This window comes from Acomys minous (genome assembly GCF_964271855.1).
Source record: "Acomys minous genome assembly, chromosome: 7".
NCBI classification, from domain to species: domain Eukaryota; kingdom Metazoa; phylum Chordata; class Mammalia; order Rodentia; family Muridae; genus Acomys; species Acomys minous.
Window position 1 is genome coordinate 5,576,367 of NC_140488.1, and position 135,805 is coordinate 5,712,171.

At 45.4% G+C, this 135,805-nt stretch overlaps 2 protein-coding genes, 3 long non-coding RNA genes and 1 pseudogene across 6 annotated transcripts in view; 2 read left to right on the plus strand and 4 right to left on the minus strand.

The window, feature by feature from the left end:
* Positions 1-8,519, minus strand: part of LOC311601933 (melanoma-associated antigen 10-like) — a gene marked incomplete at both ends in the record, with an annotated part of 21,214 nt that extends 12,695 nt beyond the window's left edge. The window contains one exon of the mRNA XM_084789693.1: positions 8,457-8,519. Within this exon, the coding sequence (XP_084645819.1) occupies positions 8,457-8,519 (63 nt within the window). The remainder of the gene's footprint in view (positions 1-8,456) is intronic.
* Positions 8,520-37,613: 29,094 nt separating this feature from the next.
* On the minus strand, positions 37,614-101,312 carry LOC311602068 (actin, cytoplasmic 2-like; annotated as a pseudogene). The gene is made up of 4 exons (XR_014783644.1): positions 101,304-101,312; positions 99,417-100,371; positions 40,614-40,618; positions 37,614-37,705 (listed from the first exon to the last, which is right to left on the minus strand). The product of XR_014783644.1 is annotated as an actin, cytoplasmic 2-like (transcript).
* Positions 41,453-45,316, minus strand: LOC311601934 (melanoma-associated antigen 11-like; the record flags this gene model as incomplete). Its single annotated transcript, XM_084789694.1, has 2 exons — positions 41,453-42,613; positions 45,216-45,316. 2 exons carry the CDS (start codon positions 45,314-45,316, stop codon positions 41,632-41,634), a joined length of 1,083 nt encoding a protein of 360 aa, XP_084645820.1. The 3' UTR covers positions 41,453-41,631.
* Positions 60,974-63,225, minus strand: LOC311601342. The gene is made up of 2 exons (XR_014780534.1): positions 63,168-63,225; positions 60,974-61,917 (listed from the first exon to the last, which is right to left on the minus strand). It is a non-coding gene; the product is annotated as an uncharacterized lncRNA (long non-coding RNA).
* LOC311601353 lies at positions 71,890-72,937 on the plus strand. The gene is made up of 2 exons (XR_014780544.1): positions 71,890-72,031; positions 72,717-72,937. It is a non-coding gene; the product is annotated as an uncharacterized lncRNA (long non-coding RNA).
* Positions 101,313-114,392: 13,080 nt separating the features above from the next.
* LOC311601339 lies at positions 114,393-117,617 on the plus strand. The gene is made up of 4 exons (XR_014780531.1): positions 114,393-114,440; positions 114,535-114,623; positions 115,069-115,237; positions 116,987-117,617. It is a non-coding gene; the product is annotated as an uncharacterized lncRNA (long non-coding RNA).
* The last annotated feature ends 18,188 nt before the right edge of the window (positions 117,618-135,805 follow it).

Consider the following 135,805-nt stretch of genomic DNA (forward strand, 5'->3'; position numbering starts at 1 on the left):
TTGCTCCCCACAGTATTCCCCAGGAGCTCTGGCTTGTCCCTCTGGAAGTTGAAGTAGCCATAGATGTAAAACAAAATGGATTAGGTTAGCCAATTTGAAACACAGCTGTACTGACCACATGACATCCTACTGGTCTTTTTTGTGATTTAGAGAATGACAGAAGTGGCAGGCAAAAGGTGTGCTGTGCTGTGGCAGGACCCCAGTAAAGAGAAATGACTCATGTGTAAGTTGGTGATACTGTTGGACACTAGAGTCCACTCGGGCAGTAGGGGGTCGTCGTGAGAGACCACTTGAGGACCACAGTGTTGATGCAAAAGCACAAGGTTTATTGCCGATGCTGGTCAGGGGGCCTAAGCACTCACTCGGGAGGGAGGGAGGCACACCCCGAGTCACTGTTACAGACTTTTTAAAGGCTAAAACCGCAAAGGTTAGGAGGGGCTGCATGCCCTATGTTAGGATTGACTCTGGCTAGGGGTGCTTGTCTAAATATTATTGGCTACTGCAGGGGTCTTTGGCCTCGGGAGCTGTTCTTGGCAAAGAGGGGTGATGGGGAGATTTCAGAGAATTTCCTTAGTTGAAAGTGTTTATCTTGGTTGGCCACCTTGATCTCAGAAACTGAAGCTGAGCTGGCCTTCAATTCTTTTGGGGTCATTTTCCCAAGCTTGTCTGGGTCACGTTCCCAGGCTGGCTGATAGAGGGGCCTTACAATACATGTATGTGACATAAACTGGCTTCTCCTCTGCCTCCCTGACTGCCTGTCTTCAGACATCTAAAGGGACAAACTGGAGTGCATTGTCAAAGTCTTTTACCATTTAGTAAACAACACTGTCTGCTGAATGAGGAGCTTGAAGCACATTGTTAATGGGGTGTGTAGATAGGAAGAGGTTCTCTTCACAAAAAGTGGGAAACAAGGAAAAGCTTTGTAAGTTACCATGATTTTCCAGTCTTCTCCAGAGCAGAGCTGGCAAAGAAAGGTCTTCCAGCTTTCCTTCTCAAAACTCTTCCGGGGGCTCCTTCTCCAGCTGCTGCTGCTGCTAGGAAGGGATATCTCAACCCTGAGGACCTGAGGAGCCCTGGATCCTGAGCCTTGCTCATATCTCTTCTTCTTCTTCTTCTTCTTCTTCTTCTTCTTCTTCTTCTTCTTCTTCTTCTTCTTCTTCTTCTTCCTCCTCCTCCTCCTCCTCCTCCTCCTCCTCTTCATCCTCATTCTCCTTCATCTTCTTCTTAATATTATTTTGTTTAGTCGCTTGGTTTTTCAAGACAGGATTTCTCTGTATGGCCTTGGCTGTCCTGGACTCCCTCAAATTCACAGAGATCTGCTTGTCTCTGCCTCCCCCAAGTGCTGGGATTACAGGCCTGCACCACAGCACCTCGCTTCCAAAATCTACTTATCACCTCTTTTCTCATGACCATGTGTCAAAGCAGCAGCAGGGCAAAGAGCCAGGCCTGCTCTCTTGAGGCTCTGGCCTTTTTATCCCCTCTCTAGAGTCCCCAGAATTAAACTATCTCCAGTTGGCAGAACTGCAGCCCTGTCAACCACACAGGAGGCAAATAGTCTGCTGCTGTGGACAATCTGAAGCAGCCACATAGCCCAGGCCTGGGATTAAAACCAAAAGATATTTACATACCATAACTGGGTTTTTTAAGACACCAAAAATCTTGCTACATCTTTGTCTTAGGCCAAGCAGGTTTATAAGAAGTACTACATCTTATACACCAATTCCAGTGGAGAGATGGGACAAAGTCAGCAGATGTTATCATACAGTGGGACACAGTCAGCAGGAAGCTATTCAAAGTTACACAGGGGAATCACAGGGGAAACACAGGGCACCTCCAGAGCATTATAGACTGAGCACATAGTGGCCTTGGTTCTGGTAATCACAGCTCTATGTGATGGAAGACTTGAGGTTGCAGGATCTGAAGATAGCTCCTCCAAGACTGGGTCCCCGGTCCATTACCAGCTCTAGTATGCATAATTCTGGTTTCAGAGAATGAGCCTCATTCCTTCCTTTCTCATACATCATTGCTTCTGGGGGGCATCAGGCTCCTGAGGACTGGACCCAGACTATTATAAGCTCTGCCAAACACAATGCTAATTTAGAGAAGAAGGATATATTGCATTGTCCATTGGTCAGGGCCTCAGGGAAAGCCTTGGATGATCAGTCCAGGCCTCAGATGTTCCCTCCTTTTTAATTATTATTTATTTTTAAAGGCCAGAAGAGTTTACCAGTGTCTGAATCTCCAAGAGACTCTTACGTTCTCTGAACAACTAATACCTTCTAGCATTGTGAAAGGAATTATCAATACACGCATTCTAATCATAATATTGAATGGAGGTAGAAGGTTGTAAAGCAGATTAAATCCTGTAACTACTACAATGTATCTTTGGCTAGTTTGGATGGGAAATCTATAAAATTAGAGAGAAACAGCTGATACAAATAATCTGGAAACAATCCCTACTTTTTGGAGCAGAGGTACTTTCTGAGTAAACAATATATGTGGAGGGCTAACATAAGCACTGATTCCAAACACGTTACAGTTGTTTTTCCTCTCTAAAAGTCCCATAGATGATCAGGAGGTCCAGAGCTGTGGCTAACAGCCAAAAGTCTAGTTGAGTCTTTTATTATTTTTTTCCTTTTTGTAGACATTAAAACAGGATGGGGTTCAATGAGGGGATCTCAGGATATCAACCCTGAGCAGGTGGACCCTGCCCAGGACAATTGAACCAGCCCCTCCTGTTGTCCATCCAGAGGCACAGAGTCCTTTAGAAACAGGGACCATGTTAGAGCCATGGAACACAGTACCCAAAGGGGGATTGTGCTTTGAGAGCAGAGCATTGGCTCTTTATTTCAACCTGGGGACTATCTATCTGCTTGGGCAACTTGTGGGTTTTTAGAAACAGGAAAATTCAATTAATGAATCAAGTAGTATTTTAAGCACTGTATATCAGTCTCCATGGACCCCAAAGCCTTAAGCCTTATAGGTCAGAAAGATGGAAGGGACACATAGGAACCTCCCAGTGACAAACATATAGGGATAGTTGATGATATCCCAGAATCATTCAACAGAGCAGTGCAAGGCAGCACATGAAAATCACCCAGAAGATCCGTTACATCAGTCTGATACTTTCAGTTATTATGTAATGAGAGTCAGATATTTTAAAAACTTAATCTGATATACTTTACAGCCTGTTTTTAATTGCTAAACATGGACCTTATAAACTTCAACAGCATAATATGGCCTTTAATTTTTGTTCTTCATATACCTTATATAGCTTATGCATCCTCTGTGTACTTTAAATAACTTACTTGGGATTTTATAGGTAATGAGGAAACCTCTTTGACTTTTTTTTTTGCAAATATATATCTATCTCAATCTTTATATACAAACCCTTATTTATAAAGATATTTTTATTTTAGCCACATCAGATTTTTATTTATTAATTCCATAAGATTTAGTAGTACTATAGGAGTAAGCCCCATCCCACTTTCATAAAAAATTTCCTGAGAAGGCCTGCTTGGAACAACTAAGTACTCCTCAGGGAATTGAGACCCAACAGAGGCTACCTACCTTTAGCAGCTCTTTACCCCTAGCAACGTTATTTTGTTGTAGTTGATGTTGTTGAAATTTGTCAGCCATAAACTGTTAGTTTTTGGAAGTACTATGTTACTGTTATGTATCCTGTCAAATTGTATCAAAATTAAACTAAAGAAAACATCAAAATCATAACATAAACATCTCTTTGTTTCCGGGAAGTTGATCTCATAAGTAGTTGATAGGGTGGGTGGAGAAGAGAGGAAGGATACATTGTAACTCTCTTCAAGGACATGTTACCAGCTCAGTTTTAGCCTTGACTTTTTGTATTTCTCTCTTAGGCTGCTCTGTTCTCCTTGTCCCTGTCACAGAGCCAGTAGGCTATTCTGAAGGACTGACCCAGGAGACGGGGTTAAAGGACATATGGAGAAAGAAAAAATACCTATGAACCAGAAATGGGAGGGTCAAATCCCACATTCTAGAGTCAGCCCTTAGGCTTAAATGCCACAGGTCATTTTGAGAGCAGTAGGTGCTCTGCTTGGATTGATGGGAGCTCATTAGACCTCCTTGCATCCACGAGAGTGTTTCCAAATGGAGGTTTGAGGTGGTAAAACCTGATGTGCAGAAATTAATCAGAGCAGAGGAGAAAATAGAAAAAGGACTTGGAGGTCAGAAATATTTTAGCATTGTCACTATGAAGCTGTGAGTGTCAACGCCTGCCTGTGGCCTCTCAGGCACATTTGTCCTGCCTGATCTGTGCCACATGCCAGGCCATGGCTTTGGCTCTTGTGCACTAGCAAGTGGCTCTCCTGAGAGGCTTGGGGTGGAGGAGGGTCTGGGGCCTAAGGCCAGGCTGCCAGGCTGCCAGTCACCCCACCCTCTGTGCCCCCAGCCACCAGCATCTAGGCCACCTTTAAAACACACTTGATGTGCTGAGGTGAGTTGATAGGTGGGGGCTCTCATTTTCTGAGAAGGGGAGGGGGCTGAGAGAAAAAAGAGGGTAGGAGGGTGGGACCCAGAGGAGAGGAGGGAGTGGGCTGCTGTAGGGATGTAAAGCAAATGAGTGAGTGAGTGAGTGAGTGAGTGAGTGAATAACTAAACAACAGCCCCCACACAGGCAAGCTTCCTCCCCTGCTGTAGGTTCTGTCACCTCCTGGAGCTAGTGCAGGGGCCTCCAGAGCCACCCAGCAGCTGCAGCTGATCTTCCTAATTTTCTTAATGTTTTCATGTGTCTTTTCTTGTCTTTGGCCCATTGGTCTGTAAAACCCCTGCTGTGGTAGGAGCACTGGCTCAGAGGAACCAGTAGGAGCCATTTTTGGAGATTTTATAACTATTTTCATCAAAAACAAAACCAAAAACATAACACCAACACACACAAAAAAATCCATTTTCCTTGTTCCTTCTGGCATCATGAAGTAACTTAAGCACTGATGTCACTTTTTGTTCCTAAACCTTTTTAAAGTTTTTAAAAAATGTTTTCTCCTCCAGTCTGCTTTGGACTATGGAGTAACCAGAAATTTGAGGTGTGGTATTACAGTTAAATTAACTTCATCCTGTGGATCTAAGCAATTTTAAAGCAAATTTCCTAGCTCAAATTATCCCTCCATTGCTTCCTCCTCCATTGCAATAGGCTCCGCCCCTGCTGGGGGTAGGTGGTGTAGAAGCTTAGTTGGCCCTAATAGGTAGTGTTCTGTCTTTGAGTTTTACCTGCATGTTCTCATGCCTTTAAATTCACAGAAACTTTGTCAGGGAAGCAAGGGCAGGCTTTTAGAACGAAAATAAAGAAGCTTTTGAAGTGCTTTAATAATTCATTATAAGAACTAGAGTGCACAAGCAAAGTGTCTAAATTGACAAACATCATCCTCAGAATTTGGCTGTCCCACATTTACTGCTGATTCCTCTCTGCTGGGCGCGACTTCTCATGTATATATACGTAATCAGTATACAGATATGGACAGAGGTATCACAGGAATGCCTAGTCTCTCTCCTGTACTCAGGTACACCCCTTCAGGTGGCCATATGCCTGAACCTGCTGGTCACTCTTCAGTAACAAAATCCTGAGAGGGAGGTGCCAGGAGACAAGAAAGATAGAAAAACTGGAAATAGGGAAGATAAACCTGTGGGCAGGAGGTCTTGTAAAAGCAATCTCTTATGCCAAACAAGCTTCTTAACAAGCACAGCATCACTGGACATGGCGGTGCACACTTTTAATCCCAATGTTTCTAGGCAGAGGCAGGTGGATCTCTGAGATCAAGGCCAGCCTGTTCTATAGAGCAAGTTTCAGCACATCCTGGGCTACAAAGTGAAACCAGGTCTTGAAGAAAGAAAAAGAAAGGTACAGCATCTCATAGATTATTTACAGGGGTAAAATGGGATAAAATCAGCAAGAAGCTAATCAAGCAATGCCACACAAGGACAGGTCATCTCAAGAGCAAGACACAGCCAAGCACACAGCAGTGGCCTTGTGTCTAATAACCATAGCCCCAAATGTTGGGAAAAGTGGGGTTCTCAGAATATGTAGCCAGGCTTGCCCCAGGCCGGTAGCAGCTCTGCCAAGTATATTCATGGTTACATTGGGGCCTCAGGGAAAAGTCCTCAAGGCCCTGGCTCCAAACCATTCCTGGCTCCTCCAAGCATATTCTTGGTTTAAAGAAGGAGCTAAGCCTCTTCTCCACATATATTAGGGCCTCAGGGAAGCCACAGATGCACAACCCAGCCCTCCACAGGAGAGAGCAAGTCGCACAAGTTGTTCACTGAGTTTTTTCATATGGACCCTGCCTGACAGCAAACCACCCACACCCAAACAGGGAGGGAGGGAGGGAAGGAGGGAGGAAGGGAGGGAGGGACAGGGGGGAGAGGGAGAGAGAGAGAGAGAGAGAGAGAGAGAGAGAGAGAGAGAGAGAGAGAGAGAGAGAACGAGGAGGAGGAGGAGGAGGAGAAGGAGGAGGAAAAATAAAATAAAATAGTTTTAGTTAATTCCTAAGGAGAATTTTTACATGTTTAGCTAGACATGACTGAAGTCATCCAAACCTAATAGGTATAAGTAAGAGCACAGTTAACTAGCCTGCTCCATCAGCAGAAAGGCTTGTTGGAGATTAAGCTGCAAAGGCCCTCCCTCCTTCTCTCTCTCTCTCTGTCTCCTCTCTCTGTCTCTCTGTCTCTCTGTCTGTCTGTCTCTCTCTCTCTCTCTCTCTGTCTCTGTCTCTGTCTCTCTCTCTCTCTCTCTCTCTCTCTCTCTCTGTCTCTCTCTGTCTCTCTCTGTCTCTGTCTCTCTCTCTCTCTCTGTCTCTCTCTCTCTTGGGTAGAAGAGAGCAGAACCAAAATGGTAGGTAAGGAAGCACATTTATATTTACGACGATCCGTAGGGTGGGTTCTTTGAACTGGTACAGGACATTTGGATTGACACTGAACTACTGGCCTTGCCCAAGAATTTTGTCCTTTGGAGCAGGTTAACGGAGGTTACTATTACTTTAAGGGAGGCTGCCCCTAAGCAGAAAACAGCATTTTGGCCTCCCTTTACCCAATAAAAATACTTGTGTTCTCCCAGCCAAAGTCCTCCTGCTTAGAGCTTTGCACCATCACTGACATGTTGGGTGCTACTTTGAACATAGTAATAGGCTCCACTGCGCATGTGTTTATTGACTGAGTCTAGGTGTGGAAGGTGCGGTGGAAGGAAGCCACGCTCCATCTCAGTGAGGGACAGCAGAGGCTGTGGTGTGTTCATTTGCCTCCAGCACCAGTCTGCAGAGGGAGATACAGATTTACAGTGGGAAACCACAACCAGATAGAACAGGAGTGGTGCCCTGCCTCCCAGTATGTAGCCCAGTCTGACCTCTCTGAAGACCAGCACCCTGTTTCAAAGTGGTAGTGCAGAGAGGACGAAGCCTCCCATGCTTAGTGGAAGAGGACTTGAATAAGATTCTGTCCAGGCGGCTCACCAGTTTTACTCATATCCCATACCTGGGTGCACGCTTCCTCCATTATCCTCAGGCTTTTTACATGATTTCTCTGCCCTCCTCTGTCCTGTCCAGCAGGACCAGTAATTACGGGGTCACGAGGGGAGCCATACCTGAAAAGATGGGATGAGAAAGAAGGAGGTGAGACCAAGTAGAACTCCTATCAAGGTCTGTTTATTGAATCAAAAGCAAAAGCTTATATGGGGTGGAGACAGGGGCTAAGCAGCAGGGGCGGGGGCCCAAGAATGCCTCCAGATGATGCTATCAGGGGAACATCCTGTGGTTTATCTCGGAACACTATCTCTCTATCTCTCAGAAAGTCCCTAGCTATCCTGCTGAACAACATCTGCAGGGGGTGAAAGGAGGAAGTTATACAAGGCTGAAAGGAAGAAGTTAGCTTTGGAATAGGCCATGAGTATTTTTCCATAGCCAGTAGATTCTTTTACCCTTGAGTGACCTTGGGTTGGCTCCGGACACTCCTCTGTGTTGCTGGGCTTCATCAGTAAGCTCCTGCATGTAAATAAATAGGGTGTAGGGCTTTGGATGCCTCTGAATTGTAGGGTTTTTCAGTTCAGCAGTTTGTGTCCTTCCCACGTAGAGAAACTTCACATTTCTTACACATGTCCTTAAGACCAAGGCTGGCACTTTCTTGTTTACAAGCTGCCTTAGCCAGCTTCATATTACCACAGTGAAACACCTGGGGCAGTTTGCAAGGACAGTAATCTCAGTTTCTTCCCATGCCTTTTTCTGTTCAGGAGACAATAACACATCCTGGCAGGCGAGTGTGACAGGACCAAGTGCTTAAAGCACAGAACAGGGGAGAGAAGAGGGAGACATATTGCCCTTAGCGACCACAGTCTGTCAGAGGCATGCCTTAATAATGCAAACCCCTGCCACAATGGACCACTGGAGGATACTCAACGTCCACACTATGGCAGGAGCCTATTAACTCTGGTGACCACTCACGTACAGGGACAGAGTCCTTGAGTGGGAAGGGACTGGTGTGGAAGAGATTGTGAAAGTCGCCATTTTTGAAGTGCCTTTATTCATTTGTGTTGATGTAGCCACTGTAGCTGCTATAGAATCTGTCCCATTTTAAGGAGTGTCTGAGCTGCTGGTGATGTCACATGCCATTAATCCCAGAGCTCAGGCAGCAGAGGCAAACAGATCTATGTGGCTTTTAGGCCAGCCTGGTTTACAGATTGAGTTCTAGGACAGGCAAAGCTACACAGAGAAATCTTGTCCAAAAAAAAAAAAAAAAAAAAAGAATGTCTCTGAATAGACAAAGGGATTGGGTGTGTAAACCCTGAGCGGAACTTAGAGCTGACTTCAGTCTACTCCAGAAGGGTCACCATGGGAAGCTAGCCTCCCTCAGCCTGCTGGGGTTGTTTGCCCAAGGTTGGACATGATGTTTAACTAGTACATCCTTAAGCACCTGTATAAGTCCTTGAGGAGATTGGGCCTACTAAGGTTTCCTCAAAGGGAAAAAGGGGAGCTTTGAGGCCTCAAAGAACCCATGGACTTGGCAGGTGTCATGGGATCCTCAAGGGGCCCTTGGTCGATAAACTACTACTCTTTTCACCTAATGAAACACTTCCAAAGGGTAAGAATCTTTGGAAGAGCATATGTGCCTGTATATAGCCCGAAGGAAGCCCTCAGTGGTACATATTTGTGACCGTGTTCCCTGCTTTGGGTGACTCTCTGTGTTATAATGTCTTATGAAGCTGAGTGGAATGCTTCCATAGTGTGCCTGCTTATAAGTTGAGCACAGAATCCCCCAAAGGAATCGCTGCTTTGGAGTTATCCACAGTCCTGTGGTGACCTCACTAAACTCCTTGGTTCGACAAGCCAAACTAAATGGAATTCTTCTTTGTTATGTGTCTTCTATGTTTGGGGTGGACAATCCCTTCTGCCTATCTCCTCGGTGAGAGTCACCTGGCACATGAGACCTAAAAGAAACTGACAGAGTAAAAGAGATGGGTTGCAGTGCAGTATCTACCAGGGGAATCTAGGCACGAGCATCTTCCTCTGTGAGGCCTCCAATGGTGCATCCCCTAGCTATGATGATAGTTTTATGGCCATTGCTACAGCTAATAAAGCCTGCACGTTCGGCTCAGCAGTTGGCTCATAGGAATCTTGCCTGACTAAGGATGAATTGCAATGGGAAGTGGACATGCAGAAGGTGTCCACCTAAGACACCACAGTAAATGTAAATAGAGGGAAGCTGGTCCCGAAGTTCTGTATGGGGTCCTGTGAAAGGCTCTTTTTTTTTTGCCTGTTTCAGCTGTTGTCTCAAAGGACTAGTGCCTCTGTCTGCTAGCCTAGGCCTGGTCCTGGAAGCTCCTTACCTCTGTACACTCTAACCCAGGCCTAGGATGTTCTCAGCCTCTGAGACTGACTGCTAAATAAACTCACCCCTCCTTGTTCTTACTGAGCTCCAACTCCAAGAATGAGCCCAGATTTGAATCCATTAGTTCATGCTCCTGTGTCTAAGGCCCCCGATCTCTTGATTGGATGAGTCTGAACATGTGCCTACCTGAAAGCTGTCTTATGATTCGTTTGTGTGTATCTCTCCCTATATGTGTCTGTCTCTTCTGTGTTACAGAGAGTGCCTGCTGTCTGGTGTGTGTGTGTGTGTGTGTGTGTTCGTGTGTGTGTGTGTGTGAAAACTCCTCTATAGTTCAGCTTGTGCTGTCACCTTGCCTCTGAGAGTCTGCCTTGCCCTCCAGGAAATTCTTTTGCATGGGAAATGGCAGAGAAGGAGATCTTCCCTGTCAGCTGGCCCTCAGGCAACCTCTAAGCAGCAGAAACCTAAACACACAGCTCTCACACTCTCAAGTCCTAAGACACAGACATGGAAGGCAGAGCAGGGAAAATAACCTCAAGTGAGACTAGGCTGGTTTCTGAGAGCCTCAAAAGAAAACAATGTAGCTTCAATTTCCCTGTCTACCTATCTGTCTGGGCTCTGGCTTGGAGCCCTGCCTGCTTCTCAAACCCAAAACTGGCCCCATGCCTGAGAACCAGGTGAGAGTATGGAGTGAACCTTGTCTCCCTAGTCCAGAGGTTCCTGCGAGGTGGAGTGCGTCTTTGCTGTCCTCTTGGGTCTCACACACAATGACCACTAAGACACTGTAGGGAGTAACTCCACCTCCAAAAGTCAGCCCTTTAGCATGTGTCCACAGGGAGTGGCTGGGTTAAAGGCTGATTCTGGCTAATGGGACTCTGTTTGTTGCAGTGATCACACAGGGGAAGAGCTGAAACATTGTGGGCCCCTCTCTCTGGTGCTTGGCCTCCTTGCCTCCTACCCCCACTCCCATGCTGCTTTTGGGACCTCTGAGATTGGCCCCAGGCAAGGCTTTCATGCCAACTATCATGAGGCCTTTGGAGACACACTAACTAGTGTCAACACTGCTTTATCTTAAAATGTCTCTATCCTGAAAAGGGCCTTTCAAGGCTATAAACTGCCCACTGTGACTCAGGAAGGGCAGCAACATAGTAGGGCATGGCACAAAAAGGCTCCTCTTTCAAGTCCCTGGATGCTGGAAATCTTGCATTACAAAAGTGTTCTGAGACCTTACCCCAAGTCCCTGGATGCCAAAAAAACCCACCTGCCTATTTCCCTCACCCTCTCTCTGTTGGGCATGGCACTAAAAGGCTGTTACTTCAAATCCCCAGGTGCTGTAATACTTGTGTCACAAAATGGCTCTGAGCCCATCCCAAGTCCCAGGAAGGCTGCATAAACCACCAGGCTCCTTCCCTTCAGGAATCTCGTAAAATGGCTCCTGATGCCCCAGGTCCTGGTTTCAGATGTCCCCATGGATGTAGATGAGGATGCAGATGTTTGAGGGGGCTTATGACCACGAAAGACCCCCACCCCAGGTGAGGGGGTGCTCAGCACCACAGAGTACTATTGGTCAGGCCTGAGCCAATTACTCCTGTAAAACTGTTGAGGGAAGTTTACAAACATCCACTCAGCTGCCTTTGCCCAGCCCCTGACACATGCTTTCTTTTCTTTTTCTTTTTCTTTCATTCTTTTCCTTGTTTCTTTCCTTTTTTTCCGAGACAGGGTTTCTCTGTGTAGCCTTGGCTGTCCTGGACTTGCTTTGTAGACCAGGCTGCCATGGAACTCACAGTTCTCAGCCTGCCTCTGCCTCCCAAGTGGTGAGATTAAAGGCTTGGTCTTCTGCAAACAGGCAGTTTGTGAGATCAGCACAGCAGGCTGCACTAACCATTAGGGACACCATTGGATCAGGCTCATTCTGAGGACCTCTAAAGAGGACAAGGGTAAGGGTCCATAACAGCTGGCCCAGAAAGAAGTCAAAAAGGTGTGTCAGGGGATGGGCCAGGGCTGAATGGAGAAGGATTCTTGAGAAAACTTGGAAGTAAGGATGGGGTACCCTGCAGCAGGAGGACAGGTGCTGGTCTTGTGGGTGGGGCTGTGACTGCTGAGGTCAATAGTGGTGGGCAGGGCTTGTATGCTAGAGTAGAAGGCTGGGTGGATCTGGACCTAGTAAGAGCTAGAGAAGGACACTTTGTGCACTGTGGAATCCCTTGGGAACAGGTGCTGGAAGGGGAGGGGGATGGGCGGTGTTCTGGAGTGCTTAGACCTGAGCCAGAAAGGTAGACATACTGAGGCAGAGGTGTTAGGGCCAACCTGGATGTGCTGGGCCCACTAAATTACTAGGGAGGCAGGAAGTGGTGAGGTATTGGGGGCGTGGCTATGGATCCTGCTGTGTGGAGGTAAGGGACTGTCAGGGTGGGAGGCTAGGTGATCTCTTACAAAATTGGGCTGGGCTCTGAATGTTGACCAGAGAGGGGGCAGGGTCACCCTAAGAGCAGGATGGGGCTATGTAGGTGTATACTAGTGTGAGGTTGTGAGAGCTGACTGAAGAGTGGTGGGCTGAGCTCTCTTGCTGATGCAGGGCTTGATTGATGAAGTCTGGCCTTTAGCTCAGTGCTGGATTGTGTCAGTATAACTTTTGATACCTACTGAATGTTGGTGGGACCCGCCGAAGGAGAAGAGTGTCCAAGGGCTGTTTCTGCTGTGGCAGTTGTTGTGGGCTGGCCTGTGTGAGTGGTGAGATAAGTGAGCAGGGAATGCAGAGCACCAGGCCAAGGCTATGATGTGAGTGGTCACTTTCTGAGGAGGGTTCAGAAGGCTGAATCCTCACTTGACCTTCATTTGGCAAAGAACACCTGTAGCAGTGGGGCACTGTGACCTGCTCAGATAGAGTAGTGGGTGGGGGCTGTGGTTGCATAGGTCAGGGAAGGGCAGCGGGTTTCAACCTTCCTATTGCTGTGACTACTTAACACAGCCCCTCATGTGTTTTGTTGCTATTTCAATACTGGAATTTTGCCACTGTTACAAATGGAACCTCAACATACATAGCTGTTGTGGAGGTCGCGACCCATGGGATGAGAACCCTGTCTGTAGGGGGGGTGAAGCGTTGTACATTCTCAGGAGAAGCTATAAGTGCTGCGTTAAAGAGCTGTAGATGTGTGTGGGAGAACAGAAGCTGCCTCTGCTGAGGTAGCTTGTGCTGGAGGTGTTGTGAGTAGGGCTGTGATGACTTAGGTAGTAGTGGAAGGTGTGGCTTGAAGCTCAGGTGCAGCTGAGGCTGATGATGTAGGCATAGTGGGCAGAGTTTGCAAGCCAAGGTAGGAGACTTGAGCAGTGACAGGTCTGCCTCCTATCTGGCCAGTTGATGGACACATTGAGGGCTGAGTGAAGTGTAAAGTGTTGGCAAAACTACTGAATGCGGTGGAGAAGAGGGAGCCTGTTTGTGTGTGCTGCAGCAACTCTTGTGGGTGGGGCTGTGAGTGCTTTCCTAGGAGGCTGCATTTGGACTGGACATTCCCAGGAGGTCCAATCATCTTACCTATCTCCTTTTTGGAAAGAATATTATGTGTTCACCAGTCCTGCTCTGGATTTTCTTTAGTAGGCATATTTAGAGTTATTAACAATGTTATGTCCAAATTTTGAGAGACTCTCTGAACAGACCACCCAAGAGCCGAATCCAAATGCAGTGGCAAGGATCTCTTTATATTGCAGGGTCAAACCCAGGACACACCTCCAATGCGCTGACACAGAGGGTGCAGGGAAGTGGCCTGCAGTCTCAGTTAAGAGGGTATTAAAAAAATAGGTTTTAGACAAATGGCTTCTACAGTATATGATTGGATGATATCTGGGCAGAAAAGATGCAAGCAGAGAGTTACAAGACTTAGAGTTTCATGGTTGGGTAATAGGTGTAGGGGCCAATTGGCCTATAGAAAAGATTGGCTGAAGCAGTCATGGGGGCATTAGGAACTTTGGCCTGGCGTCTCCTAATTGGTTGTTGCTATGTGCCAGACCCCCTGCTGCTCAGCTTGACCAGCAGAGGGTGTATTTGGACTTTCCCAAGGTGAGTTGATTGTGTTGCCATGGAATATTTTTTCTGTTCAGGCAAGTTTGCGCTTAGTCTGTAATCTGGGTTCAGCCCTTCGCTAGGTTGAACACAAAATGGAGTTTCCTTTGCAAAATGGAGTTTCTTTTTACAAAGGGAGTTTGTTTGGTCCTTACAAACAAGATCGTGTAGACTGACCGTTTTATTTTACATTTTAACATGTTTGTGTATGTCTGCAGATGTAGGCAGATACTCTGAAAAGCATATTCACTATTTGTCATGGAAGCCTTTCAATTGTAGAATAATATAATTACCTAAATCCTAGATGGCATTAAACAGAAAAGTATAAAAACCCAACATCTACAGGAACTCATAAAATGCCAACACCAGGTTGTTTCAGTTTTCTTTAGGTATTTTTAATGATATTCAATAATACTACACGTGGTTCACAACCACCTATAGTGAGATCTGCTGCCCTCTTCTGGCTTGCAGGCACACATGCTGTGTAAATAATAAATACATCTTTAAATAGAATTTTTTTCTTTAAGATCGTAAGGTACAACTTATATTTTAGTCCTTTGAATTCACATAGTGTCTTTTCTTGGGCCAATTAGCTTTTTTTTCTATCTTTGTCCTAGTGTCAGATGGTGTCCTGACCCAGGACAGGTATGTTGGAGGACATTTTAAAACAAGTATGCTTGGGTTGGGAGATGGAGCGTCTAATCCAACTCCAGAGTCAGCTCTTTAATAGACTAGTATAGCATGAAGCAATAGAATTTTAACTAATATTAGTGAAAAGAGATGGGGAAGAATATGCCATCCTCACCAACGGAAAAACATACCAAGAGGGCCATCCAATTCAGAACATCTTTGACCAATATACAAGGACAATTAGATTTATTAAAAGAAAAAAACCAAAAATGAAACGAAAAAACAAAAACAAAACCAGAACACTGTGGTTATTAAAGATAAAAGCACAGAACGTGCTTACACCTCAATTGTGGGAGCATTCAGTGCCCCACTCTAACCAATGGACAGATCACTGAGGCAGAAACAAAATAGAGAAATAATGAAACCAACAGATGGAATGAATCCAATGGAACCAATGGTTATCTACAGAACTTTTCACCCAAACACGAAAAAATATTCTCTCTTCTTAGTCCCTCATGGAACCTTCTCGAAAATTGGCAGTATATACTCGGTCACAAAGCAAACTGTAACTTATACAAAAAAATGAAATTACCTATTGTGCTTTTTCAGATCGCCATGGATTAAGATGGATCTCAACAACAGAAATAACAAAAACCCTACACAATCATGGAAAATGACCAACTCCCTATTCAGTAAAAACTGAGCCAGGGAAGAAATGAAAAATAAATTAAAGACTTTCTAAAATCAATGAAAAGGAAGGCACAATATACCCAAGCTTATGGGATACAATGAAGGCAGTACTACGAGGAAAGTTTGTAGCACTAAGTGCCTTCATACAGAAATTGGGGAGATTCCATACTAGCCACTTAACAGCTCCTCTGGAAGCTTCCACAACAAAAGAGGCTGACACACCCAAGAGGAATAGATGGCTGCAAATAATCCAACTCAAGCTGAAGTCAACAAACTAGAAACAGAGGACAAGACAAAGAATGAACTGAGGCAAGAAGCAGTTCTTTAAGAAAGTCAACAAGATAGACAAAAGACACATACTTAGCCAAACTAACTAAAAGGAGGAGAGAAAATATCCGAATCAACAAAATCAGAACGGTAAACCAGAACATAACAACACACATTGGGGGAAAACACCAAAGAAACATTAGGTCTTACTTCAAAAAACCACAGTCTACAAAATTGGAAAATCTAAATGAAATGGACAATTTCTGTGGTTGATTCCATTTACCAAATCTAAATCAAGATCAGGAAAACAAGTTAAATATCTCCATAACCCCTAAGGAAAAGAAGCAGTCATTGAATGTCTCCCAAACAGGGGTGAGGGGAAAGCCTCAGGACCAGATGATTTTAGCTCAGAATACTACCAGACTATCAAAGAAGAGCTAATACCAATACTCTTCAAACTTTTGCACAAAATATAAACAGAAGGAACATTGCTTTTGGTAAGTGCCCCATTACCTAGCCTTTGACTAGCTTTTCAGCCTTTCTAGGCCCCAATAACAGCGCCCCTAGTGTCACCAGGAAAAAAAGTTACAGAGGAGAATGACTTTGCCCATTGTCTCACTTTATTGGCTGAAATGCTAAGTCAAGGGCAACTCTAAGGCAGGAGGGACAAATAGCCACAAGGAAAAAAAGCTCTTATTCTGTTTAACCCAGTCGCGCTTTGTGCCCACCTCATATCAAGCAAAAAGTGGGTGCCATCCGGATAATGGTCATGAAAGCACAGTACCTGGCCCTACAACAGGCCGATTGAGCTACCTATTGGACAGGTATAGGAGCCTCAGAGTGTAGTCTGTCTGTCAGGTCCCGGTGCTCAATGAGAAGTATCCAGGTTTCCTGTCAACCTGGTGACAGTCCTGACCATGGATCCCAGCAGGGGAATCCCAGTGGCCCTGTTCTCACACAAGCAGCGGGCTTGGTGTAAGGCATGGATGGAATGAAATACAAACCTTTGTGGGTCTCTGTCGTAGGGTCTGCAGCTTGTCATCATCAGGCAGAGTTTGCTGTGCCCAGAACTCTCAGCAGCCTATGAGGTCATGTGGAGCTGGAAGCTCACTTGGTACTCACCAGGCTGCAGCTGAGGCACCAGAACCAAGTTTCAGACCCCAAAGCCCATGCTAGAAGCCCATACCTAGGAGAGAGGAGGAGGATATATTCCAAAATGGACTTCTCCTCACTTGGAGAGGATGGTGTGACCACTGTGGGCTCAGAGGAGCCGGGGTGCAATGATGCTGAGAAGGCAGCTAAGTAAAGGCCCTGTCAGCTCACTCTCACAGTGCAGACTCTAAAAGCAAGGCAACACTTAACCACCATTGGCTTGCAGAAATGGCCCACTCCATGCTGTTCCCAGACCCATCCAGACTGCTATGCCCTCATATAGGGGATGGCAAAAAGGACCTCCCTCGTGCTGTGCCCCCCTGACCTTGCTGACATGGCCCCAAACACCTTGGTGTTTAGAAAAAGGGAGAACTGCAAGGAAATGCCCTCTGTGCTAAGGATCTCCTGCTGCACTGTGGATTGCACAGATAAACAGCACTTAGTGTCTGTGCCCTCCCTCCCCCGCATCATATGTGCTTCCTCATGTCGTTTTTTCAGCCCAGACCCATGTAGTGTATGAACAGCATCCAGGAGGCCAGGTGCCATGTCTAGGGCCCAGCACTGAGTTGACACCGATGCCCTGGCAAATGTGTGATGAACAGGGAATGCCCCTGGTCCTTCTGCAGTGCAAGAGCTCTGTGGAGAGGTTTCCCCAGCAAGGAAGGCTGGCTCCCACCCAGCTACTTTTTTCTTTCCTTCTTTCTTTCTTTCTTTCTTTCTTTCTTTCTTTCTTTCTTTCTTTTTTGTTTTTTATTTGATAAAACCTCAAGAAGTCATATAGTTTCAATAACCTAAAATTATAAAAAACCTATAAATATACACAGTACATGTTGAGGGATGGAGGAAAGAGGAGGAGGGATGGGGCATTTGGGTTGACAATGAAAAATTATGCCATTCAGGTTGACAGTGCTTCCCACAAGAGCCATATATAGCTGATTCCTTGGGGTTGATGAACAAGTATTAGGTGGCCAGGTGAGGTGGCACATGGCTGCAAGCCCAGCACCTGGGAGACAAAGGCAGGCAGATCTTTGTGAGTTCCAGGCCAGCCTGGTATACAAAGGGAGTTCCAAGTCAGCCAAGGTTACACAGAGAAATCCCATCTCAAAGAGCCTAAAAAAAAAATTAAGTGGAGGACATTTTGTAACAAGCGTTTGCAGGTTCCTTTACAAAGTTTCTCGTGTCTGGCTTCCTCATGTGTCAGGCAATTTCCTACCCCAAGGCGCTGAGATGAAAGGCCTGCATCTCCCAGGCCAGGGTACAGCAGTGTCCATCTCTTAGCAGACAGGCAGTAGTGTGAGGTGTGCTTATTCAGGGCTAAGGGATGCTTGGCTGTGACCCTCCCTGGGCTGCTGCTCAGAAACTTCCTAGCAACATCTGCACAGGGCAGGGACCCAGGAGAATGGAATCTGCTGGGGAGGAGACACCACCAGGTCAGTGCTATAGCCTTCTGCAGCAAGATTGCTGAGGGCACAAAACTGCTGCTGCTGTCCATGGAAGGGCAAGGCTGACCCAGGGGTGTGGAAGCCTGGGCCTCTGGAATAGAGCCAAGGGTTAGATAGCATAGCATGCAGACTCTAGGCTCAACTTTCAGATGTATATTCAGCACCACGAGATTTGTTGTAATGTAGTAAGAACTGGAACTGGCCCAACTTCAGAGGAGGCTACACTGAACCACTGTGCCTTTGCTTCAGACTGCGGATTGAGAAGGAGGAGGCAGATTTCCCCTGGGGATAAGGCCTCAGGTTGACACAAGTAAGAAGCAGGGGCAGCAAGGAGGCAGAATGGGACCTCTGACAGAAGACATGCAATGGCTGCCCTGTGGCAACACAGATTCTAGGACTGGACTCACTATAGACCACAGATGCCACCTCTGATTTGTGCTTGAGGAGCTAATGTAGGGCTCAGAGGTGGCTTGAAACCTGCAACCTGGAGCTGAGAGTCCTGAAGGGCTTTGTGGGATAGGAAAGGGAGGAAAGACTTCAGAGTCTGCAGGACAATGCAGGGGCATGGCCTTTTGGCTCTCCAGTCGGCCTTGCCAGGCATTTCCAGAGCTGATTCATCTTGACTTCTGTCTCCTCTTTCAGGAAGATGTGCCTTTGGAGCATGGGGTACCACTTGAGGCAAAAGGGAGCCAGGGGTGTATGACAGAGGAGGTAGGTATTGGCAACCAGGTAAGCTATCGTGGTCATTAATGAATATGTGAGAAGGCCCCATCCCCCAGAGAGAGGACTGCATAAAGCATGCATGGCTCTGTGCTGACCCTAGGGAACCCTGAGTGGGAGCTGCCACTCCTGCCGAGGAAAACTGGGTTTCCAGGAAGAGAAGCTAAGAGGCACTTCGGGTGGACTTCGGAAACTCATAAGAGAGTAGATAGCAGGCCAGGACAGGTGGCCATCACTGAAGATTCCACCACAGGGCATGATGGTCCTTGCCCCAGACTCCGCAAGAGCTTAGGGTGCACTGAAAGTGCCTCTCTCAGGATAGGTGGGCCACAAGTAGTGCTACTTCATTGAGAGGTTAGCAGGCCAGCCAGGAGGGCTGTGCCCAGGGGCTCCTCCTTGGGGATTTAGCACAGGAGCCTCAGAGCAGACTGTGATGGCTCTGGTGCAGATACAAGCACTTCAGATCATCTGGGTCACATGGTCTGGTTTCCCTGAAAGCGGATCCCGTCATCCCCAGGGTGAGAGTCAGACCTGAGAGTGGATGGCAGAAGGCACAGTGCAGAGAGAGGGCCCCACAGCTGTCCCCTTGTGGTGAGGGAACACTGTGCCAAACAAGTTCCCAGTTGCTGGAGTCAGCCCTTTGCCCAGTAGGGCACTGTAGACAAACACACAGGAGCTATTTTTAGAGGTCCAGTTATTCCTGACAGTGGCTTAGCATTAGGCATGTATGTAGGACCTGAGAGAGGTCTGCAGAAGCCCCACCCCATCTAGAAGGCACCCAAATGGTATTTCCACCTATGTGTACTTGGAAGAACAGGCCAACCCCACTCCCTCTCCAGGCATTCAGTGCATGATGCCATTTGGGGACCCCAGAAAGAGGAGGGGACCAAGTGTCTGTCAGTCATGTTGTGAGCTCTGAGTGCTTCGCTGAAACTGTAGCACTGACAGACAGGCATTGCAGGCAGACAGGCAGACAGGCAGACATGCAGATAGGTAGACAGACTGGGATAATCAAGCTACTGTGTATAGGTTTAACAGTGGTGAAGGAAACTAAGGCTGACTTGTATGAGTGATCCCCTCACCAAGCTTCCCCATCTGTAGTCTGGGACCTCAGGGTGAGGGCAGGCGGGGAGGGTTATAGGTGATGTTCTGTGGTTCTGAGTCCGTAGAAGATGCCTCAGTACTGATGTACAGGGATGAGATCCTCGTCTACTGATCTGTCAAGCAAAAGACTATATCCCACAGGCCTTCTGTCCTGGATCTCGCAAGCAGCAGACAGGGGGTTAGAGCCAGAAGCTGCAGGGAAATCCCATGGTCCTTCCCAAGATGGCAGCTAATGTGGGCTGTCCCTAGGATTTGTTTTTCCTTTGGGTTAACTGGGTGGCCAGGGGTTGGACACACCAGTGCCCCACACAACGTGGATCCCTCTCACCTGGGAATTGGCAGCACTTGTCTTTTGTAGCTGTCAGTTTGGCCTTTAGGTTGCCCTGCAGTCCTGGTTTTCCTGCTAATCAGAGGCAGTGTGCAAAACAGGCCGCTGCCATCTTGGAATCCTATGTTCAGGATTTTAGACACACCAAGATAGAAAAGATGTTTTCTTCAAGGCTGCCAAATACAAATAGCCAAAACACTAAGAATGTAGCATTTATATAATTCCTGGTTGTGTCATGGTTCTTCTTGCTTCAGGTAGTTTCTTGCATATACATATACATTTGTATTATTACATATATATGCACAAAAATTAATTATAACAACAAAAACAAACAAAAAATGTCCCACGTTTAGAGGCATAAGCCAGCAGTCAAAGCAGTAACACTTCAAATCAATCAGTATACAAAGCTTTTTGACGTGGGAGGCATATAGTTTGTAGGTTTGTATCCCTGTTCAACCTTGGGCCCTTATGAAGACCAACAGCAACAATAGATCTGAGGTCAAACTGCCCTTTGCTATCATGTCTCTTGTGGAAGCCTCACTTTTAAGGAAACTGGATGGTAATTTTAGAGCAGTGTGACATTATTTTTCTTCACATCAACCTCAATTGATGCATATCTAAATTTAGATCAGTAAGGAAATGTAATCTATTTTTATGAAAAAAGGAGATTACATAGTAATTTTAAGGAGATATTTGTCATCTTGTGTCTTAGACTGTCTTTGTAAGTAGCTTATTTTATCATCAGGGGGGTCACACTCTGACTGACTATGTATACCAGGCTGGCCAAAACTCGTAGAGATCTTTCTGTTTGTGTCTCTGTTGTGCTGGGATTATGGGCTTCTGTCACCACCTCGCTGCTCCAATATTTGATCTCAATTGCACTCAAAATCTTTAAAAATCTTAAGCAAAAATCATTCAAGGAAGCAAGAAAATTCTAAGTCTTGGGTCAGTTGTGTCAATTTAGGCTTTAGTAAGCAAAGCCTTGTCCATCTTTTTTTTTTCAATTTAGTTATTGTCATATTGCATAGGAGGACCCTTTTTAGAAAGAGCTGACTCACTAGTAAGGAGTTTTAAATTTCAGTTGCAATCAACTCTATGGAGAAGAGTTTTTTTGTTTGTTTTGTTTGTTTTTTTAATAGTCGCTAACTGAGCCTCACATCTCTCAGATATTTTACTGCTTTTCCCATAAACTCTCTTGGAGAAGGTACAGAAAATTATGATCACCACTAAGCACACTGCAAAAAAATCCATAACAGTGACAGTCAAAACAAAGCCAAAAAAGAAAAAGGAGCCTTCTGCTATGGCAACTCGGAGAGGGACCATAGCAGTCTCTAATTTTTTAAACAATCTGGGTGGTTAACTCCATTCCTCAGGTTGGTCTAGAAGACTGTTGACCTCCTAGTTCTGCCTGTCCAAGCTGCCAAGTGTCGCAGCCATCGTAGCCCTGTAGGAGTAGAGCCCACAGGCAGCTTGGAGCAGCACCTGTGAAATGCTCTGGCCCACGAAGGAATGTGCGTTAAACAAGCTTGTGTGTCTTTTGCACCTTGGAAGGTTTGGGCTGGGGAAAATAACACTATTATTAAGAAATTGTTCTTCTCTTCCATCTTTCTAATAGGTAAAGTTTGGGAAACAACTTGAGTTTACAGGAAGGTATGGCAGATCAGTTAGAGGCCCTCAGTTCTGCGTTCTTTTTTCTCCTCAGTTTGTATCCTTTCTGCCCACAGTAGGTTCTAAGTTTGGGTGTTCTCTCTGGGAGGTTTTCCCCATGCTAAACTGTGACAAAGTATGATTTTTAAAGGTGTGGATACTTGATTTAGCTGAGCGCCGATACATTTTCGTTAATTTAGAAGCATGGCCTAATGTTTTTATTAGTCCTATAATTATTATTACAGTGGTATTTTTGTCTCCCACCATATCTTCCAGCTAGCTGAAACCATCCATAGGATAGATGTCACATGTACTTTGAGGCCTGTTGACCTTTATGCTCTCTCAGTCAGAGACCACTGATTAATGGGGTGGGCCACCACACCGAGCTACTCTTCACTCATATGAAGAGTGCTTGGTTAATAGGAGCAAGATGAGCAAGGAAACACACAAAATGTACTGTACTAGGAGAAAGGAGGTAAATCCTGTGGTCAAGGAGATAAATAGATTAAAGATACTAAATGGAATACAAGGAATGGTGCCCTCAGGCACTCAGAGAAAGTTCCAGCACAGCCAAGCTTAGGCAGTGAAGGAACCCATCGAAAACAGCAGGCTGGTTGTTCTGGCTGCAATAGGTTTGTCCCCTTTGAGGCCATTCCTCTGTTTGAATGCTTGGCCCATAGAGAGTGGTACCACTAGGAGGTGTGGCTTGTTGGAGTCCCTGTAGCATTGTTGGAAGAAGTGTGCCACTGTGGAAGGCAGCTTTGAGGTAATTTATGCTCAAGCTATGCCCAGTGTGGCACACAGTCTCCTCCTGCCTATACAGATCAAGATGTAGAACTCCCAGCTCTTTCTCCAGCCCCATGTCTGCCTGCAGGCCGCCATGTTTCCCACCATAATGATAGTGGATTGAACCCCAGAAACTGTCAGCCAGCCCCAATAAAAGGTTTTCCTATGTGAAACTTTCCATGATCATGGTTGTCTCCTCACAGCAATAAAAGCCTAAGGGTCTAAAAAGGTGTTGTCAGGAACATATAGGTCTCAGAATATGAAATATTGCATTCTGAGGGTCTAAGTAAATAATGTGAGATGTGTAACTTCAAGTTATAAAGGCAGGAGGAGATGACTTAATGTATATGAATAATGGGAAGTGTTTCAGATTGCTTTCCCCTCCTGTGTCATTCAGCATCTGGCAGTTGGCCTGCTTTCCACTTCCGGAGGGCTAGCCCAGGCCCTCCTTGATTCCGGACCAGAATAGAATGACCTGGAGGTCAAAGGTCCCATCCCATTTTCCAGTCAGGGTGAGTGAAGGCCTTGTACTAGCCTGTGCTGTGGAAAGGATGGAGACTCACAGGTCTGAGGGAGTAAGGGCAAAGGTCAGGTGTCTCTGACAGCTGTAGCCTGGGAAGTGCCCAAGGATTTTGCTTGGGGGTGGGGTGGGGTGGCCTAAGGCCACAGGACTCTGTTCCTGCCTGCACCTCTGATGGCCTCAAGGGAGAAGACATATGGCTCTTCCTGTGCGTGCCTCCTCTTGTCTGTGGTAAAAATCTCAGAACAGGCTTCTCTGTCACTGAGGTGGACCAGAAATCAGTACAATAGCTAAAGAAACTCCATTTTTATGGCATACTTGTGTCTTGTGGTTTTATTGCTGCACAGATACACTATGACAAAGGCAACTCTTGTAGAAGAAACATTTGATTGGGGCTGGCTGACAGTGTCAGAAGTTCAGTCCATTAGCATCATGGCAGGGAACATGGTGACATGTGGGCCGACTTGGCACTGGAGACGCAGCTGAGAGCTCTATCTCTGGATCCACAGATGAGAGAGACAGTGAGCCACTAGGCCTGCCTTGAGCATCTGAAACTTCACAACCCACCCCTCCCAATGACACACATTCTCCAACAAAGCCACTTCTATGCCAGGAGGCCATGCCTTCTAATGATGGCATGCCCTTGGGCCTATCAGGGCCATTTTTATTTAAACCACCACAGATTTATAATCTGCAAGGTGAAGTAAACCCTTTGATGCCCTAGTTACATTTGACCATGGTGTTTTGTCATTGCTGCAGACACCCACAGACTGTTTGGGGAAGTAGTGTAGCCATGCTGGAGGAAGGATGCCATTAGAAATAGACTCTGGGTGCTCACAGCCTCATCCTATTTCCAGCTAAATCTCTCTTTGGTGTGTGGTTGAAAACTTCATCTCTCTGCTTAGTTCTCTGGCACTTACTGATGTTGCATCTCCTGCCATTACGGACTTTCCCTCTGGAAATATAGGCCAAAATAAAAATCTCTTCCTTCCTTAAGTTGCTTTGGGTCATGGTGTTTTAATCCAGCAACCAAAAAAGTAGCTCATGTACACTCCAGTGGTCACAGACAAAGCTTGTTGCAGTACTATGCACAACCTAGTAGGCTTCTTTGTAGAGGGCGAATGCATGCTCTCAGAGTGTCTTAAGGCTGCCTATCTCTAGGAGCATATGGGACCTGTTTGTCCATGTGGTTCTTGTTTATCATTGTGGGCCTCACTTGGTTCTTGCCTGAACAGGGGTATCAGCTGCCTCATTAGGGGACCACCTCTCCTAAAGTACTCACCTGCCCTCAGTAAGCATGGGGAGCCCATCATCCTTCCAGGAACATCTCAAAATGGTGCTTAGTTTCCCAACAACCAGAATGTGTGTTTTGAAGGGTGGGGGAGGGCCTCCAGACTGACTTTAGCAGGAAGGTATGCTCCAAGCTCCAGGCACCTCAGAAAATAACTCTATCCCCCCAACCCCAACAATGGATGAAGACACGGGAATAAACATATACTGCGGGCCTTCTTGTGGGAACTAGCCACTTCCCCTCCCGCTAGTCCTTCCTGGTGGAAATCAGCCCATGGAGTCTACTTCACAGTGTTCCAGAGAAAAGAGGACATGTGACTTTCGTGGTCAATGTGTAAGTCAGGGCCTCAGAGTCCAAGTGCACAGGCCTAAAGGGTCAAGCAAGTGTGCATCTTGTTCTGGGTCCTAAAGCAAAGTTCATAGTGACTGTGGTCATAAGCCCCCTCAAACCTCCACATTGCCATCTACATCCATGGAGATATCTGGATACAGTACCTGTGGCACAGAGCAATATTTCAATATGCCTAGAGAATTATCAACAGCTTATTTCAGATTCGCAAGAGCACTAGGGTATCAGAGCCAATTTCTGACATGTCAGGAATGGTGAAGGGCACACTGTGCTTTTTTGGATTCAGGGTTTAGAAGGCAGGAGGCACAGTCAGTTGTGTGAGTTTCCAGGAATGGGAAGTACCTTACTTCCCTTGGATGCTTCAGAATCAGTTTCTTGGTTCAGGACATTTTGTCATGTTCCTGGACATTTTCTTTTTCTTTTTCTTTTTTTTTTTTTTGAGACAGGGTTTCTCTGTGTAACCTTGGCTGTCCTGGACTCACTTTGTAGACCAAGCTGGCCTCAAACTCACAGAGAGCCTCTGTCTCCCGACTGCTGGGAGGAGGAAGACATAAACAAGGAGAAGAAATATGCAGATAACACAAGTATAATCATTCAAAAACAAAAGAAGCTCATGAAATCCCAGTCCAGTAAAGACCGGGAAAAAGTCACCATTTTTTGAAGATAGGCCAGTTTCAGTTCTTACTACATTAAAACATATCTCGTGGTGCTGAAAAACATCTTAAAGTTGAGCCCAGAGTCTGAGTGCTATGCTAGCTAACCCTTGGCACTATTCCGGAGGCTCAGGCTTCCACATCCTTGGGTCAGCCTTGCCCTTCCATGGACAGCAGCCACAATTTTGTGCCCTCAGCAAACTGGGTGCAGAAGGCTATAGCTACTGACCTGGTGGAGTCTCCACACACTAGTCAGGTATCTGGAAACACAAGATTCCCTTCTCCTGGGTCCCTGCCCTCCGCCGATGTTGCCAGGAAGTTTCTGAGCAGCAGCCCTGGGTCACAGCCAAGCTTCCCTTAGCCCTGTGTAAGCACACCTGAAACGATTGCCTGTCTGCTAAGAGATGGACACTACTGTACCCTGGGTTGCTAGACGCAGGCCTTTCCTCTCATCGCTTCTGGGTAGGAAATTGCCTGACACATGAGGAAGACAGACACTAGAAACTTTACAAAGGAACCTGCAAATGCTTGCTACAAAAAGTCCTCCACATAACACTTTTTTCTTTTTTCTTTTTTCTTTTTTCTTTTTTTTTTATTTTTGGCTTATTGAGATGGGGTTTTTCATTGTAGCCATGGCTGTCCTGGACTCCCGTTGTAGACCAGGCTGGCCTGGAACTCACAAAGATATGCCTGTCTTTGTCTCGCAGGTGCTGGGATTGCACCTGTGTGCCACCTCACCTGGCCACCTAATACATGTTCCTCAACCTCAAGGAATCAGAGCTATATTTAGGATTTGTAAGATAAGAAATAGCTGGGTGGGAGCCAGCCTTCCTTGCTGGGGAAACCTCTCCACAGAGCTCTTGTACTGCAGAAGGATTGGGGGCTTTCCCTGTTCATCACACATTTGCCAGGGCATCAGTGTCGACTCAGTGCCTCGCCCTGGACCAGGCACCTGGTCTCCTGGATGCTGTTCATACACTACATGTGTTTGGGCTGAAATAACAACATGAGGAAGCGCACATGATGTGCCTGTGGGGGGCACAGACACTAAGGGCTCTTTATCTGTGCAACCCACACTGCAGCAGGAGATACTTAGCATAGAGGGCATTTCCTTACAATTCTCCATTTCTCCAAACATTGAGATACTTGTTGCCATATCAGGAAGGTCAGGGGGCACAGCACAAGAGAGGTTCTCTTTACCATCCCCTTCATGATGGCATGGCAGTCTGGATGGGTCTGGGAACAGCTTGGAGTGGGCCATGTTCTGTAAGGCAAAGGTGGCTCAATGTTGCCTTGTCTTTAGAGTCTACACTGAGAGAGTGAGCTGACAGGGCCTTTACTTAGCTGCCTTTTCAACACCATTGCACCCCGGCTCCTCTGAGCCCACAGTGGTCACACTGTCCTCCCCAAGTGAGGAGAAGTCCATTTTGGAATATTTCCTCCTTCTCTCTCCTAGGTATGGGCTTCTAGTACGGGTTTTGGTGTCTGAAACTTGTTTCTGGTGCCTCAGCTGCAGCCTGGTGAGTACTGATTGAGCTACTGATTTCAGCTCCACAGGACCTTGTAGGCTGCTGAGAGTTCTGGGCACAGCAAACATGGCCTGATGATGAGAAGCTGCAGACCCAATGACAGAGACCTGCCCTCCTCCACTTCTGGACAGCTAAGAGGAGCCAGAATGCAGTTAGTCACATCATAACAATTAGATGGGAAGAGGCTGAACATTGCTGGCCATGTGTCATGGATTCAGGGCTCGAGGGGACCTATCTTCTAGGAATTGTGGTCAGAACAAAAGGACTAGTGCACAGCAGAATTTTAGCAGACCCATTGTATCTATCCCGAATGTGGAGTGACAGCAGCTCAGCTATGAAGCTGCCTTTGGCAGGTGATCATTATCTCAGAGTCTTTGTGTTGTTGTGTTGAAGGATTCTCAGAGCCTTTGCATAAACCCAGTGCTCTGACCTGTTTGACAACCCAGGAAGTCTCATATGCCTGAGGTGATGGCTCTTTCCAGATACCTCCTAGATCATACAGGAACTTTGGCTGTGTGGAAATTGACTCGAAACAGATGCCTGTTCTTATTTTGAGGCAGGGTTTCTCTGTGTTAGGCCTGGTTGTCTGGGAACTCACTCTGTAGACCAGGCAGGCCTTGACCTCCCAGAGTTTAACCTGTTTTGGCATTCCCTGAGCGAGTGCTGGGATTAAAGGCAGTGATACCTTTTTCATGTAACAACAAAAAGAGATTTTAGGGCCAGGTGTCACAGGTGCAAGCCTGTGATCTCAGAACTAAGGGAGGCAGAAGCAGGCAGATCTAGGTGAGTTCAAGGCCAGCCATGTCTAAAACACGAGTCTAGGACAGACAAGGGTAAACACAGGAAACTTATCTTTAGAAGAAAGAAAGGCAGGAAGGAAGGAAGAGAGAGAGAGAGAGAGAGAGAGAGAGAGAGAGAGAGAGAGAGAGAGAGAGAGAGAGAGAAGAGAAAGAAAGAAACCTTATCCCTAAAAGAAGATAAAGATTGCTTTACCCAGGTAGAATTTGATAATCACTATGTAAGTCATTCAATGAGATCCCAGCAACCATGCTTAGTAATCCTTCCTGTGTGTTTTCTATAACTAACTGACTTTTAGGCAGACATGTGTTATACTGAAGTAGCCAGGAAGGCGGCATGAGCTTTGTTGTGCTCATAGGCATCAGACACAGCTATCTGCCCATTTTGCCTGACAGAAGGGAAATGGTTCCTTTTGCTGAAGGGGAACTAGGTGCCTTTGGATCTAACAGCCCAGAATGTGTTGACCAAAAGGGGCAACATGGTCTCTTCTGTAAATGCTTCTCAGCTGAAGTTAGGGTTGGTACTGGAGGCAGTGACCTCAGAGTGAGTCAGCAGGCAGGACAATCAGAGGACTGACTGTCTCTATGGTGATGTCAACTCACACAGTTGTGACACCTGAATAGGGCAAGGGGACACTCCCTCCTCTGTGTTCCCTCAGGCAAGGCCACTTCGGTTGGCAAGACCTTGTGGGCGCCTTTCTCTAGAAGCCTCCATCCTATCCAGTGAGTGCCACTTCCCCTCCCCCACCCCAGACTCTCAAACTGCACAGACAGGCACAAGAGCACCAAACCCCAGGTTTGCATGGCCTGTCCTTAAGCAAAACCCTGCTGCTCAGCATGTTGTTGAGAAGCAGCAGAGCATCAAAGTCAGCGGAATTTCAGGGCACACAGGCCATGTGACCTGGGCCTCCTCACTGAGCTCACAGCCTAATGGCAAGAAGGGGAGGGCCCAGGAGGAGCAGCACAGAGCTTGCCACCTGCCTGCCTCCACACTCAGAAGGAAGGAGGAAGAGTGGGTGGCAGGAGGTGGGGCAGACCCAGCTCTGCTTGAGATCCTCCAGGAGGGAGATCACAGCCACAGGAGGGCAAAGGTTACAAACTCTGATTCAGAGATTCCTTTTCTTCCAGTGGATTCCAAGGCTTTCATTGTTAGGTTCCCTGTGTGGGCTCAGCCTTGTGGTCACCAGGCAGCACAGGCCTCCAGGTCTCAGTGTCCTGGCCATGCATTGAGGTTCAGGCCGAAAGACGTTCACCCAAGTTGAGGGGGTGCTTAGCACCACAGAGTACCATTGTTCAGGCCTGAGCCACTTGCTCATGTAACACTGTTGAGGGAAGTTTACAAACATCCACTCAGCTCCCTTTGCCCAGTCCGTGACACATACTTTCTTTTCTATTTCTTTTTCCTTCATTCTTTTCCTTGTTTCTTTCCTTTTTTTCTGAGACAGGGTTTCTCTGTGTAGCCTTGGCTGTCCTGGACTTGTTTTGTAGACCAGGCTGCCCTGGAACTCACAGTTCTCAGCCTGCCTCTGCCTCCCAAGTGGTGAAATTAAAGGCTTGGCCTTCTGCAAACAGGCAGTTTGTGAGATCAGCACAGCAGGCTGTTCTAACCATTAGGGACACCATTGGATCAGGCTCATTCTGAGGACCTCTAAAGAGGGCAGGGGCAAAGTTCCATAACAGCCCGCCCAGAAAGAAGTCAAAAAGGAGTGTTAGGGGATGGGCCAGGGCTGAATGGAGAAGAAGTCTATGAGAAAACTTGGAAGTAAGGAAAGGGTGCCCTGCAGCAGGAGGACTGGTGCTGGTCTTGTGGGTGGGGCTGTGACTGCTGAGGTCAATAGTGGTGGGCGGGGCTTGTATGCTAGGGTGGAAGGGTGGGTGGATCTGGACCTAGTAAGAGCTGGAGAAGGAAACTCTGTGCCCTTGGGAAGAGGCACTAGCTGGGGGCCATGGGTAGGGGAGGGGCGGTGTTCTGGAGTGCTAACAGCTGAGGGGGTGAGGTAGGCTGACTCAGGCAGGGGTGTGAGGGCCACCCTGCATCTGCATGGGGTCCCGCCCACCTGATTACTAGGGAAGCAGGAAGTAGTGAGGTGTTGAGGGCATGGATATGGATCCTGCAGTGTGGAGGTAAGGGACTGTCAGGGTGATCACTTACAAAATTGGGCTGGGCTCTGGATGTTGACCTGAGAGGGGGCAGGGTCACCCTAAGAGCAGGATGGGGCTGTGTGGGTGTATACTAGTGTGGGGTTGTGAGAGCTGACTGAAGAGTGGTGGACTGAGCTCTCTTGCTGATGCAGGGTTTGATTGAAGTCTGGCCTTTCACTAAGTGCTGGATTGTGTCAGTGTAACTTTTGGTCCCTACTTAATGTTGCCCAGAACCGCTGAAGGAGAAGGGGGCCCAAGGCTGTTTCTGCTGTGGCAGTTGTTGTGGGCTGGGCTGTGTGAGTGGTGAGATAAGTGAGCAGGGAATGCAGAGCACCAGGCCAAGGCTATGATGTGAGTGGTCACTTTCTGAGGAGGGGGCAGAAGGCTGAATCCTCACTTGAACTTCATTTGGCAGAGAACACCTGTAGCAGTGGGGCACTGTGACCTGCTGAGATAGAGTAGTGGGTGGGGGCTGTGGTTGCAAAGGTCAGGGAAGGGCAGTGGGTTTCAACCTTCCTAATGCTGTGACTCTTTAACACAGCCCCTCATGTGTGTCGTTGCTATTTTACAACTGGAATTTTGCCACGGTTACAAATGGAACCACAACATACATAGCTGGTATGTGGGTCACGACCCACGGGTTGAGAATCCTGTCTGTTGGGGGAAGTATTATACATTCTCAGTAAGAAGCTGTGCGTGCTGAGTGAAGGGGCTGTAGATGTGTGTCTGGGGTGCCGGGACAGAAGGTGTCTGTGCTGGGGTAGCTTGTGCTGGAGGTATTGTGAGTGGGGCTGGGATGACTTAGGTAGTAGTGGTAGGCGGGGCTTGATGCTTAGGTGCAGCTGAGGCTGATGATGTAGGCATAGTGAGCAGAGCTCGCAAGCCAAGGTAGGGGGGTTAGAGCAGTGACAGGTCGGCCTTCTGTCTTGCTAGGTGATGGACACGTTGAGGCCTGGGTGAAATGTAAAGCATTGGCAAAACTACTGAACGCAGTGGAGAAGAGGGAGCCTGTTTCTGTGTGCTGCAGAAACTCTTGTGGGTCTGGCTGTGAGTGCTTTCCTAGGTGGGCTGCATTTGAATTGGATATTCCCAGGAAGGGTCAATCATCTTACCTATCACCTTTTTGGATTGCATATTAAGTGTTCACGAATCCAGCTCTGGTTATCTTAAGTAGGCATGTTTGGAGTTACTAACAATGTTATGTCCAAATTTTGAGAGACTCTCTGAACAGACCACCCAAGAGCCAAGTCCAAATGCAGTGGCAAGGTTGTGTTTATATTGCAGGTTGGAACCCAGGACACACCTCCAATGCCCTGATGCAGCAGGTGCAGGGAAGTGGCCTGGATTCTCAATGGAGAGGGGTTTGTTATAGGTTTTAGACAAAGAATTGGGTTCTACAGTATATGATTGGATGACATATGGGCAGAAAAGCTGCAAGCAGAGAGTTACAAGACTTCGAGTTTCATGGTTGGGTAATAGGTGTAGGACAAGTTGGCCTATAGAAAATATTGGCTGAGGCAGTCATGGGGGCATTAGGAACCTCGACCTTGCCTCTCCTAATTGGTTGTTGCTATGTGCCAGACCCCCTGCTGCTCAGCTTGACCAGCAGAGAGTGTATTTGGACTTTCTCAAGGTGAGCTGATTGTGTGGCAGTGAACATTTTTTCTGTTTAGGCTAGTGTGTGCTTAGTCTGGAATCTGGGTTCAGCCCTTGCCTAGGTTGAAGACAAAATGGAGTTTCCTTTGCAAAATGGAGTCTCTTTTTCAAAAGGGAGTTTGTTTGGTCCTTACAAACCAGATAGTTTAGACTGAGTGTTTTATTTTACATTTTAACCTGTTTGTGTGTGTCTGCAGATGCAGGCAGATACCCTGAAAAGCTTATTCAGTATTTGTCAGGTAAGCCATTCAGTTGTAGAATAAGATAGTTATCCGTATCCTAGATGGCATTAAACAGGAAACTATAAAAACCCCACATCTATAGGAACTCAGAAAATGCTGACACCAGGCTGTTTCAGTTTTCTTTAGGGATTTTTTTTATTAATTTATTCTTGTTACATCTCAATGTTTATCCCATGCCTTGTATCCTCCCATTCTTCCCTCCCTCCCATATTCCCCTTATTCCCCTCCCCTATGACTGTTCCTGAGGGGGATTATCTCCCCCTGTACATGCTCAAAGGTTATCAAGTCTCTTCTTGGTAACCTGCTGTCCTTTCTCTGAGTGCCACCAGTTCTTCCCCTCCAGAGGACATGGTCAAATATGAGGCACCAGAGTATGTGAGAGAGTCACATCCCACTCTCCACTCTACTGTGGAGAATGTTCTGACCATTGGCTAGATCTGGGTAGGGCTTTAAAGTTTACTGCCTGTATTGTCCTTGGCTGGTTCCTTAGTTTGAGCGGGACCCCTTGGCCCAAATCTGCCTATCATAATGTTCTACTTGTTGGTTTCTAGGACCCTCTGGATCCTTCTACTTTGCCATTCTCCCATGCTTCTCTCATCTAGATTCCCAATAGGAAGTCCTCTCCTCTGTCCCAGTTTCCTGGTAAGTGAAGGCTTTCCTGGGACATGCCCCTTGGGCTAATATGCAGATATAAGTGAGTATATACCATTTGACTCTTTCTGCTTCTGGGATAACTCACTCATTATGATCATTTCTAGCTCAGCTGTCAAGAGAACAAAGCAATAGCCTACGGACTGGGAAAAGATCTTCACCAACCCTACATTTGACAAAGGTCTAATATCCAAAATATATAAAGAACTCAAGAAATGAAACACCACCAATCCAAATAACCCAATTGAGAAGTAGGGCTTGGAACTAAACAGAGAATTCTCAACAGAGGATTATCAAATGGCTGAGAAACACGTAAAGAAATGCTAAACCTTCTTAATCATCAGGGAAATGCAAATCAAAACAACTCTGAGATTCCATCTTACACCTATCAGAATGGCTAAAATCAAAAATTCAAGGGACACCACCTGCTGGCGAGGATGTGGAGAGAGAGGAACACTCCTTCATTGCTGGTGGGAATGCAAACTAGTACAGCCACTTTGGAAATCTATCTGGTGCTATCTCAGAAAAATGGGACTAGGGCTTCCTCAAGACCCAGCTATTCCACTCCTTGGAATATACCCAGAAGATGCTCTAGCACACAACAAGAAAATTTGCTCAACCATGTTCATAGCAGCCTTATTCATAATAGCCAGAACATGGAAACAGCCTAAGTGTCCATCAATAGAAGAATGGATAAAGAAACTGTGGTACATATACACTATGGAATACTATTCAGGTATTAAAAACAAGGAATTCCCGAAATTTGCGGATGAATGGATTGAGCTAGAAATGATCATAATGAGTGAGTTATCCCAGAAGCAGAAAGACTCCAATGGTATATACCCTCTATAGGGATTTTTAACAATATTCAATAAGACTACAAATCCTGTCTCAGAGACCCTGAGTTCAATTTCCAGCAACTAACCATGTGGTTCACAACCATCTGTAGTCAGATCTGGTGCCCTCTTCTGGCGTGCAGGCACACATGCTGTCTAACTACTCAATACATCTTTTAAAAAATATTTTTTCTTTAAGATCCTAAAGTACAGCTTATATTTTAACCCTTTGAAGTCACATAGTGTCTTTGCATGGGCTGTTTAGCTTTGTTTTCTCTCTTTGTCCTAGTGTCAGATGGTCTCCTGACCCAGAACAGGAATGTTCGAGGGAATTTTAAAACAAGCATGCTTGGGTTGTGAGACTGGGTGTCTAATCCAACTCCAGAGCCGGCTCTTTAATAGACTAGTACAGCATGAAACAGTAGAATTTCAACCAAAATTAATGAAAAGAGATAAGGAAGAATATGCCATTCTCACTAAAGGAAAAGCCTACCAAGAGGGCATTCCAATTGAGAACATCTTTGAACAATATACAAGGGCACACACCTTTATTAAAAAAAAATTAAAAAACAAAACAAACAAATAGCAACAAAACCCGAACAAACCTGTTATTAAAGCACACGACGATGCAGACACCACAATTGTGGGAGAATTCAGTGCCCCACTCTAACCAATGGACAGATAACTGAGGCAGAAACAAAACAGAGAAATGATGACACCAACAGATGGAATGAATCTAGTGAACCCAATGGTTATCTACAGAACTTTTCACCCAAAGCACAAAAGAATATTCTCTCTTCTTTGTGCCACATGGAACCTTCTCTAAAACTGGCAGTATGTAGTCAGTTACAAAGCAAATCGTAACTTATACAAAAAAATTGAAATTACCCATTGTGCTTTCTCAGATCACCATGGATTAAGATGGATCTCAACAACAGAAATAACAAAAACCCTACACAATCATGGAAAATGAGCAACTCCCTACTCAGTGACAACTGGGCCAAGGAAGAAATGAAAAAGAAATTAATGACTGTCTAAAAGTCAATGAAAATGAAGGCAAAACATACCCAAGCTTATGGGACACAATGAAAGCAGTACTAAGAGGAAAGTGTGTAGCACTGAGTGCCTTCATACAGAAACTGGGGAGATTCCATACTAGCCACTTAACAGCACCTCTGGAAGCTTCCACAACTAAAGAGGCTAACACACACAAGAGGAGTAGATAGCTGCAAATAATCCAACTCAAGCTGAAGTCAACACACTGGAAACAGAGGACAATACCAAGAATGAGGAGAAGCAAGGAGCAGTTCTTCAAGAAAGTCACCAAGATAGACAAAAGACACACACGCAACCAAACTAACTAAAAGGCAGAGAGAAAATATCCAAATCAACAAAATCAGAAAAGAAAAACAGAACATAACAACAGACACTGGTGAAAAAAAACCAAAGACAAATTAGGTCTTACTTCAAAAAACCATAGTCTACAAAATTGGAAAATCTAAATAAAATGGACATTTTTTTTTTGGTAGATTGGTAGACTCCAGTTACCAAATCTAAATCAAGATCAGGAAAACAAGTTAAATGCCTCTATAACCCCTAAGGAAAAGACGCAGTCATTGAATGTCTCCGAACCAAGCGGGAAGAGGGGAAAGCCTCAGGGCTAGATGATTTTAACTCAGAATTCACTAGGACGAAGATTAAGAAATAGGCCTAAAAGGGAGACCAAGCATGATAAGGCATATCTGACCAGCTGAGGTGGAACGAACCAGTCTGGCTGCAGGAGGGCAGGGAGGGTCCTGGAATCCTGGGTTTAGACAATGAAACTCTGTCAGTTCTCAGTTTGAATCTTGACACACTGAGTTTTGCTCAGATGAGCTGGGTCAAATTGCTCAACTTAAGCCAGGAAAGAGGCCAGAGGGCTCAGACTGAGAGCCCTGCCCAAGGCTGTTTGTGTAATAGCAGTCCTGGGAAGGCTTTGTGAGTCCCTGCCTGTGTTCTGGCCTGGAGTTTCCTTAAATAGTCCCTGGACTTCTCACCTGGATGTGTCCAGCCTGGGAACTCACAAGCCTCACAGATGTCTCCAGCTTAGGTCAAGTTCTTCCCCTCCATGAGATCCTAAACCCTCTCAGGAGAAGTGAGCTGGTACAGACATCTGTTGACCAAGGGGGGCCCGGAGGCAAGGCGGGGGACCGATCTTGCATAACATGCACATGACCCAGCTATGCCTATGTAAAAAAGGGTTTCCTAAAGTACACCTTATGTGCATTCATCTTACCTGATCCTCCTGACATCTTCCCTTTCCACCAGAATGAATCTGGCCAAAGACTCCACTGCCCCACCTTTCCTCCTGAGGTACTTTAAGTAAGAAAGACTCTTCCTGCCATGTGGGGTGGATACCAGGACACAGACGAACTGTGCTACCTCTTTTTCTTAGCTTCAGATAGCCACAGTCCTTGGGGGAAGGTCCAAACTTTGAATCCCTTTTATCCTACAAAGATGGCCTCAACTGCTGATATGATTCAAATCCTAGGTACTAATCATCAACACCAGAGATACCTCACTCACCCTAACTCAAGATGCCTAAGAGAGGCCATCCACAGCAGCTTCCCCTTAGAGCTCCACAGGAAACAGAATATGTATATAACTTTTTTTTAAAGATATCTGCATTGCCTGTAGGCCCTGCTAGCAATCAATCAACACACACACACAGGTGTTATATTTTAAAATAGCCTTAGTTAATGTGGGGCAGGGCAGATATCAATCCTCTAAACTACCTCCCATGGTGGGGCAGGCATGGGATCCCTGCCTCAATCCCATGCCATCTGCTTCCTATAACTTCTATCAAGCTACCTCGCATCCATAACACCAAATTCCTCCTAATGTTCTTCATCTGAGCCGATTTCTCCATCTATACCGGTCATGTGCTTCTCCTCCATCTAACCCATGGCTGCCTTCCTCTCCTCTCCTCAAGTCTCTTTCCTTCCTCCTCTTGGCAGTCCTGCCTTTTTCTTCCCAGGATTCCTCTCTCTCCTAGCCCCACCTGTCTCCTCTACCCTGCCCAGGTGGGATGGCTTTTTATTAAGAAAAAACGTGCATCACAGAGACAGCAAGCAGTGATTAGCATCAAAATACTTCAGACCATCCCCCAACATAACAGGCTCTATGTGGTCCCTGACTTGTGGAGTTGGCTCAGTCCCATCAAGGTTAATTTCTTATTTTTAAATTTAAATGTATTAATTTATTCGGACTACAACTCAGTTGCTATCCTTTCACTTGTATCCTCCCATTCCACCCTCCTGCTTTCACTCTATTCACCTCCCCTAGGTCTGATACCAAGCTGGACAAGGGCTATCAAGCCTCATCTTGGTAACCTGCTTATTCTTTCTTTGTGTGTCCTTAGGCCTCCCCACCAAGGGGAGATGGCAAAAAATGGGGCACCAGAGTCTTACTGTGCTTGCTCACCTAGATGGATGGCCTATCATGGACACCTTCTCTGGTAACCTCACATGGCTCCCTCTACTGCCTTGGTATATATATAATCCCTCACCAGGCAGGTTCAGCTTCCTGGAGAGGAGACAAGAGTGAAGACAGAGCCCATCTGAGCACCCCTACTGCATTTCTCAAGACTGACAAGAGGAACAGGGGTCCACTCTTGTCTTGGGGATTCTGAAGGATGTCCTATTGACTCCTCACAAGTCCCCTGCTGACCTCCATCAGTGACATCCATGCTTCAGGTAAAGGACAGCGATGATCCCCGCCTCAGAGGTCCCCCGAGCAGGAAGTCAGAGGTGGCATCTCTGGTCCACAGTCTTCCCTACCACCAGGCCCAGCTGACAGGAAGGAGAGCTTATTCATGTGCAGACTCAGAGGTCTCCTTGCTCCTCCTTCCAACCCTGCTCCCTTACTTCTATGTATCTTAGGCCTTTCTCCCTGGGACAAGTCCAGCTCTTCTGTCATCTCAAGTACTGCAAGCAGAAGCAAAGATGCCTGTGGAGAGCTGCGAGGTGCCACGCCTTAATATGGCATAGGCTTCTGCCTTCTGCCATCCCGACTGCGAGCGCTCTCGAAGATAAACAAGTTCTTATATGGCAAAAGGCTGTGCAATAGTAACTGGTGATCTGATGACGAGCAGTCCTGCTCTGACGCGGACCTATGAGGAGGTGGCGCCTGGCATGAGCTGATTGGCCCTTGAGTTGTACTTAAGCTTGGCCCTTCCCTTCTTCGGGGCCATTCCCACTGAGCTTAATCCTGAGTAAAGATCTCGAGAAGAAGTCTGGTTGTTGGTGTCTTATTTCTGCTGGAAGGTGCAGCGCTGACAGATGCCCACAGGAACAACACCTAGGACCCCCGTGGCTGAGGGAGTGTGGAAGCCCTCCTGTGCTGTGTAGAACAAGAACATGGGCTCCGCTCAGTGGCAAGCTGCACTACCACTATCTAGAGACTCTATCTAGGAAGTGATTCTCAGGTCCAACCTGTGCTGTCAGTTGGCCCTGATAGCCTGGCCATCCCACCACCCCTGCCCTAGTGAACCCGAAAGGGTGGACGAGGATCTCATTCCTGTATGTCAGTGCTGAGGCATCTTCTGAGCACTCACAACCACAATCATCACTTATAACCCTTACCACATGTGCTGACCCTGAGGTCACAGAAGACAGATGAGGAAACTTAGTGAGGGGATCACTCATATAAGTCAGCCTTAGTTTCCTTCTCCACTGTTAAACCTATACAGAGTAGCTTAATTATCCCAGTCTGTCTGCCTGTCTGCCTGTCTGCCTGTCTGCCTGTCTGCCTGCAATGCCTGTCTGCCTGTCTGCCTGCATTGCCTGTCTGCCTGTCTGCCTGCATTGCCTGTCTGCCTGTCTGCCTGCATTGCCTGTCTGCCTGTCTGCCTGCAATGCATGTCAATCTGTGGGTCAGTTTCCCAGAAGCACTCAGAGCACACAACTTGACTGACAGACACTTTGTCCCCTTCTCTTTCTGAAGTCCCCAAATGGCATCATGCACTGAATGCCTGGAGAGGAGTGGGATCGGCCTGCTCTTCCAAGTACACATAGGTGGAAATACCATTTGGGTGCCTTCTAGATGGGGTGGGGCTTCTGCTGTCATGTCTCAGGTCCTACATACATGCCGAATGCAAAGCCACTGTCAGGGAGAACTGGACCTCTAAAAATACCTCCTGTGTGTTTGTCTACAGTGCCCTACAGGGCAAAGGGCTGACTCCAGCAACTGGGAACCTGTTTGGCACAGTGCTCCCTCACCACAAGGGGACAGCTGTGGGGCCCTCTCTCTGCACTGTGTCTTCTGCCATCCACTCTCAGGTCTGACTCTCACCCTGGGGATGATGGGATCCTCTTTCAGGGAAACCAGACCATCTGACCCAGATGATCTGTAGTGCTTGTTTCTGGACCAGAGCCATCACAGTCTGCTCTGAGGCGCCTGTGCTAAATCCACAAGGAGGAGCCCCTGGGCACAGCCCTCCTGGCTGGCCTGCTAACCACGCCATGAAGCAGCACTATTTGTGGCCCACCTATCCTGAGAGAGGCCCCTTCAGCCCACCCTAAGCTCTTGCCCATTTGCTTCAAAAGAGAGTCGAGGCTTTCTCCTTCCAGGAATCTCACAAAATGGCTCTGAGACACCCCAACCCCCAAGGTCCCTGATGCAGATGGGGATGCAGAAGCTTGGGGAGCTGCCCTTTCTTCCTTTAAGTCACATGAGATTTGTTGCCAGACCCACAGCAGGATACACTGCACTTGGCTGTCAGTGGCCATGGACATGTGTTGCAGCTTCTGAGACTAAGTCTGATCTTCAGTCTTGACTAAGTCCTGGGGCCTCTTTCTAAGTCCTGGGGCCTCTTTCTTTCTGGGAACCTCTCTAATGCCTTCTATCCACAGAGGCCCCTGATTGGGAAAGGAGGGGGCTCACTGCCCCATGTTGGTACCTGCTGGGTACAGCTCACCAGACCATCTGACCCAGATTATCTGAAGTTGTTGTAACCAGCCAGGAGCTCCCACTGTGGACTCTCAGGACCTGTGTGTACCCTACAAGCTACTCACTCATCTTTTCATCTGGGAGTGCCTAAAAATGATGTCTCTGCTGGGTTCCCCAGAATGGAAGGAAGGGGGTTCATCCATACAGTGTGAGACATTTGGGCTAGGCTGACCACAGGGACAAAGCTGCGTGACTTCCACACCCCTGGTACTCAAAGAGAGACCTTTAGGGTCCCTGCAAAGCGCCTACCTGAATTCAGAAAGATCAGAGTGGCTTTCTCCATTTGAGAAACCTCACAAAATGTTGTGAAGAGGGGACATTCCCAATGCTAGGATGCCTGACAGTTCCTCATCTGGGAAGTGGGGACCTGACTGTGAACCTCCAGGTGCAGTTCCTTGAGGGGAGAGAACCACAGAGAAAGGAGGGGCAGGGGACAGCCAAGCAGCCAGAATGAAATTTCCTGAATAAACTTTACTAAATCCTCCTGCTTGTTGGACACATGTTAAGATCTTGGTCACCACTGCACTAGAGAACTGAGCTAAAATGCTATCTTCTGGTTAGGGGGACAGATCACAGGATAAGAGTGGAAGCTGCTCATGCCTGAGGATCTGTCTGATTACCTCCCTGGAACCTGCATAAATAGTGGGATGCAGCAGCTAGCACCTGATGCAGGAATCCTAGCACTCCTTTGGCAAGATGGTAGGAGAGAAAGGAGAATGGGCCAGTATCTCCCAGGCAGCCAGCTTGGACTGCATACTGCAGCAGCAGCAGAAGCCAGGCTCATCTTCCTGAGAGAGCAGCAACAGAAGCCAATTAGGTACCAACACCACAAGGTGGAAGGAAGAGCCAACTTGAGATATATCCTCTGGCTCCCCACCAGCACTGAGGCATGCATGAGTCCTCCCTCACACTCTCCTATACAGGGATTGAAATGTTTTTTTGTCTGTTTGTTTGTTTTTTAAAAAACAAATTGGCCTGGTGCTAGAGCTTTGCTGAGCACTTCCTGGTATTGCAGGAGGAAGGTTCAATTTCTAGCACTGACATGCAAACTCACAAGCGTGTGGAACACTGGTTCCATGATATGTGGCATCCTCTTCTGTCCTCTGGGGATACCAGGGACATGTGCAGAACACTTCACATGTAGACAACACACTAATACACCCTTAGGAGTCATCTCTGTCTCTCCTGACTAGAGAGGTGGAAGAGGTCCTGCCAAGAGCTCTAGGCCTCACCTTCCCATGATTCTACCCTGTGTGTGTGGAGGAACACGTGCAGAGGGCAGAGGTGAACCATGCCCTACACGTGCTGTGTCCTCTGTAACTCTAACACCAGGAGAGGCTTCCTGTCTGCACACTTTTCCTTTCCTGTTTGGGAGTGATGGGGATACACCCTTTCTGACTGTATGTGTTATCCTAGTGTTCAGTCACCGAGGAAACCCCAGCCCGTGTCCTCCGTGCCAAGTCCAGCAGCACAGCAGCTTGGAGCAGTTTTCCCTTCTCCCAGCCCTAAGTCATTCACACCGCCCCAGGCCCTGTTCCTGGTTAGTAATTCTGAGACCCATAAGGGCCTTGGTTTACTCCACCAACTTGGGGCTACTAGCTGAACGTGAGCCCTCTGCAACATTGCTGTACTTGTGCTGTGAAGGGAGTTCTCACCTGTCCTCCTGACAGGGTTGGGGCACTTGAGCGACACCATTTCCTAGAAGAGGGTGGACCAGCCTTAAGGCTGCCTGCTAACCCAGGACCTCTCACAGAGCAGCTGGTGCTCAGAGAGAGCATTCAGAAAAATTGCTTTCACCTTCCCTTTGCCTTCACTGCAGTTGCCCAGAACAGGAGACTAAAACTGAGGAAGCAATCGAGATCATTTTATTCTGTTTGTCAGGGAAAGGCCAAGGCCTTCCCCATTGCCTGGGAATGTCCACTTAGAATGCCATCATAGCTTGAGAAATAGCACAACATAGAAGGAAGTCATTCTCGTTTGTTTACACAATAATACCCTTCTCCTGAAGTGGATGAACAACAGCAAGGGCATTGCTAAATCCATTTGCAGACTTAAGACATCCCAGGTTCATGAGCCTTGTAGTAAAGGTAGCAACATTCTATAACAACAAGATAACCTCAAGCAACCTAGACAGGACAGAGTAGAGGGAAGAACAGAAGAGAGTGGTTCACACAGCTCCTCCCACCCTGTGTCACATGATGGTGTGGTACTTAGATGACTGACTCTGCCTGTACTGGGGTTGGATGGGAACTGCCCGTGTGGGAAGTAGAACGTGTGCAGGGCAGAGCCAGAAGGGCCATCTGCCCGGCCCTCCTGGCCTAGACCCTGTCCATCTCCTCTCTCAAAGCCTCTGCATATCTAAAGGGGTAGGCTCTGGGATCCTGCTTAAAGATGCTGGCAAAAAACTTGAGTAATTTCATCTTGGTGGTTTCAGCGCGGGCCCATGGGCCGCAAAGGAACTCAAAAGAAGGAGGATCGCTTTCAGGCTCCTGCCTGTCTTCCAGATACCCTTCCTGCACAAAATGCTCCGTGATGAGACGTCTGGGCTCCCCGTACATGAAATGCTCACTGCCCACATACAGCCCCATGTTGTTTAGTACGCGCCACAAGGCCTGCTCACTAGCACAGTTGTCCTCTATGAAGATGATGCACAGCACGATTAGTAGCAGGCCTGTCTTGGGTATGCCTGGAAAACCATGCTGAGTGCCATGGTAGGTGATCCCAAGGGCAAGAGCAACAGAGTAGATGTGGTCCAGGGCGTTTCTTTCCACTATCTCCAGGCCAAAGAGCAGCCTCAAACAATCAGAGGCCTTAGAAAAGATGACAGGGTAGTATTCCTCATAACCGCGGAGGACTATGTACAGAATCTGAGCCTTAGATGTCAGCTGCTTCCTAGTGTACTTGAGGAGAAGGAAGTGAAGCACATCAATCCTCTTTCTGTTGAGGACACCTTGTGAGGGAGAGAGTGGGTCAGCCAGTTTTGTTACTAGTCTGCCAGAAGACTCAAGAGATGATGCCCTACTGACAGGGCCCCTGGCATAGTAAGGAGAAGAGGCTCTTAGGCCACTGGGGAGAGCCCAGCGTATTGCCAACAGATGGATGCCCTGAGTGGGTGGCGGTGGCCTCCCCCTCGCCTGCCTCAGCTCCTGTGATGTGGCCAAGATCCAGGCCCCTTGCCCTGCTTTGGGACTGAGAGCTGTCTGGGAGGTTGCTTGTGTGTCTGCTGACAGTTGGATCCTGATATTCTTGGGAACACAGGAATGGACTTGTTGCAGCTCAGAGGGATGAAGACTCACAGACCTGCAGTGGGAAGAGAAAGGGTGAGTTGAATCTTACACCTGAAGCTTGGGCAGCTCTCAAAACCTGTTGCCGGGTTTTTCCTGGGGGTTGCCCTATGCCCAAAGGACTCTGGGCCTGCGTGTGCCTTTGAGTGCAAGGATTCTCACTGTGGCACACTCCCACACCTGGCAATACTGTACCCTGACATGATGGCTGAGCCTGGAGCACGTGCCATCATGCCCTGTGGTGGAATCTGCAGTGATGGCCACCTGGCCTGGCCTCCTCTCTGCTCTGTTCGGAGCTTCCAAAGTCCATCCAAAGTGCATCTTAGCTCCCCTTCCTGGAAAATCAGTTTTCCACGGCAAGAGTGGCAGTTCCCACTCAGGGTTCCCTAGGCATCAGCACAGGGCCATGCATGCTTTATGCAGTCCTCTCTCTGGGGGACGGGGCCTTCTCACATGTTCATTAATGACCATGACCGCTTACCTGGTTGCCAATACCTACCTCCTCTGTCAAACACGCCTGGCTCCCTCTTGCCTCCAATGGCACCCCATGCTCCAAAGGCTCATCTTCCTGAGAGAGGAGAGAGAAGTCAAGATGAATCAGCTCTGGAAATGCCTGGCAGGGGCGACTCAAGAGCCAAAAGTGTTTCTGCCTTGGTGGCGCTTGCCTTTAGTCCCAGCATTCAGGAGGAAAAGGCTGGTCGATTGTTGTGAATTCAAGGTCATTCTGGTCCACAAAGTGAGTCAAGGACAGCCAAGGCTATACAGAGAGACCGTGTCTCGAAATATGAGAAAATAAAAAGGTCAACATGGTGTGCCCCTGCATTTTCCTGCAGATTCTAAAGACTAGCCTATCCACTCCCAGGAGCTCACCCCCAAAACCATTGCAGGAATTTAGAACGCTATGTCTACCTGTCACTCTTCCAGGGGTTTAACTACTGTTTTCAAAGCTACAAGGCTGTGTATGCAAACAGCATAGTATGGCAACAATTCTTAAGGCGCCTCAGAAAATGGCTCTGAGTGGCCCCTCCCACCCAGTTCGCGAATAAGTGAAACCCAGCTTTAGCAACACTCTTCCCCTGAGGGCCTGAAATCAGAAACACCTGATTGACACTCTCCATTCCAGAAACCTGACAAAAGGGCTTCAACCACTGGGAACCAAGAGAGGACCTGTCCCCAGATAGAGTGTCCCTTGCCTAAAGGTACAGACACTTCACAAAATAGCCTCGAGCCCTAGGGACCTGGAGGCCCTCACTCACTGGAAGTAGAGTCTCTTACATAAAGGTCTAAGAATTCCACAAAATGGTCTCAAGCCCTAGGGACCTGGAGCACCTCAGTCCCCAGATGTAGTGTCCCTTACCTAAAGGCACAGGATGCGAGGTAGCTTGATAGAAGTTGTTGGAAGCAGAGGGCATGGGACTGAGGCAGGGATCCCATGCTGCCCCACCATGGGAGGTAGTTTAGAGGATTGATACCAACCCTGCCCCCGGTTAACTAAGGCTATTTTAAAATATAACATATGTCTTTGTCTTGCTTGCTTGCTAGCAGGACCTATAGGCAATACAGATACGTTAAAAAAACAATACTGTTATACCCATATTCTGTTTCCTGTGGAGCTCTAAGGGGAAGCTGCTGTGGTTGGCCTCTCTTAGGCATCCTGAGTTAGGGTGAGTGAGGTATCTCTGGGTGGTGATGACTATTACCTAGGATTTGAATCATATCAGCAGTTGGGGCCATCTTTGTAAGGCAAAAGGGATTCAAAGTTTGGACCTTCCCACAAGGACTGTGGCCATCTGAAGCTAAGAAAAATGAGGTGGCACAGTTCAGCTATGTCCCGGTGTCCACCCTGCAAGGCAAGAAGGGTCTTTCTTACATAAAGTACCTCAGGATGAAAGGTGGGGCAGAGGAGTCTTTGGCCAGATTCATTCTAGTGGAAAGGTAAGACAGCAAGAGGAACAGGTAAGATGAATGCACATCAGGTGTACTTCAAGAAACCCTATTTTAGATAGGGATAGCTAGGTCATGTGCACATCACGCAAGATCGGTATGCCCCTCCGCCTCCTGGCCCCCGGGGGTCAACAGATGACAGCACCAGCTCACTTATCCTGAGAGGGTTTAGGATCTCATGGAGGAGAGGAACTTGACCTGAGAAGGAGACATCTGTGAGGCTTGTGAGTTCCCAGGCTGGACACATCCAGGTGAGAAGTCCAGGGACTATTTAAAGAAACTCCAGGCCAGCACACAGGCAGGAACTCACAAAGCCTTCCTAGGACTGCTATTACACAAACAGCCTTGGGCAAGGCTCAGTCTGAGCCCCAGGCCCTCTTTCCTAGATGAAGTTGAGCAACTTGACCCAGCTCATCTGAGGAAAGGTCAGTGTGTCAAGATTCAAACTGAGAACTGACAGTTTCATTGTCCAAACAGAGGATTCCAGGACTCTCCCTGCCCTCCTGCAGCCAGACTGCTTCTTTACCCCTCAGCTGGTCAGCTATGCCTTATCATGCCTGGTCTCCCCTTTAGGCCTATTTCTTAACCTTTGTCCCGGTGACCTTGAAATCCAATTTTAGTTCTTCTGGTCTCTCATTCCCTCCCTCTGACACCTGCCCTGAAGGCCCAATCACGGGACCTCCTGAATCTTCTTTGCTGAGTTGGCCTGCTGTAGGGCCAGGTATTCCTGTAACTTGGTCTGTTGTAGGGCCAGGTACTGTGCTCTCATGACCATTATCTGGATGGCACCTACCTTTTGCTTGGTATGAGGTGGGCACAAAGCAAGACTGTTTATATAGAACTAAGCTTTTTTTTCCTTGTGGCCGTTTGTCCCTCCTGCCAGAGAGTTGCCCTTGACTCAGCATTTCAGCCTATAAAGTGGGACAATGGGCAAAGTCATTCTCTTCTGTCACTTTTTTCCTGGTGACAATAGGGGCGCTGTTATTGGGGCCTAGAAAGGCTGAAAAGCTAGTCAAAGGCTAGGTAATGGGGCACTTACCAAAAGCATCTGTTGAGCTGATCCAGTTGAAGAGACAGGGAGTAGTCACATCTGCGAGACTGGTTTACATCAACTTCCAGCAGGTCCAGCTCTCAGCAGCTCTGGATGGAGTCTGTTAGCCAGGTAAAAACCTGCTGAGACAAATACAGACTAGGGACAAAAGTTAAAGTTGTGTCTATAAGACATCTGGGGTAGGCTTATGCCTTTGAGACCCAGTAAAAGCGTGGACATTCTTTTCTCAGTCCAGAAGACCTGGTATACAGATTGGACAGACTTGTTTTTAGCATGATGAGAGGCACCCTCAAGTCTATATTCAGAATACTACCAAAGGGAAATTAAAAAATCTTGGGCTTGGGACTGATTAGTAAGTAGTCAGTGCTGCAGCTTATCAGAACTTTTATCCCTGATCTCCTCAAGGCCTAATCATGAAGTGGTGTTGTATTTTGTCACATGATTTTTAGCATTTAATGAGATGATCATATTTTGTTTTTCTTTCTGTTTCTTCGTATAATGAATTATGTTGATGCATTTTTATATATTGAACCACCTCTGCATTCCCGGGATGGAGCCTACTTGGTCATGGCCAATGACATCTTTGATGTGCTCTTGAATTCTGTTTGTGAGTATATTTTTCATCAGTGTTTATAAGGGAAATTGGCCTGAAAATGTTTTTCTTTGGTTGGTCTTTGTGTGTTTTAGGCACAAGAATGACTGTGGCCCCATAGAGTGAGTTTGGCAATGTTCCTTCTGTTTCTATTTTGTGCAATAGTTTGAAGAGTATTGGTATTAGCTCTTCTTTGAAAGTCTGGTAGAATTCTGAGCTAAAATCATCTGGCCCTGAGGCTTTCCCGCCCTCCCCCCAGGTTGGGACACATTCAGTGACTGCTTCTTTTCCTTAGGGGTTATGGAGATATTTAACTTGTTTTCCTCATCTTGATTTAGATTTGGTAAATGGAATCTACCAAGAAAATTGTCCATTTCATTTCTATTTTACAATTTTGTAGACTATGGGTTATTGAAAAAAGACCTAATATTTCTTTGGTTTTTTTCCAAAGTGTGTGTTGTTATGTTCTGTTTTTCCCTTCTGATTTTGTTGATTTGGATATTTTCTCTCTGCCTTTTAGTTAGTTTGGCTAAGTGTGTGTCTTTTGTCTATCTTGTTGACTTTCTTAAAGGACCGCCCCTTGATTCCATTCATTCCTTCCTCTTGTTCTCTGTTACTAATCTGTTGACTTCAGCTTGAGTTTGATTATTTGCAGCCATCTACTCCTCTTGGGTGTATCAGCCTCTTTTGTTGCGGAAGCTTCCAGAGGAGCTGTTAAGTGGCTAGTATGGAATCTCCCCAATTTCTGTATGAAGGCACTCAGTGCTACCAACTTTCCTCTTAGTACTGCTTTCATTGTGACCCATAAGCTTGGGTATGTTGTGCCTTTATTTTCATTGAATTTTAGACAGTCTTTAATTTCTTTTTCATTTCTTCCCTGACCCAGTTGTCACTGAGTAGGGAGTTGCTCATTTTCCATGATTGTGTAGGGATTTTGTTATTTCTGTTGTTGAGACCCATTTTAACCCATGGTGATCTGAGAAAGCACAATGGGTAAATTCAATTTTTTGTATAAGTTACCCTTTGCTTTGTGACCGAGTATATACTGCCAATTTTCGAGAAGGTTCCATGTGGTGCAAAGAAGAGTGAATATTCCTTTGTGCTTCAGGGAAAAGTTGTGTAGATAACCATTGGGTCCATTGGATTCATTCCATCTGTTGGTTTCATATTTTCTCTATTTTGTTTCTGCCTCACCGATCTGTCCATTGGTTAGAGTGGGGCACTGCATTCTCCCACAATTGAGGTGTCTGCACCGTTCAATGCTTTTAGGTTTAGTAGCAACTTTGTTCAGGTTTTGTTTTCTTTTTTTTTTTTTTAATAAATGTGGGTGCTCTTGTATATTGTTCAAAGATGTTCTGAATTGGAATGTCCCCTTGGTAGTCTTTTCCTTTGTTGAGAATGGCATATTCTTCCCCATAGCTTTTCATTAATTTTGGTTGAAATTCTATTGCTTCATGTTGTAGTACTCTATTAAAGAGCTGCCTCTGGAATTGGATTAGACACCCTGTATCCCAACCCAAGCATGCTTGTTTTAAAATTTCCTCCAACGTACCTGTCCTGGGTCAGGAGACCATCTGACACTAGGACAAAGAGAGAAAACAAATCTAAACAGCCCACGGAAAGACATTATGTAACTTCAGAGGGCTAATATATAGTTTAGGATCTTAAAGAAAAAATGTTTAAAGATGTATTTATTATTTACACAGCATGTCCTCCTGCAGGCCAGAAGAGGGCACCAGATCTAATTGTGAACCACAGGCTTAGTTCCTGGAAATTGAACTCAGGGTCTCTGGGTTAGGATTTGCAGTCTTATTGAATATCGTTAAAAATACCTAAAGAAAACTGAAACAACCTGATGTTACCATTTTCTGAGTTCCTGTAGATGTTGGGTTTTTATAGTTTTCTGTTTAATGCCATCTAGGATACGGATAACTATATTATTCTACAGTTGAATGGCTTATATGACAAATACTGAATAAGCTTTTCAGGGTATCTGCCTACATCTACAGACACACACCAACAGGTTAAAATGTAAAATAAAACCCTCAATCTAAACTATCTTGTTTGTAAGGACCAAACAAACTCCCTTTGGAAAAAGAAACTCCATTTTGTGTTAAACCTAGCCAAGGGCTGAACCCAGATTACAGACTAAGCACAAACTAGCCTAAACAGAAAAAATATTCCCTGGCAACACAATCAGCTTACCTTGGGAATGTCCAAAGACACTCTGTGCTCCTCAAGCTGAGCAGTACGGGGTCTGGCACATAGCAACAACCAATTAGGAGAGGCCAGGCCAAAGTTCCTAATGCCCACATGATTGCTTCAGCCAATCTTCTCTATAGGCCAACTTGCCCCTACACCTATTACCCAACCATGAAACTCTAAGTCTTGTAACTCTCTGCTTGCAGCTTTTCTGCCCAGATGTCATCCAATCATATACTGTAGAACCCATTTCTTTGTCTAAAACCTATAAAAAAAAAACCCTCTCAATTGAGAATCCAGGCCACTTCGCTGCACCTGCTGTGTCAGCGCATTAAAGGTGTGTCCTGGGTTTGACCCTGCAATATAAACACATTCTTGCCACTGCATTTGGACTCGGCTCTTGGGTAGTCTGTTCAGAGAGTCCCTCAAAATTTGGGCATAACATTGTTAATAACTCCAAATATGCCTACCTAAGATAACCAGAGCTGGAGTCAGGAATACTAAATATTCCTTCCAAAAAGGAGATAGGTAAGATGATTGGCCCTTCCTGGGAATATCCAATTCAAATGCAGCCCACCTAGGAAAGCACTCACAGCCGGACCCACAAGAGTTGCTGCAGCACACAGAAACAGGCTCCCTCTTCTCCACTGCATTCAGTAGTTTTGCCAACACTTTACACTTCACCCAGCCCTCAACTTGTCCATCAACTGGCAAGACAGGAGTCAGACTTGTAACTGCTCAAAGCTCCTACCTCGGCTTGCAAGCTCTGCCCACTATGCCTATATCATCAGCCTCAGCAGCACCTTAGCATCAAGCCCAGCCTTCCACTATTTCCTAAGTCATCACAGCCCCACTCACAACACATCCAGCACAAGCTACCCCAGCAGAGACAGCTTCTGTCCAGGACCCCAGATACACATCTACAGCTCCTTAGGTCAGCACTCACAGCTTCTCCCTGGGAATGTACAATACTTCCCCCCACAGACATGGTCTCAAGCCATGGGTCGTGAGCCGCACACCAGCTATGTATGTTGTGGTTCCATTCCTAACAGTGGCAAAATTCCAGTTGTGAAATAGCAACGAAACACATGAGGGACTGCATTAAAGAGTCCCAGCATTAGGAAGGTTGAAACCCACTGCCCTTCCCTGACCTTTGCAACCACAGCCCCCACCCACTACTCTATCTCAGCAGGTCACAGTGCCCCACTGCTACAGGTGTTCTCTGCCAAATGAAGTTCAAGTGAGGATTCAGCCTTCTGCCCCCTCCTCAGAAAGTGACCACTCACATCATAGCCTTGGCCTGGTGCTCTGCATTCCCTGCTCAATTTTCTCACCACTCACACAGCCCAGCCCATGTCAACTGCCACAGCAGAAGCAGGCCTGGGCCCCCTTCTCCTTCAGTGGTTCTGGGAACATTAAGTAGGGACCAAAAGTTACACTGACACAATCCAGCACTCAGAGAAATGCCAGACCTCAATCAAGCCCTGCATCAGCAAGAGAGCTCAGCCCACCACTGCTCAGTCAGCTCTCACAACCCCACACTAGTATACACCTACACAGCTCCATCCTGCTCTTAGGGTGACCCTGCCTCCTCTCAGGTCAACATCCAGAGCCCAGCCCAATTTTTTAAGTGATCACCTAGCCTCCCAGACTGGCAGCCCCTTACCTCCATACTGCAGGATCTATAGCCACGCACCCAGCACCTCAATACTTCCTGCTTCCCTAGTAATCAGAGGGCCCCTCACATCCAGTTTGGCCCTTACACCCCTGCCTGGGTCTGTCTGCCTCTCTGCCTCAGCTCTAAGCACTCCCAAACACGGTCCTCCCCCACCCTTGCCAGGACATGTTCCCAAGGGATTCCACAGAGCACAAAGTGTCCTTCTCTAACTCTTAGTAGGTCCAGATCCACCCACCCTTCCACTCTAGCATACAAGCCCCACCCACCACTATTGACCTCAGCAGTCACAGCCCCACCCACAAGACCAGCACCAGTCCTCCTGCTGCAGGGCACTCTATCCTTACTTCCAAGTTTTCTCATAGATTCATTCTCCATTCAGCCCTGACCCATCTCCTGACACTCCTATTTGACTTATTTCTGTGCCAGCTGTTATGGACCCTTGCCCTGGCCCTCTTTAGAGGTCCTCAGGATGAGCCTGATCCAATGGTGTCCCTAATGGTTAGCGCATCCTGCTGCACTGCTCTCACAGACTGTATGTCTGCAGAAGACCAAGCCTTTAATCCCACCACTTGGGAGGGAGAGGCAGGCTGAGAACTGTGAGTTCTAGGGCAGCCTGGTATACAAAGCAAGTCCAGGACAGCCAAGGCTATACAGAGAAACTCTGTCTCAGAAAAAATGGAAAGAAACAAAGAAAAGAAAGAAAGAAAAAAGAAAAAGAAAAGAAAGTATGTGTCAGGGGCTGGGCAAAGGCAGCTGAGTGGATGTTTGTAAACTTCCCTCAACAGTTTCATGGGAGCAGCTGGCTCAGGCCTGACCAATAGTACCCTGTGGTGCTGTGCATACCCTCAGCTGGGGTGGGGGTCTTTGGGCCTGAACCTGGATTCATAGCCAGGACACTGTGAGCTAGGGGCCTGTGCTGCCAGGTAAGCAAAAGGCTTGGACCACCCAGGGACCCTAACACTGAAAGCCCTGGAATCCACTTGAAGAGAAGAAAGCAAGGAAACTCTGGAGCAGAGTTTGTGCCCTTTGCCCTCCTGTGGCTGTGATCTCCCTCCTGGAGGGTCTCAAGCAGTGCTGGGCCAGCCCCACCTCCTGCCACCCACTCTTTGTCCTTCCTCCTGAGTGTGGAGGCAGGCAGGTGGCAAGCTCTGTGCTGCTCCTCCTGGGCCCTCTCCTTCTTGCCATTAGGCTGTGAGCTCAGTGAGGAGGCCCAGGTCACATGGCCTGTGTGCCCTGAAACTCCACTGACATTGATGCTCTGGTGCTTATCAACAACATGCCCAGATGTGGGGTTTTGCTTAAGGACAGGCCATGTAGACCTTGGGTTTGGTGCTCCTGTGCCTGTCTGTGCAGTTTGAGAGTCTGGGGTCAGGGAGGGGAAGTGGCACTCACTGGATAGGATGGAGGCTTCTAGAGAAAGGCCCCCACAAGGTCCTGCCAACAGAAGTGGCCATGCCTGAGGGAACACAGAGGAAGAAGTGTCCCCTTGCCCTATTCAGGTGTCAAACTGTGTTAGTGGATATCAGCATAGAGACAGTCAGTCCTCTGGTTGTCCTGCCTGCTGACTCACTCTGAGGTCACTGCCTCCAGTAACAATCCTAACTTCAGCTGAGAAGCACTTACAGAAGAGACCATGCTGCCCCTTTTGGTCAGCAAATTCTGGGCTATTAGGTCCAAAGGCACCTAGTTCCCCTTCAGCAAAAGGAACCATTTCCCTTCTGTCAGGCAAAATGGGCAGATAGCTGTGTCTGATGCTTATGAGCACAACAAGACTCATGTTGGCATCCTGGCTACTTCAGTATAACAAATGTCTGTTTAAAAATCAGTGAGATGGGGCTGGAGAGATGGCTAAGTGGTTAAGAGCAAGCACTGTTTGTTTTTCCAAAGGTCCTGAGTTCAAGTCCCAGCAAACACATGGTGACTCACAACCATCTGTAATGTGATCTGGTGTCCTCTTCTGGTATGTAGGGGTACATGCAGTCAAAACACTATAAACATATTAATTAAATAAATATTTTTTTAAATCACTGAGTTACAAAAAACATAAAGGAAGGATTACTAAGCATGGTTGCTGTGATCTCATTGAATGACTTATTTTGTGATTATCAAATTTTACCTCAGTAAAGCAATTTTTATTTTCCTTTATAGAGTTTCTTTCTCTTCTCTTCTCTTCTCTTGCTCTCTCTTTTTCTTTTCTTTCCCTCTTTCATTCTTTCTTTCTTCCTTTCTTTTTTCCCAAGATAAGGTTCCTCTGTGTAGCCTTGTCTGTCCTAGACTCACGTTTTAGACCTGGCTGGCCTTAAACTCACATAGATTTGCCTGCCTCTGCCTCCCTTAGTACTGAGATCAAAGGCTTGCACCATGACACCTGGCCCTAAAATCTCTAGGCAACTGTTCCATTAGGTGAAAAGAGGAGGAGTTTACTGACCAAGGGCCCCATGAGGATACCATGATGCCTGCCATGTCCATGGGTTCTTTGAGGCCTCAAAGCTCCCCTTTCCCCTTTTGAGGAAACCTCAGTAGGCCCAATCTCCGCAAGGACTTGTGCAGGTGCTTAAAGATGTACTAGTTAAACATCATGTCCAACCTTGGGCAAACAGCCCCAGCAGGCTGAGGGAGGCTAGCTTCCCATGGTGACTCTCCTGGAGTAGACTGAAGTCAGCTCTAAGTTTCTCTCAGGGTTTACACTCCCAATCCCTTTGTTCATTCAGAGACATTCTTTTCTTTTCTTTCTTTTTTTCTTTTTTTCTTTCTTTCTTTCTTTCTTACAGTCTTGTGGGGTTTGTTTTTGTTTCTTTGAGACAAGATTTCTCTGTGTAGCCTTGTCTGTCCTAGAACTCAATCTGTAAACCAGGCTGACCTCAAAGGCACATAGATCTGCCTGCCTCTGCCTCCTGAGCTCCTAATCTCCATGTCCAGCGATGCTGTGCTTGTTAAGAAGCTTGTTTGGCATAAGAGATCGCTTTTACAAGACCTCCTGCCACCAGGTTTATCTTCCCCATTTCCATTTTTTCTATCCTTCTCGTCTCCTGGCACCTCCCTCTCAGGACCTTGTTACTGAAGAGTGACCTGCAGATTCAGTCAAACTGCCACCTGAAGGGTGTGCCTGAGTACAGGAGAGAGAATAGGCATTCCTGCGATACCTCTATCCATATCTGTGTACTGATTACATATATATACATGAGAAGTCGTGCCCGGCAGAGAAGAATCAGCAGTAAACGTGGGACAGCCATATTCTGAAGAGAATGTTGGCCGCCTTAGATGCTTTGCTTCTGCACTGTAGTTCTTATAATGAATTATTAAAGCACTTCAAAAGCTTCTTTATTTTCATTCTAAAAGCCTGCCCTTGCTTCCTTGACAAAGTTTCTGTGAATTTAAAGGCATGAGAACATGTAGGTAAAACTCACAGACAGAACACCACCTATGAGGGCCAACTAAGCTTCTACACCACCTACTCCCAGCAGGGGCAGAGCTTAGTGCAAGGGAGCAAGCAAGGGAGGGATAATTTGCACTAGGAAATTTGCTTTAAAATTGCTTAGATCCACAGGATGAAGTTATTTTAACTGTAGTACAACACCCCCAAATTTCTGGTTACTTCATAGTCCAAAGCAGATTGGAGGAGAAAACATTAAAAAAAAAATGCACCAAAAAAAGCGTAGGAATAAAAGGTCCTGAAAACAAAAAATGACATCAGTGCTTAAATTACTTCATGATGCCAGAAGGAAAAAGGAAAATGGTTTTTTATTTCGGTGTTATGTTTTTGTTTTTTGGTGAAACAGTTATAAAACCTCCAAAAATGCTCCTATTGGTTCCTCTAAGCTAATGCTCCTATCACAGCAGGGGTTTTACAGACCAATGGGCCAAAGACAAGAAGAGATATGTGAAAACGATAAAAATTAGGAAAAACAGCTGCAGCTACCAGATGGGTTTTTTTTTAAATTTTTTTCCTTTATTAATTTATTCTTGTTACATCTCAATGGTTATCCCATCCCTTGTATCCTCCAATTCTTCCCTCCCTCCAGGTGGTTTTGAAGGCCCCTGCACTAGTTCCAGGAGGAAGCTTGCCTGTGTGGGGACTTTTTTTTTTTTTTTTGCTTATTCACTCACTCACTCACTCACTCACTCACTCATTTGCTTTACATCCCTACAGCAGCCCACTCCCTCCTCTCCTCTGGGTCCCACACTCCTACCCTCTTTTCTCTCTCAGCCCCCTCCCCTTCTCAGAAAATGAGAGCCCCCACCCATCAACTCACCTCAGCACATCAAGGGTGTTTTAAAGGTGGCCTAGATGCTGGTGGCTGGGGGCACGAAGGGTGGGGTGACTGGCAGCCTGGCAGCCTGGCCTTAGGCCCCAGACCCTCCTCCACCCCAAGCCTCTCAGGAGAGCCACTTGCTAGTGCAGGTGAGCCAAAGCCATGGCCTGGCATGTGGCACAGATCAGGCAGGACAAATGTGCCTGTGAGGCCACAGGCAGGCACTGACAGACACAGCTTCATAGTGACAATGCTAAAATATTTCTGACCTCCAAGTCCTTTTTCTATTTTCTCCTCTGCTCTGATTAATTTCTACACATTAGGTTTTACCAGCTCAGACCTCTAATTGGAAACACTCTGTTGGATGCAAGGAGGTCTAATGAGCTCCCATCAATCCAAGCAGAGCACCTGTTGCTCTCAAAATGACCTGTGGCATTTAAGCCAAAGGGCTGACTCTAGAAAGTGGGATTTGACCCTCCCATTTCAGGTTCATAGGTGTTTTTTCTTTCTCCATATGTCCTTTAACCCCCTCTCCTGGGTCAGTCCGACAGAATAGCCTTCTGGCTCTGTGACAGGGATAAGGAGAACAGAGCAGCCTAAGAGAGAAATACAAAAAGTCAAGGCTAAAACTGAGCTGGTAACATGTCCTTGAAGAGAGTTACAATGTATCCTTCCTCTCTTCTCCACCCACCCTATCAACTACCTATGAGATCAGCTTCCTTGACCCAAAGAGATGTTTATGTTGTGACTTTGATGTTTTGTGTACTTTAATTTTGATACAATTTGACAGGATACATAACAGTAATGCAGTACTTCCAAAAACTAACAGTTTATGGCTGACAAATTTCAAAAACAACAACAACAAAAAGCTATAATTGTTTGGAATAAAGAGCTGCTAAAGGTAGGTAGCCTCTGTTGGGTCTCAGTTCCCTAAGGAGTACTTAGTTGTTCCAAGCTGGCCTTCTCAGGAAATTTTTTATAAAGGTGGGATGGGGTTTTCTCTATAGTACTATTAAATCTCATGGTATTAATAAATAAAAATTTGATGTGGCTAAAATAAAAATATTTTGATAAATAAGGGTTTGTATATAAAGATTGAGATAGATACATATATATTTGCAAAAAAAAAAAAAAACCAAGAAGCTTTCTCATAACCTATAAAATCCCAAGTAAGTTATTTAAAGTACACAGAAGATGCATAAGCTATATAAGGTATATGAAGAACAAAAATTAAAGGCAATATTATGCTTTTAAAGTTTATAAGGTTCATGTTAAGCAATTAAAAACATCCTGTAAAGTATATCAAATAAAGGTTTAAAAATATCTGACTCTCATTACATAATAACTGAAAGTATCAGACTGATGTAACTGATCTTCTGGGTTAATTTCAAGAGCTGCCTTGCACTGCTTTCTTGAATGATTCTGGCATATCATCAACTATCCCTACATGTTTATTACTGGAAGGTCCCTATGTGTCCCTTGCATCTTAATTACCTATAAGGCTAATGGCTTTGAGGTCGATGGAGACGGATATAGAGTATTTAAAATAGCACTTCGTTCATCACTTGAATTTTCCGGTTTCTAACAATGCACAGGTTGCCCAAGCAGATAGATAGTCCCCAGGTTGCAATAAAGAGCCAAGGCTCTGCTCTCAAAGCACAATCCCCCTTTGGGTGCTGTGTTCCATGGCTCTAACATGGTACATGGTTTTAAAGGGCTCTGTGCCTCTGGATGGGCAACCTGAGAGGCTGGTTGAATTGTCCTGGACGTACCCACCTGGTCAGGCTTGATATCCTGAGATCCCCTCATTGAACTCCATCCTATTATAATGTCTACAAATAAAAAAAAGACTCAATTAGACCTTTGGCTTTTGGCCACAGCTCTGGAACTTATGAACATCTATGGGACTTTTAGAGAGGAAAAACAACTGTAACATGTTTGGAATCAGTGCTTATATTAGCCCTCCACATATATTATTTACTTGGAAAGTCCCTCTGCTCCAAAAAGTAGGAAATGTTTCCAAATTATTTGTATCAGCTGTTTCTCTCCAATTGTATAGATTTCCCATCCAAACCAGCCAAAGAAACACTGTACAAGTTACAGCATATAACCGCTTTACAACCCTCCACCTCCGTTCAATATTATGATTATAATACGGGTACTGATAATTCTTTTCACAATGGTAGAAGGCATTTGTAGGTTGAAGGACATAAGAGTCTCTTGGATAATCAGACACCGGTAAACTCATCTGGACTTTAAAAATAAATAGTAATTAAAAATGAGGGAACTTCTGAGGCCTGGCCTGATCAACTGAGGCTTTCCCTAAGGCCCTGATCTATGGGCAAGGCACTATATTCTTCTCCTCAAAATTAGGATCCTGTATGGCAGAGCCAGTAATAGCCTGGGGCCAGGCATTGGGAGCTTTCCACCCAGAAACACTGATGTATGGGGAAGGAAGGAATGTAGCTCATTCTCTAAAACCAGAATTATGCTTAGTAGAGCTGGTAATGGCCTGGGACAAGGGCCTTGGAGGAGCTATGGCTCCACAACCTGTGACCTCAAGTCTTCCAATCACATGGGGCTGTGAATAACAGAACCAAGGCCACTATGTGCTCAGTCTATAAAGCTCTCAGGGTGCCCTGTGATTCCCCTGTGTAACTTTGAAGAGCTTCCTGCTGACTGTGTCCCACTGTATGATAACATCTGCTGACTTTGTCCCATCTCTCCACTGGAAAAGGTTTATAAGATGTAGTACTTCTTACAAACCTGCTTGGCCTAAGACAAAGCTGTAGGGATATGTTTGGTGTCTTAAAGAACCCAGTTATGCTAGGTAAACATCTTTTGGTTTTAATCCCAGGTGTGGGCTATGTGGCTGCTTCAGATTGTCCAAAGCAGCAGACTATTTGCCTCCTGTGTGCTTTGGCAGCGGCACAGTTCTGCCAGCTGAAGATAATTTAATTCTGGGGACTCTAGAGAGGGGATAAAAAGACCAGAGCCCCAAGAGAGCAAGCCTGGCTCTTTCTCCTGCTGCTTCCTGCTCCTGCTGCTACTGTTGCTGGTTTGTCACGTGGTCATGAGAAAAGAGGTGATAAGGAGATTTTGGAAGCCAGGTGCTGTGGTGCAGGCCTGTAATCCCAGCCCTCAGGGAGGAAGAGACAAGCAGATCTCTGTGAATTTGAGGGAGTCCAGGGCAGCCAAGGCTACATGGAGAAATCCTGTCTTGAAAACCAACTGAACAAACAAAATAATAAGAAGAAGATGAAGGAGGAGGAAGACAAGCAAGGCTCAGGATGCAGGGCTCCTCAGGTCCTCAGGGTTGAGATATCCCTTCCTAGCAGCAGCAGCAGCTGGAGAAGGAGCCCACGCAAGATTTTTGAGAAGGAAAGCTGGAAGACCTTTCTTTGCCAGCTCTGCTCTGGAGAAGACTGGAAAATCATGGCAACTTACAAAGCTTTTCTTTGTCTCCCACTTTTTGTGAAGAGAACCTCTTCCTATCTACACACCCCATTAACAATGTGCTTCAAGCTCCTCATTCAGCAGACAGTGTTGTTTACTAAAGGGTACAAGACTTTGACAATGCACTCCAGTTTGTCCCTTTAGATGTCTGAAGACAGGCAGTCAGGTAGGCAGAGGAGAAGCCAGTTTATGTCACATACATGTGTCACCACCTTACACATGAGTCATTTCTCTTTACTGGGGTCCTGCCACAGCACAGCACACCTTTCGCCAGCCACTTCTGCCATTTTCTGCATCACAATAAAAGACCAGGAGAATGTGGTGTGGTCAGTATAGCTGTGTTTCAGATTGGCTAGCCTAATCCATTTTGTTTTAGATCTATAGCTACTTCAACTTCCAGAGGGACAAGCCAGAGCTCCTGGGGAATACAGTCAGGAGCAAATCGACTAATGTGGCTGTGGTGAGCGAGGCACAATTTCCATTTACAAGTGCGGGGCCACATCCAAAATGGATGAGGCTTTTACCTACCCGATGTTCCTCTTGGTTGCATAAGGCCAAGAAAGATGGCAAGAAGTCCCACCAAGGGGTTCCCAACAAACAGATACTTGCAGGCAACCTTTCCCCAGGTCCTTCTAGTACACTGAAAAAGAGCAACATCCCTGTAAGTGCCCATGACACCTGTCCACCACAGGAGACAAGTGGCCTGAGCTGAGAGGGCACATCTGATAATGGGACAGTTTCTCCATCGGCTACTGGTAAGATGGAAGGGGCAGTGCCTGCAGCAGGTAGCTCCTCAGCACGTGATGTCTATGTACAACACTTGCCATTCCATCATGAAAGCTGACCTCTCAACCATATCCCTAAGAGAGACAGATGAGGAGGAAGAGGAGGAGTGAAAGAAAGGGGAAGAAGGGGAGGAAGAGGAGGAAGTGATTGAGGAGCAATACGCAGATAAAACAAGTATAATCTGTGCATCATTCACAAACAAAACAAGCTCATGAAGTCCCGGTCAACTAAAGACTGGGAAAAAGTCACCATTTTTTCTGAATATGGGTCAGTTTCAGTTCTTACTACATTAAAACAAATCTCATGGTGCTCAGTAAACATCTTAAAGTTGAGCCCAGAGTCTGCGTACTATGCTAGCCAACCCTTGGTTCAGCCTTGCCCTTCCATGGACAGCAGCCACAGTTTTATGTCCTCAGCAAACTGGGTGTGGAAGGCTATAGCTACTGACCCGGTGGTGTCTCCTCAACTAGTCAGGTATCTAGAAGCAGGAGATTCCATTCTCCTGGGTCCCTGCCCTCGGCAGATGATGACAGGAAGTTTCTGAGCAGCAGCCAAGGGTCACTGCCAAGCATCCCTTAGCCCTGAATAAGCACACCTCAAACTGCTGCCTGTCTGCTAAGAGATGGACACTACTGTACCCTGGCCTGAGAGACACAGGCCTTTTTTCTCAGTGCCTCCGGGTAGGAAATTGCCTGACCCATGATGAAGACAGACACTAGAAACTTTGAAAAAGAACCTTCAAATGCTTGTTACAAAATGTCCTCCAATTAACACTTTTTTTTTTTGGCTTTTTGAGATGGGATTTCTCTGTGTAACCTTGGCTGATTGGAACACCCTTTGTAGACCAGGCTGGCCTGGAACTCACAAAGATCTGCCTGCCTTTGTCTCCCAGGTGCTGGGCTTGCAGCCGTGAGCCACCTCACCTGGCTACCTAATACTTGTTCATCAACCCCAAGGAATCAGAGCTATATATGGCTCTTGTGGGAAGCACTGTCAACCTGAATGGCATAATTTTTCATTGTCAACCCAAATGCCCCATCCCTCCTCCTCTTTCCTCCATCCCTCAACATGTACTGTGTATATTTATAAGTTTTTTATAATTTTAGGTTATTAAAACTATATGACTTCTTGAGGTTTTATCAAACAAAAAACAAAAAAGAAAGAAAGAAAGAAAGAAAGAAAGAAGGAAAGAAAAAAGTAGCTGGGTGGGAGCCAGCCTTCCTTGCTGGGGAAACCTCTCCACAGAGCTCTTGCACTGCAGAAGGACCAGGGGCTTTCCCTGTTCATCACACATTTGCCAGGGCATCGGTGTCAGCTCAGTGCCGGGCCCTAGACTTGGCACCTGGCCTCCTGGATGCTGTTCATACACTACATGGGTCTGGGCTGAAAAAACGACATGAGGAAGCACATATGATGCGGGGGAGGGAGGGCACAGACATTAAGTGCTGTTTATCTGTGCAATCCACAGTGCAGCAGGAGATTGTTAGCACAGAGGGCATTTCCTTGCAGTTCTCCCTTTTTCTAAACACCAAGGTGTTTGGGGCCATGTCAGCAAGGTCAGGGGGCCACAGCAGGAGGGAGGGCCTGTTTGCCATCCCCTATATGAGGGCATGACAGTCTGGATGGGTCTGGGAACAGCTTGGAGTGGGCCATGTTCTGCAAGCCAATGGTGGCTCAGTGTTGCCTTGCCTTTAGAGTCTGCACTGTGAGAGTGAGCTGACAGGGCCTTTACTTAGCTGCCTTCTCAGCACCATTCCACCCCGGCTCCTCTGAGCCCACAGTGGTCACACCGTCCTCCCCAAGTGAGGAGAAGTCCATTTTGGAATATATCCTCCTCCTCTCTCCTAGGCTTTGGTGTCTGAAACTTGGTTCTGGTGCCTCAGCTGCAGCCTGGTGAGTACCGATTGAGCTTCCAGCTCCACACAACCTCATAGGCTGCTGAGAGTTCTGGGCACAGCAAACAACCTGATGATGACAAGCTGTGCACCCAACGACAGAGACCCACAAAGGTTTGTATTTCATTCCATCCATGCCTTACACCAAGCCCGCTGCTTGTGTGAGAACAGGGCCACTGGGATTCACCTGCTGGGATCCATGGTCAGGACTGTCTCCAGGTTGACAGGAAACCTGGATCCTTCACACAGAGCACCAAGGACCTGACAGACGGACTGCACTCTGAGGCTCCTACACCTGTCCAATAGGTAGCACAATTGGCCTGTTGTAAGGCCAGGTACTGTGCTCTCATGACCATTAACCGGATGGCACCCACTTTTTGCTGATATGAGGTGGGCACAAAGCACAACTGGGTTAAACAGAATAAGAGCTTTTTTCCTTGTGGCCATTTGTTCCTCCTGCGTGAGAGTTGTCTTTGACTTAACATTTCAGCCTATAAAGTGGGACAATGGGCAAAGTCATTCTCTTTTGTAACTTTTTTTCTTGATGACACTAGGGGCGCTGTTAATGTGGCCTAGAAAGGCTGAAAAGCTAGTCAAAGGCTAGGTAATGGGGCACTTACCAAAAGCAATGTTCCTTCTGTTTCTATTTTGTGCAAAATTTGAAGCGTATTGGTATTAGCTCTTCTTTAAAAGTCTGGTAGAATTCTGAGATAAAATCATCTGGTCCTGAGGCTTTTTTCCCCCCAATTTTGGGAGACATTCAATGACTGTTTCTTTTCCTTAGGGGTTATGGAGATATTTAACTTGTTTTCCTGATCTTGATTTAGATTTGGTAAATGGAAACTACCAAGAAAATTGTCCATTTTATTTAGATTTTCCAATTTTGTGGACTATGGTTTTTTGAAGTAGGACCTAATGTTTCTTTGGAGTTTTCTCACAATGTGTGTTGTTATGTTCTGATTTTCCTTTCTGATTTTGTTGATTGGGATATTTTCTCTCTGCCTTGTAGTTAGTTTGGCTAAGTGTGTGTCTTTTGTCTATCTTGTTGATTTTCTTAAAGGAAGGCCCCTTCATTCCGTTCATTCTTCCTCTTGTCCTCTGTTTCTAGTTTGTTGACTTCAGCTTGAGTTTGAATATTTGCAGCCATCTACTCCTCTTGAGTTTGTCAGCCTCTTTTGTTATGAAAGCTTCCAGAGGAGCTGTTAAGTGGCTAGTATGGAATCTCCCCAATTTCTGTATGAAGGCACTTAGAGCTACGAACTTTCCTCTTAGTCCTGCTTTCATTGTGTCCCATAAGCTTGGATATATTGTGCCTTCATTTTCATTGATTTTGAAAAGTCTTTAATTTATTTTTCATTTCTTCCCTGGCTCAGTTGTTACTGAGTAGGGAGTTGCTCATTTTCCATGATTGTGTAGGGTTTTTGTTATTTCTGTTGTTGAGATCCATCTTAATCCATGGCGATCTGGAAAAGCACAATAGGTAATTTCAATTTTTTTGTATAAGTTACGGTTCGCTTTGTGACCGAGTATATACTGCCAATTTTCGAGAAGGTTCCATGTGGCACAAAGAAGAGAGAATATTCTTTTGTGCTTGGGTGAAAAGTTCTATAGATAACAATTGGTTCCATTGGATTCGTTCCATCTGTTGGTTTTGTTATTTCTCTATTTTTTTTCTGCCTCAGTGATCTGTCCATTGGTTAGAGTGGGGCACTGAATTCTCCCACAATTGAGGTGTAAGCATCGTTCTGTGCTTTTACCTTTAAAAACAACAGTGTTTTGGTTTTGCTTTTGTTTTCTCTTTTCGTTTTTGGTTGTTTTTTTTTTTTTAATACATCTAGTTGTCCTTGTATATTGGTCAAAGATGTTCTGAATTGGAATTGCCCTCTTGGTAGGCTTTTCCGTTGGTGAGAATGGCGTATTCTTCCCCATCTCTTTTCACTAATATTAGGAGAAATTCTATTGCTTCATGCTGTACTTCTCTCTTAAAGAGCTGGCTCTGGAGTTGGATTAGACACCCCATCTCCCAACCCGAGCATGCTTGTTTTAAAATTTCCTCCAACATACCTGTCCTGGGTCAGGAGACTACCTGACACTAGGACAAAGATACAAAACAAAGCTAATCAGCCCAAGAAGAGACACTATGTGAATTCAAAGTCCTAAAACATAAGCTGTACCTTAGGATCTTAAAGAAAAAAAAATCTATATAAAGATATATTTATTATTCACACAGCATATGAGCCTGCAAGCCAGAAGAGGGCAGCAGATCTCACTATAGATGGTTGTGAACCACATGTAGTATTATTGAATATCATTAAAAATACCTAAAGAAAACTGAAACAACCTGGTGTTCTCATTTTCTGAGTTCCTGTAGATATTGGGTTTTTATACTTTTCTGTTTAATACCATCTAGGATTCAGGTAATTATATTATTCTACAATTGAATGGCTTCCATGACAAATAGTGAATATGCTTTTCAGAGTATCTGCCTACATCTGCAGACACACACAAACGGTTTAAAATGTAAAATAAAACGGTCAGTCTAAACGATCTTGTTTGTAAGGACCAAACAAACTCCCTTTGGAAAAAGAAACTCCACTTTGCAAAGGAAACTCCATTTTGTGTTAAACCTAGCCAAGGGCTGAACCCAGATTACAGACTAAGCACAAAAGAGCCTAAACAGAAAATATATTCCAAGGCAACACAATCAACTCACCTTGGGAAAGTCCAAATACACTCTCTACTGGTCAAGCTTGGCAGCAGGGGGTCTGGAACATAGCAACAACCAATTAACAGAGGCTAGTCCAAACTTCCTAATACCCCAATGACTGCTTCAGCCAATCTTTTCTATAGGCAAATTTGCCCTACACCTATTACCCAACCATGAAACTCTAAGTCCTGTAACTCTCTGCTTGCAGATTTTCTGCCCAGATGTCATCCAATCATATACTGTAGAACCCATCTCTTTGTCTAAAACCTATTTTTTTAAAAACCCTCTCAATTGAGACTCCAGCCCACTTCCCTGCACCTGCTGCGTCGGCGCATTGGAGGTGTTTCCTGGGTTTTACCCTGCAATATAAAGTGATCCTTGCCACTGCATATGGACTCAGCTCTTGGGTGGTCTGTTCAGAGAGTCTCTCAAAATTTGGGCCTAAGATTCATTGTTATTAACTCCAAATATGCCTACTTAACATAACCAGAGCTGAACACTTAATATTCCTTCCAAAAAGGAGATAGGTAAAACGATTGACCCTTCCTGGGAATATCCAGTCCAAATGCAGCCCACCTAGGAAAGCCCTCACAGCCCACCCACAAAAGTTGCTGCAGCCCACACAAACAGGCTCCCTCTTCTCCACTGCATTCAGTAGTTTTGCCAACACTTTACACTTCACCCAGTCCTCAACTTGTCCATCAGCTTATAAGACAGGAGGCAGACCTGTCACTGCTCAAAGCTCCTACCTTGGCTTGCAAGCTCTGCCCACTATGCCTACATCATCAGCCTCAGCTGCACCTAAGCATCAAGCCCTGCCTTCCACTACTACCTAAGTCATCACAGCCCCACTCACAACACCTCCAGCACAAGCTACCCCAGCAGAGACAGCTTCTGTTCTTCCACCTGCACCTACAGCTCTTTAACTCAGCACTCACAGCTTCTCCCTGTGAATGTACAATGCTTCACACCCCCCCCCACATACAGGGTTCTCATCCCGTGGGTCGCGACCCCCACACCAGCTATATATGTTGAGGTTCTATTCATAACAATGGCAAAATTCCAGTAATGAAATAGCAACGAAACACATGACGGGCTATGTTAAAGAGTCCCAGCATTAGGAAGGTTGAAACCCATTGCCCTTCCCTGACCTTTGCAACCACAGCCCCCACCCACTACTCTATCTGAGCAGGTCACAGTGCCCCACTGCTACAGGTGTTCTCTGCCAAATGAAGGTCAAATGAGGATTCAGCCTTCTGCCCCCTCCTCAGAAAGTGACCACTCACATCATAGCCTTGGCCTGGTGCTCTGCATTCCCTGCTCATGTATCTCACCACTCACAAAGCCCAACCTACAACAAATGCCACAGAAGAAACAGCCCTTGGACACTCTTCTCCTTCAGCAGGTCCAGGCAACACTCAGTAGGTATCAAAAGTTATACTGACACAATCCAGCACTGAGCTAAAGGCCAGACTACCTCAATCAAGCCCTGCATCAGCAAGAGAGCTCAGTCCACCACTCCTCAGTCAGCTCTCACAAACTCACACTAGTGTACACCTACACAGCCCCATCCTGCTCTTAGAGTGACCCTACCCCCTCTCAGGTCAACATCCAGAGCCCAGCCCAATTTTGTAAGAGATCACCTAGCCTCCCACCCTGGCTGCCCCTTACCTCCACACTGCAGGATCCATAGCCACGCCCCCTACACCTCACCACTTCCTGCTTCCCTAGTAATTTAGTGGGCCCAACACATCCAGGTTGGCCCTCACACCTCTGCCTCAGTATGTCTACCTCCCAGGCTCAGCTCTAAGTGCTCCAGAACACCGCCCCTCCCCCTCCCCTGCCAGCACCTGTTCCCAAGGGATTCCACAGTGCACAAAGTGTCCTTCTCTAACACTTACTAGGTCCAGATCCACCCAGCTTTCCACCCTAGCATACAAGCCCCACCCACCACTATTGACCTCAGCAGTCACAGCCCCACCCACAAGACCAGCACCAGTCCTCCTGCTGCAGGGCACCCTATCCTTACTTCCAAGTTTTCTCATAGACTCCTTCTCCATTCAGCCCTGGCCCATCCCCTGACACACCTTTTTGACTTCTTTCTGTGCCAGCTGTTATGGACTGTTGCCCCTGCCCTCTTTAGCAGGTCCTCAGGATGTGCCTGTCCATAATGGTTAGAGCAGCTTGCTCCAGTAATCTCACAGACTGTATGTCTGCAGAAGACCAAACCTCAAATCTCAGCACTCAGTAGGCAGAGGCAGGCTGAGAACTGAGTTCAAGGCCAGCCTGGACTACAAAGTGAGTCCAGGATAGCCAAGATACACAGAGAGACCTTGTCTCTGAGGGAAAAAAAAGAAAAAGAAAAAAGAAAAGTGGGAAAGCAAAAAGAAAAAGAAAAGAATATATGTGCCAGGGGAGGGACAAAGGCAGCTGAGTGGATGGTTGTAAACTTCCCTCAACAGTTTTACAGGAGCAGCTGGGGCAGGTCTGACCAATGGTACTCTGTGCTGCTGTGCATCCCCACACCTGGGGTGGGGGTCTTTCGGCCTGAACCTGGATTCATGGCCAGAACACTGTGAGCTGGAGGCCTGTGCTGCCTGGTGTCCACAAGGCTCAGCCCAGAATGGGACCCTAGGACTGAAAGCCTAGTAATACACTCGAAGGGAAGGAAACTCTGGAGCAGAGTTTGTGTCCCTTGCCCACCTGTGGCTGTGACCTCCCTCCTGGAGGGGCTCAAGCAGTGCTGGGTCTGCCCCACCTCCTGCCACCCACTCTTCCTCCTTCCTCCTGAGTGTGGAGGCAGGCAGGTGGCAAGCTCTGTGCTGCTCCTCCTGAGCCCTCCCCTTTTTGCCATTAGGCTGTGAGCTCAGTGAGGAGGCCCAGGTCACATGCCTGAATAGGGCAAGGGGACACTCCCTCCTCTGTGTTCCCTCAGGCATGGCCACTTCTGTTGGCACTACCTTGTGGTGGCCTTTCTCTAGAACCTCCATCCTATCCAGTGAGTGCCACTTCCCCTCCCCCACCCCAGACTCTCAAACTGCACAGACAGGCACAAGAACACCAAACCCCAGGTTTGCATGGTCTGTCCTTAAGCAAAACCCCACTGCCGGGCATGTTGTTGAGAAACAGCAGAGCATCAATGTCAGTGGAGTTTCAGGGCACACAGGGCATGTGACCTGGGCCTCCTCACTGAGCTCACAGCCTAATGGCAAGAAGGGGAGGGCCCAGGAGGAGCAGCACAGAGCTTGCCACCTGCCTGCCTCCACACTCAGGAGGAAGGAGGAAGAGTGGGTGGCAGGAGGTGGGGCAGGCCCAGCACTGCTTGAGACCCTCCAGGAGGGAGGTCACAGCCACAGGAGGGCAAAGGGCACAAATTCTGCTCCAGAGTTTCCTTGTTTCCTTCCCTTCGAGTGGATTCCAAGGCTTTCAAGTCTTAGGGTCCCATTCTGGGCTCAGCCTTGTGGTCACCAGGAAGCACAGGCCTCCAGCTCACAGTGTCCTGGCCATGCATCCAGGTTCAAGCCGAAAGACCCCCACCCCAGGTGAGGGGGTGCACAGCAGCACAGAGTACTGGCTGCCCCAGCTGCTCCTATAAAACTGTTGAGGGAAGTTTACAAACATACACTGAGGTGCCTTTGCCCAGACCTTGACACATCTATTCTTTTTCTTTTTTCTTTCTTTTGTTTTCTTTTTTCTTTTTCTTTTTCTTTTTTTTCCAGCGACAGGGTTTCTCTGTGTATCCTTGGCTGTCCTGGACTTGCTTTGTAGAACAGGCTGCCCTGGAACTCACAGTTCTCAGCCTGCCCCTGCCTCCTGACTGCTGGGATTAAAGGCTTGGTCTTCTGCAGACTTGCAGTGTGTGAGATCATTGCCTCAGGCTGCTCTAGCCATTAGGGACACAATTGGATCAGGCTCATCCTGAGGACCTCTAAAGAGAGCAAGGGCAAGGGTCCATAACAGCTGGCCCAAAAAGAAGTTAAAAAGGAGTGTCAGGGGATGGGCCAGGGCTGAATGGAGAAGGAGTCTATGAGAAAACTTGGAAGTAAGGATAGGGTGCCCTGCTGCAGGAGGATAGGTGCTGGTCTTGTGGGTGGGGCTGTGACTGCTGAGGTCAATATTGGTGGGCGGGGCTTGTATGCTAGGGTGGAAGGGTGGGTGGATCTGGACCTAGTAAGAGCTAGGGAAGGAAACTTTGTACCCTTGGGAACAGGTACTAGCAGGGGGACCAAGTGTGGGGGAGGGGCGGTGTTCTGGAGTGCTAACAGCTGAGGCAAGGAGGTAGACAGACTCAGGCAGGGGTGTGAGGGCCAACCTGCATCTGCATGGGGTCCAGCCCACCTGATTACTAGGGAAGCAGGAAGTGGTGAGGTGTTGGGGGCGTGGCTATGGATCCTGCAGCTTGGAGGTAAGGGGCTGCCAGGGTGATCATTTACAAAATAGGTCTGGGCTCTGGATGTTAACCTGATGTTAACCTGAGAGGAGGCAGGGTCACCCTAAGAGCAGGACAGGGCTGTGTAGGTGTATACTAGTGTGGGGTTGTGAGAGCTGACTGCAGAGTGGTGGGCTGAACTACCTTGCTGATGGAGGGCTTGATTGAGGCCTGGCCTTTCTCTCAGTGCTAGATTGTGTCAGTATCACTTTGGGTCCCTACTTCATGTTGCCCAGAACGGCTGAAGGAGAAGGGGGCCCAGGGCTGTTTCTGCTGTGGCAGTTGTGGGCTGGGCTGTGTGAGTGGTGAGATAAATGAGCAGGGAATGCAGAGCACCAGGCGAAGGCTATGATGTGAGTGGTCACTTTCTGAGGAGGGGGCAGAAGGCTGAATCCTCACTTGACCTTCATTTGGCAGAGAACACCTTTAGCAGTGGGGCACTGTGACCTGCTGAGATAGAGTAGTGGGTGGGGGCTGTGGTTGCAAAGGTCAGGGAGGGGCAGTGGGTTTCAACCTTCCTAATGCTGTGACTCTTTAACACAGCCCCTCATGTGTTTCGTTGCTTTTTCACAACTGCAATTTTGCCACTGTTACGAATGGAACCACAACATAGATAGCTGGTGTGGGGGTTGTGACCCACTGGTTGAGAACCCTGTTTGTTGGAGGAAGCATTGTTCATTCTCAGGGAGAAGCTGTGAGTCCTGAGTTAAAGAGTTATAGGTGCCGGTGGAGGGACAGAAGCTGTCTCTGCTGGGGTAGCTTGTGCTGGAGTTGTTGTGAGTGGGGCTGTGATGACTTAGGTAGTAGTGGAAGGCGGGGCTTGATGCTTAGGTGCAGCTGAGGCTGATGATGTAGGCATAGTGGGCAGAGCTTGCAAGCCAAGGTAGGGGCCTTGAGCAGTGACAGGTCTGCCTCCTGTCTTGCCAGTTGATGGACACGTTGAGGGCTGAGTGAAGTATAAAGTGTTGGCAAAACTACTGAATGCAGTGGAGAACAGGGAGCCTGTTTGTGTGTGCTGCGGCAACTCTTGTGGGTGGAGCTGTGAGAGCTTTACTAGGTGGGCTGCATTTGGACTGGATATTCCCAGGAAGGGCCAATCATCTTACCTATCTCCTTTTTGGGAGGAATATTAAGTGTTTATGAATCCAGCTCTGGTTATCTAAAATAGGCATATTTGGAGTTAATAACAATGTTATGTGTAAATTTTGAGAGACTCTCTGAACAGACCACCCAAGAGCCCAGTCCAAATGCAGTGGTAAGGATGTGTTTATATTGCAGGTTCGAACCCAGCACACCTCCAATGCACTGATGCAGCAGGTTCAGGGAAGTGGTCTGGAGTCTCAATTGAGAGGGATTTGTTATAGGTTTTAGACAAAGAAATGGGTTCTACAGTATATGATTGGATGACATCTGGGCAGAAAAGCTGCAAGCAGAGAGTTACAAGACTTAGAGTTTCATGTTTGGGTAATAGGTGTAGGGGCCAGTTGGCCTATAGAAAAGATTGGCTGAAGCAGTCATGGGGGCATTAGGAACTTTGGCCTGGCCTCTCCTAATTGGTTGTTGCTATGCTCCAGACTCCCTGCAGACCAGCAGAAAGTATATTTGGAGTTTCCCAAGGTGAGCTGATTGTGCTGCTATGGGATATTTTTTGTGTTTAGGCTAGTTTGTGCTTGATCTTGAATCTGGGTTCAGCCCTAGGCTAGGATTAACACAAAATGGAGTTTCTTTTACCAAAGGCAGTTTGTTTGGTCCTTGCAAACAACATAGTTTAGACTGAGGGTTTTATTTTATATATTAACCCATTTGTGTGTGTCTGCAGATGCAGGCAGATACCCTGAAAAGTGTATTCAGTATTTGTCATATAAGCCATTCAATGGTAGAATAATATAATTATCCGTATACTAGACAGCATTAAACAGGAAACTATAAAAACCCAACATCAAAAGGAACTCAGAAAATGCTAACATCAGGTTGTTTCAGTTTCCTTTATGGATTTTTAACGATATTCAATAAGACTACAAGTCCTGGCTCAGAGACCCTGAGTTCAATTTCCAGCAACTAACCATGTGGTTCACAACCATCTATAGTGACATCTGGTGACCTCTTCTGGCTTGTAGGCACACATGCGGTCTAAATAATAAAGACATCTTTAAAAAATTTTTTTTCTTTAAGATCCTAAGGTACAGCTTATGTTTTAGCCCTTTGAAGTCACATAGTGTCTTTTCTTGGGCTGTTTAGCTTTGCTTTCTATCTTTGTCCTAGTGTCAGATGATCTCCTGGCCCAGGTCAGGTATGTTGGGGGAAATTTTAAAACAAGCATGCTTGGGTTGGGAGATGGGGTGTCTAATCCTACTCCAGAGGCAGCTCTTTAATAGACTAGTACAGCATGAAGCAATAGAATTTCAACTAATATTAGTGCAACCAGATGGGGAAGAATACGCCATTCTCACCAAAGGAAAAGCCTAGCAAGAGGGCAATCTAATTCAGAACATCTTTGAACCATATACAAGAGCACCCAGATTTATTTTTTTAAAAAAAATGAAAACAAAACCAGAACAAAGTTGCTACTAAAGCTAAAAGCATTGAACAGTGCAGACAACTCAATTGTGGGAGAATTCCGTGCCGCAATCTAACCAATGGACAGATCACTAAGGCAGAAACAAAATAGAGAAAAAATGAAACCAATAGATGGAATGAATCCAAAGGACCCAATGTTTATCTACAGAACTTTTTACCCAAGCACAAAGGAATATTCTCTCTTCTTTGGGCCACATGGAACCTTATTGAAAATTGGCAGTATGTAATCGGTCACAAAGCAAACCGTAACTTATACAAAAAAATTGAATTTACCCATTGTGCTTTCTCAGATTACCATGGATTAAGATGGATCTCAACAACAGAAATAACAAAAACCCTACACAGTCATGGAAAATGAGCAACTCCCTACTCAGTGACAACTGGGCCAGGGAAGAAATGAAAAAGAAATTAAAGACTGTCTAAAATTCAATGAAAATGAAGGCACAACATACCCAAGCTTATGGGACACAATGAAAGCAGTACTAAGAGGAAAGTTCGGAGCACTAAGTGCCTTCATACAGAAATTGGGGAGATTCCATACTAGCCACTTAACAGCTCCTCTGGAAGCTTCCACAACAAAAGAGGCTGACACACCCGAGAGGAGTTGATGGCTGCAAATAATCCAACTGAAGCTGAAGTCAACAAACTATAAACAGAGGACATTACCAAGAGTGAACGGAAGCAAGGGGCCGTTTGTTAAAAAAGTCAAGAAGATAGACAAAAGACATACACTTAGCCAAACTAACTAAAAGGCAGAGAGAAAATATCCCAATCAACAAAATCAGGAAGGAAAAATAGAACATAACAACACACACTGGGAATAAAAAACCAAAGAAACATTAGGTCTTACTTCAGTAAACCATAGTCAACAAAATTGGAAAATCTAAATGAAATGGACAATTTTCTTGGTAGGTTCCATTTACCAAATCTAAATCAAGATCAGGAAAACAAGTTAAATACTTCTATAACCCCTAAGGAAAAGAAGCAGTCATTGAATATCTCCCAACCAGGGGGGAATAAAAGCCACAGGGCCAGATGATTTTAGCTCAGAATTCTACCAGACTTTCAAAGAAGAGCTAATACCAATACTCTTCAAACTATTGCACAAAATAGAAACAGAAGGAACATTGCCAAAATCACTCTATGGGGCCACAGTCATTCTGGTACCTAGAATACACAAAGACCCATCAAGGAAAAAGAATTTCAGCGCAATTTTCCTTATGAATGCTGATGAAAAATATACTCACAAACAGAATCCAAGAACACATCAAAGATATCATTTGCCATGACCGAGTAGGCTCCATCCCCGGAATGCACAGGTGGTTCACCATATAAAAATCCATCAATGTAATCTGTCATATAAAAAATGGAAGGAAAAACAAAACAAGATCATCTCATTAGATGCTAAAAATCATGTGACAAAATGCAACACCACTTCATGATAAAGGCCTTGGAGAGATCAGGGATAAAAGTTCTGATAAGCTAGAGCATTGACTGCTTACTGATCAGTCCCAAGCCCAAGATTTTAATTTCCCTTGGGTGGGATTCTGAATACAGACTTGAGGGTGCTTCTCATCATGCTAAAAACAAGTCTGTCCAATCTGTATGCCAAGTCTTCTGGACTGAGAAAAGAATATTCATGCTTTTACTGGGTCTCAAAGACATAAGCCTACCCCAGATGTCTTATAGACACAACTTTATCTTATGTCCCTAGTCTGTATTTGTCTCAGCAGGTTTTTACCTGGCTAACAGACTCCATCCAGAGCTGCTGAGAGCTGGACCTGCTGGAAGTTGATGTAAACCAGTCTCACAGATGTGACTACTCCCTGTCTCTCCAGCTGGATCAGCTAAACAGATGCTTTTGGTAAGTGCCCTATTACCTAGCCTTTGACTACCTTTTCAGCCTTTCTAGGCCCCAATAACAGTGCCCCTAATGTTACCAGGAAAAAAGTGACAGTAGAGAATGACTTTGCCCATTGTCCCACCTTATAGGCATTTTTGGTGTCCATGGAGACTGATATACAGTGTTTAAAATACCACTTCATTCATCACTTGAATTTTCCAGTTTCTAACAACCCACACTTTGCTGAAGCAGATAGATTATCCCCAGGTTGCAATAAAGAGCCAATACTCTGCTCTCAAAGGACAATCCCCCTTTGGATGCTATGTTCCATGTCTCTAACATGGTCCGTGGTTCTAAAGGGCTCTGTGCCTCTGGATGGACAACCTGAGGCGCCGGTTCAATTGTCCTGGGTGAGCCCACCTGGTCAGGGTTGATATCCTGAGATCCCCTCATTGAACCCCATCCTGTTATAATGTCTACAAAAAAGAAAAAAAAGACTCAACTAGACCTTTGGCTGTTAGCCACAGCTCTGGACCTCGTGATCATCTATGGGACTTTTAGAGAGGAAAAACAACTGTAACATCTTTGGAATCAGTGCTTATGTTAGCCCTCCACATATATTATTTACTTGGAAAATCCCTCTGCTCCAAAAAATAGGGAATGTTTCCAGATTATTTATATCACCTGTTTCTCTCTTATTTTACAGATTTCCCATCCAAACCAGCCACAGACGCATTGTACAAGTTACAGCATTTAATCTGCTTTACAACCCTCCACCTCCATTCAATATTATGACTACAGTGTGTGTACTGATAATTCTTTTCACAATGCTAGAAGGTATTTGTTGGTTGGAGGACATATGAGTCTGTTGGAGATTCAGACACCGGTAAACTCTTCTGGACTTTAAAAATAAATAATAATTAAAAAGGAGAGAACTTCTGCTGCCTGGCTTGATCAACCAAGGCTTTCCCTGAGGGCCTGACCTATGGACAAGGAACTACTTCCTTCTCAAAATTAGCATTGTGTTTAGCAGAGCCAGTAATAGCCTGGGGCCAGGCCTTGGGAGCTTTCCACCCACAAGCACTGAAGTATGGGGAAGGAAGGAATGTAGCTCAGTCTCTAAAACCAGAATTATGCATAGTAGAGCTGGTAATGGCTTGGGGTAAGGGCCTTGGGGGAGCTATTGCTTCACATCCTGTGATCTGAACTCTTTCAATCACATGGAGCTGTGATTACCAGAACCAAGGCCACTAGGTGCTCAGTCTATAATGCTCTGGAAGTTCCCTGTGTTTCCCCTGTGATTCCCCTGTGTGACTTTGAACAGTTTCCTGCTGACTGTGTCCCACTGTATGGTAACATCTGCTGATTTTGTCCCATCTCTCCACTGGAATTGGTGTATAAGATGGAGTACTTCTTATAAACCTGCTTGGCCTAAGAAAAAGCTGTAGCAAGATTTTTGGTGTCTTAAAAAACCCAGTTATGGTATGTGAACATCTTTTGGTGTTAATCCCAGGCTTGGGATGCGGCTGCTTCATACTGTCCACAGAAGAAGACTATTTGCCTCCTCTGTGCTTGCAGGGCTGCAGTTCTGCCAGCTGAAGATAGTTTTATTCTGGGGACTCTAGAGAGGGGATAAAAAGACCAGAGCCTCAATAGAGCAGGCCTGGCTCTTAGGGTCCCTGGGTGGGCTCAGCCTTGTGGTCACCTGGCAGCACAGCCTCCAGCTCACAGTGTACTGGCCACGCATCCAGGTTCATGCCCAAAGACCCCACCCCAGGTGAGGGGATGCTCAGCACCACAGAGTACCATTGGTCAGGCCTGCCCCAGCTGCTTCTGTAAAACTGTTGAGGGAAGTTTACAATCATCCACTCAGGTGCCTTTGCCCAGCCCCTGACACATCTTTTCTTTTTCTTTTTCTCTTTTTTCTTTTCTTTTGTTTTTCTTTTTTTGTTTCCAAGACAGGGTCTCTCTCTATAGCCTTGGCTATCCTGGACTCACTTTGTAGACCTGGCTGGATTTGAACTCACAGTTGTCATCCTGCTGCTGCCTCCTGAGTGCTGGGATTAAAGGCTTGGTCTTCTGCAGACATTCAGTCTGTGAGATCACTGCAACAGGGTGCTCTAACCATTAAGGACAACATTGGATCAGGCTCATCCTGAGGACCTCTAAAGAGGGCAGGGGCAAGTGTCCATAACAGCTGGCCTAGAAAGAAGTCAAAAAGGAGTGTCAGGAGATGGGCCAGGGCTGAATGGAGAATGAGTGTTTGAGAAAACTTGGAAGTAAGGATAGTGTGCCCTGCAGCAGGAGGACTGGTGCTGCTCTTGTGGGTGGGGCTGTGACTGCTGAGGTCAATAGTGGTGGGTGGGGCTTGTATGCTAGGGTGGAAGGGTGGGTGGATCTGGACCTATTAAGAGTTAGAGCAGGAAACTTTGTGCACTGTGGAATCCCTTGGGAACAGATGCAGGCCAAGATGGGGGAGGGGCGGTGTTCAGGAGTGCTTAGAGCTGAGGCAGGGAGGTAGACAGACTCAGGCAGGGGTGTGATGGCAGACCTGGGTGTGCAGGGCCCCCTGATTACTAGAGAAGCAGGAAGTGGTGAGGTGTTGGGGGTGTTGCTATGGATCCTGCAGTGTGGAGTTAAGGAGCTGCCAGGCTGGGAGGCTTTGTGAACACTTCCAAAATTGGGCTGGGCTCTTGGTGTTTTCCTGAGAGGACACAGGGTCACCCTAAGAGCAGGATGGGGCCGTGTAGGTGTATACTAATGTGGAGTTGTGAGAGCTGACTGAAGAGTGGTGGGCTGAGCTCTCTTGCTAATGCAGGGCTTGACTGAGGTCTGGCCTTTCACTGAGTGCTGGATTGTGTCAGTATAACTTTTGGTCCCTACTTAATGTTGCCCAGAACCGCTGAAGGAGAAGAGTGTCCAAGGGCTGTTTCTGCTGTGGCAGTTGTTGTGGGCTGGGCTGTGTGAGTGGTGAGATAAGTGAGCAGGGAATGCAGGGCACCAGGCCAAGGCTATGATGTGAGTGGTCACTTTCTGAGGAGGGGGCAGAAGGCTGAATCCTCACTTGACCTTCATTTGGCAAAGAACACCTGTAGCAGTGGGGCACTGTGACCTGCTGAGATAGAGTAGTGGGTGGGGGCTGTGGTTGCAAAGGTCAGGGAAGGGCAGTGGGTTTCAACCTTCCTAATGTTGTGACTCTTTAATACAGTCCCTCATGGGTTTCATTGCTATTTCACAACTGGAATCTTGCCACGGTTATGAATCAAACTGAACTACTACATACATAGCTGGTGTGGGGGTCGCGACCCAAGGGTTGAGAAGCATTGTTCATTCTCATGGAGAAGCTCTGAGTGCTGAGTTAAAGAGCTGTAGGTGCGGGTGGGAGAACAGAAATTGTCTCTGCTGGGGTAGCTTGTGCTGGAGTTGTTGTTAATGGGGCTGTGAATACTTAGGTAGTAGTGGAAGGCGGGGCTTGGTGCTTAGGTGCAGCTGAGGCTGATGGTGTAGGCATAGTGGGCAGAGCTTGCAAGCCAAGGTAGGAGCCTTGAGCGGTGACAGGTCTGCCTCCTGTCCTGCCAGTTGATGGACACGTTAAGGGCTGGGTGAAGTGTAAAGTGTTGGCAAAACTACTGAATGCAGTGGAGAAGAGGGAGCCTGTTTGTGTGTGCTGCAGCAACTCTTGTAGGTGGGGCTGTGAGTGCTTTCCTAGGTGGGCTGGATTTGGACTGGATATTACCAGGAAGGGCCAATCCTCTTACCTATCTCATTTTGGAAGGAATTTTAAGTGTTCAGCTCTGGTTTTCTTAAGTAGGCATATTTGGAGTTATTAACAATGAATGCTATGCCCAAATTTTGAGAGACTCTCTGAATAGACCACCAAAGAGCCAAGTCCAAATGCAGTGGCAAGGATCTCTTTATATTGCAGGGTCAAACCCAGGACACACCTCCAATGCGCAGACACAGCAGGTGCAGGGAAGTGGCCTGGAGTCTCAGTTGAGAGGGTTTTTTTTTTTTAATAAATCAATATCAGACAAAGAAATGGGTTCTACAGTATATGATTGGGTGACGTCTGGGCAGAAAAGCTGCAAGCAGAGAGTTACAAGACTTAGAGTTTCATGGTTGGGTATTAGGTGTAGGGGCAAGTTGGCCTATAGAAAAGATTGGCTGAAGCAGTCATGGGGGCATTAGGAACTTTGGCCTGGCCTCTCCTAATTGGTTGTTGCTATGTGCCAGACCCCCTGCTGCTCAGCTTGACCAGCAGAGAGTATATTTGCCAGGGAATATTTTTTCTGTTTAGGCTAGTTTGTGCTTAGTCTGGAATCTGGGTTCAGCCTTTGTGTAGGTTTAACACAAAATGGAGTTTCTTTTGCAAAATGGAATTTCTTTTTAAAAAGGGAGTTTGTTTCGTCCTTACAAACAAGATAGTTTATACTGAGGGCTTCATTTTATATTTCAACCCGTTTGTGTGTGTCTGCAGATGCAGGCAGATACCCTGAAAAGCTCATTCAGTATTTGTCAGGTAAGCCAATCAGTTGTAGAATAATATAGTTATCCGTATCCTAGATGGCATTAAACAGGAAACTATGAAAACCCAACATCTACAGGAACTCAGAGAAAGCTAACATCAGATTGTTTCAGTTTTCTTTATGGATTTTTAATGATATTCAATAAGACTACAAGTCCTGGCTCAGAGACCCTGAGTTCAAATTCCAGCAACTAACCATGTGGTTCACAACCATCTGTAGTGAGATTTGCTGCCCTCTTCTGGCATGCAGGCACACATGCTGTCTCAATAAGAAATAGAATTTTAAAGAAATTTTTTTTTTCGTTAAGAACCTAAGGTACAGCTTATGTTTTAGCCCTTTGAAGTCACATAGTGTCTTTTCTTGGGATGTTTAGCTTTGTTTTCTATCTTTGTCCTAGTTTCAGATTGTCGCCTGAACCAGGACAGGTATGATGGAGGAAATTTTAAAACAAGCATGCTTGGGTTGGGAGACAGGGTGTCTAATCCAACTCCAGAGGCAGCTCTTTAATAGAGTAGTACAGCATGAAGCAATAGAATTTCAACTAATATTAGTGCAACGAGATGGGGAAGAATACGCCATTCTCACCAAAGGAAAAGCCTAGCAAGAGGGCAATCTAATTCAGAACATCTTTGAACAATATACAAGAGTACCCAGATTTATTTTTTAAAAAAATGAAAACCAAACCAGAACAAAGTTGCTACTAAAGCTAAAAGCATTGAACGGTGCAGACCCCTCACTTGGGGGAGAATTCAGTGCCCCACTCTAACCAATGGACAGATCACTGAGGCAGAAACAAAATAGAGAAATAATGAAACCAACAGATGGAATGAATCCAATGGAACCAATGGTTATCTACAGAACTTTTCACCCAAGCACAAAAGAATATTCTCTCTTCTTTGTGCCATAGGGAACCTTCTTGAAAATTGCCAGTATATACTCGGTCACAAATCAAATGGTAACTTATACAAAAAATTGAAATTACCCATTGTACTTTCTCAGATCACCATGGATTAAGATGGATCACAACAACAGAAATAACAAAAACCCTACACAATCATGAAAAATGAGCAACTCCCTACTTAGTGACAACTGGGCCCAGGAAGGGAAAAAGAAATTAAAGACTGTCTAAAATTCAATGAAAATAAAGGCACAACATACCCAAGTTTATGGGATACATGAAAGCCGTACTAAGAAGAAAGTTTGGAGCACTAAGTGCCTTCATACAGAAATTGGGGAGATTCCATACTAGCCACTTAACAGCTCCTCTGGAAGCTTCCACAACAAAAGAGGCTGACACACCCAAGAGGAACAGATGGCTGCAAATAATCAACCTCAAGCTGAAGTCAACAAACTAGAAACAGAGGACAAGAGGAAGAATGAACGGATTCAAGGGGTGGTTCTTTAAGAAAGTCAACAAGATAGACAAAAGACACACACTTAGCCAAACTAACTAAAAGGCAGAGAGAAAATATCCAAATCAACAAAATCATAAAGGAAAAACAGAACATAACAACAGACACTGGGGGCGGGGAACCAAAGAAACATTAGGTCTTACTTCAAAAAACCATAGTCTACAAAATTGGAAAATCTAAATGAAATGGACAATTAACTTGGTAGATTCCATTTATGAAGTCTAAATCAAGATGAGGAAAACAAGTTAAACATCTCCACAACCCCTAAGGAAAAGAAGCAGTCACTGAATGTCTCCCAACCAGGGGGGGAGGACTGGAAAGCCTCAGGGCCAGATGATTTTAGCTCAGAATTCTACCAGACTTTCAAAGAAGAGCTAATACCAATACTCTTCAAACTATTGCACAAAATAGAAACAGAAGGAACATTGCCAAACTCATTCTATGGGGCCACAGTCATTCCGTTACCTAAAACACACAAAGACTCATCAAAGAAAAACAATTTCAGGCCAATTTCCCACATGAACATTGATGAAAAATATACTCACAAAACGAATCCAAGAACACAACAAAGATATCATTTGCCATGACCAAGTGAGCTCCATCCCAGGAATGTAGAGGGGGTTCAACATATAAAAATCCATCAATGTAATCCATCATATAAACAAACAGAAAGAAAAACAAAACATGGCCATCTCATTTGATGCTAAAAACCATGTGACAAAATCCAACACCACTTCATGATAAAGGCCTTGGAGAGATCAGGGATGACAGTTCTGATAAGCTGGAGCACTGACTACTTACTAATCAGTCCCAAGCCCAAGATTTTAATTTCCCTTTGGTGGTATTTTGAATATAGACTTGAGGGTGCCTCTCATCATGCTAAAAACAAGTCTGTCCAATCTGTATACCAATTTTTCTGGACTGAGAAAAGAATGTCCACGCTTTTACTGGGTCTCAAAGGCATGAGCCTGCCCCAGCTGTCTTATAAACACAACTTTAACTTTTGTCCCTAGTCTGTATGTGTCTCAGCAGGTTTTTACCTGGCTAACAGACTCCATCCAGAGCTGCTGAGAGCTGGACCTGCTGGAAGTTGCTATAAACCAGTCTCCTTGATGTGACTACTCCCTGTCTCTTCAGCTGGATCAGCTAAACAGATGCTTTTGGTAAGTGCCCCATTACCTAGCCTTTGACTAGCTTTTCAGCCTTTCTAGGCCCCAATAACAGCACCCCTCATGTCACCAGGAAAAAAAGTGACAGGAGAGAATGACTTTGCCCATTTTCCCACTTTGTAGGCTGAAATGCTAAGTCACAGGCAACTCTCTGGCAGGAGGGACAAATGGCCACAAGGAAAAAAAGCTGTTAGTTCCTTTTAAAGCAGTCGTGCTTTGTGCCCACCTCATATAAAGCAAAAAGTTGGTGCCATCCAGATAATGGTCATGAGAGCACAGTACCTGGCCCTACAACAGGCCAAGTCAGAGGAATACCTGTCCCTGCAGCAGGCCAACTCAGCGAATAAGTTTCAGGAGGACCTGTGATTAGGCCTTAAGGGGACCTGTCAAAGGGGGGGAATGAGAGACCAGAAGAACTAAAATTGGATTTTAGGGTCACCAGGACAAAGGTTAAGAAATAGGCCTAAAGGGGAGACCAGGCATGATAAGGCATATCTGACCAGCTGAGGTGGAAAGAACCAGTCTGGCTGCAGGAGGGCAGGGAGGGTCCTGGAATCCTGGGTTTGGACAGTGAAACTGTCAGTTCTCAGTTTGAATATTGACACACCTGACCTTTCCTCAGATGAGCTGGGTCAAGTTGCTCAACTTCATCCAGGAAAGAGGGCCTGGGGCTCATACTGAGAGCCCTGCCCAAGGCTGTTTGTGTAATAGCAGTCCTGGGAAGGCTTTGTGAGTCCCTGCCTGTGTTCTGGCCTGGAGTTTCCTTAAATAGTCCCTGGACTTCTCACCTGGATGTGTCCAGTTGGGAACTCACAAGCCTCACAGATGTGTTCTTCTCAGGTCAAGTTCCTCCCCTCCATGAGATCCTTAACCCTCTCAGGAGAAGTGAGCTGGGGCTGTAACTCCTCGACCACTGTGTGGGACCGATCTTGCGTGGTGTCCACATGACCCAGCTATGCCTATCTAAAATAGGGTTTCCAGAAGTGTATTCATCTTACCTGTTCCTCTTGACATCTTCCCTTTCCACCAGAATGAATCTGGCCAAAGACTCCCCTGCCCCAACTTTCATCCTGAGGTACTTTAAGTAAAAAAGACACTTCCTGCCTTGCAAGGTGGACACAGGGACATAGGTGAACTTTGCTACCTCATTTTTCTTAGCTTCAGATAGCCACAGTCCTTGGGGGAAGGTCCAAACTTTGAATCCCTTTTACCCTACAAAGATGGCCCTAACTGCTGATATGATTCAAATCCTAGGTACTAGTCATCACCACCCAGAGATACCTCACTCACCCTAACTCAAGACACCTAAGAGAAGCCATCCACAGCAGCTTCCCCTTAGAGCTCCACAGGAAACAGTATATGGGTATAACAGTATTGTTTTTTAACTTATCTGTCTTGCCTATATTCCTTGCTAGAAAACAAACAAGACACAGACAAGTGTTATATTTTAAAATCACCTTAGTTAACCTGGAGCAGGGCAGATATCAATCCTCTAAACTACCTCCCATGGTGGGGCAGGCATGGGATCCCTGCCTCAATCCCATGCCATCTGCTTGAGATAACTGCTATCAAGCTACCTAGCACCCATAATGCCATATTCTTGCTAATGTTCTTCATCTGGGCTGAATTCTCCATCCACTCAGGCCATGTGCTTCTCCTCCATCTAACCCATGGCTGACTTCCTCTCTTCTCCTCCAGTCTCTTTCCTTCCTCCTCTTGGCAGTCCTGCCTTTTACTTCCCAGGATTCCTCTCTCTCCTAGCCCCACCTATCTCCTCTGCCCTGCCCAGGTGGGATGGCTTTTTATTAAGCAAAAGGTGGGTCACAGAGACAGCAAGCAATAATTAGCATAAAAATACTTCAGACCATCCCCCAACATAACAGGCTCTATGTGGTCCCTGACTTGTGGAGATGGTTAAGTCCCATCAAAGGTTAATTTCCTTTTTTTTAATTTTAATTTTATTATTTTATTCAGATTACAACACAATTGCCATCCTGTCACTGGTATCCTCCCATTCCACCCTCCAGCTTTCACTCTATTCACCTCCCCTAGGTCTGAGACTAAGCTGGACATAGGCTATCAAGTCTCATCTTGGTAACCTGCTTATTCTTTCTTTGAGTGCCATCAGGCCACCCCACCAAGGGGAGGTGCTCAAATATGGGGCACCAGAGTCTTACTGTGCTTGCTCACCTGGATGGATGGCCAATCATGGACACCTTCTCTGCTAACCTCACATGACTCCCTCTACTGCTTTGGTACATATACCCTTCCCTCACCAGGCAGGTTCATCTTCCTGGGGAGGAGACTGGAGTGAAGACAGAGCCCATCTGAGCACCCCTAGCATGTTTCTCAAGACTGGTAAGAGGAGCAGGGGTCCACTCTTGTCTTGGGGATTCTGAAGGATGTCCTATTGACTCCTCACAAGTCCCCTGCTGACCTCCATCAGTGACATCCATGCTTCAGGTCAAGGTCAGTGATGATCCCGCCTGTAGCGGTTCCCCAAGCAGGAAGTCAGAGGTGGCATCTCTGGTCCACAGTCTTCCCCACCACCAGGCCCAGCTGACAGTAGGGAGAGCTTATTTATGCGCTGACTCAGAGGTCTTCTTGCTCCTCCTTCTGGCCCTGCTCCCTTACTTCTACATATCTTAGGCCTTTCTCCCTGGGACAAGTCTGGCTCTTCAAGTACTGCAAGCAGAAGCAAAGATGCCCAAGGTAACAACACCAAGGACTGCCCGGGACTGAGGGAGCGTGGAAGCCCTCCTGTGCTGTGTAGACCAAGAACATGAGCCCTGCTCAGTGGCAGGCTGCACTATGGCTATCTAGAGCCTCTATCTAGAAAGTGATTCTCAGGTCCAACCTGTGCTGTCAGTTGGCCCTGATAGCTTGGCCATTCCACCACCCCTGCCCTGGTGAACCCATAAGGGTGGGCGAGGAAATCATTGCTGTATGTCAGTACTGAGGCATCTTCTAAGGACTCAGAACCACAGAACATCACTTATAACCCTCCCTGCTTGCCCTCACCGTGAGGTCCCAAAAGGCAGATGAGGAAGCTTGGTGAGTGGATCACTCATACAAGTCAGCCTCAGTTTCCTTCACCACTGTTAAACATATACACAGTAGCTTAATTATCCCAGTCTTTCTCCCTGTCTGCCTGTCTGTCTGTGGTACACTTTTAGGGAAGCACTCAGAGCTTACAACTTGACTGACAGACACTTGGTCCCCTCCTCTTTCTGAAGTCCCCAAAGGGCATCATGCACTGAGTATTTGAAGAGGGAGTGGGATCGGCCTGCTCTTCCAAGTATACATTGGCGGAAATACCATTTGGGTGCCTTCTAGATGGGGTGGGGCTTCTGCCGTCCTCTCCCAGGTCCTACATACATGCCGAATGCAAAGCCACTGTCAGGAATAACTAGAACTCTAAAAATAGCTCCTGTGTGCTTGTCTACAGTGCCCTACAGGTCAAAGGGCTGACTCCAGCAACTGGGAACCTGTTTGGCACAGTGCTCCCTCACCACAAGGGGACAGCTGTGGGGCCCTCTCTCTGCACTGTGTCTTCTGCCATCCACTCTCAAGTCTGACTCTCACCCTGGGGATGATGGGATCCTCTTTCAGGGAAACCAGACCATGTGACCCAGATGATCTGAAGTGCTTGTTTCTGGACCAGAGCCATCACAGTCTGCTCTCAGGCTCCTGTGCTAAACCCCAAGGAGGAGCCCCTGGGCACAGCCCTCCTGGGTGGCATGCTAACCATGCCATGAAGCAGCACTATTTGTGTCCCACCTATCCTGAGAGAGGCCCTTTCAGCCCACCCTAAGCTCTCGCCCATATGCTTCAAAGGTGCATCAAGGCTTTCTCCTTCTAGGAATCTCACAAAATGCCTCTGAGACACATCAAGCCCCAAGGTCCCTCATGCAGATGGGGACGCAGAAGCTTGGGGAACTGCCTATGGTGGAATCTTCAGTGATGGCCACCTGTCCTGACCTCCTCTCTGCTCTCTTATGAGTTTCCAAAGTCCACCCGAAGTGCATCTTAGCTTCTCTTCCTGGAAACCCAGTTTTCCACGGAAGGAGTAGCAGGTCCCACTCAGGGTTCCCTAGGCATCAGCACACAACCATGCATGCTTTACACAGTCCTCTCTCTGGGGGACGGGGCCTTCTCACATGTTCATTAATGACCATGACAGCTTACCTGGTTGCCAATACCTACCTCCTCTGTCAAATACGCCTGTCTCCCTCTTGCCTCAAGTGGTACCCCATGCTCCAAAGGTTCATCTTCCTGAGAGAGGAGACAGAAATCAAGATGAATCAGCTCTCGAAATGCCTAGCAAGAGCGACTCAAGATCCAAAGGGTAACTGCCTTGGTGGCACATGCATGTAGACCCAGCATTCACAAGAAAAAGGCTGGTTGATTGCTGTGAGTTCGAGGTCAATCTGGTCCACAAAGTGAGTCAAGGACAGCCAAGGCTATACAGATAGACTTTGTCTTGAAAAATGAGAAAATAAAAAAGTCAAAACTGCAGGCCCCTACATTTTATTGCAGAGTCTGAAGACTAGACTATCCACTCCCAGGAGCTCACCCCCAAACCATTGCAGGAATTTAGAATGCAATGTCTATCTGTCACTCTTCCAGGGGTTTGACAACTGTTTTGAAAGCTACAAGGCCGTGTATGCAAACAGCATAGTATGGCAACAATTCTTAAGGCACCTCAGAAAATGGCTCTGAGTGGCCCTTTACACCCAGTTCATGAATACTTGAAACCCAGCTTTACCAACACAATTCACCTGAAGGGCCTGAAATCAGAAACACCTGATCTACACTCTCCATTCCAGAAACCTGACAAAAGGGCTTCAACCACTGGGAACCAAAAGAAGCTCTGTCCCCAGACAGAGTGTCCCTTGCCTAATGGTACAGCCACTTCACAAAATAGCCTCGAGCCCTAGGGACTTGGAGGCCCTCAGTCCCCAGATGTAGTGTCCCTTACCTAAAGGTCCAGGAACCTGAAGGGCATGGTGTCACACACCTTTAATCCCAGCACTCAGGAGACAGAGTCTTGCTGTGTGTTCGAGGCCTGCCTGGTCTATAAAGTGAGTCCAGGACAGCCAAGGCTGCACAGAGAAACTCTGTCTCAAAAAAAAAAAAAAAAAAAAAAAAAAAAAAAAAAAAAAGGAAAGGTCCAAGAACCTGAAATAATGTCCTGAACTAAGAAACTGATTCTGAACCATATAAGGGAAGTAGGGTACTTCCCATTCCTGGAAACTCACACAACTCACTGTGCCTCGTGCCCTCTAAACCCTGAATCCAAAACCCACAGTGTGCCCTTCACCATTCCTGACATGTCAGAAATTGGCTCTGATACCCTAGTGCTCTTGGGACTCTGAAACATGCTGTTGATAATTCTCTAGGCATATTGAAATATTGCTCGTGACGCCAGGTCCTGTATCCAGATATCTCCATGGATGTAGATGGGGAAGCAGAGGTTTGAGGGGGCTTATGAACACACTTACTGTGAACTTTGCTTTAGGACCCAGAACAAGATGCAACTTGCTTGACCCTTGAGGCCTGTGCACTTGGGCTCTGAGGCTGTGACTTGCATATTGACCAAGAAACTCTTATGACCTATCCTCTCTAGAAAACTCTGAAGTAGACCCAATGGGCTGAGTTCTACCAGGAAGAACTAGAGGGAGGGGAAGGGGCTCAGTCTCACAAGAACTCTCGCTCTGGAGCAGCACACACCATAGCCACTGAATTATACTCCAGGGGTCACCCTAAGCACAGCCAACCTTCCACAGCCCCCTCTTGGGACCTAGTTTTATCCTGCCATTTAAGCGGTCCTCTTTCCCTTGGGGGAATGCCTCAATGTGGCGCCTTTGCAAAGGCCCTAGTCAAGGAGCATATGGGGCCTGGTTGGTCATGTGGTTCCTGTTTATCATTGTGGGCCCCACTTGGTTCTTGGCTGATGAGGGGTATCAGCTTCCTCAATAGGGGACCACCTCTCCTAAAGTACTCACCTCCCCTCAGTGAGCATGGGGAGCCCATCTCCCTTCCAGGAACATCACAAAATGGTGCTTATTTTCCCAACAACCAGAATGTGTGTTGTGAAGGGTGGGGGAGGGCCTCCAGACTGGCCTTAGCAGGGAGGCATGCTCCAATCTCCAGGGAACTCAGAAAATAACTCTAGCACCCCCACCCCAACCATGGATGAAGACACTGGAATAAACATATACTGGGGGTCTTCTTGTGGGAACGATCCCCTTCCCCTCTCTCTAGTCCTTCCTGGTGGATATCAGTCCATGGAGTCTACCTCAGAGTTTTCCAGAGAGGAGGTAGTGTTTGTCTTCCTCATGTGTCAGGCAATTTCCTACCATGAGCTCCTGAGAGGAAAGGCCTGCATCTCCCAGGCCAGGGTACAGTAGTGTCCATCTCTTAGCACACAGGCAGTAGTTTGAGGTGTGCTTACACAGGGCTAAGGGAAGCTTGCCTGTGACCCTTGGCTGCTGCTCAAAAAGTTCCTGGCAACATCTGCGGAGGGCAGGGACCCAGGAGAATGGAATCTCGTGCTTCCAGATACCTGAGCAGTGTGAGGAGACACCACCAGGTCAGTAGCTATAGCCTTCTGCACCCAGTTTGCTGAGGGCACAAAACTGTGGCTGCTGTCCATGGAAGGGCAAAGCTGACCAAAGGGTGTGGAAGCCTGGGCTCCGGGATAATCTCAAGGATTAGATAGAATAGCAGGCAGAATCTGGGCTCAACTTTAAGATATTTATTTAGCACCACAAGATTTGTTTTCATGTAGTAAGAACTGAAAATGGCCTATTTTCAAAAAATAGTGACCAGGATTTCATGATCTTGTTTTGTTTTTGAACAGTGTGCAGATTATACTTGTGTTATCTGCACATTTCTTCTCCTTATCCATCTCTTCCTCCCCTTGCTCCTCTTCCCCCCTTCCTCCTCTTCCTCCTTCTCTTCCTCCTCAGCTGACTCTCTTAGGGAGATGGTTGAGAGGTCAGCGTTCATGATGGAATGGCAAGTATTGTACATAGACATCATGTACCGGAGGTGTGCTGAGGAGCTACCTGCTGCAGGCACTGCCCCTTCCATCTTACCAGAAGCCAATGGAGAAACTGTCCCATGATCAGTTGTGCCCTCTTTGCTCAAGCCACTTGTCTCCTGAAGTGGGCAGTTGTCAGGGGCACTTACAGGGATGTTGCTCTTTTTCAGTGTACTAGAAGGCCCTGGGGAAAGGCTGCCTGCAGGTGTCTGTGTGTTGGGAACTCCCTGATGGGACTTCATGCCATCTTTTTGGCCTTATGCAACCAAGAGGAACATCTGGTAGGTAAAAGCCTCATCCATTTTTGGATGTGGCCCCGCACTTTTAAATGGAGATTGTGCCATCGCTTACCACAGCCACAATAGTCGCTTTGCTCCTGACAGTATTCCCCAGGAGCTCTGGCTTGTCCCTCTGGAAGTTGAAGTAGCTATAGATCTAAAACAAAATGGATTAGGCTAGCCAATCTGAAATACAACTATACTGACCACACCACATTCTACTGGTCTTTTTTTGTGATGCAGAAAATGGCAGAAGTGGCTGGCCAAAAGTGTGCTGTGCCGTGGCAGGACCCCAGTAGAGAGAAATGACTCATGTGTAAGGTGGTGACACATGTACATGACATAAACTGGCTTATCCTCTCCCGACCTGACTGCCTGTCTTCAGACATCTAAAGGGAGAAACAGGAGTGCATTGTCAAAGTCTTGTACCCTTTAGTAAACAACAGTGTCTGCTGAATGAGGAGCTTGAAGCACATTGTTAATGGGGTATGTAGATAGGAAGAGGTTCTCTTCACAAAAATGGGAGACAAAGAAAAGCTTTGTTTCCCAGTCTTCTCCAGAGCAGAGCTGGCAAAGAAGATCTTCCAGCATTCCTTCTCAAAAATATTCCGTGGGCTCCTTCTCCAGCTGCTGCTGCTGCTAGGAAGGGATGGCTCAACCGTGAGGACCTGAGGAGGCCTGGATCCTGAGCCTTGCTCATCCCAGGTTACTATCTATATGCTTGGGCAACCTGTGGGTTGTTAGAAACTGGAAAATTCAAGTGATGAAGGAAGTGGTGTTTTGAGGTCCATGGACCCCAAAGCCATAAGCCTTATAGGTCATTAAGTGGCAAGGGATGTAGGGACCGCCCAATGACAAACAAATAGGGATAGTTGATGATATGCCAGAATCATTCAAGAAAGCAGTGCAAGGCAGCACATGAAAATCACCCAGAAGATCAGTTACATCAGTCTGATACTTTCAGTTATTATGTAATGAGAGTCAGATATTTTAAAACCCTTTATTTGATATACTATACAGGCTGTTTTTAATTGCTAAACATGGAACTTATAATCTTTAACAGCATAATATTGCCTTTAATTTGAATTCTTCATATGCCTTCTATAGCTTATGCATCCTCTGTGTACTTTAAATAACTTACTTGGGATTCTATAAGTTATGAGGAAGCCTCTTGGGGTTTTCTTTTCAAATATCTATCTATCTCAGTCTTTATATACAAACCCTTATATATCAAAATATTTTTATGTTAGCCGCATCACATTTTTACTTATTAAAACCATGAGATTGAATAGTTCTATAGAGAAAGCCCCTTCCCGCCTTTATATAAAATTTCCTGAGAAGGCCTGCTTGGAACAACTAACTACTCTTTAGGGAACTGAGACACAACAGAGACTACCTCCCTTTAGCAGCTCTTTACCCCCAGCAACTTCAAGTATTTTGTTGTTGTTGTTGTTGTTGTTGTTGTTGACATTTGTCAGTGGTAAACTGTTAGTTTTTGGAAGTACTACGTTACTGTTATGTATCGTATAAAACTGTATCAAAATTAAACTAAACATAACATCAAAGTCACAACATAAACATCTCTTTGGGTCAAGGAAGCTGATCTCATAGGTAGTTGATAGGGTGGGTGGAGAAGAGAGGAAGGATACATTGTAACTCTCTTCAAGGACATGTTACCAGCTCAGTTTTAGCCTTGGGTTTTGTATTTATCTCTTATGCTGCTCTGTTCTCCTTGTCCCTGTCACAGAGCCAGAAGGCTATTCTGACGGACTGACCCAGGAAAGGGGGTTAAAGGACATAAGGAGAAAGAAAAAAAACCTATGAACCTGAAATGAGAGGGTCGAATCCCACATTCTAGAGTCAGCCTTTTGGCTTAAATGCCACAGGTCATTTTGAGAGAAACATGTGCTCTGCTTGGATTGATGGGAGCTCATTAGACCTCCTTGCATCCACGAGAGTGTTTCCAATTGGAAGTTTGAGCTGGTGAAACCTGATGTGTAGAAATTAATCAGAGCTGGAGAGAAGATAGAAAAAGGCATTGAAGGTCAGAAATATTTTAGCATTGTCACTCTGAAGCTGTGTGTGTCAGCGCCTGCCTGTGGCCTCTCAGGCACATTTGTCCTGCCTGCTCTGTGCCATATGCCAGGCCATGGCTTTGGCTCTTGTGCACTAGCAAGTGGCTCTCCTGAGAGGCTTGTGGTTGAGGAGGGTCTGGGGCCTAAGGCCAGTCTGCCAGGCTGCCAGTCACCCCACCCTTTGTGCCCCCAGCCACCAGCATCTAGGCCACCTTTAAAACACACTTGATGTGCTGAGGTGAGTTGATGGGTGGGGGCTCTCATTTTCTGAGAAGGGGAGGGGGCTGAGAGAGAAAAGAGGGTAGGAGGGTGGGACCCAGAGGAGAGGAGGGAGTGGGCTGCTGTAGGGATGTAAAGCGAGTGAGTGAGTGAGTGAGTGAGTGAGTGAGTGAGTGAATAACCAAACAACAGCCCCCACACAGGCAAGCTTCCTCCCCTGCTGTAGGTTCTGTCACCTCCTGGAGCTAGTGCAGGGACCTTCAGAGCCACCCAGCCACTGCAGCTGATCTTCCTAATTTTCTTACTGTTCTCATGTGTCTTTTCTTGTCTTTGGCCCATTGGTCTATAAAACCCCTGCTGTGGTACCAGCACTGGCTCAGAGGAACCAGTAGGAGCCATTTTTGGAGATTTTATAACTCTTTTCATCAAAAACAAAACCATAAACATAACACCAACACACAAAAAAATCCATTTTCCTTGTTCCTTCTGGCATCATGAAGTAACTTAAGCACTGATGTCACTTTTTGTTCCTAAACCTTTTAAAAGTTTTTTTTAAATGATTTCTCCTCCAGTCTGCTTTGGAGTATGGCGTAACCAGAAATTTGAGGTGTGGTATTTCAGTTAAATTAACTTCATCCTGTGGATCTAAGCAATTTTAAAGCAAATTTCCTAGCACAAATTATCCCTCCATTGCTTGCTCCTCACTTGCACTAGGCTCCGCCTCTGCTGGGAGTAGGTGGTGTAGAAGCTTAGTTGGCCCTAATAGGTGGTGTTCTGTCTTTGAGTTTTACCTGCATGTTCTCATGCCTTTAAATTCACAGAACCTTTGTCAGGGAAGCAAGGGCAGGCTTTTAGAACGAAAATAAAGAAGCTTTTGAAGTGCTTTAATAATTCATTATAAGAACTAGAGTACACAAGCAAAGTGTCTAAATTGACAAACGTCATCCTCAGAATTTGGCTGTTCCACATTTACTGCTGATTCCTCTCTGCTGGGCGCGACTTCTCATGTATATATACGTAATCAGTATACAGATATGGATAGAGGTATCACAGGAATGCCTAGTCTCTCTCCTGTACTCAGGTACACCCCTTCAGGTGGCCATATGACTAAACCTGCTGGTCACTCTTCAGTAACAATATCCTGAGAGGGAGGTGCCAGGAGACAAGAAAGATAGAAAAACTGGAAATAGGGAAGATAAACCTGTGGGCAGGAGGTCTTGTAAAAGCAATCTCTTATGCCAAACAAGCTTCTTAACAAGCACAGCATCACTGGACATGGCGGTGCACACTTTTAATCCCAATGTTTCTAGGCAGAGGCAGGTGGATCTCTGAGCTCAAGGCCAGCCTGTTCTATAGAGCAAGTTTCAGCACACCCTGGGCTACAAAGTGAAACCAGGTCTTGAAGAAAGAAAAAAAAAAGGTATAGCATCTTATAGATTATTTACAGGGGTAAAATGGGATAAAATCAGCAAGAAGCTAATCAAGCAATGCCACACAAGGACAGGTCATCTCAAGAGCAAGACACAGCCAAGCACATAGCAGTGCCCTTGGGTCTAATAACCATAGCCCCAAATGTTGGGAAAAGTGGGGTTCTCAGAATATGTAGCCAGGCTTGCCCCAGGCTCTTTAGCAGCTCTGCCAAGTATATTCATGGTTACATTGGGGCCTCAGGGAAAAGTCCTCAAGGTCCTGGTTCCAAACCATTCCTGGCTCCTCCAAGCATATTCTTGGTTTAAAGAAGGAGCTAAGCCTCTTCTCCACATATATTAGGGCCTCAGGGAAGCCACAGATGCACAACCCAGCCCTCCACAGGAGAGAGCAAGTCGCACAAGTTGTTCACTGAGTTTTTTCATATGGACCCTGCCTGACAGCAAACCACCCACACCCAAACAGGGTGTCCCCTGCTTTGGGTGACTCTCTGTGTTATAATGTCTTATGAAGCTGAGTGGAATGCTTCCATAGTGTGCCTGCTTCTAAGTTGAGCACAAAATCCCCCAACGGAATCGCTGCTTTGGAGTTATCCACAGTCCTGTGGTGACCTCACTAAACTCCTTGGTTCGACAAGCCAAACTAAATGGAATTCTTCTTTGTAATGTGTCTTCTATGTTTGGGGTGGACAATCCCTTCTGCCTATCTCCTCGTTGAGAGTCACCTGGCACATGAGACCTAAAAGAAACTGACAGAGTAAAAGAGATGGGTTGCAGTGCAGTATCTGCCAGGGGAATCTAGGCAGAAGCATCTTCCTCTGTGAGGCCTCCAATGGCGCATCCCCTAGCTATGGTGATACTTTTATGGCCACTGCTACAGCTAATAAAGCCTGTAGGATCGGCTCAGCAGTTGGCTCATAGGAATCTTGCCTGACTAAGGAAGAATTGCAATGGGAAGTGGACATGTGGAAGGTGTCCACCTAGACACAGCAGCAAAAGCAAATAGAGGGAAGCCTGCCAGAAGCTCTGAATGGGGTCCTGTGAAAGGCTCTTTTATTTGCCTGTTTCAACTGTTGTCTCAAAGGACTAGTGCCTCTGTCTGCTAGCCTAGGCCTGGTCCTGGAAGCTCCTTACCTCTGTACACTCTAACCCAGGCCTAGGACGCTCTCAGCCTCTGAGACTGACTGCTAAATAAACTCACCCCTCCTTGGAAAGAATATTAAGTGTTCAGCTCTGGTTATCTTAGGTAGGCATACTTGGAGTTATTAACAATGAATGCTCTACCCAAGGTTTGAGAGACTCTATGACCAGACCACCCAAGAGCCGAGTCCAAATGCAGTGGCAAGGATGACTGGTTTAAACAGAACTAAGAGCTTTTTTCCTTGTGGCCATTTGTCCCTCCTGCCAGAGAGTTGGCCTTGACTCAGCATTTCAGCCTATAAAGTAGGACAATGGGCAATGTCATTCTCTTCTGTCACTTTTTTTCCCTAGTGACATTAGGGGCGCTGTTATTGGGGCCTAGAAAGGCTGAAAAGGTAGTCAAAGGCTAGGTAATGGGGCACTTACCAAAAGCATCTGTTTAGGTGATCCAGCTGAAGAGACAGAGAGTAGTCCCATTTTTGAGATTGGTTTATATCAACTTCCAGCAGGTCCAGCTCTCAGCAGCTCTGGATGGAGTCTGTTAGCCAGGTAAAAACTTGTTGAGGCACATACAGACTAGGGACAAAAGTTAAAGTTGTGTCTATAAGACATCTGGGGTAGGCTTATGCCTTTGAGACCCAGTAAAAGCGTGGACATTCTTTCCTCACTCAGAAGAATTGGTATACAGATTGGGCAGACTTGTTTCTAGCATGATGAGAGGCACCCTCAGGTCTATATTCAGTATACCACCAAAGGGAAATTAAAATCTTGTGCTTGGGAGTAATTAGTAAGTAGTCAGTGTTCCATCTTATCAGAACTTTTATCCCTGATCTCTCCAAGGCCTTTATCATGAAGTAGTGTTGAATTTTGCCACATGATTTTTAGCATCTAATGAGGTGATCATGTTTCATTTTTCCTTCCATGGTTTATATGACAGATTACGTTGATGGGCTTTTATATGTTGAACCACTTCTGTATTCCTGGGATGGAGCCTACTTGGTCGTGGCCAGTGATATTTTTGATGAGTTCTTGGATTCAGTTTGTGAGTATTTTTTTCATCAGTGTTCATAAGGGAAATTGGCCTGAATTTTTTTCTTTGATGGGTCTTTGTCTGTTTTAGGTACCAGAATGACTGTGGCCCCATAGAGTGAGTTTGGCAATATTCCTTCTGTTTCTATTTTGTGCAATATTTTGAAGGGTATTGGTATTAGCTCTTCTTTGAAAGTCTGGTAGAATTCTGAGCTAAAATCATCTGGCCCTGAGGCTTTTCCCCCCCCTGGTTGGGAGACATACAATGACTGCTTCTTTTCCTTAGGGGTTATGGAGATGTTGTTCTGTTTTGTTTTTCCTTTCTGATTTTGTTGATTTAGATATTTTCTCTCTGCCTTTTAGTTAGTTTGGCTAAGTGTGTGTCTTTTGTCTATCTTGTTGACTTTCTGAAAGGACTGCCCCTTGATTCCCTTCATTCTTCCTCTTAAAGAACTGCTTCTTGCTTCTGTTCACTCTTAGTCTTGTTCTCTGTTTCTAGTTTGTTGACTTCAGCTTGAGTTTGATTATTTGCAGCCATCTATTCCTCTTGGGTGTGTCAGCCTCTTTTGTTGTGGAAGCTTCCAGAGAAGCTGTTAATTGACTAGTATGGAATGTCCCCAATTTCTGTATGAAGGTGCTTAGTACTATGAACTTTGCTCTTAGTACTGCTTTCATTGTGTCCCATAAGCTTGGATATCTTGTGCCTTCATTTTCATTGAATTTTAGACAGTCTTTAATTTCTTTTTTTTTAAATTTCTTCCCTGGCCCAGTTGTCACTGAATAGGGAGTTGCTCATTTTCCATGACTGTGTAGGGTTTTTGTTATTTCTGTTGTTCAGATCCATCTTAATCCATGGTGATCTGGGAAAGCAGAATGAGTAATTTCAATTTTTGTATACGGTTTGCTTTGTGTCCGACTATATACTGCCAATTTTCGAGAAGGTTCCATGTGACACAAAGAAGAGAGAGTACTCTTTTGTGTTGGGTGAAAAGTTCTGTAGATAACCATTGGGTCCATTGGATTCATTGTTTCTCTATTATGTTTCTGCCTCAGTGATCTGTCCTTTGGATAGAATGGGGCACTGAATTCTCCCACAATTGAGGTATCTGCATCGTTCTGTGCTTTTACCTTTAATAACAAGTTTGTTTTGGATTTTTTAATATTTTTTAAAGTAACTCTTGGTGCCCCTGGATATTGGTCAAAGATGTTCTGAATTGGAATGCCCTGTTGGTAGGCTTTTCCTTTGGTGAGAAAGGCATATTCTTCCCCATCTCTTTTCATTAATTTTGGTTGAAATTCTATTGCTTCATGCTGTACTACTCTATTAAAGACCTGGCTCTGGAGTTGGATTAGACACCCTGTCTCCCAACCCAAGCATGCTTGTTTTAAATTTTCCTCCTACGTACCTGTCCTGGGTCAGGAGACCATCTGACACTAAGACAAAGATAGAAAGCAAAGTTAAACAGCCCAAGAAAAGACACTATGTGACCTCAAAGGGCTAAAATATAAGCTATACGTTAGGATCTTTAAAAAATTATTTTAATATATATATATATATATATATATATATATATATATATATATATATATATATTAGATTATCTATAGCAAGAAGAACCATGACACAATCAGGAATTATATAAATGTTACATTCTTAGTGTTTTAGCTATTTGTATTTGACAGCCTTGAAGAAGACATCTTTCCTATCTTGGTGCATCTACATTTCTGAATGTAAATCAGTCTCCATCACATACTGTCATATCAACTTAGAACACCTATCTAGACCTAAATACATCTTAACCCCTAAACAACTAAGCTTCATTGTAAAACTAAATTTCTGTCAGAGATATTGGGCCAGAAGGCCGAAGAAGATGCTCAACGTTATAGAGAGTTTTGGGAGACTATTCAGGTAGAAAACTGTCTCTGTTATATTTTCATTTGGAGAGTTACTAACCTGCACTCCTGGCATATTCAGATAATCAAGTTTATTTCTTCTCAAGTCTCTGAGGGAGTTGAAGACCAGTTAGCTTAGTTTTACTTGAGTTCTTTTTCCTTAGCCATTCTGACTAATGTAAGACAGACTCTCAGAGTCGTTGTGATTTGTATATCCCTGATGACTAAGGACGTTGAACATTTTAAAAAGTGTTTCTAGGCTACTTGAGATCTCTGTTGAGAATTCCCTGCTTAAGCAGCACCCCATTTTAAAAATTGGGTTATTTTGTTGATGTTTAATTTCTTGAGTTAGTTATATATTTTGGATATTAGCCCTTTATCTGATGTAGGATTCTTGAAGATCTTTTCCAAATCTTTGGATGGCTGTTTTGTTCTATTAACAGTGTCCTTTGCCTTACAGAAGCTTTTCAGTTTCAAGAGGTCAATTTTCAATTCCCATAAAACTACCAACAATTCTTTACAGACCATGAAAGTACAGTTCTCAACTTCAACTGGATAAACAAAAAGCTCAGAATAGCTCAAACAATCCTATACAATAAAAGAACTTCTGGTGGTATCTCCATGCATGATCTCAAGCTGTACAATAGAGCAACAGTAATAAAAACAGCATGATACTGGCATAGAAACAGACTGGTTGATCCATGGAATCAAATCAAAGACCCAGAAGTAAACCCACACATCTATGGGCATTTGATTTTGACAAAAAAGCCAAGGCCATACAATGGAAAAAAGAAAGCATCTTCGACAAATGATGCTGGTCTAACTGGATGTCTGTATATAGAAAAATGCAAATAGAGCCACATTTATCGCTCTACACAAAACTCACGTCAAAGTGGATCAAAGAACTCAACATAACACCAGAAACACGAAATATATTAGAAGAGAAAGTGAGGAACAGCCTTGAGCTAATTGGCACAGGAGACAACTTCCTGAACAGAACACCAACAGCTCAGGCTCTAAGATCAACAATTAATAAAGGGGACCTTGTGAAATTGAAAAGCTCCTGTAATGCATAGGGCACTGTCAACAGAACAAACTGGCAGCCTATAGACTGGGAAAAGATCTTTGCCAATCCTACATGCAGCAAGGGGCTAATATTCAAAATATATAAAGAACTTAAGAAATTAAAAACCAACAAAACACACACCACAATTTTAAAAATGGGGTATAGAGCAAAACAGAATTCTCAACAAAGGTATATCGAATGTCCAAGAAACACCTAGAGAAGTACTTAATGTCCTTAGTAATCAAAGAAACGCAAATCAAAATGACTCTGAGATTTCATCTTACACCTACCAGAATGTCTAACATCAAAATTTCAAGTGACCCCACATGCTGGTGAGGATGTGGAGAAAGGGGAACACTCCTCTATTTCTGGTGGGAACACAAATTTGTACAACCACTTTGCAAATCAATATGGCACTTTCACAAAAAATTGGAAATATCTCTACCTCAAGACCCAGCTTTACCACTCCTGGGCATATACCCAAAACATATTCCACCATACAAAACGACATTTGCTCAACTATGTTCATAGCAGTTTTACTCATAATAGCCAGAATCTGGACACATTCTTGATGTCCCTCAACTGAAGAATGGATAAAGAAATTGTGGTTTATTTACACAGTGTGATATTACTAGGCAACTAAAAACAAGGTAATTATGAAATTGTCAGATGGATGAAACTAGAAAAGATCATCCTACGTGAGGCAACCCAGACTCAGAAAGACACACATGGTATGTACTCACTGATAAGTGGATATTAGCCATATAGTAAAGGATAAACATACTACAATCTACAGACCCAAAGATGCTAAATTAGAAAGAGGGCCCAAAGGAGGATGCTTGAATCTCATTCAGAAGAGGAAGTAGAATGGAGATCAGAAGGGGTTGAAGAGAGGGTACAGGATAGAAGAGAGGGTGCTGAGGGAAGCTAGGGCAGGAATCAGATGTGGGGAGAGCAGGGCCAGGAGGACAGAGGGCTTTCAGAGAGAAAAGAAACTGTGGGCAGAGGCCATCTTTGAGACGAGCTGAAGAGTCACGACAGGGTAGGCTCCTGGGGGTATATGAGGTGACTCTAGCTGAGACTCCTGTCATCAGGGGACATCGAGACTGAAGAGGCCACCTCCTAGCCAGTCAGGGCTTCCGGTGGAGGGAAGGGGACACCAACCAATCCAGAAAACCTTTGACCCAAAATTTATTGTGCCTACAAGATGTGCAGGAATAAAAATGGAGCAGAGATTGAGGGAATGTCCAACCAATGACTGGTCCAATGTGAGATCGACCCCTGGGAGAGAAGCAGCCTCTGACACCATGAATGATTCTCTGCTATGCTTGCAGACAGGAGCCTAGCATAACTGTCCTCTGAGAAACTCCACCTAGCAGCGGACGGAAACAGATATTGAAACCCACAGGCATACATTAGGTGGAGCTCAGAAAGTCTGTGGAAGAGTGGAGGGATGGATAGCCGGACCTAGAGGAGATAAGAACTTTGTAGGAAGATCAAGAGTGTCAACTAACCTAGGGCCATGGGGGCTTACAGAGACTGAATCACCAACCAAAGAGCATGCATGGGCTGGACCTAGGCTCTTGACTCATATGTAGCTGATGGGCAGCTTGGTCTTCATGTGCGTCCCCTTGAATGCAGAGCAGGGGCTGTCTCTGACACGGACTTTATTTCCTGCTTGTGGATCACTTTCCACTAGCTGGCCTCAGTGGAAGGGGATGTGCTTCATTCTGAAGCAACTTGATGTGCCAGGGTGGATTGGTAGGAAGTGGGTGAGGAAAAGGGCAGCAGTAAAGGCAGAAGAGGGTAGGAGAGCAGGACCTAGAGGAGAGGAGGGAGGGGGCTGCGATCTGGATGTAAGGTAAAAAAAAAATCAAATAAGAAAAAGAATAAAGCATTGCTTAGAATCGCTAGTAGAATGTTTCTATTCTCATGTGTATTTCTGTATTCCTGCTGTAACAACTAACCATAAACCTAGTGCCTTGAAACAGCACAAGTTAATTATATTACAATTCTGCATAGTAGGTACCCAACATAGGTCTCTTTGGGATGTAACCATGGTGTCAGCAAGGTGGTTGTCCATTCCAAACTTTGCTTTTGAAACCTTCTGCATGCCTTGGTTTGTGATCTCCTTGATCCTTCCACCATCTTCAGATCTAGCAACGGGAGGTACAGCCCTTTCACATGACATTTTTCTGGCTCATTTCTCTTTTTGTCATTTCAACTCAGCTATTAAAAACAAGGAATTGCAGAAATTTGTGGACAAATGGATGGAACTAGAAATGATCATAATGAGTGAGTTAACCCAGAAGCAGAAAGAGTCATGGGGCATGTCCCATGAAAGTCTTCACTTACCAGGAAAGTGGGAGAGAGGGGAGGACATCCTGTTGTGTCTCTAGGTGAGAGAAGCATGGGAGAATGTGGAAATAGAAGGATCCAAAGGGTCTTAGAAACCTACAAGAAAATTAATTAATTATGATAAGTGAATCTGGGCCCAGGAGTCCTGCTCAAACTATGGCACCAGCCAAGGACAATACGTGCAGTAAACTTGGAACCCCTACCCAGATCAATCAATGGCCAGGACATTCTTCACAGTTGAGTGGAGAGTGGGGTCTGACTTTCACACGAACTCTAGTGCCCCATATTTGACCAGATCCCCTGAATTGGGAGGCCTGGTGGCACTCAGAGGAAGGATAGCAGGCTACCAAGAAGAGACGTGATACCCTGTGAGCATATACAGGGGGAGGAAGTCCCCCTCATTCACAGTCATAGGGGAGGGGAGTAAGGGAAAAATGGAAGGGAGGGAGGAATGGGAGGATACAAGGGATGGGATAACCATTGAGATGTAATATGAATAAATTAATAAAATATATTTTAAAAAACAAATTAAGTGTGGGTTCCGTTCTGGGTATAGTCCCTTGTAGGGTACGATGCCTTTCTAGCTAGCACAGCTCTGAACATCAAGAGACTTTCAGTGGCTCCCAAACTTTGAAGATGATCTGGAATACTGGTGATATGCACTCCTATTCACAAAAGGAGAGTACAATGAAATCAAGCCACCATTTTTGCAAACAAATTTTAAATGCAAGGAAACCAAATCCTGTTAGTTTTCAAGACCTAGAAAGAACGAGGCTGGTGGCTTCACCCTTTCTGTTGACCAGCAGCAGCTACGCACTCAGGGTCCACACTCCCACCCTAGTCACCCTTCTGTCACCCATAAAAGGCACTGCATAGTTCCAGGATATTATTTCATCAGCCTTTGGATGCCTTCTGCATGTGGGTGTTTGGTGCTCAGACAGCCTTTTTTCATATAATAATCTCTGTGCCCTATTTAGTCTGAAGCAGCAGTGTTTCTCCTCGTATAGAATGTGTGGTCAAGAACTGTGGGCCTCCCACGTTCCTCATGGATCTTTTTTTTTTTTTTTGGTAAGGTGTGCACTTTTATTAAATTGTCTCAAGTCAGTGTACAGGCAAGGCCTGGCTACCTCAACACCTCAGCCCACCCCCAGGGAGACCAAAGCTTTCATACATCAAGTTGAGGGGACCAAAAATCAAAGGGGGAGCACGAATGGCTGACTGACCATTCAAAAATTAAAAAACAAAAGTAAAGTAGTATTAAGGCAGAAGGTTTAAAAAAATTTTTGCAGTACATAATTTATATAGAAGCAATGCTGTCACCTTGCCAGTGTGAACTCAGGGAGTGGACTTGGCCATCCTCCTCTAGGGACTAAAGGTAGCTTTTGGGAGAGTGAGGGACTTCCTGTAGCCATATCTCATGGATACTTGGAATGACTAAAACGAAACAAAAAACAAAACAAAAAATGTACAATCAAGATCCTCAGCCACATTGTAGAACTTTGGGGGATGCTTGCTCCAACAGACTGCTGTTGCCTTCACCATTCCAGTTTTTAAATCCTGAGTCAAAAGTGCCAAAACAAACAAAAAAACTTTAGAAAAAATTAAAAATAAAACAAAAACAAAAAAAGCCATTCCAATGTTGTCTCATGGTTTTTTGTTTTTTCCTCCCTGGGCACGTTAGGTTTTGTCAAAAGAATGGGTGTTAAAACACAGCTTAGTAACAATCCATCTATAAGCATTTGTGGTGGACGATGGAGGACCTGGACTCATTGACCTCCTGCTTGCTGATCCACATCTGCTGGAAGGTGGACAGTGAGGCTAAGATGGAGCCACCGATCCATACTGAGTACTTGTGCTCATGAGGAGCAATGACCTTGATCTTCATGGTGCGAAGAGCCAGAGCAGTGATCTTCTGCATCTGGTCAGCAATGCTTGGGTACATGGTGGTGCCACCCGACAGCACTGTGTTGGCACAGAGGTCTTCGCAGATATCAAGGTCACACTTCATGATGGAATTGGATGTAGTTTCATGGATACCACAGGATTCCATACTCAGAAAGGAAGGCTGGAGAAGAGCCTCAGGTCAGCGGAACTGCTCATTGCCAATTGTGATGACCTGGCCATCAGGAAGCTCATAGCTCTTCTCCAGGGAGGAAGAGGATGCAGCAGTGGCCATCTCTTGTTAGAAGTCCAGGGCAACATACCACAGCTTCTCTTTGATGTCATGCACGATTTCCCTTTCAGCTCTCCTTGTGAAGCTGTAGCCACACTTGGTCAGGATCTTCACGAGGTCAGGTCCCGGCCAGCCAGGTCCAGATGCAGGATGGCATGAGGAAGAGTGTGGCCCTCATAGATGGGCACAGTGTGGGGGACCCCGTCTCCAGAGTCCATTACAATGCCAGTGGTACGACCAGATGCATACAGGGACAGCACAGCCTGGATGGCTGCGTACATGGCTGGGGTGTTAAAGGTCTCAAACATGATCTCAGTCATCTTTTCACGGTTAGCCTTGGGGTTCAGGGGGGCCTCAGAAAGTAGCATAGGGTGCTCATCAGGGGCCACACACAGCTCGTTATAGAAGGTGTGGTGCCAGATTTTCTCCATATTGTCCCGGTTGGTGACGATGTCATGTTCAGTGGGGTTCAGGGTCAGGATGCCTCTCTTGCTCTGGGCCTCATCACCCATGTAGAAGTCCTTCTGATCCATACACACCACCACGCTCTGGTGTGGCAGGTATGGACCAGTGATAGAAGAGCTGCGAGATCACTCACTGGGGATGAGGACTTTACCCGTCATGGATCTTTTAATGCAAGACTCTCCTTCAAAGATCTTTCTGAAGTGATACTTTATTTTTTTTTTAAGCTGCCATGATAGTTGACTTTCCATACAGGCCCAAGATCAGCACACTCCAAGCTATCAGTAGTTTGTGTTGCAAACACAGGTATGATGGAAACACATTAACTAAATGGTTCTCTCCTCCCCTTTCCCCAACACCCTAAAGGTCACACATTCATCCCTGCCACCTAGGAATTACAGACAACCTGATCATAGTGTGTAGCATGGACTGCTCATCAATTGCCCGGCATGGGGCTACTTCCCTTCCTCTGAAATGTATAAAATGTATAAGAAGGGACTCCAAATCCACAGAGGGGCTTGAGCACCCTCATCTTTGCTGTCTCTCCAGAGTGTTACTAACTCTTCTAATACACGTTTTACTCCAAATACATCCAGTTCGGTACCCTGTCTTGAGCTTCTATCCAGTAGCTGTGACATTTGCAGAAGGAGCCACGTGGATCTTAGCAACAGCGAAGAACCTTCCCTGTGTCCAAATACACTTTTCTCCCCTTACTCTTGGGGCCTAACACTCAATGTCCCCAGTGGATGCCAGAAGCAATGGAGAGTGCCAAACAGTCTACTTTCTTTCATATGCCTGAGGCAAGTAGAGATACAGATTTTGGTGTTTGGAATATTTACATGTATATAATCAAATGTCATAGGAATGAGACTGTAGTCCAAACATAGACTCAATTTTGTTTGTTTTTATTTTTTATTTTTTAAAATATTTTATTACTTTATTCGTATTACATCTAAATTTTTATCCCATCTCTTGTATCCTCCCATTCCTCCCTCCCTCCTGCTTCCCCCCTACTCACCTCCCTCATGTCTCTGACTGAGGGGGACCTCCTCCCCCTGTATATGCTCATAGGGTATCAAGTCTCTTCTTGGTAGCCTTCTATCCTTCCTCTGAGTGCCACCAGGCCTCCCCATGCAGGGGATGTGGTCAAAAATGGGGCACCAGAGTTTGTTTGAAAGTCAGACTTCCCTCTCCACTCAACAGTGGAGAATGTCCTGTCCATTTGTTAGGTCTGGATAGGGTTGGAAGTTTACTGCATGTATTGTCCTTGGCTGGTGCTATAGTTTGAACAGGACCCCAGGATCCAGATCCGCCTGTCATAATGTTCTTCTTGTAAGTTTCTAGGACATTCTGGATCCTCCTATTTCCCCTTTCTCCCATGCTTCTCTCACCTAAAGTCCCAATAGGATGTCCTCCCCTCTGACCCACTTTCCTGGTAAGTAAAGTCTTTCATGGGACTAGCCACAGGAGACAACTTCCTGAACAGATCACCAACAGCCCAGGCCTTAAGGTCAACAATTAATAAATGGGACCTCATGAGGTTGAGAAGCTTCTGTAAGGCAGGAGACACTGTCAGTAGAGCAAAGCGACAGTTTACAGACTGGGAAAAGATCTTCACCAATCCTTCATCTGACAAAGGTCTAATATCCAAAATATATAAAGAACTCAAGAAATTAAACACCACCAAACCAAATAAGCCAATTGAGAAATGAGGTTCAGAACTAAACAGAGAATTCTCAACAGAGGAATGTCAAATGGCTGAGAAACACTTAAAGAAATGCTCAGCCTCGTTAATCATCAGAGAAACGCAAATCAATTTTGTTTAAAATAAACCTTATCACATAGCCTGAAATGACTTGTGTATCTGGAACAAAGTTTTCAAGGGTGGACTTTTTCACTCAACTGTGTAGGTTTTCCAATGGTTTTTGTTTGTGTAGTATTTGGTATTTTTAGTTACCAAATGAGGGCTAAGCAACCTGGACCTTTTAACCCCTTCTATGTAGGCACCCCTCTCAGAAAGTTCAACTTATAAATCAAGTGGAGTACAGGAGTGCTGCGATTTATTTATTTATTTTAAAAAGGAGAAAAGGCTCAAGGACATGGGTGAGGAAGGGATGAGAAGTGCAGCTGAGGGAGGAGCTCAGTGTTGGGGTGATGGACAGGGCAAGGGAGCCTAAGGGAGCAGTGAGGCTGTGGGGTAAGGGGACAGTCATGGACGAGGCATCTCTCAGCTTCGCAGTGAATCCAAGGCATGGGATGTACACATTCTTGGTGATTTTGTGTTGACACATGCTTTGTGGTCCTACTTGGCAGCATACTTCTCTCCTCACTACCACAGCTGCTTTCTTCTCTGTTCTTCCTATTTTGCATTCAGCTCCCCAACAGCCAGGTACAGATTCTGGGTCTGGTTCACCAAATCCTGGCTCTTACCAAATTATGGCTTGGTCCTTCCTTCCTTCCTTCCTTCCTTCCTTCCTTCCTTCCTTCCTTCCTTCCTTCCTTCCCTCCTTCCTTCCTTCTAGCCTTCCTTGTGCAGCCAGAAGTTGACAATTAGTTGTGTGAATATTTTCCTTGAATCCACATACTTTTTTTGGCAGTCCTGTGTCATTTCCTTATATTCATGTGGAAACACCACAACTCTGAGCCTGCACCAGTGCAATTGAATGTGGCTGCAGAAACCCACACAGACACCCTGAGTAAATACTCTCTTATTAAAGTAAGGGCCATTAATCCTCAGATGGGTTCTTGATGCAGCCCTGCAATCACGCCAAAGTTCCAGAGAGCATCCACCCTTCTGTCTCCCAGGAGACTACTGCAAGTTTTCTCCCCTCATATCACTAGACTATACTCATCCCTGCTGAATATCTGCCTGGGTTGGCACTCCTACCAAGCCCAGGGTATTCTTAAACTCAACCACCTGTATAAATCTCTCAAGGGAGGGATTGGGATTACAGTTGCCCCCCCCCCTTTCCCCACTCTTCATGCTGCCATTTGTTGGTTTCCCCCATAGCCTGGTGGTTTCACTTCTTGCCAGCCCATCCTCCTTTTTCACCTTTTGCATTTCCTCCTTGTCCTCTATTCTGCCTTAAAATGTAGGATTGTTCAGGGCCTAGTTCTGAAGGTGCTTCTCTTGTACCACATACAGAATCTTGCCAAGAGCCTGTCCTGTGGCTTAGTAGTAATTAAATGATAATTGCCCATTCCCATTTCCAGCCTTGATATTGACTCAGGACTCTAGACCTTTCTATGTAACCAGCTCTACCCTGTCTTCTTCATCTCAGTTAAACCACCTCCATCATTCATGTTTCTTTGACTAATACTCTGAGCACCCTCCTTGACTCCAGTTTGTAAGTATTCATTAAATTTCATGCTGTCATCTAATATTCACATTTCTTCCATTAAACTCCAACTAGAATTTTATTTCCTTCCCACTGTTTGATACAAGTCAGTGTCACGCTTCTCCTGGATTATTCCAGCAGCCTCCCAAAAGTGTCCTAACTTCTACGTGTGACATCTCATTTTCATTAGGAAATAAGTCTGACGGATTACTTGAAGATAGAAAAGATTATGGTGCTCCCTGATTCATAGCCTTCAGTTTCTTTCCATGCCATTTAAACTGATGGTCAAAGTCTCCTGTGATGGCCTGGGAGGCCTTGCATGATTCCCACCCCTACCTTAAAACATACTAGAGGAAGCTATGCATTGGTGGTGCTTACTTCTGTAAGTCTGTGTATCCAGAAAAAGATAGTTCATGTCCTTCAGGTTTCAGCAAAAAGCGCATCCTCTCAGTAGAGCCCTCAATGGCTACCTTACTCTGCTCCACTTTTCTCCATACAGCCAGTCTTCATTCACTCTTCTGCATATTTGACTTCCTGGAGAGAGGCTGGCCTAATGTCCAAGAGGTAGTGGCTCGTGCTTGGCTCATTGTCATCTCTATTTGTAGGTCCTGGAAGTGTACCTGACATATGACATCACTGAACAATACAGGATATGTGACTTTGGGATATCAGAGGAAAGCCTTGAAGTACAGTGATTTGAACAGAAAAATATATTGCTTTTTTCAGTTTTTAAAGATGGAAGTTGAAGGTCCAGATGTTGCCAGGGTTGGTTCTTTCTTGAGATCTTTCTCCCTGGCTTGTAGATGGCGGTCTACAGTGAGTGCACTCACAGGATCACACTCTGTATATGACTGTGTCTTATCTGCCCCTGTAATAGGGACTGCAGTTATATTGCACCAGTGCCCACCCATTCTACCTCAGTTCCCTCATTAAAGACCTTGTCTCCAAATGCAGTCACAGTCTGGAGCAGTGAGGTGAGGGCCACCATGGAAAGGACTGAAGGAGCACAACTGAGACTACAATCTAACCAGTGACTAGTGTGTAGAGGGTGAAGAATTTGCAGAGAAAACACGAGTCTTTTGTAGAGTAAAGGTCAGGACTTGAAGGTGAAGTGAGGCTTGGAAAGGAAGACTCACAGAGAGGTTCGATTTTGATGAACGCATGTCAGGAAAATAATTAATGTGGCTGCAAATAGGTATAGGCAGAAATGCAAGAAGGCATAAGGGAGAGAAAAAACAGGAAGAGGAGGAGATAGGGCTGGTGAAGTTGAGGGACAAGGGAGGACAGGGTGGTCAAGGTTTGCTGAGGGAGGAAGCAGATCCAACTTTTGATCTAAAAAGATTTAGCAAATACCTGTTGTGGATAAGACAATGGCTCTGTCCAGATGCCTCTTGCTCCTGAATGAAAAGGAATGGACCTTGAGGTCAAAGGTCCTGGTTTTCTCAGGACATGCTAAAGTGCTTTAGGGTGAGGCCCATGTCCTACGTGACTTTCCTGGTCTTACCAGGGGAGGAGGAAATTGAGTTTTCCATGGAGTGTTACAGTTTAGCTCTGGTATCAGAAGGCAGTGGAGACTCTGGAGTTCTACATGGCCTTGATGATACCAAACATGTTATAGCTCTTTGTCTAGCTGCTGTGCAAAGCATGGCAGAAGAAGCAGGTAGATGTTTGAAACTGGCTGGCAGACAGGTCAGGTGAGACACAGGCTGGTGGTGCTTCGACAGTGGTCAGCACCTAGCTATCAGCAATGTAGCAGCTCTGCCATCACTGTGCCTGCCTTGATCAACAGTCAAGCCCCAGGCATTCAACGGTGATTCTTCCCCAGAATAAATGGAGTCTCAGAAGGTCATGGTAGAAGGATGGCGTGAGCACAAGAGAGCCAGCCAGCCAGCCAGCCAGTCAGCCAGCTGACTTTTATTTGTAAACCTTGGGCAGTGGGGAGAGGTTTGAGGGTGTCTGATACACTATGTGCCAGGACACTTGATTTACATGCAGTGATACAGTATCTCATTAACATGCAGTAGCATGCGGTCCTTTCACAAGAAGGAAAACACAGTTCATAATTATCCTACGGATGGAGGAAGAACTTCCAGGTAATAATAAAGGTCATTTGCTGGAGGCTGGAGGTGCTTGCTGAACAGTTTCTTACCAGGAAATGGTTGGGATTGTAATCTCCCTGAGAGCTCATGATACTCCTTAGAGGATCTGTGGGTCCCAGATCAGGGGAAGAGAGAACCCCACTGAGAAAGGGAGTCCAGTGTAATGGACTGAACTCAGTTGGATATCCAGATATGCCAGAGCTTGACCTCTCCAGCAGCACCCCACAAGCCCCGGTGCCAGATTCCAGTGATGTCGAAAGATACATGGTCCCTAGTTCCAAGAAAGAGGAGGCACCCAATGAACAGAATGCAAGTCAGATTCACTGTGTCTTAAGCTCACTGGTAAACACCAGGCCAGCTTTAACTGATCACTTCACTGACTCTCTGAGCAACTCTTTGAAGCAGGCACTTTTAGCCTCGTTCCTATTTGGCAGATAAACAAACTGAGGCACAGAGATGCCAATTCACTTGCTGAAGATCAGAGAGTAATATGTGGTCCTGCCAAGAGGTGGAGTAAGGCCTTGTTCTTGAGGTCCCACTTGTCCTTCCCCTCCTTTGCCATAAACAGAGCTCCCATGCCTCTAGCCCCTATAGATAATGCTGAGAACGCAAAGGTCAGTGTGGCAGCAGGTGGAAGGCCTGGCAAGGATCTTATTGGAGCTATGTGTCTTTCACATTTGTTTCCTTATATTTTACATGCCTTCAGTGTTCTCAACAATCTCGAGTACTGAAGCTTTATAATAACTCTTGATATCTAGTAAGTAAAGACCCATTCTGCATTTTATTCTTACTCATAAATTACTGTGCAGGATTTGGGGCTTTTTATTTTCCACAGCTAGATTAATGGGGAAAAAACTTCACAAATTTATCACAAAATACTGGGATGGTGATATGGATGATGTGTGTTCCATCTAAGCCATGAAGAATCTTACATGGTGGCAGAGGCCTCTAATCCTAGTCCTTGTGAACTAGAGGCAGGAGAATCAGTAGTTTAAGGACCTAAAGTGAGTTGAGGGGGCAGCTAGGTTACACTGTTTCCCATGTTAAGGCAAATAAAACAAAAATGAAAAATCTCTGGAGTAATCTGAGCAACAGGAGGCGACACCCTACAGTATGGCAGCTCTTGTGCAGGCCTCTGGTATTGAGACTCTTGGCCTACTGAGCCTTCCAGTTATTGTCTGAGCCTAGGAAGTAAAGAATGTCCACTCCTGCTCTGTAGTTAGACTTGTAATCCAAGGCCGGCTCGGATATTGAATTATGTCATCCTTTGGCAGCAGCTAGTGTTATAGGTCTTGCATAGGCATAAGAATTGTGGGTGTTTCTTAGCCAGTAACACAAGCTAGCTTTAGAGCTCTTAGCAAAAGACTGGGAACATTTCTAGCCTAAAGACTTGTCTGCTCTATGGACCTCTTCTGGTGTCCTGGGACAGTGGTCTTTTTCTGTGTGGTACTATGCAGAGAGGCAACAGAATATAACTCGAGGAGGAGGAGAGAAATGGTTCTGTGGTTGTGAACATTTGTTGCCCCAGCACAGGACCTGAGTTTGGTTCGCAGTACCCATTATAATGGCTTACAACTATTTGTAACTCAAGTTCAATGAGGTACAACACATTCTTCTGATCTCTATAGGTGTCAGACATGCACATGGTATACATACATTCAGGGGAAACATTTAATAAAATAAAAGCAATCAAAATATAACATATAGAGATATATGTTTAAAAGATCAAATCAGGAAAGCAGCAACTGCTGAATATCTCCCTATAGACTCATTGAGCCTAACTGCTATGCCTTGTAGAACCAGCCACTGTCATTGGGGCTTACATTTTAGACCTATCACAGCCTCACCACTAACCACCAATGACATTCATTAAGGATTATCTTTGAACAAATGACAACACTGACTCTGAGAACAAATCACAGTCATTGAAGTTTGTGTTTTATGCCAATCACAGCCTTGCTCTTAACAGTAACCACAGTCATTTAAACTTGTGTTTTGATCAATCACAGCCCTGCCTCTTAGGACCAATCATAGTCAGTGGCTTTTATGTTCTCAGCAATCTCCTAATCAGTGTGGATTCTAGAGTTGCCTGGATACAGTAGACACAAGACCACTTTACTTCAAGTGGGTGATAAGGTAAGGTTGACTCGGAGCTCTTTTGTAAGGGCAAAATACTGAGTTATTTTTTTGTCTAATCTTGTACCAATCATTGATGAGGAACTCACCAACTGTAAACTGTGGATTTCATAATTTCATATTTCAGTTATATAAGTTTTTAGTCTAGTCTAAAGCTATGTAGTTAAGTATATACCTTATTTAAGCTTAATTGTCTAACTTGGTGCTTATGAAATGTCTTTCCTATTCTTGAGTAATACTATTTATACCACAGTTAACAATCTCATGGAATACACTGGCAAAAGGGGCCAGATTGGCTGTACTTTTAAATACCAACATGTTTTTAAAATGTATTTTATTAATTTATTCATATTACATCTCAATGGTTATTCCATCCCTTGCATCCTCCCATTCCTCCCTCCTTCCCATTTTCCCCTTACTCCCCTCCCCTATGACTGTGAATGAGGAGGGGCCTCCTCCCCCTGTATATGCTCATAGGGTATCAAGTCTCTTCTTGGTAGCCTGCTCTCCTTCCTCTGAGTGCCACCAGGCCTCCCCATCCAGGGGCATAGTCAAATATGAGGCACCAGAGTTCATGTGAAAGTCAGACCCCACTCTCCATTCAACTGTGGAGAATGTCCTGTCCATTGGCTAGATTCGAGTAGCGGTTCAAAGTTCACTGCACGTATTGTCCTTGGCTCGTGCCATATTTTGAGCCAGATCCCTGGGCCCAGATCTGCCCATCATAATGCTCTTCTTGTAGGTTTCTAGGACCCTCTGGATCCTTCTATTTCCACATTCTCCCATGCTTCTCTCACCTAGAGTCCCAATAGGATGTCCTCCCTTCTGTCCCACTTTCCTGGTAAATGAAGGCTTTCATGGGACATATTATTGGGCTAGTGTCAAGATATAAGTGAGTATATACCATTTGAGTCTTTCTGCTTCTGGGTTAACTCACTCATTATGATCATTTCTACTTCAATCCATTTGTCCACAAATTTTGGGAATTCCTTGTTTTTAATAGCTGAGTAGTATTCCATAGTGTAAATGTACCAGTTTTTTTTTAATCCATTCTTCTACTGAGGGACACTTCAGCTGTTTCCAGGTTCTGGCTATTAAGAATAAAGCTGCTATGAACATGGTTGAGCAAATGTTCTTGTTGTGTGGTGGAGCATCTTCTGGGTATATTCCAAGGAATGGAATAGCTGGGTCTTGAAGAAGCCCTGTTCCCAGTTTAATACCAACAAGTTTTATCACAAAAGTTATACAGTACAAAAAATACATGAAGGATGGTGAATGCTATGTGATAAATTATAGCTCATTACTATAAGAGGTATGATAGATTATAAACAATAGATGGTAAAGTATATGCCATAGAAGAGGAAGAACTAGATTAAAGAATATACAATACATTTAACAATGGAGGTATAAAAGAAAGAAAGAAATGAAAGTTATCTAGATATATCATAGAGAAGAGATGGGAAATAAATAAATCTAAAGAGATTAGGTGATAGACACAGAATAGGTAGAGGATAGGAGAGAGAGAGGTGGATGAGAGATAAAAGGTAGCTAATGATAAATGATACTTGGATGGTATACATGCACAGGATAGCTTGAGGGATAGATGGAAGACGGGCATGGGATGCTTAGAGGATTGTGATCTATGGTTAGAGAGATACAGGACAGTAAGATGATAAATAAAAGGAATATTATATAGACACATTATAGGTAGAGGAAATATGATATAAGTAGACACAGGGTATACAGAGGATAGAAGACTGATAGATGGTTTTGATAGATGGAACAAGACCACAGGATAGCTATAGGATAGGTGATCCATAAATGGAAGATAGAATCAGAACAGCTGCAGTATAGGTGATCCATTGATGGACCATAGACACAAGGTAACTGTGGGCTAGATTCAAATACAAACACAGGATAGGTACAAGGTGTATATGTAGATAGATTGACACAGAACAGCTACAGGATAGATGATAGATAGATTCAATATAAACACAGAATGGCTAGATAACCAAGTATAGAAATTTGGAAGCTAGACACAGGGTATATAAATGGTAGGTGATAGACAGATGGATGACAGATACAAGATCAATAGAACGTAAACAGTAGATAAATGGAAGATACTAGATGGAATGTAGACTTAGAAGAGGTAAATTTTGATGATAGATGAAATAATAGATCAGAGAGGGATACAGTATACGTAGATCGTCAATCATACATAGGTGTAAATTAGACACAGGATAGCAGGGGTATAAATGATACATAGAAAGTAAACACAAGATAGATAGATGATAGATTGTAGATAGATGATAATAGCTGAAAGGTAAATATAGGTTAGTTGGGGATGGGATAGACTGTTGATAGAAAATACAGTGACATAAATATCTTCTCATAGATTCAAGCAATCACTGATCTTTCACCTTCTAGAAACCCCAGTTAGAAATGTGCAGACTCTCCTTTTTTCTGTTGAATTTGTATTACTCACTTGCTTTTGATTTTAATACTGCAAACATTGTGATAGATCTGTCTTTGAATAAATAACACTTAATTGTTTATGTCCTTGCAGTGTCTTAGTGTAACAACATGTTTTTGTTTTAGTTTTGTTGATGTTTTGATGCAAATTTTTTGTGTATAGTTCACCCTGTCCTAGAAGTCAGAGCGGGCACTTTAGCTCCACTCCTGAGTGCAGTGATGACAGAATTATAGGCATGTGTGTTGCCAGGAAAATGTAATGGAAGTAGCAGTGAAGGTGGTTAATCCCTCCAAAATACTGCTGCTTCTTTTATGTGTTTCTATAACAAAGTCCTAATTATAACATTGTATAAAACCTGCAACACTTGAGACATGGATCTCATTGCAGATAAGTTATATTGTGACATTTTCACTTATTATGGTTCATCTTTCTTTTCTCCTCGGTTTCAAATGTAGTTTTAACTGTCAAATAGTTTTAGTAGCACCACTTCCATTATTTCTGTAAGTTTCAGATCTCCTTTCCAAATAGTTCTTTGAAAACAGCACAAAGGTAGGTGTGTGTGTGTGTGTGTGTGTGTGTGTGTGTGTGTGTGTGTGTGTGTGTGACCATTTCTAACATTTACATGAAGAGTGATTGCACTTAATGTACTTATCTGAAGTTACCTTGTAGGGATGTTCTGTGGAATTATATTCATTATTGTTAAACCAGCTGTGGAGCAATCCTTATAAGATCCCACAGCTAGCCTTTCCAGTCAGAGGAGCAAAGCCAGATAACCAGCAAGAGACATTGAAATTTAGCAGCATCTGGAGTGCTTGCTATGGCTTACTGATATTTATTTTATTTTTTCCTTTGGAACCAGAAAATTGCAAATATACTATTAAGATGCAAAAGTGATTTGGAAGTGATTGATAGCAGAAAAGTTTAGCCAAAGCTCTGAGCACTGAAACTGTCAGGGAACTAGAATTTTCCAAAAGGACTAAAATGGAATATATAAAACTAACTGAATGATTGAAGATCAATTTGCTTGGATCCCTAGCATTGTTGTGAAGTGTGCATCCTGAAGCTGCATGGAGCAATTGGGAGGTATCTAGTGGGGCACTCTGCCTGATCCTGATGCTTACATTTTGTAAATGTTTTTCATTTTGAACTAATTTTGGACTTAGAGAAAATTTTCAATGCAGTATTCAGGAGGGAGAGGCAGAAGGGTCAGGGGTTCATGGCCATTATCTATGCCATGAGTTCAAGGCCATCTTGGGATTCATGGATGTTGTCACAAAAATAAAATAATTTGAATAGAATGAGCAATACACGGGAACATGGACAAAAGCAAAAAAAAAAAATCTATCCATTCCATTGTGATGCCCTTACTGTCACACATTACATAATCAAAACAACATTGGTTTCATTCTTATTACCAATGTGAGGACTTTTTCATCTGTCTTCTTTTCTTAGAAATGTACAGTTAGCAAATTTCTTGTCACAGGAAACAATGGATCACTTTCATTTATTCCACATTATGACTATATTGCCAATTTTAATCCCTCCATCAGCAGAAAGACATCTGGATTGCTTTCAAGATTTGATAATTATGAATAATGTTACTAATGACATTTTTTCAGAGGTTTTGCATGGAACTTTCAGTTTGCTTACGTAAATTCCTGCCTGTGAGACTTAGAGTCATTTGTGACTTATTTCAGCTTTAGTAATTAGAGGACACCCAACATCATGAGGTAGAGCCCAAAGGATGTTGCCATGAAAGGTTACTATTAACTGGGCTGGATTTAAGCACCAGTATAAAATGGGAGATGGGCACAGAGAAATTCAGATATATTTGTCATTAACTTTCAAATATGAATGAATTTTAAAAAATACTGTCCTGTAAATGATTCCTAGTACCTGGCACATCTCCTTTTTTTAAAGATTTGTATTTGTTTATTTTATGTATGAGTGCTTTATCTGCATGTATGCCTGCATCGCAGAAGAGGGCATCAAATTACAGTACAGATGGGTGTGAGCCACTATATGGTTGCTGAGAATTGAACTCAGGACATCGGGAGGAGCAGACAGTGCTCTTATCTTCTGAGCCATCTCTCCAAGCATATCTCATCCTTAAACATGAGATTAAACCACAATGTCCTGTTATATAACGATGGCACATTTTATTGTTTTAGTCCCAATCTCCTCTATGGTTGTTCCTTCCTCAGGTTCTGGACAGAAGTGTACGACAGATTCAAACAACATGGACATGGAATTAGAAGTGCCTCCAGAGATCCTTTTAAATGACAGCCAGGAAGAAGAAGCCTCCCCAGAACAAGAAGGCAGCAGTGATGAGGATGAGAATAAATCATTGGAAGAGGCAAAGACCTCCAATTCTAAGGAACAGAATATCGATGAAATGATTGTACTTTGTAGCTCCTCATCATATGAATATTACTGTCAAATAACAGAAAACACCGAAGACAAGAAAAATGTTAAGACCCTAGAAACCATTGTAGACCAAGGCCAAGGACATCAAAAGGCAGCAGAGACAGCCTCAACAAACCCAAACACAATCACACAGCATGTGCGCCCAGTGGCAGTAGTGGAACCCACAGTGCACATAGATCAGTCAGCCTCTGGAGTAACTGAGGTACATCTCAAAGTCTTTCAAGTACATTTTTTTAACCTCTAACAATGTTAAGCTTAAATTCACTCTGTTTGTTCAGGTTTACTTTATAGAAAGCATGATCTTTACTTTTCAAAAACATATATCACTGTTTGTAATGTCCTAGCTTTTCAGACACACAAGAAAATCTATTGAACCCTTAAAAACAGGCAGGTTGGATGTTCTCTAAGGCAAATCACACCCCCTTTCTTCTCATCTCGTTAAATATAAAAGGACGTGTTTTTGAAAGGCCTTCTTGCCTTACATGGATTTTTGGAGTACCGTGAAATTTCCTTGAACTATTTAGAAGGAAATTTATACGAATAATTAAACTCTCAGTGTGGATACAGTCTTAAATTCTTAAAACAATCAATAGCGGATCTTCAATCTGCCTGTGTACAGGAGCTGAGGAGAGCCCAGCCAGATCTTAGCTTCTAGATATCTAAGGTTCCCTGTGGGCTTGTTGAGCGCTCCTTTTCCATGTTCACATGTGTTTAGTGTATTAAGGAAAGGCATGGACTAACTGCAAGTAATTTTGTGTCCTTACAAATGCAACCAATGAGATCTTTTCAATTCCAGAATCCACTTTTGCGGCAAAGGGTTGCCCTACTCAACACCCCACAAATAAGGACACAAGTCTATGATTTGACCATAACCAGAACCTTTGATGAAGAAGAGGTATGGAAAGTTTAAGTTTATAACTGAAAGGACATTTCATTTGTATAGGAAGTCTGATTGGCTTTGTTTATTCAACTCAGCCTACCCCATAGACTGCAGTTGAGTTGCTCCAGAGAATTAAACATATCTATGCTAGGGAGACCTCGATACAAGCTAAATGCTATACAATTGCTTGTGCAGGTGTTTTGGATGTTCAGAAATCTGTGACTCAGAGGCATGTCTGTGACTAATGTGCTACCAAAGCAGTCAGTAGTCCCCATAGCCCTGTCTGCATATAGAGACCAGACTTCCATTAGTTTGGGATTCATTTAAATGTACATTTCATTTCTGGGGGGGGGTGCTTTATCAAACATCAAGTTACTTTTATAAATTAACCAGTCTTATTCTAGGAACCTAAGGTCAAGATGCCCCAACTAACTTATCTTCTGTTAAACTGCCTGCTTATGCAACCCTCAACTTCAGCTAACTGCTTATCTTAGCTCCCCCTTGCAGCTGTCGGGTGTGTTTTTTGTTTGTTTGTTTTTGGTTTTCTTTTTTGCCTTTAAAAGCTCCTCGCTTTCAATTCTTTGTGCTACACTTAAGTCCCAGTCGGCTGGATTAAAGTCTTTGAATTGTCTATAAAAAGTTACTATCATGTTCGTTTTTGACACGTCAATATCTGCAGGACAGAGAACGAAAACAATGTATATATGAGTTGGCCCAGCGTATTGAGATGCTTCGCGGCTTGTATGACCTGCCACAAACTGGACAAAGACAAGCGAATCGGGCATGTTGGCCACGAGAACAGGTACAGGAGCAGCCAGAGCCTAAGATGTCAATAAGTTCATGTATGGTTTCCCTGTATTTTTTTTTTTTACAATAACGCTGTTGGTTTTCTGTAGATGGTGACTGCTATTAATGACGTGGGGAGAGGCCCCATTAATTCCTATGGAAATGACAATTCTGAGCATCCACAAAATCAGACAAATAGGTAAGAGACAGACTGACTGGGGAGAAGGGTGGAGGCCAATGCTTTTTTCCCTTGTTCCTGCCTGTATAGTGCCTATCTCAGCATCTATTAATAAAATGGAAGATCTTCCACACAGAAGGCTTAGACAAGACAGCCTCAAATGCAGAGATTTCCCATCCAACCCTTGAAATCATTGGCTTTATTCCTCAAGTTCAGACTCTTTGCACAGGGTGTTTGTAGAGAAGTGTTTATTGACCATAACTAACTCCCGAGTTTCATGTCCATTCTTCAGCTTCTCTGGAAAGAAGGCATGGGACATGAAAACCAGGGAAGTAGATGTAAGATGTTTGCTACTTGCTGTGAGAAGCCAATAACATAAACCTGGATGAGCTTTTACAGGTAACATGGAGAACTCCATATTAGCCATCATTCTTTGACCTGTGTAACAGCTCCAAATTTCTTACAGACATAGGGGAGATCCTGCTGATTGTACTCCTCTACTTCGGCCTCACCCATCAACAAGGTCACATCAAACAATGACAGTGCCATGTCAGCCATTGGCAACAGCAGGTTACCCACCAGCGGAATCACAGTACTCATCGGCAAGGCCACAGGACCCACCAACACTGTCACATGTAGGTGCTTCTCAATCATCTGAAAGTCATAAATCAAAAATAACTGAAGGTCATTAATCAAAAATTCCTGGCCTGGGGGACTCAGGAAATTTCATGCAGTTATGAAATAATGCCATGGGCCACATTACAGACCAACGTTGTTTAGTATAGGTGAACTTGTGACTCTACAGTCTAAGAGAGAATTTGTATGATAGAGTTGAAATGCCCTATAGCTTTTTTCTTTTGATCTGGGACTCTTCTTCATAAGGAGAATGCCCCAGCAATATGTTCTCTATTTGATATGCAGAGTTGAAAGCATTATCAATGTGAAGGAAGTCACACATGTGATGGTAGAACTCACTGCTGAGTAAAACCATTGGGTTTTATTGCAGTAGTAACAGCTACAAGGATCCTTGTATGACTGAGCTGCATAAATGATTCCTAAATACAGTCTGACTTTCAGTCTTCCCCAGCCACACCTCACTTTAGTGCCAAGCTCAACACTGAATCCAGATTCCTTACTGAGATTATCCATTTTGCAATACTGCAATACAGTTAGAACCTACCTTGCATAGGTCTCATCATATTGAAAAATTTCCTTAAAATTCCCTTTGCTGAGTGAGTGTACTTAGCATTTATTTATGGAGTTGCCTTATGTTAGACAGGGCAGACAGACCTTGGGGACCATCTTTAGGGGCTACGCTTGCAGAATAAAACTGGTCCTGATAAAAATAACCCAGCAGATTTAGCTCTTCATGTAAAGTCCCAGCTAGCCTTATAAGGAGCAGAAACATTCAATCTGGCAAAGAAGCAAGACATCAAAAGTATTTTCATTTTAAATGCTTAGAAATTCTAGATAAGTAAATGTGTAACATTTTCATATACATGCCTTGACCAAGTGAACCATCAGAGTCACCAGAAATTGAATCCCTGTGATCTCATACCGAGATTAAAATTGGCAAATGGTCTGACGGGCTCACTAGCAAAGTAGACTCCAAAAGGTAGCCCTTTTCGTGGTCATTACCGATACAATGATGTTCTTGAATGGAACTCTAAGAATCAGAGTTGTCAGCAAATTGATCTAATCATCCAGGCAGTGAACGTAGGGTTTCAGATAGCTCATTGGGAAAGAGTTAGAGTAGGAAGGGCAGGAGTTTCATCCTGTGGACATATGACTCTGACTGGGCTCTTTCCTTTCTGCTCACTCCTGTCCTGATCTTCAGCTATCTGCTTGAAACCCAACTCCTCCTGAATCTATTTTCCTCATTCACCCCATTTGGTTCCACTTACTGGGTCCTGTATCACTTCAATAGAGTTAAAAAAGAGTTCTACAACTGATACCTGTAACACTGCCTTTGTGCTTATCCTCCTCCACTTCCTGGTGGGAGCTGACACCTTTACTTCCACTGTGTAAATGTGGAAATGACTTCAATCCAAGGCTAAAGTTGAGACTTTGGCTAGGTCTGACTTCACAAACGCTGGGGAGTGGAGGGCCAGACACAGATGCTGCAGACTAAAGGGAAGTTTTGGGTTCTCAGGACGGCCATTAAGCCAAAAGGCATCTGGAAGGAAGAATAGTACAGGAATCCTAACTTTCCAAGTTCTCTCTCTCTCTCTCTCTCTCTCTCTCTCTCTCTCTCTCTCTCTCTCTCTCCTCTGCTAGTACCTTGTAAACCAATAATGCAAAGATCCTTGTCAGTGGCTCACTGGCTTGAAATCACCAGAGAATATTTCAATTTACCACTCTCCCTCCTTTTTTTTTCTTTGCAGCATGCCTCTTCTGATTACGTGAGAGAGACCAGGCAGCCTGGTCAAGATAATTCTTCATATTTTCTGACTGAAGAGAACACTATCAATCCTCACCCCTAAGGGGAAGATGAGGCAGAAGACCTAAGTCCATGGTCTATGTGGGAAAGGGGCATACAAGAGTCCCTTGATGTGAGAGGGTGGGTGGGTTATTTTCTTTAGTCACAAATTTAGTTTTTAGTTGTTTCTTAAGCATAATGAGTTTAATGGAAAGGAAGCTGCAAAAGCAAACTATTACATCCAGATTAGTGTGTGATAACCACTATTCATTTCCATCTGTTTGCCCCACACTTTTTCAAGTATATGTATATACATCTGTGCTTTTGCTGGGGCAAGCTGCCTTCAATGGACAGAATTCTAGGGTACTAATGTTTTTGCCAAAATAAGAAATGCCACAGAGGTTTGAAATGCAGACAAATATTGTTGCATCATGCCCTTTCCCCCAAATCTCCGGCCTTAATCTTGATTTATTCATATATGTCTTCGGTAGTCCTATGCCACTTTGTAACCTATATTCCAGACAACCAATTTGAGAAGTAATATCTGTTCAAAAAAGGGTATGTCTTTGCTTAATAAACACTATATTGTACTGCAAGTCTTGTGTCTGTGAGGCTGACTTTGAAATCCTAGGAATATTACTGACTTGGTAGACCCACACTTATGTCCTGATGAAGAGCCTATGTTCTAGAGAGAAACATTTCATGCAATACCTATTCCTGGCACATTGGCCTGTTTTCTACACTTACAGACTCCAATGGCTGGAGTGGGCCATGTTCTGCAAGCCAATGGTGTATCAATGTTGCCTTCCCTTTGGAGTCTGCACTGTGAGAGTGAGCTGACAGGGCCTTTACTTATCTGCCTTCTCAGCATAATCCCACCCCGGCTCCACTGAGCCGACAGTGGTCACACTGTCCTCCCCAAGTGAGGAGAAGTCCATTTTGGACTATATACTCCTCCTCTCTCCTAGGTATGGGCTTCTAGTATGTGCTTTGGGATCTGAAACTTGGTTCTGGTGCCTCAGCTGCAGCCTGTTGAGTACAGAGTGAGCTTTCAGCTCCACACAACCATGTAGGCTGCTAAGAGTTCTGGGCACAGCAAACACGGCCTGATGATGAGAAATTGTGTACCCACGGACAGAGACCTGCCCTCCTCACACTTCTGGAGAGCTAAGAGGAGCCAGAATTCAGTTAGTCACACCATAACAATTAGATGGGGTGAAGCTGTACATTTCTGGCCATGGGTCTCTGAGTCAGGGCTCCTAGAGACCTACCTTCTAGGAATTGGGGTCACAATAATAGGGCTAGTGCACAGAAGAATTTAGCAGACCCATGGTATCTAGCCTGAATCTGGAGTGACAGCAGCTAAGCTGTGAAGCTGCCTTTGGTCAGTGATCATTATCTCAGAGTCTTTGTGTTATTGTCTTGAAGGTTTCTCAGAGCCTTTGCATAAATCCAGTGTTCTGACCTGTCTGGAAACCCAGGAAGTCTAATATGCCTGAGGTGATAGCTCTTTCCAGATAGCTCCTAGATCAGATAGGAACTCTGGGTGTGTGGAAATTGACTCGAAAAGATGCCTTTTCTTATTTCAAGACAGGTTTCTCTGTTTTAGGCCTGGTTGTCCTGGATCTCACTCTGTAGACCAGGCAGGTGTTGACCTCACAGAGTTCCACCTGCTTTGGCATCACCTAAGTGAGTGCTGGGATTAAGGGTAGTGGTACCTTTTTATGTAACAATAAAAAGTGATTTTAGGGCCAGGTGTCATGGTGCAAGCCTGTGATCTCAGTACTAAGGGGGGCAGAGGCAGGCACATCTAGGTGAGATTGAGGCAAGCCAGGTCTAAAATGTGGATCTACAACAGACAAGTGTACACAGAGGAAGCTTATCTTTGGAAAAAAAGAAAAAAAGGAAGGAAGAAGGAGAGAGAGAGAGAGAGAGAGAGAGAGAGAGAGAGAGAGAGAGAGAAGAGAAGAGAAGAGAAAGAAAGAAACCTTATCTATGAAAGAAAATAAAGATTGCTTTACCCAGGTAAAATTTGATAATCACAAAGTAAGTTATTCAATGAGATCCCAGTAACCATGCTTAGTAATCCTTCCTGTGTGTGTGTGTGCGTGTGTGTGTGTGTGTGTGTGTGTCTGTGTGTGTGTGTGTGTTTTATTGCAACTCACTGACTTTTAAACAGATATTTGTTGTACTGAAGTAGCCAGGAAGCCAGCATGAGTAAGAAAGGGTAAGAAATGGGCCTAAAGGGGAGACAAGGCATGATAAGGCATATCTGACCAGCTGAGGTAGAAAGAACCAGTCTGGCTGCAGGAGGGCAGGGAGGGTCCTGGAATCCTCTGTTAGGACAATGAAACTCTATCAGTTCTCAGTTTGAATCTTCACACACATGACCTTTCCTCAGATGAGCTGAGTTAAGTTGCTCAATTTCATCCAGGAAAGAGGGCCAGAGGGCTCAGATTGAGAGCCCTGCCCAAGGCTGTTTGTGTAATAGCAGTCCTGGGAAGGCTTTTGTGAGTCCCTGCCTGTGTGCTGGCCTGCAGTTTCCTTAAATAGTCCCTGAACTTCTCACATGGATGTGTGGAGACTTGGAACTCACCTGCCTCACAGATGTGTTCTTCGCACGTCAAGTTCCTCCCCTCCATGAGATCCTCAACCGTCTCAGGGGAAGTGAACTGATGCTATCATCTGTCGACCACAGGGGGCCAGGAGGCATGGGGGGAGCCGATCTTGAGTGACATGCACATCACCCAGCTATGCCTATCTAAAATAGGGTTTCCTGAAGTACACCTGATATGTATTCATCTTACTTGTTCCTCTTGACGTCTTCCCTTTCTACCAGAATGAATATGGCCAAAGACTCCCCCGCCTCACCTTTCATACTGAGGTCCTTTAACTAAGAATGACACTTCCTGCCTTGTGAGGTGGACACGGGACATAGGTGAACTGTGCCACCTCATTTTTCTTAGCTTCAGATAGCCAAAGTCCTTGGGGGAAGGTCCAAACTTTGAATCCCTTTTACCCTACAAAGATGGCCCCAACTGCTGATATGATTCAAATCCTAGGTACTAGTCATCACCACCCAGAGATACCTCACTCACCCTAACTCAAGATGCCTAAGAGAGGTCACCCACAGCAGCTTCCCCTTAGAGCTCCACAGGAAACAGAATATGGGTATAACAGTATTATTTTTATAATTATTTTTATTGTCTAAAGGTCCTGCTAGCAATCAATCAAGACACAGACGCGTGTTATATTTTAAAATACCCTTAGTTAACCTGGGGCAGGGCTGGTATCAATCCTCTAAACTACCTGCCATGGTGGGGCAGGCATGGAATCCCTGTGTCAATCCCATGCCATCTGCTTCCAATAACTTCTATCAAGCTACCACACATCCATAACGCCAAATTCTTGCTAATATGCTTCATCTGGGCCTGCGAGGTCTACAGAGTGAGTTCCAGCACAACCAGGCCTAAAACAGAGAAACCCTGTCTCGAAATAAGAAAAGGCATCTTTTGCAAGTCAATTTCCACACACCCAATGTTCTTATCTGATCTAGGGGCTATCTGGAAAGAGCCATCACCTCAGGCATATGAGATTTCCTGGGTTTCCAGACAGGTTAGAGCATGGGGTTTAGGCAAAGGCTCTGAGAAACCTTCAAGACAACCACACAAAGAATCTGAGATAATGATCACTGACCAAAGGCAGCTTCACAGCTTAGCTGCTGTCACTCCAGATTCAGGCTAGATACAATGGGTCTGCTAAAATTCTGCTGCACAGTAGCGCTGTTGTTCTGACCCCAATTCCTTGAAGGTAAGTCCCCAGGAGCCCTGACTCAGAGACACATGGCCAGAAATGTACAATCTCGCCCCATCTAATTGTTGTGATGTGACTAACTGCATTCTGGCTCCTCTTAGCTGTCCAGAAGAGCGAGGAGGGCAGGTCTCACAGGGAACAGAAATGAGTACCTCACTCTGGTCCAGCTTGGGGCTGCTAGCCAGGGCAATGGGAGATTCCTTCTCTCTGGGTCAAGGACCACAGGAAGCAGCATGCATCTAGGTAGATAATAAATTTCCCCACATGTCCTCTCCTCTCTGGAAAACTCTGAATTAGAATCCACAGGCTGATTTCCACCGGGAAGGACGATAGGGAGGGGAAGGCCTGTTCCCACAACAAGACCGGCAGTATATGTTTATTCCAGTATCTCCATCCATGGTTGCAGTGGGGGTGCTAGGGTTATTTTCTGAGGTGCCTGGAGCTTGGAGCGTGCCTCCTTGTTAAGGCCAGTCTGGAGGCCCTCCCTCACACTTCACAATACACATTCTGGTTGTTGGCAAACTAAGCATCATTTTGTGATGTTCCTGGAAGGCAGATGGGATCCCCGTGCTTACTGAGGGGAGGTGAGTACTTTAGGAGAGGTGGTCCCCTAATGAGGCAGCTGATACCCCTGTTCAGGCAAGAACCAAGTTGGGCCCACAATGATAAACAGGAACCACATGGACAAACGGGCCCCATATGCTCCTTGACTAGGGCCTTTGCAAAGGTGCCACATTGAGACATTCCCCACGGGAAAGAGTACTGCTTAAATGACAGGATCAAACTAGGTCACGAGGGGGGGGGCTGTGGAAGGATGGCTGTGCTTAGGGTGACCCCAGGAGTATAGTTCAGTGGCTGTGGTGTGTGCTTCCCCAAAGTGGGTCTTCTTGTGGGAACGAGCCCCTTCCCCTCCCTCTAGTCCTTCCTGGTGGAAATCAGCCCATGGAGTGTATTTCAGAGTTTTCTAGAGAGGAGATGTCACATGGCTTTTTTGGTCATTGTGCAAGTCACGGCATCAGGGCCAAAGCCCACAGGCCTAAAGGGTCAAGCAAGTATGCATCTTGTTCTGGGTCTTAAAGCAAAGTTCACAGTGACTGCAGTCATAAGCCCCCTCCAACCTCTGCATTCCCATCTACATCCATAGAGATATCTGAAACCATGAGGTGGGACATCAGGAGCCATTTTATGAGGTTCCAGAAGGGAAGGAGCCTGGTAGTTTATCCAGCATTCTGGGGACTTGGGTTGGGGCTCAGAGATATTATGTGACACAAGTATTCCACCAACCGGGGACTTGGTGGGGAAGCCATTTTGTTCCATGCCCAACAGGGAGAGGGTGAGGAAAGTCGGCAGGTGGTTTTTGTTTTTGTTTTTGTTTTTGTTTTTTTTTTCATCCAGCGACTTGGGGTAAGGGCTCAGAACCATTTTGTGATGCAAGTATTTCAGGATCCAGGGACTTGAAGGAGGAGCCTTTTTGTGCCATGCCCAACAGGCAGACTATGTTGCTGCCCTTTCTAAGTCACAGTGGGCAGTTTATAGCTGCTAACGGCCCTATTCAGGATATAGACCTTTTAAGATAATGCAGTGTTGACACAGGTTAGCCTGTCTCCAAGGGCTTCATGAGAGTTGCATGAAAGCCTTTCCTGGGGCCAATCTCAGAGGTCCCAAAGGCGGCATGAGAGTAGGGGTAGGGGGCAGGGAGGCCAAGCACCAGAGAGAGGGGCCCACAATGTTTCAGCTCTTCCCCTGTGTGATCACTGCAACAAACAGGGTCCCATTAGACAGAATCAGCCTTTACCCCAGCTACTCCCTGTGGACACAAAGCTAAAGGGCTGATTTTTGGAGGTGGGGCCACTCCCTACAGTGTCTTAGCACTCATTGTGTGCAGGGGACGCAAGAGGACAACAGAAGCCGCACTCGACCTCACAGGAACCTCTGGACTCATGAGACCAGGTTCATACCACACTCTCACCTGGTTTTCAGGCATGGGGCCAGTTTTGGGTTTCAGAAGCAGGCAGTGCTCCAAGCCAGACCCCAGACAGACAGGTAGACAGGGAAACTGTAGCTACATTGTATTCTTTTGAGGCTCTAGGAAACCAGCCTAGGCTGACTTGAAGTATTTTCCCTGCTCTGCCTTCCATGTCTATGTCTTAGGACTTGAGAGTGTGAGAGCTGTGTTGTTAGGTTCCTGCTGCTTAGAGGTTGCCTGAGGGCCAGCTGACAGGAAAGATCTCATTCTCAGCCATTTCCCATGCAAAAGAATTTCCTGGAGGGCAAGGCAGGCTCTCAGAGGCAAGGTGACAGCACAACCTGAGCTGAACAGACAGATTTTCCACACACACACACACACACACACACACACACACACACACACACACACCTCAGACAGCAGGCACTCACCGTAACACAGAAGAGACAGACACACATAGGGAGAGATACACACAAAAGAATCATAAGACAGATTTCAGGCAGGCACATGTTCAGACTCATACAATCAAGAGACCGGGGAGTGTAGACACAGGGAGCATGAAGTAATGAACTCAAATCAGGGCTCATCTTTGGAGTTGGAGCTCAGTAAGAACAAGGAAGGGTGAGCTTATTTAACAGTAAGTTTCAGAGGCTGGAAACATCATAGGCCTGGGTTACTGTATACAGAGGAAAGGAGCTTCCAGGGCCAAGCCTGGGCTAGCAGACAGAGGCAATAGTCCTCTGAGACAACAGTTGAAACAGGCATATAAAAGAGCCTTTCACAGGACCCCATTCAGAGCTTCTGGACCAGCCTCCCTCTATTCGCTTTTGCTGCTGTGTCTTAGGTGGACAACTTCTGCATGTCCACTTCCCATTGCATTTCTTCCTTATTCAGGCAATATTCCCATGAGCCAAGTGCTGAGCCGAATGTGCAGGCTTTATTATCTGTAGCAGTCTTCCTTATTCAGGCAATATTCCCATGAGCCAAGTGCTGAGCCGAATGTGCAGGCTTTATTATCTGTAGCAGTGGCCATAAAACTATCACCATAGCTAGGGGATGTGCCATTGCATGCCTCACAAAGGAAGATGCTCGTGCCTAGATTCCCCTGGCAGATACTGCACTGCAACCCATCTCTTTTACTCTGTCAGTTTCTTTTAGATCTCATGTACCAGGTGACTTTCACCGAGGAGCTGGGCAGAAGGGATTGTCCACCCCAAACACAGAAGCCACATAACAAAGAATTCCATTTAATTTGGCTTGTTGAAGCAATGAGTTTAGTGAGGTCACCACGGGACTGCGGATATCTCCAAAGCAGCTATTCTCTCTCTCTCTCTCTCTCTCTCTCTCTCTCTCTCTCTCTCTCTCTCTCTCTCTGTCTCTCTCTGTCTCTGTCTCTCTGTCTCTGTCTCTCTGTCTCTCTGTCTCTCTCTCTCTCTCTCTCTCTTCCTTCCTCCCTCCCTCCCTCTCCCCCACTCTCCATCTTAGTGTAGGTGTGGGTGGGTTGCTGTCAAGCAGGGTCCATATAAAAAACTCAGTGAACAACTTGTGCGAATTCCTCTCTCCTGTGGAGGACTGGGTTGAACATCTGAGGCTTTCTCTGAGGCCCTAATATATGTGGAGTAGAGGCATAGCTCTTTCTTTAAACCAAGAATATGCTTGGAGGAGCCAGTAATGGTTTGGAGCCAGGGCCTTAAGGACTTTTCCCTGAGGCTCCAATGTAACCAGGAATATACTTGGCAGACCTGCTAATAGCCTGGGGCAAGCCTGGCTACATATTCTGAGAACCCCACTTTTCCTAACATTTGGGGCTATGATTATCAGACCCAAGGCCACTGCTGTGTGCTTTGCTCTGTCATCCTCTTGAGATGACCTGTCCTTGTGTGGCATTGTTTAATAAGCTGCTTGTTGATTTTATCCCATTTCACCCCTGTAAATAATCTATAAGATGCTCTACCTTTTTTTTTTCTACAAGAGAGGGTTTCACTTGGTAGCCCAGGATGTGCTGAAACCTGCTCTATAGAACAGGCTTTGCTTGAACTCAGAGATCCCCCTGCCTCTGCCTACAAACATTGATATTAAAAGTGTGCACTACCATGTCTAGCGATGCTGTGTTTGTTGACAAGCTTGCTTGGCATAAGAGATTGCTTTTACAAGACCTCCTGCCCACAGGTTTATCTTCCCTATTTCCAGTTTTTCTATCTTTTTTGTCTCCTGGCACCTCCCTCTCAGGACCTTGTTACTGAAGAGTGGCCTGCAGGTTCAGTCAAACTGCCACCTGAAGGGGTATACCTGAGTACAGGAGAGAGACTAGGCATTCCTGTGATACCTCTATCCATATCTGTATACTGATTACATAAATATATATGAGAAGTCATGCCCGGCAGAGAAGAATCAGCAGTAAACATGGGAGAGCCATAATCTGAAGAGGATGTTTGCCCCTTTAGACGCTTTGCTTCTGCACGCTAGTTCTTATAATGAATTATTAAAGCACATCAAAAGCTTCTTTATTTTCATTCTAAAAGCCTGCCCTTGCTTCCCTGACAAAGTTTCTGTGAATTTAAAGGCATGAGAACATGCAGGTAAAACTCACAGACAGAACACCACCTATGAGGGCCAACTAAATTTCTACACCACCTACCCCCAGCATGGGCAGAGCTTAGAGCAAGGGAAGAGCAAGCAAGGGAGGGATAATTTGCAGTAGGAAATTTGCTTTAAAATTGCTTAGATCCACAGGATGAAGTTAATTTAACTGTAGTACAACACCCCCAAGTTTCTGCTTACTCCATAGTCCAAAGTAGACTGGAGGAGAAAACATTAAAAAAAAAAACTTAAAAATGGTGTAGGAACAAAAAGTGGCATCAGTGCTTCATGATGCGAGGTGGAACAACGAAAATGGATTTCTTGTGTTGGTGTTTTGTTTTTGTTCTGGTGAAACAGTTGTAAAATGTCCAAAAATGGCTTGTACTGGTTCCTCTGAGCCAGTGCTCCTACTACAGCAGGGGTTTCCAGACAAATGGACCAAAGACAGGAAGAGATACATGAAAACAGTAAGAAAATTAGGAAGATCAGCTGCCCTGGCTGGGTTGCTCTGAAGGCCCCTGCACTAGCTCCAGGAGGTGATCAGAACCTACAGCAGGGGAGGAAGCTTGCCTGTGTGGGGGCTGTTGTTTGGTTAGTCACTCACTCACTCACTCACTCACTCACTCACTCACTCATTTGCTTTACATCCCTACAGCAGCCCACTCCCTCCTCTCCTCTGGGTCCCACCCTCCTACCCTCTTTTCTCTCTCAGCCCCCTCCCCTTCTCAGAAAATGAGAGCCCCCACCCATCAACTCACCTCAGCACATCAAGTGTGTTTTAAAGGTGGCCTAGATTCTGGTGGCTTGGGGGCACAAAGGGTGGGGTGATTGGCAGCCTGGCAGCCTGGCCTTAGGCCCCAGACCCTCCTCCACCCCAAGCCTCTCAGGAGAGCCACTTGCTAGTGCACAAGAGCCAAAGCCATGGCCTGGCATGTGGCACAGAGCAGGTAGGACAAAAGTGCCTGAGAGGCCACAGGCAGGCGCTGACACACACAGCTTCAGAGTGACAATGCTAAAATATTTCTGACCTTCAATGCCTTTTTCTATCTTCTCTCCAGCTTTGATTAATTTCTACACATTAGGTTTTACCACCTCAAACTTCCAATTGGAAACACTCTCGTGGATGCAAGGAGGTCTAATGAGCTCCCATCAATCCAAGCAGAGCACCTGTTGCTCTCAAAATGACCTGTGGCATTTAAGCCAAAGGGCTGACTGTAGAATGTGGGATTTGACCCTCCCATTTCAGGTTCATAGGTGTTTTTTCTTTCTCCATATGTCCTTTAACCCCCTTTTCTGGGTCAGTTCGTCAGAATAGCCTTCTGGCTCTGTGACTGGGACAAGGAGAAAAGAGCAGCCTAAGGGATAAATACAAAAAACAAAGGCTAAAACTGAGCTGGTAGCATGTCCTTGAAGAGAGTTACAATGTATCCTTCCTCTCTTCTCCACCCACCCTATCAACTACCTATGAGATCAGCTTCCTTGACCCAAAAAGATGTTTATGTTGTGACTTTGTTGTTATGTTTAGTTTAATTTTGATACAGTTTTATACAATACATAAGAGTAACTTAGTACTTCCCAAAACTAACAGTTTACCACTGACAAATGTCAACAACAACCACAACAAAATACTTGAAGTTGCTGGGGGTAAAGAGCTGCTAAAGGGAGGTAGCCTCTGTTGTGTTTCAGTTCCCTAAAGAGTAGTTAGTTGTTCCAAGCAGGCCTTCTCAGGAAATTTTATATAAAGGTGGGATGGGGCTTTCTCTATAGTACTATTAAATCTCATGGTATTAATAAATAAAAATGTGATGTGGCTAAAATAAAAATATTTTGATATATAAGGGTTTGTATATAAAGATTGAGATAGATAGATATTTGAAAAGAAAACCCAAGAGGCTTCCTCATAACTTATAGAATCCCAAGTAAGTTATTTAAAGTACACAGAGGATGCATAAGCTATAGAAGGCATATGAAGAATACAAATTAAAGGCAATATTATGCTGTTAAAGATTATAGATCCATGTTTAGCAATTAAGAACAGCCTGTATAGTATATCAAATAAAGGGTTTAAAATATCTGACTCTCCTTACATAATAACTGAAAGTATCAGACTGATGTAACTGATCTTCTGGGTGATTTTCATGTGCTGCCTTGCACTGCTCTCTTGAATGATTCTGGCATATCATCAACTATCCCTATTTGTTTGTCATTGGGCGGTCCCTATGTATCCCTTGCAATTTAATGACCTATAAGGCTTATGGCTTTGGGGATCATGGAGACTGATATACAGTGTTTAAAATACCCCTTCATTCATCACTTGAATTTTCCAGTTTCTAACAACCCACAGGTTGCCCAAGCAGATAGATAGTAACCTGGGATGAGCAAGGTTCAGGATCCAGGGCTCCTCAGGTCCTCAGGGTTGAGGCATCCCTCCCTAGCAGCAGCAGCTGGAGAAGGAGCCCACGGTATATTTTTGAGAAGGAATGCTGGAAGACCTTCTTTGCCAGCTCTGCTCTGGAGAAGACTGGAAAATCATGGCAAATCCCAAAGCTTTTCTTTGTCTCCCATTTTTGTGAAGAGAACCTCTTCCTATCTACATACCCCATTAACAATGTGCTTCAAGCTCCTCGTTCAGCAGACACTGTTGTTTACTAAAGGGTACAAGACTTTGATAATGCACTCCAATTTGTCCCTTTAGATGTCTGAAGACAGGCAGTCAGGTAGGGAGAGGAGAAGCCAGTTTATGTCACGTACATGTGTCACCACCTTACACATGAGTCATTTCTCTCTACTGGGGTCCTGCCACAGCACAGCACACCTTTCGCCAGCCACATCTGCCATTTTATGCATAAAAAAAAGACCAGTAGAATGTGGTGTGGTCAGTATAGCTGTGTTTCAGATTGGCTAGCCTAATCCATTTTGTTTTAGATCTATAGCTACTTCAACTTCCAGAGGGACAAGCCAGAGCTCCTGGGGAATACTGTCAGGAGCAAATCGACTGATGTGGCTGTGGTAAGCGATGGCACAATCTCCACTTTAAAGTGCGGGGCCACATCCAAAAATGGATGAGGCTTTTACCTACCAGTTGTTCCTCTTGGTTGCATAAGGCCAAGAAAGATGGCATGAAGTCCCAACAGGGGGTTCCCAAAAAACAGAAACTTGCAAGCAACATTTGCAGAGGGCCTTCTAGTACACTGAAAAAGAGCAACATCCCTGTAAGTGCCCCTGACAACTGCCCACCTCAGGAGACAAGTGGCCTGAGCAAAGAGGGCACATCTGATCATGGGACAGTTTTTCCATCGGCTACTGGTAAGATGGAAGGGGCAGTGCCTGCACCAGGTAGCTCCACAGCACACCTCAGATATGTGATGTCTATGTACAACACTTGCCATTCCATCATGAAAGCTGACCTCTCAACCATATCCCTAAGAGAGTCAGCTGACGAGGAAGAGGAGGAGTGAGAGGAAGAGAAGGAAGGGGAGGAAGAGGAAAAGGAGGAGGAAGAGATGGACAAGGAGGAGAAATACGCAGATAACACAAGTATAATCTGCGCACTGTTCAAAAAGAAAACAAGCTCCGAAAATCCCGGTCCACTTAAGACTGGGAAAAAGTCACCATTTTTCTGAAGTTGGGCCAGTTCCAGTTCTTACTACATTACAACAAATCTCGTGGTGCTGAATATACATCTGAAAGTTGAGCCCGGAGTCTGCATGCTATGCTATCTAACCCTTGGCTCTATTCCGGAGGCCCAGGCTTCCCCACCCCTGGGTCAGCCTTGCCCTTCCATGGACAGAAGCAGCAGTTTTGTGCCCACAGCAATCTGGGTGCAGAAGGCTATAGCTACTGACCTGGTGGTGTCTCCTCACATTAGTCCAGTATCTGGAAGCAGCAGATTCCATTCTCCTGGGTCCCTGCCCTGTGCAGATGTTGATAGGAAGTTTCTGAGCAGCAGCCCAGGGAGGGTCACAGCCAAGCATCCCTTAGCCCTGAATAAGCACACGTCACCCTACTGCCTGTCTGCTAAGAGATGGACACTACTGTACCCTGGCCTGGGAGATGCAGGCCTTTCATCTCAGCGCCTTGGGGTAGGAAATTGCCTGACACATGAGGAAGCCAGACATGAGAAACTTTGTAAAGGAACCTGCAAACGCTTGTTACAAAATGTCCTCCACTTAAATTTTTTTTTTTAGTCTCTTTGAGATGGGATTTCTCTGTGTAACCTTGGCTGACTTGGAACTCTCTTTATAGACGAGGCTGGCCTGGAACTCACAAAGATCTGCTTGCCTTTGTCTCCCAGGTGCTGGGAATGCAGCAATGAGCCACCTTACCTGGCCACCTAATACTTGTTCATCAACCCCAAGGAATCAGAGCTATATATGGCTCTTGTGGGAAGCACTGTCAACCTGAATGGCATAATTTTTCATTGTCAACCCAAATGCCCCATCCCTCCTCCTCTTTCCTCCATCCCTCAACATGTACTGTGTATATTTATAGGTTTTTTTTCATAATTTTAGGTTATTAAAACTATATGACTTCTTGAGGTTTTATCACACAAAAAACAAAAAAGAAAGAAAGAAGGAAAGAAAGAAAGAAGGAAAGAAAGAAAAAAGTAGCTGGGTGGGAGCCAGCCTTCCTTGCTGGGGAAACCTCTCCACAGAAATCTTGCACTGCAGAAGGACCAGGGGCTTTCCCTGTTCATCACAAATTTGCCAGGGCATCGGTGTCAACTCAGTGCCGGGCCCTAGACTTGGCACCTGGCCTCCTGGATGTTGTTCATACACTACATGGGTCTGGGCTGAAAAAACGACATGAGGAAGCACATATGATGTGGGGGCGGGGCACAGACACTAAGTGCTGTTTATCTGTGCAATCCACAGTGCAGCAGGAGATCCTTAGCACAGAGGGCATTTCCTTGCAGTTCTCCCTTTTTCTAAACACCAAGGTGTTTGGGGGCCATGTCAGCAAGGTCAGGGGGGCACAGCACGAGGGAGGGCCTGTTTGCCATCCCCTATATGAGGGCATAGCAGTCTGGATGGGTCTGGGAACAGCATGGAGTGGGCCATGTTCTGAAAGCCAATGGTGGTTAAGTGTTGCCTTGCCTTTAGAGTCTCACTGTGAGAGTGAGCTGACAGGGCCTTTACTTAGCTGCCTTCTCAGCACCATTCCACCCCGGCTCCTCTGAGCCCACTGTGGTCACACCATCCTCCCCAAGTGAGGAGAAGTCCATTTTGGAATATATCCTTCTCCTCTCTCCTAGGTATGGGCTTCTAGTACGGGTTTTAGTGTCTGAAACTTTGTTCTGGTGCCTCAGCTGCAGCCTGGTGAGTACCGATTGAGCTTCCAGCTCCACACAACCTCATAGGCTGCTGAGAGTTCTGGGCACAGCAAACTCCGCCTGATGATGACAAGCTGCAGACCCAACGACAGAGACCCACAAAGGTTTGTATTTCATTCTGTCCATGCCTTACACCAAGCCCGCTGCTTGTGTGAGAACAGGGCCACTGGGATTCCCCTGCTGGGATCCATGGTCAGGACTGTCACCAGGTTAACAGGAAACCTGGATCCTTCTCATTGAGCACCGGGACCTGACAGACAGACTACACTCTGAGGCTCCTATACCTTTCCAACAGGTAGCTCAATCGGCCTGTTGTAGGGCCAGGCACTGTACTCTCATGACCATTTATCCGGATGGCACCCTCTTTTTGCTTGATATGAGTTGGGCACAAAGCACAACTGGGTTAAACAGAATAAGAGCTTTTTTTCCTTGTGGCTATTTGTCCCTCCTGCCTTAGAGTTGCCCTTGACTTAGCATTTCAGCCAATAAAGTGGGACAATGGGCAAAGTCATTCTCCTCTGTAACTTTTTTTCCTGGTGACACTAGGGGCGCTGTTATTGGGGCCTAGAAAGGCTGAAAAGCTAGTCAAAGGCTAGGTAATGGGGCACTTACCAAAAGCAATGTTCCTTCTGTTTATATTTTGTGCAAAAGTTTGAAGAGTATTGGTATTAGCTCTTCTTTGAAAGTCTGGTAGAATTCTGAGCTAAAATCATCTGGTCCTGAGGCTTTTTCCCCCCATGGTTAGGAGACATTCAATGACTGCTTCTTTTCCTTAGAGGTTATGGAGATATTTAACTTGTTTTCCTGATCTTGATTTAGATTTGGTAAATGGAACCTACCAAGAAAATTGTCCATTTCATTTAGATTTTCCAATTTTGTAGACTATGGTTTTTTGAAGTAAGACCTAATGTTTCTTTGGTGTTTTCCCCCAATGTGTGTTGTTATGTTCTGGTTTTCCTTTCTGATTTTGTTGATTTGGATATTTTTTCTCTGCCTTTTAGTTAGTTTGGCTAAGTGTGTGTCTTTTGTCTATCTTGTTGATTTTCTTAAAGGACAGCCACTTGAATCTATTCATTCTTCCTCTTGTCTTCTGTTTCTAGTTTGTTGACTTCAGCTTGAGTTGCATTATTTGCAGGCATCTACTCCTCTTGGGTGTGTCAGCCTCTTTTGTTTTGGAAGCTCCCAGAGGAGCTGTTTAGTGGCTAGTATGGAATCTCTAAAATTTCTGTATGAAGGCGCTTAGTGCTACAAACTTTCCTCTTAGTCCTGCTTTCATTGTGTCACATAAGCTTGGGTATGTTGTGCCTTCATTTTAATTGATTTTGAAAAGTCTTTAATTTCTTTTTCATTTCTTCCCTGGCTCAGTTGTTACTGAGTAGGGAGTTGGTCATTTTCCATGATTGTGTATGGTTTTTGTTATTTCTGTTTTTGAGATCCATCTTAATCCATGGCGATCTGGAAAAGCACAATAGGTAATTTCAATTTTTTTGTATAAGTTATGATTCGCTTTGTGACCGACTATATACTGCCAATTTTCGAGAAGATTCCATGTGGGGATAAGAAGAGAGAATATTCTTTTGTGTTTGAGTGAAAAGTTCTGTAGATAACCATTGTTTCCATTGGATTCATTCTATCTATTGGTGTCATCATTTCTCTATTTTGTTTCTGCCTCAGTGATCTGTCCATTGGTTAGAGTGGGGCACTGAATTCTTCCACAATTGAGGTGTAAGCATCGTTCTTTGCTTTTACCTTTAATAACAACAGTGTTCTGGTTTTGCTTTTGTTTTTTCTTTTCGTTTTTGGTTTTTTTTTTTAATAAATCTAGTTGTCCTTGTATATTGGTCAAAGATGTTCTGAATTGGATTACCCTCTTGGTAGGCTTTTCCGTTGGTGAGAATGGCGTATTCTTCCCCATCTCTTTTCACTAATATTAGGAGAAATTCTATTACTTCATGCTGTACTTCTCTCTTAAAGAGCTGGCTCTGGAGTTGGATTAGACACCCCATCTCCCAACCCGAGCATGCTTGTTTTAAAATTTCCTCGAACATACCTGTCCTGGGTCAGGAGACCATCTGACACTCGGACAAATATAGAAAACAAAGCTAATCAGCGCAAGAAAAGACACTATGTGAGTTCAAAGTCCTAAAACATAAGATGTACCTTAGGATCTTAAAGAGAAAAAATCTATTTAATGATGTATTTATTATTTAAACAGCATGTGTGCATACAAGCCAGAAGAGAGCACCAGATCTCACCATAGATGGTGGTGATCCACATGTAGTATGATTGAATATCACTAAAAATACCTAAAGAAAACTGAAACAACCTGGTGTTGGCATATTCTGAGTTCCTGTAGATATTGAGTTTTTATACTTTTCTGTTTAATACCATCTAGGATTCAGGTAATTATATTATTCTACAATTGAATGGCTTCCATGACAAATAGTGAATATGCTTTTCAGAGTATCTGCCTACATCTGCAGACACACACAAATGGGTTAAAATGTAAAATAAAACTGTCAGTCTAAACTATCTTGTTTGTAAGGACCAAACAAACTCCCTTTGGAAAAAGAAACTCCATTTTGCAAAGGAAACTCCATTTTGTGTTCAGCCAAGGGCTGAACCCAGATTACAGACTAAGCACAAACTAGCCTAAACAGAAAAAATATTCTGTGGCAACACAATCAACTCACCTTGGGAAAGTCCAAATACACTCTCTGCTGGTCAAGCTTAGCAGCAGGGGGTCTGGCACATAGCAACAACCAATTAAGAGAGGCCAGGCCAAAGTTCCTAATGCCCCCATGACTGCTTCAGCCAATCTTTTCTATAGGCCAACTTGCCCTACACCTATTACCCAACCATGAAACTCTAAGTCTTGTAACTCTCTGCTTGCAGCTTTTCTGCCCAGATGTCATCTAATCATATACTGTAGAATCCATCTCTTTGTCTAAAACCTATTTTTTAAAAACCCTCTCAATTGAGACTCCAGGCCACTTCCCTGTACCTGCTGTGTCAGCGCATTGGAGGTGTGTCCTGGGTTTGATCCTGCAATATAAAGAGATCCTTGCAACTGCATATGGACTCAGCTCTTGGGTGGTCTGTTCAGAGAGTCTCTCAAAATTTGGGCCTAAGATTCATTGTTAATAACCCCAATTATGCCTATTTAACATAACCAGAGCTGAACACTTAATATTCCTTCCAAAAATAAGATAGGTAAAAGGATTGACCCTTCCTCGGAATATCCAGTCCAAATGCTGCCCACCTAGGAAAGCCCTCACAGCCACAAAAGTTGCTGCAGCACACACAAACAGGCTCCCTCTTCTCCACTGCTTTCAGTAGTTTTGCCAACACTTTACAATTCACCCAGCCCTCAACGTGTCCATCAGCTTATAAGACAAGAGGCAGACCAGTCACTGCTCAAAGCTCCTACCTTGGCTTGCAAGCTCTGCCCACTATGCCTACATCATCAGCCTCAGCTGCACCTAAGCATCAAGCCCCGCCTTCCACTACTACCTATGTCATCCCAGCCCCACTCACAACACCTCCAGCACAAGCAACCCCTGCAGGGACAGCTTCTGTTCTTCCACCGGCACCTACAGCTCTTTAACTCAGCACTCACAGCTTCTCCCTGTGAATGTACAATGCTTCACCCCCCCTACATTTAAGGTTCTCATCCCGTGGGTCGCGACCCCCACACCAACTATGTATGTTGAGGTTCTATTCATAACAGTGGCAAAATTCCAGTAATGAAATAGCAATGAAACACATGAGGGACTGTGTTAAAGAGTCACAGCATTAGGAAGGTTGAAACCCACTGCCCTTCCCTGACCTTTGCAACCACAGCCCCCACCCACTACTCTATCTCAGCAGGTCACAGTGCCCCACTGCTACAGGTGTTCTCTGCCAAATGAAGGTCAAGTGAGGATTCAGCCTTCTGCTCCCTCCTCAGAAAGTGACCACTCACATCATAGCCTTGGCCTGGTGCTCTGCATTCCCTGCTCACTTATCTCACCACTCACACAGCCCAGCCCACAACAACTGCCACAGCAGAAACAGCCCTTGGACACTCTTCTCCTTCGGCAGGTCCAGACAACACTCAGTAGGTATCAAAAGTTATACTGCCACAATCCAGCACTGAGCTAAAGGCCAGAGGACCTCAATCAAGTCCTGCATCAGCAAGAGAGCTCAGCCCACCACTCTTCACTCAGCTCTCACAACCCCACACTAGTGTACACCTACACAACCCCATCCTGTTCTTAGAGTGACCCTGCCCCTTCTCATGTCAGCATCCAGAGCCCAGCCCAATTTTGTAAGAGATCACCTAGCCTCTCACCCTGGCAACCCCTTACCTACACACTACAAGATCCATAGCCATGCCCCCAACACCTCACCACTTCCTGCTTCCCTAGTAATTGATGTGCCCAACACATCCAGGTTGGCCCTCACACCTCTGCCTCAGTCTCTCTACCTCCCTGGCTCAGCTCTAAGCACTCCACAACACAGCCCATCCCCCTACCCTGCCAGTACCTGTTCCCAAGAAATTCCACAGTGCACAAAGTTTCCTTCTCTAACACTTACTAGGTCCAGATCCACCCACCCTTCCACCCTAGCATACAAGCCCCGCCCACCACTATGACCTCAGCAGTCACAGCCCCACCCACAAGACCAGCTCCACTCCTCCTGCTGCAGGGCACCCTATCCTTACTTCCAAGTTTTCTCATAGACTCCTTCTCCATTCAGCCCTGGCCCATCCCCTGACACACCTTTTTGACTTCTCTCTGTGCCAGCTGTTATGGACTGTTGCCCCTGCCCTCTTTAGGAGGTCCTCAGGACGTGCCTGTCCCTAATGGTTAGAGCAGTCTGCTCCAGTAATCTCACAGACTGTATGTCTGCAGAAGACCAAACCTCAAATTTCAGCACTCAGTAGGCAGAGGCAGGCTGAGAACTGAGTTGAAGGCTAGCTTGGTCTACAAAGTGAGTCCAGGATAGCCAAGGATACACAGAGAGACCCAGTCTCTGAGGGAAAAAAAAAGAAAAAGAAAAAAGAAAAGTGGCAAAGCAAAAAGAAAAAGAAAAGAATATATGTGCCAGGG